The 142,480-nt window shown below is 51.1% G+C and overlaps 1 protein-coding gene and 1 long non-coding RNA gene across 3 annotated transcripts; both read right to left on the reverse strand.

Moving 5' to 3' along the window:
* Positions 1 to 15,143: 15,143 nt before the first annotated feature.
* On the reverse strand, positions 15,144 to 94,436 carry CLIC4 (CLIC family member 4). Of its 2 annotated transcripts, none has more exons than XM_051856667.3 (6): positions 94,197 to 94,436; positions 46,157 to 46,266; positions 36,856 to 36,981; positions 28,919 to 29,025; positions 18,908 to 19,089; positions 15,144 to 18,239 (listed from the first exon to the last, which is right to left on the reverse strand). In XM_051856667.3, the coding sequence occupies exons 1-6, from the start codon at positions 94,266 to 94,268 to the stop codon at positions 18,075 to 18,077; spliced, it is 762 nt and encodes a 253-aa protein (XP_051712627.1). In that variant the 5' UTR covers positions 94,269 to 94,436; the 3' UTR covers positions 15,144 to 18,074. The 2 variants fall into 2 exon arrangements, with proteins under 2 accessions (XP_051712627.1, XP_089157479.1); XM_089301353.1 differs by lacking the exon at positions 94,197 to 94,436 and adding an exon at positions 50,127 to 50,247.
* Positions 94,437 to 96,072: 1,636 nt separating this feature from the next.
* Positions 96,073 to 107,997, reverse strand: LOC138850711 (uncharacterized). Its single transcript, XR_011390837.2, has 2 exons — positions 107,657 to 107,997; positions 96,073 to 99,862 (listed from the first exon to the last, which is right to left on the reverse strand). It is a non-coding gene; the product is annotated as an uncharacterized LOC138850711 (long non-coding RNA).
* Between the last annotated feature and the right edge of the window lie 34,483 nt (positions 107,998 to 142,480).

Here is a 142,480-nt window from a genome sequence, read left to right on the forward strand (position 1 = left end):
CTGGCCTGGCTCAGCCCCAAATTTCAAAGGTAGAAGGGAGATCTCTCTCTATTTCTCTCCTCTTTCTGTGTGTTACTCTGTCTTTCCAATAAATTAAAATAAATAAATAGATTCATTTTAAAAATATTTATTTTATTTACTGGAAAGGCAGAGTTACAGAGAGAGACAGAGAGAGAGACAGGTCCTCCACCCAGTGGTTCACTCCCCAGATGGCCACAACAGCTGGGGTTGGGCTGGGCTGAAGCCAGGAGCCAGGAGCTTCTTCCAGGTCTCCCACTTGGCTGCAGGGGCCCAAGGACTTGGGTCATTTTCTGCTGCTTTCCCAGGCACATTAGCAGGGAGCTGGATTGGAAGTGGAGCAGCTGGAACTCGAACTGGCCCCCATATGGGATGCCAGCACTGCAGGCAGTGGCTTGACCTCCTACGCCACAACACTGGCCCCTAAATAAGTAAATTTTAAAGTGAGGCTAACCCTGGCGTTTAATTGTAGAGGCCGTGAAGGAAACATGAGCTAATTCAGCAGCAGCCAGCACAGTCTCAGTCTTGGGCCGCCGTTGCCCTGGGGGCAGTGAGCCCGCTGTTGGCCGCCACCTTGCCTGCCTCCAGGCTAGGATCTCTGCTTACCTCATTGGCCGACTACCCTTGTCACTCAGGGTTGCACAGCCCACACACTGCACAAAGTGGTGGTGCTGGAACGCAGGCCAGGGCTTGTCCTCCAGCAGCAGCCCAGCCACCCTGAGAACGCAGTGGCCGGTGTGTGGCTCCCAGTACCTCCCTGCCAGGGCCCCGCCTCCCCACCCGTGGAGGCCCACCCAGTCTTGGGCGTCTCCCTGTCACCATTGTCACTGCTGGGGTTGGCAGGCAGCGCCCAGGGAGGACAGGAAGTGGCTTCAGGGGGGTGGAAGAGAAAGGGTCTCATAGATGGGGCCTTTGAACTTGGCGTGTGATGTGTTGGTCCTGGAGCACTAGGGCAGCCTTAGGGCTGTGGGGCAGTTAGGGACAAGGCCCCGTCTCCCAGCGGTGAAATGCACCTGCACTCTACGGCCTCTGGCATCTCTCTCTATTTACCTCTCACCTGTCTAGCTATCACCTATCTCCACCTGCCTATCTCTGCATCTCTCTCGCTATCATCTATAGCGAGATGAGACTCCTACCCTACATATAGGGTATATCCTCATCATTGATCGCCCATCTATCTCCATTTCTATGGCTATCTGTCAGCTATCTGTTATCTACTCTGTATCTCTCTATCAATCATCCGTCACCTGTCTGTAACCTGATGGGTGAGACAGATGTGGCCAAGCAGTGACCATGCCCCTGTGCAGGGTGGGGTGTGATTTCGGCTCAGCGGCTGTGGCACCTTTGTGGTGTGTTTGAAGCTGTTCATATCTCAGGCGAGCACACCACGTCTGGGGAGAGAGGCCCCCTCGGGGGGTCAGCCAGGAGGGACGCTCCTGGGCAGGTCCCCAGCTCCTGTGTGTGTGTGCAGGGCCAGGTCTCCCCAGGGTGACACAGGAGAGCCACTCAGAACCCAGTGCCGGCTCCGTCTCCGTCTCCGACCCAGCCCAGGGAAGCCCAGGTCCCCGTCTGTCTGGCAGCCTCGGGGAAAACTAGAGGGAGAACGGCACAGAGGGGAGTTCCCGGCAGCAGCTGGCGGCGGGCGCCTGAGAGCTGCGCCTTGAATGTGACCATGACCGTGACCGTGGCCGTGGCCGTGGCCGTGGAGCTGTGAAGAGACGCAGGCTGCAGATCCACGGCTTCCAGAAGGGGCTGTGGGCAGCGCCCAGAGTTCCCCGCGAGACGGAATCAAACGGTCAGTCCACACCACTGCAAAATGTCTAACAGTGTCAGGCAGTGTCTTCCGGGGTACCTGATTGCTGTGTCTCTAGAGAAAGATCTGGAAGGAAGGCGGCCCCTGGACTGCTGTGGCACTTGCCGCCGGAGACACCGCCCTTTCCACAGCGAATCATCGGCGTGGACTGGAGCCTGCGTGACCTACGGTGACTGCGCCCCAGGTGCTGTGGCGACGCGGACCCTCAGCCAGCCTCTCCCGAGGCTCCCCCGCGCCTGCTCACTCCTTCAGCCCACACACGACTCAGTCCCCGCGGGGGTGGCAGCTTTCCTGGTGGGCAGAGCCGGGTCAGCTCCTGCTCAAGGCAGCGCTGGCATTTAACCCCTGGGGTCCCTCCTGCTGGTGGCCCCTCCACAGCTGTCTCCGTGGTTCCCCCCCGGCCTAGAGCTGCTGAGGCCCAGAGGCTAACGTGTGCTCTTCTCTCCTTGGAGCTAAGGAGGCTGCCACCTGTCACAGAGCCACAGCACACACACGCACAACAGCAGGCCTGGAGCTCGGCCCGAGGCCCAGAGGCAGGAAGGGCCTGGAGCCCGGATGGGGCCAGGGCCGGAGACCTGGCAGGGGGAGGGGGACAATGAGGCCGTCCTATGCCCCTTGGAGCTGCTGGCCCTGGCCTCCCCACGTGGGGAGACCGACTCCTGCAAACCTGCCTGCTTCCCCACCCCAGTCCCCGGGTATGGAGAGGTGGAGCCCACCTGGGGACCCTGCTGTGGGCGGGACCAGGTGACCCTGAGCTCACTCCGTTCCCAGCATCACCCGGCTCTGGACAGAGCTGTCACACTGCCTTAGAGCCACACCTGACAGTTCTGAGAGCAAGTGCCTGGCCTAGTGGCACAGCAGGTTAGGACACCACCTATGACACCGGCATCCCATATGAGTGCTGACTCGTGTCCCAGTTCCCACTCCAATCCAGCTCCCTGCTAATGTGCCTGGGGAAGCAGTGCAAGACGGTCCAAGTGCTTGGGCCCCTGCACCCACGTGGGAGACCCCAAAGTAGCTCCTGGCTTCACCTGGCCCAGGCTCAGCTATTGCAGCCATCTGGGGAGTGAACCAGCAGATGGAAGACCTCTCTCTGTCTCTTTCTCTCTCTCTCTCTCTCTCTCTCTCTCTCTCTTCCTATCTTATCTCTGTCTCTTCCTATCTCTCTGTAACTCTACCTTTCAAATAAATAAATATTTTTTAAAAATATTCTGAAGATAAGGAGTGGCTCAACACCTAGGCGGCGGCGGAGGGGTGGGCACTGGTGTGTGTGTTGGCAGGATAAGACCTGGGGCGTGAAATTGTGGGTTTTTTATTTTCTTCTTTGTACTTTCCCACCATTTCCAGATTTTTGTACAGTGAACGCATGTCATTGTTATAATTAGACAAAAGAAAAAAATCCTGTACTTTTTCTTTGCTCTCGGAGACAGCGAGCACCCGTCACAGGAAGTCGTTTAGCAGTGAGTGCAAAATGTGCAAAAGTTGTTAAACCAAGAAGAGGAAGTGGGAGAGGGAGAGAAGGGGACAAGCAGTACTTTCCGGGGGCTCCCGTGTGGCAAGTGGGGGGCCAGGAATGCTGCTGCCACTATCTCGAGTCCCCACCCCTGCCCTGGGCCCTGGGTGAAGGAACCCACTGTACCAATGGGGACGTCGAAGCACAGAGAGGGAGAGGGACCTCCCGAGTACCCTGGGCCGGAGCATGGCCAGGCTGAGACGCAAGCCTTCCCGCAGCCCAGCCCCTGCCCTGGCCAGGAGGCAGAAAGTGCACCTGCAAAACCAGTTTCACGTGCACACGCACAGGGGAGGAGAGGCGCTGGTTCCCCCCCCCCCACCGAGGCACGGGGTCCCCCAGGCGCCACGCAGGCGTGGGAACCCGCAGTGGAAGAGGCCTTGGTTGTCGCCCGTTTTCTTGATGATGGGGGTCATCTGCAAGTTCCGGGGACCCCGCTTGCCCGAGGTAGACAGAGTGACGCCGACTTGAGCTCTCATGGCGCTGGAAACTGTTACCACCCCTGCAGAAGGCATGACCACGAATGGGCTGCAGCCTCGGATGCAGGACTTCCATTCCCACTCCAGAAACATGAGGGAGGCGCCACGCGCAGCCACGTCCACGCCAGGGTCAACCACAGCGGCTGAGGGTTTCCAAGGCAGCAGTGTGAAGGGAGCAGTGGCACACAGCGGTGTGTGTGTCCTGTCTGACTTGGTGACCACAGGACCCGACGGAAGCCACCAGGCACAACTTGCGAGGAGAGGGCACGGAAGCATTGCACCTCCTGCCTCGGTCTCTTTCTCACACACCCCCCCCCCCCCGCTCCAAGAAGTCCGTCACCGCTCATGCAGAAACTCACACCATGCGTGGGAAGACCCGCGGGGAGGGCAGCAGCGGCCTCGGCCCAGCCCCGCAGGGACCCTGAGCAGAAGCAGCGGGCGCCAGGGAGTGCATGCTTTGATGCCAGAACCAAGCCCAGCCAAATTCCTCGATGCTGCAGGAGTCAGGGGCTGCCTTCAGCGGGGGCCAGTGACGGCACAGGTCAGGAGGGGCCTTCGGGCTGGAGCTGGTCCCGTGGGCGTGCCTTGCCAGTCTGAGCACTGGGTTCATCCGGACTCTTGTGGATTTCAATTTGAAATGCTTGTTTTTGCTTTAAAATGTTTCCAAGTTGGGGCCGGCGCTGTGGCCTGGGGGGGGGGGGGGTAAAGCTGCCACCTGCGGTGCTAGCATCCCATATGGACGACGGTTCGAATCCTGGCTGCTCTACTTCCAATCCAGCTCTCTGCTGTGGCCTGGGAAAGCAGTGGGAGATGGTCCAAGTGCTTGGGCCCCTGCACCCACCTGGGAGACCCAGAAGAAGCTCCTGGCTCCTGGCTTCGGATCAGCGCAGCTCTAGCAGTTGTGACCATCTGGGGAGTGAACCAGTGGATGGAAGACCTCTCTCTCTCTCTCTTTCTCTGTCTCTCTGCCTCTCTGTAACTCTGCCTTTGAAATAAATAAATAAATAAAGCTTTAAAAATGTTTTCAAGCTATGTTTTCATTGTCACTGTCTAAAATCCAGACTCTGGGGACGGTGTTGTGGCACAATGGGTTAAGCTGCTGCCTGCAATGCCAGCATCTGTACAACACCTGGTTCAAGTCCCCGTGGCTCCACCTCCGATCCAGCTCTCTGCTATGGCCTGGAAAGCAGTGAAGATGCCCCAAGTGCTTGGGCCCCTGCACCCATGTGCAGATCCAGGCTCTGGTGTCAGCCCGGCCCAGACCTGGTCTTCCATCCACTGGTTCACTCCCCAAATGGCCACAAAAGCTGGAGCTGGGCCGATCCTAAACCAGGAGCCAGGAGCTTCTTCCGGGTCTCCCACACAGGTGCAGGGGCCCAAGTGTTTGGGCCATCTTCCACTGCTTTCCTAGTGGAGAGCTGGATCGGAAGATGAGCAGCCAGGGCTGGAACTGGAGCCCATATGGGATGATGACGCTGCAGGAGGAGGATTAACCTACTGGTCCACAGCACCAGGCTCTAAATAAACCTTCTTATTTATTATTTTTTTCTGACAGGCAGAGTGGACAGTGAGAGAGAGAGACAGAGAGAAGGTCTTCCTTTTGCCGTTGGTTCACCCTCCAATGGCCGCCACCGCCGGCGCGCTGCGGCCGGCGCACCGCGCTGATCCGATGGCAGGAGCCAGGTGCTTCTCCTGGTCTCCCATGGGGTGCAGGGCCCAAGCACCTGGGCCATCCTCCACTGCACTCCCTGGCCACAGCAGAGAGCTGGCCTGGAAGAGGGGCAACCGGGACAGAATCTGGCGCCCCGACTGGGACTAGAACCCGGTGTGCCGGCGCCGCAGGAGGAGGATTAGCCTAGTGAGCCGTGGCGCTGGCTAAATAAACCTTTTTAAAATAAAAAAGAACATGTCAACACTTGTGGACAACCCGTGGTCGGCCAAACGGGCTGAACCAGGAAGGCGCCCACTGTGACTTCCAGCCCTGCGAAACACACAGGTGGAAGGCGGGGCGGAAAGATGGACCGTTTGCATCGGGAGGCAGGAACCCTGGGTCACTCCGAAATACTGAAGTATGTCTGGGCTGGCAGGTTAAGCCACTGCCTGTGACTCCAGCGTCCCATATGGGCTCCAGTCCAAGGTCCTGCTGCTCCACTTCCCATCCAGCTTCCTGCTAATGCACCTGGGAAAGCCGCAGAGGATGGCCCGAGTACAAGACCCAGATGGAGTTCCAGCCTCCTGGCTTCAGCCTCACCCAGCCCCCGCCTTTGGGGCTATGTGTGCAGTGAAGCAGCACATGGAAGATCTCTCTGTGTCTCTTTCTCTCTAGGTAACTCTGCCTCTCAAATAAAATAAATATTTTTTAAAAAATTAAAATAGAAGAACTGACATGCTGAAGTCTATCAGAATGCCTGGCACTGCCTTGGTCGAGAGCACGAGGAGCCGACCGCGGCGGAAGCCGCTGCGCGCGCTGCGTGAGCTGGCGGGAACAGCTTTCCTACACCGCAGTGTGGCCGCCCGGAGGGCTGCTGCCCGTGTCCCGGCCGTTCCAGTGCGGTTCCTCCAGCAGGCGGCTGGAGCTTGGGGCCTGGTGGGCAGGTGGATGGCGGCCGCAGGGGGCGGGCACACAGCTGGATCCCTGCGCCATGAAGCTGAATAAGTGCGGGGGGAGGCTGCAGGGTCCTCCCGGGACATCGCCCCCAAGTGCCCCGCACAGGTGCAGGCTCCGGGACAGCGCAGAGAATTCCCGAACCCGCTTTCCTGAGCAGGCGCGGCATTCGGGGTCACCTGAAGGCGCAGAGCCCGCTGGCGGCCCCTCCTGCCTGCCGCCCCCTTGCTCAGAAACCTTCCGTGGCTCCCGCCTGCCGGTGACGTCACAGCACAGCCGAGGCTGTGGGTCAGGTGCCAAGGCGCGAAGCCTGTGTCGGAGACCCCCCCCCCCCCCGCACCGAGCCCCTGCCCCGGGCGCCTCCCCGCGGCCCCCCGCCCGCGCCCCGCCACAGCCGGCGCCACGAGCCCCCTCGCCGGCGATCTTCACTCGGCGAAGGCCTTTCTCAGCTTCAAAGCCCTGACAGAAACCACAAAGGAAATGTTTCGCAGATCCGTGCCGTACAAAAATACAACACTCTGGTATGACTAAAACGTACAAGCAGAAGCAGAAGACAAACAACTGGGAAAACGCGGGCGGCTGACACCGCGAGCAGATGGCTGGAGCCTGACCCGGCCAAGGCTCCCAGCGACCGGGAAAGGAGACAAAGCTGCCCGGGGCTGGGGACCAGGGGCCGGACAGCGTGGCCGAGGGGCAGCTGGGAGGGGAGAGGGGTCATTTCTGGAAGGGACCGGGGTGCACACAGGAGGAGGGGCCACACAGGGACCAGCCCAGCAGCTGTCTGCTAGGTGAGGGACAGAAGGTGGCCTTGGCTTAGGCACTGGGGTGTGTGAAGTGATGGGATATAGGGGCCGTGGTGTAGCGGGCAAAGCTACCACCTTGCGGCGTTGGCATCCCAAGCAGGCACCGGTTCGAGCCCCGGCTGCTCCACTTCCAATCCAGCTCTCTGCTATGGCCTGGGAAAGCAGTAGAAGATGGTCCAAGTGTTTGGGCCCCTGCACCTGCGTGGAAGACCAGGAGGAAGCTCCTGGCTCCTGGCTGTTGTGGCCATTTGGGAAGTAAACCAGCAGATAGAAGATTCTCTCTCTCTCTCTTTCTCGCTCCCTCACTCCCTTCCTCTCTCTGTAACTCTGTCTTTCAAATACGTAAGTCTTTAACAAGAATTTAAGCCCTGGGCTAAGCACTGCTCCCATCATCCCTGGGGGCTTTCATTGCTGGGACAAGGGTGCTGGGACTTGTCCACCTGGTCATCCCTGATTTCTAATAAGCATCTGGGGGCTGGCGTTGTGGCACAGTGGGTTAACGCCCTGGCTTGAGGCGCCAGCATCCCATATGGATGCCGGTTCTAGTCCCAGCTGCTCCTCTTCCGGTCCAGCTCTCTGCTGTGGCCTGGGAAAGCAGTAGAAGATGGCCCAAGTGCTTGGGCCCCTGCACCCACGTGGGAGACCTGGAAGAAGCTCCTGGCTCCTGGCTTCAGATTGGCACAGCTCCGGACGTTGCCGCCATCTGGGGAGTGAACCAGCGGACAGAAGACCTCTCTCTCTGTCTCTCTCTCTCTCTCTGTAACTCTTTCAAATAAATAAAATAAACCTTTCAAAAAGATCTGACAGAGCACACTGGTTTAGAATATCTAGCTGAAAGGTAACTTCAGAACATGGCAGAAACTTCCGTTAATGACACAAATTCTATTGCTGATCAAATCGACCCTGCACACCAGCATGTTGTATGCCACTTCGTTTACATTTATTTCCATTTCCAGATCCCAAATAAATAAGTCATGGGCAAGCCCAGGGTTCTCGGAGGCCTGTGGAAGTACACGGGCAGTCCCAGCAGCACTCAGCAGAACGAGGTGAAACTGGTCTTCAACAAGGGTTTCCGTGAAGGAAGGGAGCGGACGGAGCCCAGCCCTCCTCCTGCGCCTTCCCTGGCTGGGAAACCTTGGCTCTTCCAGGTCCTTGGCCCAGGTTGCAGGTCACAGGGCTGCACAGCCACCTCAGAGCCCAGGATGGGGCCCCGCCGGCTCCCCCCCACAGGCCCTGGAAGTCCCTCCCACCCAAGGAGGACCCCTCTTCCCGTGGAAGTGCACTTGGTGTGTAGGAGTGGAACACTGGGACTCTGCTCACACCGCCCCCCTCAGTTCCTGCACCTCCCACCAGCAATGTCCACTGAGCTCCGAGGCCCGGCCCTGCTCCAGCCCGCCCCCCACAGGCCGGTGCTGGGATCCAACCAGATGCCAAGGTCAGGTCTGGAGCCCGATGACCTCAAATCACCCAGCTACTCCCTGCTTGAGTTCCCTATAGCTTTCCAAATGGGGCCATGGAATCCTGCCTTGGAGAGGACTGGGCACACCAAGCCCTCAGCACGCTGGGGGGCAAGGACTCGGGGTGTCAAATGAAGATGGCTTGGTATTCAAGGGAGGACATTGGAGAAAGGGTGCACAGTTGAAGCTGGAGGTCAGAAATGTGTCCCTGGCTTTCTGTTCTCCATCCAGAACGCGGGCCAGGGCCAGCCCTTCCCGGTGGCGCCCACCGCTCTGAGTCTGCAGGTGGGGCAGGCAGGGCCCCTGGGGCCCGCAGCGCCTCCCCCTACAGACCAGGCCACCAAGCTGCTCTGGGCACCAGGCACCTCTGCAGGGGCTGCCCGGCCCTGTCTCCAGGTGGCACCTGCTGGCTGTCAGGGGAGCTGCCTGTGTTTGTGCTGTCTGCCTGGCGGCTCCAGGGAGCAAGGGCACCAGCACCCGCTGAGGGAGGGTGTGGAGGGTGCCAGGAGACTCCAGGGACCAACCGCAGCTGAAGCCCCCGCCCTGCTCGTCCCAACTGCCAGCCAGAGGCGTGGGTTCCTCCAGCTGCGCGGTGGCAGGGGGCCGAGCCAAGAGCGTGCACAGTGCGCGCCCCATCAGGTCCGAGACAGCTGCACCCCGCAGCCACTGACCTCAAAGCAGGGTGCCCTCCCCCCGCCCTAGGGTGCGAGTGGGGCCCCTGCCCTGGCCCCCCGCAGAGCCTCGGAGGTGTCAAGCAGCGGCTGTGCCCGGGAACGTCCGTTCGACACAGGAAGGAGGGAAGGAGGCCGGAGGTACCTTCACAACGCGGCAGTCCTGACAGATCTGATAAAGAGGAAGGAAGCCGGCGACACCGCGAATCGGAGCTGACAGCTCCGCAAACCGACCGCTTCTGCAGCTGGCCGTGCAGAAGCGGCGCCCAGGGCGGGGAACCTGCGCCCCCTGCTGGCCATGTCAGGACGGCGCCCATCTGGCGACTTGAAAATGAGCTGCTTTAGGGACAGGGGGTGGCTAACGCCTGCTGCAGCAGCAGGTGGTAAAGACAACCTCGTGTGTGTGTGTGTGTGTGTGTGTGTGTGTGTGTAGAGCTCGTCTGTACCTCGGGACTCTGCCTTCTGCTTGTTGCAGGACACTTGCCCCAGAGAACAAACAACACTTTGGCTCCAGTGGGACCTCTGCTTAGCTGGCTGCCAGTTCCCGGCTTGGGATCTGGGCAAGGTGACCCCAACAGGAAAGGCAGATGCCCTTCCAGACCAAGAGCACCATTTCCCTGTTTCTGCGCTCCCTCATTTGGGTTTTCATTTGCCAGCCAGCTGACCGTGAGTTTCTTAGGCTGAGTGGACTTCAGTTCTCTCCTTAAGATGGGGGTAATGACCTCACTCTCACAGGCTTGTTAGAATAAATGAGTGAATGTGTGCAATGTGCTTAGCACAGTGACCAGTGCATTGCAAGCAGGCAAGTGAAGGCGCCGGCATTGTGGCGCGGTAGCTTAAACCACCACCTTGGATGCTGGCATCCCGCCAAGGAGCCCTGGTTGGAGTCCTGGTTTCTCCACTTCTGTTCCAGCTCCCTGATAATGCAGTGAAGGTTGGCCCAACTACTTGGGTCCCTGCCACTCAGATGAAGTCCTGGGCTCCTGGCTTCAGCTTGACCTGGCCCCAGTCATTGCAACCATTTGGGGAGTGAATCAACGTGTGGAAGATCTTTCTCTGTCTCTCCCTCTGTCACTCTGCCTTTCAAATAAATAAAATAAATCTTAAAAAAGAGATAAGTACATCTGTTTTATTTAAAAGTATAAATTCCAGGGGCCAGCGCTGTGGCCTAACAGATAGAGCCACCATTGCCTGCAGTGCCAGCATCCCGAATGGGCGCCGGTTCAAGTCCTGGCTGCTCCACTTCTGATCCAGCTCTCTGCTATGGCCTGGGAAAGCAGTGGAAGATGGCCCAAGTCCATGGGCCCCTGCACCCATGTGGGAAGCCTGGAAGAAGCTCCTGGCTTTGGATCGGCCCAGCTCCTGCCGTTGTGTGGCCATTTGAAGAGTGAACCAGCAGAAGATTCTCTCTCTTGCCTCTCTGTAACTCTGCCCTTCAAATCAATCAATCTTTCTTTAAAAAAAAAAAAAAAGTATGAATTCTAGGGGGTGGGCCTTTGGCTCAGCAGTTAAGCTGACACTGGGGACATCCCGTGCCAGAGTGACTGTTTCTGAGTCCCGGCTCCTCTGCTTCAGATGCAGTTTCCCCAGTACTGGGGTCCCTGCCGTCCACACGGGACACCTGGACTGTTCCTGGCTCTTGCCCAGCCCTGGCTGTTTTGGACACATGGGAACTGATCCAGTAGATGGAAGATCTCTCTTTCTCTGCCTTTCAAAGTAAATGAAAACACAGAAATAAAATGAGATTTATTTATTTGAAAGGTAGAAATAGAGAAAGAGAGATGGCTCTTCCATCCATTGGTTTACTCCACAAATGGCCACAACGGCCAGAACTGGGCCGATCTGAAGCCAGGAGCTTCTTCTGGATCTCCCACGTGGGTACAGGGGCCCAAGGACTTGGGCCATCTTCCACTGCTCTCCCAGGCCATAGCAGAGAGCTGGATCAGAAGTGGAGCAGCCTGGGCTGGAACCAGCGCCCATAAGGGATGCCGGCACTGCAGGCAGAGAGGCTCAGCCCACTACGCCACAGCATCAGCCCTAGAAATAAAAATGTTTAAAAACTTCAGCTCCAGTGTGAGTGGCAGGCTTGTCTGCACTTGCTGCAAGTGATTCCCTACTCTGGGGATTTCTTTACTTTGCACGATTGGTTTCTAGTTGAATCTCACTGTGGCCAGAGAACAAGCTGAGGCTTGCTTTACAGGCCGGTGTCCAGCTGGCTTCAGAGTTCCTAGAGAGCTTGAAAAGAAAGTCGGACATGGCACCCCACGGAAGCCAGCGAGGTGGGGCGGCTGACCTGGGTTATGCCACCCTACTCCTGGTGGTATTGGGTCTGGCTTGTCCTCTGAGCTCCCAAGCAAGCTGTCAGAAACCTCCAATTCCACGGTCAAGTTGCCTTTTTCATATTTAGTTCAGTTGACTTTTGCTGTATGTATTTAAAGTCCTGTTATTGGTCGCCTGGGGATTTACTGTTGCTGCACCTTCCTTGTCAGAGGGCGTGGTCAATGCTCCCTGCTAAGAGCCTTCTCCGAGCGCCTTTTCTGCTGTGTCCTTGCTGCAGCCTTGTGGTTCAACCTTCCCACGTCCTTGTATTTAAACTGTCTCCTGTAGATGGCACATGGTGGGTTTTCATGTTTTCAAAGCCAGGAGGACACTCTGGTTGGACTGTTCAGCACATCTACATCAATCACTAGTAATGCTGGGTTTATAGGTAACCGTTTGCTGTTTTCCTCGCTTTTCACCCATTTTAGAGGGAAAAAAATGGACTTTTAATAGATTTGTAGAATTGAACGCCCATCTGCACTTTTGGATGTCTGCTGAGTTGAATTTTAACTCACAAGGAAAGAAAAACCCACACCACCAACTACCAATCAACAGCCAGTTCATTGATTATTCAAGACTTCAGCAATGCAAATTGCCCCCTGATGCGTCATAAAGCTCCGCCTTCCAGAATGTACAGCTCAGTGGCATCAAGGACATTCACGAAGCTGTGAAACCATCGCTACTGTCTAGTTCCAGAAGTCTCTATCACCCTAAAGAGAAAGGCACCCCAGTGCGTAGTCCCCCCGCCCCGCCCCGGCTGCTTCCCTAACCCTGGCAACCACCCACCCACAGCCCCCACCGACTGCCCACTCTGGACACCTGCTGCTCTGGGTGGCTTCTTTCACTGAGCAGGTTCCACCACGTGCAAGTCTGCCCCTGCTCTCCACAGCTCGGAGAGTAGCTCGGAGTAGCTCCACTACTCACCCCAGAGGGAGCGCAGCGTTCGTCCCTGCGGACATCTGGGTTGTTTCCATCTGAGGGGCTGTCAGGAATAAGGCAGCTACGAGCACCCATGTACATGATGTATGAACGTGTTCTCAACTCTGTAAAAACCCAGGAGTGCAGGTGCTGGGCTGTACGGTAGCTCTGTTGCCAAACTGGATTCCAGAGCACGGCCCCCTGCTAACGCTGCCGTGAGCACCGAGAGGTCTGGCTGCTCTGTCCTCGTCTCTTCTTCATGACGCCACCTGTGAGTGAAGTGCTACCTCACTGCACTGTCCTCGTGACCAGTCATGTTGAATTCTCTGTGTGTTTATTGCCCCCGAGTACCTTCTTGGGAAAAATGTCGACTAAAGACTCTTTGCCCTTTTATCTTTTTTTATAAGTTGTCACAGGGCCAGTGTTGTGGCAGATGGGTTGGGCTGCTGCCTGCAATGCCAGTATCCCATATGGGTAACTGTTGGGAGTCCCTGCTGCTCCACTTCCGATCCAGCTCCCTACTACTGTGCCTGGGAAGGAAATAAAGATGTCCCAGGAGCTTGGGCCCCTGCATACATGTTGGAGGCTCCGAAGCAGTTCCTGGCTGTTGGCTTTGGCCTGTATCTCTGTCTTTCCAATGCTACCTTTCAAATCAATAAACCAAACTTTTTAAAAAGTTGTCTCTTTATTGGGTTGTAGGCACTTATTTAATCTGCATACTGGACTCTGATCTACAGCCCATTCATTTTCAGACCAATCCCCTCATCCCTCCCAAACCCTTGCACCTGCTGCCCATCACTTCCCACATCGACTTCCAGCACCAGGCAACCACTTAGATGCTCACTGCATGCTTTGGGCAGGCCCCTTCCTCCGGCTGCCCCCCCCCCCAAGTTCTAAAGCTTGTAGATGTTATTCTGCCTCTCAGAAGCCCTAGGGTTACTTTTCAGTGTGCCACATAGCTGAAGTTCAGCAAATGCCCTGGGTGAAAATCGGCTGTGTCTTCAGGGTGTCTTAGGTTTCCAGTGTGCAGAGCCCTCGCCAGTCTGCAGCTCCAGGCCCAGACCCAGCAACTGGCTGGAGAAAACAGCCAGGCCTTCATTTCCCTCCAGGTTTGCACCTTTGAAATCCCGATGCATTTAGTCCCTATTTCTTACACAGTATTCTGTTTAAAATATGATTTTAGGTGCCAGTGCTATGGCACAGTGGGTTAAAGCCCTGAAGTGCTGGCATCCCATACAGGCACCAGTTCTAGTCCTGGCTGCTCCACTTCCGCTCCAGCTCTCTGCTTTGGCCTGGGAGAGCAGTGGAAGATGGCCCAAATCCTTGGGCCCCTGCACCTACATGGGAGACCTGGAAGAAGCTCCTGGCTTCAGATCGGCGCAGCTCCGGCCATTGTGGCCATCTGGGGAGTGAACCAGTGGATGGAAGACCTCTCTGTCTCTACCTCTCTCTTTCAAATAAATAAAAAATAAGTCTTTAAAAAAATAAATTGTTTTAGCACCTTGAATCCTTTTGTTTTCCTGGTCGTTGCTGCAGGGGTGTTTTGTTCTTCGACCCACTGTGTTCTACCCATCAATCAGTGTGAAGTCTTCGTATCTTCTCAGGCAAGTTCCCTGGACATATGCTGATGATTTATGGGCATAACTACTGCATGTGCGTTTTGGAAAGCTATTTATCTTGTTCCCTAAAGCCCTGCAGAGACTTTGTTGGAATATATATGTTGAATTTCTAATCATTTGAGACAGAACTGAAATTCTTATGTGCTCGGGTTCTCCAACCATGAACATGGTATACCTCTCCACTGAAGAGATTTCTGTGAGGTTTCTCAACAGCATTTTGTAGTTTTCTCCATAAAGAAAACACACATTCTTTAGGAGATCCGGCCCTATCTTTCTCTTTTAGAGATTTGACCATATAATTTATCTTTTAAAGCACTTTTAGAGTTTTAGAATAGAAAATAATTCACAAATTTGTACGCTGACAGTTTCCCACCTATTTCCCTCAATTTTCCTCCAGAAGTGACCAGTGTTCCCAATTTGCCTATGGCTTTTAACGGGGTTAACACGAGTGTGCAGTAACTGATTTTTGTTCCTCAACCTTGCAGCTCTACATCCAGCCAAATTCCATTATGCCTAATGATTTGTACGTTACTTGAATTTTATTCACACTTACACACACACACACACACACACACACACACACACACACCTGCAGAGAGAAGTCTTCCAGTCACATCTCTTCCACTTCTTTTTATCGTCATGGCTAGGATGTCTCTCAGAGCAGCTGTGGAGGGGGCAAGCCCATCTCACCCGCCCTCCAGGACACAGCGATGGCACTGCTGTAGGTTCTTGGTAGAAATCTTTCTCGGTTTTTGTTAAGTCTGTTCTTAAAGTTAACCTCTGGTCCTATTTTGCTAAGAATGAGCATCGTGAGAGTTTTTATCAAATTATTTTCTGTCCCTGTTAAGGCGATCACATGATTTTCCCTTTGGTCTGTGAAATGTGCTGACTCATTCACTCACAGGAAAAAAAACAGTCTCAAATAAGACACTTTTAGCTCAAGTTGTTATTTATTTTCTTAAGGGGGAAACAGAATCCTTTATGATAATGAAAATATACTTTATTTTTTAATACAATAGCTGCCAGCAATATACTGGTGTTGATGTTCCAAAGACAGAAGAGGGAAAACAACAGCATTTGACAGTAAGCTTTCCTCTGCCTATTTGAGAAATTCTAAAGAAAATATTCCAATTCTGTTCAACATTAGAGGTTGGGGAGTGAAAATTTTTTTCCATGATAAAAATAAAAGTTGGTGACTCCAACCTTGCTCATTTGTAGAGAATGGCACTTGAATGCTTTCCCCTCTCTGAAGTAAATACTGATTATAAATAACCAGTGTAAGAAATTGGTGAATTAATAAACTGGATGAAATGCGTATCAAAATGCTTATGAAAAAATAACTTGTATTTCCTCGCATTTTTACTTTGTAAATATTTTCTAAAGGAACTTCTTTAATGCACAGAAATGAAAGCTATCTACAACTCTGGAGAGACTGAAAACTTCCCAGAAGTAAAAATGCCTATGCTCTACAGCTAATGCACTTATTGTAAAGGATAAATGTCGTGAATCTCTTAATCGTATACAGACTGCTCAAGGCTTTAAAGACAATTTGTGAAAGCTAAAGTTAACAAGAAATAAAATCTTAAAATTGTATTTGAATATTTAGCTGCATCTACATTTAAAAAAAGAAGTTCTATCAACTGGAAGAATACAGAGTGTCCCAACTGCTATACAAAGACAATTCAGAATCCCCTAAAAACAGTGAGCCCCTCCACGTAGACCCTGCCTCCCCGCTGAGGCCTAACCGGGCAGCGGTCAGTCCTGGGCACCTGGTTAGTTGCAGACATCAAATCCAGGCCAGTTCCAATTTGTCAGCCCACACCTTACAAGAATTGCCATGGAAACTTTTACATCCCAAACCTCTTAAGATTCTAGGTTATGATCTTTCTAGAAACACATCAGTCTTTTTAGTAGCTTTGTCCATTTGCCAATCACTCATTTGACTAACTTCCTAGATAAAGCCTTAAAGAGAAAAATAAATCTGTCTTCACCAAAATCTTAAGATTTGGCGTCCTGGGACACTCGCAGAGAGGCAGCCACACGTGACCACTGGATACACAAAAACCAAGGGTCCGAGGCAGGACCGCCGCACCCGGCTCAGGCTCTCCCGGGGGAACAAGGCACCGCCGGCCACCGCCCACCGACACCACCAACAGCCCTTCTTTCAGCTGTTTCTCATACCCGAGACTCTGAGGCAGCATCTGGCAGTGCCGGGGGCCCTGTGTGCGGGCCACGGCCACGGAAGGTCTCGTGGACAACAGCACAGTGGTCCTTCCGGGACCCAGGCCGAGCCTCGGCCACGGCTCCCTGCACTGGAGCTGGAGCCCGGGATTCGCACTGAGAAAGGGAAGGGTGCTCCCCAGCCGGCCCGCCCGCCCGCCGCGGCCCTTCCTCGCGGTCTGTGGGCGCTCAGTTACTGCCGGCTCACCGCAGGCTGGGCTCCGCAGCCCCGGCTTCCAGAACCAGCACCGGCACGGCCTCTTAAAGCAGTGAACTGACATTTCCAAACGAAAACCCGGTGAGGAAATAGCACTTCTTCCACAAGTTGAATGCAAAAATGACCCAAGGCCTACCTACAGCAGTCGCGACCACAGTCTTAGGAGTAGTCTATCTTGGAAAAAAATTAATAAATACATAGTACATAGTAACTTTTATTTTCACCAAGTTCAATTTCCCTGTTAGAGCACAAATAATTCATGGCTTAGGACTTCAGTTTATAAAAAACAAAACATGCTGACCATGATTCCCCCACGTGGCTGCAGACAAATCTAACTCAAGGAAGTGCTGATTGAGATTCAGCCAGGCTGCAGAAAACACACACCGTGACGACTCCAATTTAGCCCAAAAGGGCGGCCAGCCCTCCATGCACAACCTGACAGGGACGGGACGGGACAGGACGGGACACGCGATCACCTGTGTTGAGCTTGCTGGTGCGGGGCAGAGATTACACATTTTCTCACTATGGACATTACATACACTTTAGAAACCAAATTCACTTGAGATTTTGCCAAACCCACCTTACGCTCTTTGGTTAATTTCTCTAAGTGTTAATTAAGTTTTACATGGCTAATCATTGTGCTGCCATAGCTAAACCGACTGAGCGGCAGTTTATGTAGTGTTGTTCCAAAGATCTAGCAACGAAAGGGTCTGGGTGCTTCCCTAAGCAGCAGCTTTTAACAGCAGAGAGCGAGCACGGATGTTCTGAGCGGGCAGAAGAGGCAGCGCGTACACAGCGGCTCGGGGCTCCGCGGCTCCTCCGCAAGGACAAAGCCGGGAGGTCTGGAAGTCCCACCCTGCTCCCCAGACTCTGAGCCTCTCCGCTCCGGGCAGAAGGCAGGGAAGCCCACCAAGCCGGGCAGCACGGTCTGCAGGCACTCTCCCTGACGGCCATTTCTCCTGGTGCGCCTGCAGGAGAGGCCATTTCTGATACAATAGCGACCCTTTCATATGCTCTTACTAAATATCACAGAATTCCCCCAAACACATCTCCATTCCTGGTACCACGCATTCATCACGCACCAGCTGGGGCCACGATGTTTCATGGTTCAGGGAACCTGCATTGCAGAAGTTCTGCCAGCTCCACCCAGTGAGTGGCCCTGGCGGCGAGGGCTCCCTGCCCGAGACAGTGTGCGGCCGGCGGAGTGTCTCCAAGTCGGGGGTGGGGGGTGGGGCTTCCGAATAATACTGCTCAGGAGTGTATGCTTTAGGTAACTACTACACCTTGCCTAGCCTGGATCCTAATTTTGAATAACGGCAATGTTCATGCAAAACACAACGTCTACTTGACAGAAGAGGAGCAGTCTGTTAGGAGAAGCGTGTTCTTAGGGGGAGATCTGAAGGCATCTCTTGCGTAAGTGCTGTCTCACTTGGTAAGTCTCTTGGCGACGTCACTATATGCTATTTCCACCTCCTTGTCGCTGGGACAGGTGTTGGTGAACTCGTCCCTGCTGTACGCGTTGGTCAGGTATCTCCAGATGCCGGTCATTCCTTTGGGGATGTCAAAGTTGCGATATTTTTTGGCCACCACCTGAAAAGCCAAGAGATCTGAAGTTAACAGGTTTACCGTCCGGGTCTTGTAGACCCGACACCTCTCTGATTATTAGCTCAAATGATCAAGCTGTGACTCTTTGACACTGCTCTGTTTGGAAAGAAGTCGGTTTTAAATAACGACCCAGACTGAAGCTACATACCAGAAACTCAGAAGTGCGCTAGGCCCTGCAAAAGCCTGCCCGGGACCTCCAGAGAGAAGTGAAGTGAAATGACTGGATAAACGCATTTTACAATGCGCACACTGTTTCAGACCTCTGTTTTCCTTTTCTTAGATTGTTACTGCTCAACTATTGCTCATTTCTGTTCTAGTTAGCAAAGTGCCTGGCCCATGACCTCACATAATAAAGGCTGACCCTGACCAGAAAGAGACGGCCCACAGGGCAGAATTTGACGATGGAGTCACGGTAGCAAACTCCAATTCAAAGTTATCTACTGCAGTTTTAAATTTTTATGCAGTCAGAGAAAAAATTCTTCTTCTTTGTTTTGCCTCAACTTTTCCATTTAACTAACCCTAGCATTTTCCAACTATTGCCTAGACAGGCTTAGTAGCATTAAGCTGGCCTAGTCTGGAGGTTCCTGGTGAGTTCACAGGAAGCAGATGCAACCCAGGCCTCGCGGCAACCCCCACAACTCCTGCACACCCACCTTGACAATGTGCAGCTTGGGCAGCAGGTTGCAGTCGGCCAAGGTCATTTCATTGCCATCAAGAAATTTACGTGTGGAGAACTTGATGTCTTCCATGCTGTTCTCGTCAATTTCATCGGGGAGCGGGGAGTTCAGGTACTCATCCAGCTTCTGCAGAGTTTTCAGGAGACCCCTCTCCAGCGCTGGGGAAAGAGAACAGCGTGGGTGCTGTAAGAAGGCGGGCGAGGGCACCTCACAGCAAAGGCACCGCTCGTTCAGTCGCTGCTCCCCAAATGCCAGCCCTACGCCAGGCGCTCAGAGCTGAGACCCCCAAGGTTCCAGCTCTCCTATTGCCTGCGCACACGGCGAAAGAGATGAGACAAACAAACAAATAAGCACGAAGACTTCAGAGAGTGGGGAGAGCTTGTTTATAACTAAACGCCCCGGGAGCAGGAATTGAGCCTCGTGGTTAGGATGTCTGTGTCGAGAGGGCGGATGTTCGGTGCTTAGACGTCCACACCCCATCACAGTGCTTGGTGTGAGTCCAGCTCTGCCTCCAATACAGCTCCCTGCTAACATACACCCTGGAAGGCAGCAGGTGACGGCTCAAGTAGTTGGGTTCCTGCCTCCCACATGGGCTACCCAGATGGAGCTCCTGGCTCCTGGCTTTGCATGTGACTGGCCTGGCCCAGCCCTGGTCACTGCAGGCATTTGGAGAGTGAACCAGTAGATGAAGATGTGTCTGGCTCTGTATCTTTCTGCCTTTCAAATAAAACAATAATTTCTTTTAAAAGATGTATTTATCTGAAAGTCAGAGTCACAGAGACAGAGAAATAGAGACAGGGTTGGCGGCCCTTAGCACAGAGGGACTGGGGATGCTATTCCACCTGCTGTTTCATTCCCCAAATAACTGCGACCACTGGGGCTGGGCCAGGCCAAAGCCAGGAGCCTGGAGCCCATCTGGGATTCCCACATGGGTGATCCAAGTTCTTGGGCCATGTTGGGCTGCTTTCCCAGGCTTATTAGCAGAGAACCGGATTGGACGTAGAACATCCAGGACTCGAACCAGTGCCCATATGGGAGTTGTAGGTGGTGGCTTAACTTGCTATGCCAACACTGGCTCCAACAACAAATTTTTTTAAAAATTATACGTGTTTCTCACATGGGAGCACCTAGGTTTGATTCCAAGCTCTGGTTTCTGACTCCAGCGTCCTGATAAACAGACCCTGGGAAGCAGTGGTGAAGGCTCGGATGACTGGGTCCCTCCCACCCACATGGGAGACCTGCATTGCATCCCCAGCTCCTGGCTTTGGCTCTGGCCCTGGCCCAGCCCGGCTGATGCAGGCACCTGCAGGTGAACCAACAGATGAGAACTCTGTGGTCAACCTCTCAGACAAAGTAACTAAATGCCTCACACACAAACACGCCATCGGCCCAAGAAAGCCGATATCTAATCTGCAAAACGGGAAAGGCACACCTATTCATTCGAACCTAGGGAGGGAAATCTTGCAGACAGAGATCATCGCCTTCAACTTTCAGTCCTGCTGCCCAGCAATGTTAGGTTTATCATAGCACATGTGTTAAGAAGCACCAGCACTATGTGTGGGCAATGCACAGACAGGTGCAGACAATGCAAGCAGAAGCTGAGGTTCTTAGCACACACAGGAAGCCAGGACCTCTTAGAAACCCAGAGGTCAGATGACACAGTGCAATCTACAATACTCCAGTCAAACAGATGAAGATGCTACGACTGTCACAATTCAGGGAGAAGTGGGACAGAGCCACCCACTATGTCTCTGGGAAGTCAGGGTTGGCGGCCCTTAGCACAGAGGGCTGGGGATGCTATCAGAAAGGAAGAGGGAATAGCAGAGATCTTCGCTGATCTCTTTTCAAACGTGAGCTCCAACCCCCCTCAGAATGCATGAACTCACTCTGGCCATTACAGTACTTGGTCATGAGGTGGCACCCGGTCACACAGATCTATAAAGCTACAAGGCTGAGCAAAGCTAGGTCCTAAAGGAAAGAGGTGAAGCTGCACACGGCATGTGTGAGATATTCCACCAACAATATCATTGTGTCCGAACCCAACACATCATCTTCCAAATGGCTCCCGCCTACTCATGCCCCGGCCCCTTCATCGCAGGCCAGGCATTGGACGGCATGGCAGGTAAAGCCACCGCCTGCAGCGCCAGCATCCCATATGGACGCCGGGTGGAGTCCCGTCTGCTCCACTCCCGATCCTGCTCCCTGATAATGTGCCTGGCAAAGCAGAAGATGGCCCAAAAGCTTGGGCTCCTTGCACCCATGTAGGAGACCTGGAAGAAGCTCCTGGCTCCTGGCTTCAGGTCGGCTCAGCACCAGCCATGATGGCCATTTGGGGAGTTAATCAACGGATGGAAGATCTCTCTCTCTCTGTAACTGCCATTCAAATAAATACAATAAATCTATTTTTTTAAAAAAAAGGAAAGAAAAGGAGATCTGGATATCTTAGAATTAGACTTATTGTAAATAACTATAAACCAAATGGTGAGTTTCAGAGGCTCACAGAAAAGACAGCAAAAAAAAGTTGACTGCAGATATACATGTGAATTTGAGGCTGCAAATAAAAATATCACATCTTGAAGCAAAGATAAAGAATTTTTTAAAGAATTATTTTATTTATTTGAAAGGCAGAGTGACAAAAAAGGGAGAGACACCGAGAAAAGGATATCTTCCGTCTGCTGGTTCACGCACCCAAATGGCCAGGGCTAAGCCAGGAGCCTGGAACTCCATCCAGGTCTCGACCTACGTGGGTGGCAGGGACCAAGCACTTGGGCCATCTTCACTGCCCTCCTAGAAAGGGAGGTGCTAGACCAGAAGTGGAGCGGCCAGGACTCGAACCGGCACCCTTATTGGATGCTGGCACTGTAGGCCACGGCTTAACCCTCTGTGCCACGGTGACTGCCCCCAACTCTTGTTTTTAAGGTAAAATATTAACTTGCTTTCCTGCTTACACCATGTCTTCTTTGAAGGCAGAGTCTGTGCCTTGTGCTTCTACCGTATCCCTTAATCCTCACCAAACTGACCTAAGCACATACTAGACACCTGGTCAACACTTGCCCTAACTCAACACCTTGAGAATAAAAATTTGACATTTCTTAAAATGTATTAGGAAGGTTCGAAGCAAACGTAGGTGAGAGTGTAAACTAGATACTAGTCAGAGAAGTGAAGAAATCTGCACTTGACTATTGATCTTTGTGGGAAGATGGGAACAAGGTAAGTGCTGCTTATTGCTATAAAACACAGTCTCCTTTGTAACAAAGAATTGGTGATGTTTCTTACATAATTAAAGACCAAGCATATTGGAATGTGTGACAGGTGGTAAAATGTCACCCCAGTCATAGCCAGGATTAAGCCATTTCTTAGAGAAGAGATAAACAGTTCAGGGTGCTAGAACCCAGTAAAATAAAGCTAAGGAAGAACACTGCCATTGGAGCTGGGAGAGCGCAGGTATTAGTGCCATGTACAAACAAGAAACAACAGGCATAACCTCTGATTGATGACATGCGAGCTAGTAACAGTGCGTACCGTTAACGTATAAGCTTTACTCTCCCGCCAACAAAAGTCGGCAATGGGAGAAGCAGCTGGGGGAGCAAGGGGTTCAGGACGTGACAAAAGGCTGGTCGTGGAGGCACCTCAAAAAGGAGACAGTGGAATCGCAAGTTTTTTTTTTTTTTTTTTTTTAAGGGAAAGAGTTTATTGGGGGAAACCCGACAGACTGGAGGGAAGGGGCGAAGAAGGAAAAGAGGGAGGAGAGCGAAAGAGAGAGAGACAGAGAGGTTTTTTTTAACAAGCAACTTGAAGGCTCAGTATGCTTCCCACAGAAGATAGTGGATACGAAATAAATACGTATTGGAATCCAAGGACCGTCCTCTGCTCAGGCCACAGCGAGCAGAAGCAAGGTCTACAGGGATGCCAGGCGCCTCCACTGAACGCTGTCATGTTTCACAGGCGCTTCAGTGGTACTGCAAGTTTGCAAGTTTATGATCTTGGGCTTACTTTGAATGCTTTTTCCTGAAGTGCTTCTCAAATGTTTAATATGAAAATAAAATACCAAAGTTTATAAGGTTTATAATATACAATGCTTATATTTCTAGATGCAAGGCATCCATGAAAATTAAGAGGCTAGCACCACATTGCAATTCTGTTCTTTGTAATTCTGAACTTCACAAAGCACTTACAACAAAGTTAAATTGCTGTATCTAATTGAAACGTGATTTTTCAGTCACGTGAGAACATCAGAACAGCGGGCTGGCGTAGCAGGCTAAGCCACCGCCCGTGATGCTGGCATCTCATGTGGGCATTGGTTCATGACCTAGCTGCTCCATTTCCAATCCAGCTCCCTGCTAATACACCCAGGAAATCAGCAGAGGATGGCCCAAGTCTTTGGGTCCCTGCACCCGTGTGGGAGATCCATAGGAAGCTGCTGGCTCCCAGCTTCAGCCTGGCCCAGCACAGTCATTGCGGCCATTTGGGGAGTGAACCAACAGACGGAAGATCTCTCTCTCTCTCTAACTCTGCTTTTCAAACAAATAAATAAAGCTTTAAAAAGGAAATATTAATGAAAACAATTATGTCGATACAATTTTTAGGTATCAACATAAGAAACAAATAAGCAAAAACAGGTAGCAAGAGGTATTAAACAACACCATTCAATAAACACAATAAAATGTTAAAGACTAATGAATTTCAAAGGAATGTGTGAAGCCAAGGACAATGTCACTATTAACCACTAGTCGGCAGTAGTAGGCCATCAAAAACAAGCTGTCTTGTAATTATTAAGGAGTACAGCTATTCTCCAATACCCCTAGGGTAGTAACACTGATATCTCTAACAAGCTATTTCAAAAGCTCTCAAAAAAAAAAAAAAAAAAAAAATAAGTACAATAGAGGCCATATAATCAGGTAAAACCATATTACAGTAAGTTCTTGTCAGTGAAAATACAGCAAAATTTTAAAAATTAACAAACTCCATGGTCAGAAGTGTGGGGAAATAAATATTTTGATGTTAGTGGGAATACAAACTAGTGTGCCGTCTTAGAGAACAATCTGGCTAGACAGAGTAGAATTCAAAGTTCAGAAACCTTTTGAGCTATATGGAATCTAACTCAGTTGGCAGCACTGTTGGTTAACGTGAAAAACTGGACACAATCTGATGTCTACCAGCAGGGCAATGGTTAAATAAAAACCCATATTACAGAATGCTAAGTAGCATTTAAAATCAGATCGTTATTTTGACATGGAAGGATTTCTGTCACATAAGTGAAAAACACGCCTTCATGGTGTGATATACACATAAATACACACACAAGCTGTTAACAAAAGCACACAGAAGTGCAGACCACACTGTTGGGGAGAAGTCACGTAATGTCAGCTTGAGGAACACTGAGATTTCTGTTACATTTATTTTTCTTTTAAGATTTATTTGAAAGGCAGAGTTACACACACACACACACACACACACAGAGAGAGAGAGAGAGAGAGAGAGAAAGAGGGGGGTGGAGAGAAGGAGAGATAGAGAGGGAGGTCTTCCATCCACTGGTTTACTCTCTAAAAGGCCCCACTGGCCCAGGATGGACCAGGCCAGAGCCAGGAGCCAGGAGCCAGGAGCTTCCTCCAGGTCTCTGATGTGTATGTAGGGGCCCAAGGACTTGGGCCATCTTCCATTGCTTTCCCAGGTTCATAAGAAGGGAGTTGGATCAGAAGCGGAACAGCCAGGATTCAAACCAGTGCTCAAATGGGATGCTGGCACTGCAGTGTTTAACCCACTGTGCCACAGCACCGACCCCCTACATTTATTTTTATACTCAACTTCTTCAGTAAGTACACATTCTCTATTACTTGCATGATTTCAATAAATAAAATTCAACACAGAAAATATCAAAGGTAACATAGGTGTCTGTGTTGTTGAAAAACAATACAAATTACAATGAAGGCCGGCGCCGCGGCTCACTAGGCTAATCCTCCGCCTAGCGGCGCCGGCACACCGGGTTTCTAGTCCCGGTCGGGGCGCCGGATTCTGTCCCGGTTGCCCCTCTTCCAGGCCAGCTCTCTGCTGTGGCCAGGGAGTGCAGTGGAGGATGGCCCAGGTGCTTGGGCCCTGCACCCCATGGGAGACCAGGAAAAGCACCTGGCTCCTGGCTCCTGCCATCGGATCAGCGCGGTGCGCCGGCCGCGGCGGCCATTGGAGGGTGAACCAACGGCAAAGGAAGACCTTTCTCTCTGTCTCTCTCTCTCACTGTCCACTCTGCCTGTCAAAAAAAAAAAAAAAAAAAAAAAAAAATTACAATGAAGATTATTTTAAAATGCTGAGCCTTTACATGTTTTCTTTCTTTTTTTTTTTTTTAAGATTTATTCATTTGAAAGGCAGAGTTACAGAGAAGCAGAGGCAGAGGCACAGAGAAAGAGAGAGAGAGAGGTCTTTCATCTGCTGGTTCACTCCCCAATTGGCTGCAACGGAGCTGCGCTGATCTGAAACCTGGAGCCAGGAGCTTCTTCTGGGTCTCCCACATGGGTGCAGGGGCCCAAGGACTTGGGCCATCTTCTACTGCTCTCCCAGGCCATAGTAGAGAGCTGGATGGTAAGTGGAGCAGCCGGGTCTCGAACTGGTGCCCACATGGGATGCCGGTGCTGCAGGTGGCAGCTTTACCTGCTATGCCACAGCGCCGGCCCCTATATGGGTTTTAATAAAGGGTAACATTGCACAAATTATGTGTAAAGGTCAGATTACACATCCGCAGAAAGTGTGGTTAAATACACAAGGCAGCTCATCATCCTTCCTCTGACTCCCAACACTTTCTAAGAGAAAGCCAGAGAGCAGGGGGACAATGAGAGAGACAGACAGAGAAAGGGGGTGGGGATGGGAAGAGCATCTTGAATAAAAAGGAACAAATCATAACTTCTGGATTCCCTGCCTCCATTTAAACAGGAATGTGAACATTATGAAATATGCCTCAGGACGTATTACGGCAGATTTCAACACCATAAATAACACTATGCTAAGTTCAGTCTGGGAGCTTTAGTAAGTTATGTAAATTAATGTGTGAGACAGGTCATACCAAAGCCATCCCCATAAAAGGAATTACCTATTGCTTTCTCTTCTAAGGTTTAAAAGGTTACACGGGGCCGGCGTTAAGGTCTAGCAGGCCAAGCCTCCACCTGCAGCATCAGCATCCCATATGGATGCCAGTTCAAGACCTGGCTGCTCCACTTCCAACCCAGCTAATGCACCTGAGAAAGCAGCAGAGGATGGCAAAAGTGCTTGGACCCCTGCACCCACCTGGGAGACCTGGAAGAAGCTCTGAGCTTCTGGCTTCAGCTTAGCCCAGCCCCAGCCATTGTAGCCATTTGGAGAGTAAACCAGAGGATGGAATATCTGTGTGTGTATCTCTCCTCCTAACTCTCTTTCAAATAAATAAAAATCTTAAAAAAAAGATACAAACTTTCACCCCCAATCAACCTAGACATGTTAACAAGCAAAAAAAAAAAAAAAACTCTCTCTCACTCTCCCCCTCCTTTTCCATTGTTTCCCCTGATTGTAGTCTTTTTTTTTTTTTTTTTTTTTTTTTTTTTTTGACAGGCAGAGTGGACAGTGAGAGAGAGAGACAGAGAGAAAGGTCTTCCTTTGCCGTTGGTTCACCCTCCAATGGCCGCCGCGGCCGGCGCGCTGCGGCCGGCGCACCACGCTGATCCGATGGCAGGAGCCAGGAGCCAGGAGCCAGGTGCTTTTCCTGGTCTCCCATGGGGTGCAGGGCCCAAGCACCTGGGCCATCCTCCACTGCACTCCCTGGCCACAGCAGAGAGCTGGCCTGGAAGAGGGGCAACCGGGACAGAATCCGGCGCCCCGACCGGGACTAGAACCCAGTGTGCCGGCGCCGCAAGACGGAGGATTAGCCTAGCGAGCCGCGGCGCCGGCCCTTATTGTAGTCTTTAAACCTCATTTGTTCATCCTGTGCCCCAGTCTAAGCACTGGTCCTTCACTGGCCCAAAACCAGCCTCTAGGCATCTAACTCCTTACTTGGACTCTGATCCTAAAAGGATCTTAAAACTATGCAGATATACTGGATTTGGTAAAACACTTAACAGACTGGCAAAACTCAGCAAAGATCCCTTGGTTCCGATTACCAGGTAAAATGACAGACCCGCCTGTGCGTAAACTGCCACGCTGCGTAGGAGCTCTCATTCCCTAGGTGCGCTGAGGGCCCTGATCCCACCCCGCCGGTGGAAGACCCGAAACAGGCACAGTAGAGGAGCCCCAGGACTCCGGAGCCACCTGGAATCATGTTTCCTAAAGTCTAGCACCAGCGACAGGGCCCGCGGAGGGCCGTTGCTTGGCAACTGGAAGTCTTATTTACCAATAGGTAATTGAATAGAAAGCCTCCCAAGTTATGCACCATGTGATCCGTGGTGCTGTTTGTTCTTACTGCTGAGGACAGTAAGCGTAGGTGGCCACTTAAGACAGTAACAAATTGATAGGAAAATAAAATACAAAGTTATACTTAAGTGAGTCATTTTCTCCCTTTTTTTCTACCCACCCCCCTACCCCTGGCCCCCAAAGCAAAAGCAAACACATTCTCTTTCCCACTAAGTATCAGAAGAAATTCAACCACCCTCCAGCTCCCAAAACCCGCACGGAGAAATAAAAGCGTTTTAACGTTAAGTAAGAGAGGTCGAAGACTCGTGCAGCAAGGGCACAGGGTATAAAAGGCTGGAACAGAAAAGACACCATCTGTGGCTACAAGGGGCTCCAGCACAGCCCCCTACTCAGTGCACACACTGCTGAGACGGAAACATCTGCCGGGAAAGGCCAATCACTACAGAAGATTGCTTCCGAACCCCGGCAGCTCCGGAGCACGTGAGTAGCAGACACAAGCCAGGCCCCGGCTCTAACATTTCCCTTTCCCCTTTCACTGTAGAAAAACATTTCATGCAGTGAATATTATTCCAGAAACCAAGAGCAAAAGATGTTGAGCTTTAATGCTCAATTAAAAACTGCTACAATTTAGTAATAAAAAAACAGCCCAAATAGCCTGGAAATCTGCCTACGGAAGGGAATTAGTGAGTGCTTGACATTTTTTTTTAAGGTACTTATTGCTGTTTAACCAGCGCTGACATTTCTTCCGTTTGGTTTTTATGGTCATTCACTGACATGAACCTCTACCCAAAAGAGCCCCACCCAATCTACCAAACTGTCTAAACCCATGATGAATTCAAGTATTTTAGCAGCCAGCTTTTTCGGTTATTATTGCTACTTTTCGATTACTGAATGGTATAGTTAAGGTTCATTGAACGGGGCCTCTTTGGAAGAGACTTTCTTTCAAAGTGAAATAACATTAGTGTCCCTTTGTAAAAACAAACAAAAACACCTGCAGCCGTACTACCTAAGCAATCCATTCCATGCAATGTGACTTGAACCTAAAATTCTAGTTTTATGACCCAGACAAATTTGGAAGGCTGGTCAGTCTAGTTACCCTCTGAAAGCAACTCCAAAAAACTTGCCCTTTAAGGGTAATTAGTACCAACACCCAAAATCAACAACAGGAAAACACCCCACCCAGCTGATGTTAGGCTACTGGTATCTAACAGTAAACAAAAGATTCAGCAAGAGTTTAAATTAGGTAGATCAATCTGTCCCAAACCACCAGAACCCCACAATCCATTGTGTGATGTACCATCCTTGCATAGATTCCTTCGTTGGACTTCTCAAAAGAATATGAAACACTGCCATTCAAAAAACATTTTATTACACACAGACACATCAGGCACTTATACTATTGGCTAGACACACAGGAAAAATAGCAATTTTAGGACTTCCTCCAGTTTATTATCAAATCAACTCTGAAAGAGTTTTTAGCGCCAAGGCTCCAAATTACTGATGCCTGGCCTCAGTTCTTCATAATCACTGTCACAATTGTTCATGGCTGCTCAGTTCCCTTCTCCCCTCTCCCGCCCTTCCTCCCACAGTGGTTATTCGATTTTTTATTTATTTTCTTACCTTCATTGGCCTCTGGCCTTGAATTCTTGATATATGCAGAGAATTTGGCAAAGATGTCCATTCCAGCAGTGTTCGATTCTGGGTGTTTTGGAGAAAGCTTTAAGTACCTAAATAGAAAAGGTGGGAATGCATTATGGATCCTTCAAAGGTGCCTAAGTTCTTTTCATCAACAGACCAGTGTGCTGGCAGTTCCTCACCACCATGTAGCAGTTTTCACTCTAAGAGCTACCGTCATCACTTGTTCCCCACGCTGTTTTTCAAGAGTGTTCTCCTTAAGAAACAAAGTCAGCAGGCCTCTTGCTCACCCATTCACAGCTTTGGGAGCAGAAGGGAAGCCGCGCTCCACCTCCACCTGAGAAATCAGAGGCTGGAGGAAGAGCCACGTGCTCAGAGATGTGTGCCAGGCCAGCGGGCATCTTGGATGGACTTCTCTCAAGTACCACTATCCAAGACAACTTTCTGCGACGAGGGAAATGTTCTGTAACTTCATGGGAGCCATTAGGGGCGTGAGGCTTACGGGTTTAAACTAATCACAATGAAATGAAATGAAGTCCTTCCTTCCTGGTACTGGTCACACTCGAGTGCTCAGGAGTCACTAGACAGCACAGCTCTAAAGCCCTCTCAGTAGTGACACCAGGGCTGGCACCACGGCGCTGCACGTTAAGCTGCGCCTGCAGTGCCAGCATCCCATATGGGCACCAGTTCAAGTTCTGGCTGCTCCACTTCTGATCCAGCTCCCTGCTAATGGCCTAGGAAAAGCAGCAGAAGAGGGCCCTAGTGCTTGGACCCCTTTACCCACATGGGAGACTCAGAAGAAGTACCTGGCTTCCTAGCCCTGGCCATCGTGGCCAATGGGGAGTGAACCAACTGAAAGATCTCTCTCTCTCTCTAACTCTGCCTTCGAAATCAATCAATCAATCTGGGGCCGGCTCTGTTGGGCAGTGGGTTAAAGCCCTGGCCTTAAGTGCCGGCATCCCATATGGGCACCAGTTCGAGTCCCAGCTGCTCCTCTTCCGATCCAGCTCTCTGCTGTGGCCTGGGAAGGCAGCAGAAGAGGACCAAGTCGTTGGGCCCCTACACCCACGTGGGAGACCCGGAAGAAGCTCCAGGCGCCTGGCTTCCGATTGGCTCAGCTCCGGCTGTTGCAGCCATCTGGAGAGTGAACCAGCGGATGGAAGACCTCTCTTTCTCTCTGTCTCTACCTCTCTCTGTAACTCTTTCAAATAAATAAAATAAATCTTTAAAAAAAAAAAAAGTTTGAAAAAGGGACTTGGGAAAACTAAGACTGGAGAAAATGTTGTGTGAAACAAGTTACTTTAATTTATATGTTTGAAGATAGTATCTTCTCAGTTTAATGTTGGGGCCAGCGCCGTGGCGCACTAGGTTAATCCCCCACCTGCGGCGCCAGCATCCCATATGGGCACAGGTTCTAGTCCTGGTTGCTCCTCTTCTAGTCCAGCTCTCTGCTGTGGCCTGGGAAGGCAGTGGAGGATGGCCCAAGTGCTTGGGCCCTGCACCTGCATGAGAGACCAGGAAGAAGCACCTGGCTCTTGGCTTCAGATCGGCACAGCACTGACTGTGGTGGCATTTGGGGAGTGAATCAACAGAAGAAAGACCCTTCTCTCTCTCTGTCTACAACTCTACCTGTCAAATAAATAAATCTTTAAAAAAAAGTGAAGGTGAGAAATTTAGTTCAGTTGCAAGCCGTGTTTCAGTTTAGTTTTCATATTCACGTTCTTTCTGTTTGCTATTTCAAACTAAGGCAGAGAAATATGGTCTAAAAATTGAGCACAGTACCATACTGGGAAGGATATAAAATATCTATGCTCAAGCTATCCCTCTCTTTGTTTCTATTTTATTATGTGAGAAGCAAAGAGACAGAGAAAGAGAACTCCCATATACTGGTTCATTCCCCAAATGCCCAAAATGGCCTGGGTGGGCCCCAGCCTAGAGCCAGGAACTCAATCCAAGTTTCCTCCATGGGTGGTGGGAACCCAGTCACTTGAGCCATCACCTCTGTCTCCCAAGGTCCACGGCAGCAGGAGGACAGAGCCATAGGGCCAGGTACTAAACCCTGGTACTGCAATATGGGAGTGGTCGTTCTAACCACTAGGCCGAATATGCCTCCCCTACCCATATTACTTCTTAATAGGTCTAGCTAGGTTCCAAATATATCTCAGTTTCTATCTTAGAGAGTTTTTTTACAAGCACAATTATTTGCTTGGAGACTTTCTCAATGAGCAATTATAGAACATTTCACCTGAATTTACAGACATAAGATGTTTTCCCTCCTAATTACACAAGACTTTTCTCTCCCTCTCTCTTTTCATCTTTCCTCCTGCCTGGGCTGACGGTTAGTCTCAGGCCCAACACCCTGGATTCTCTTGGTCATCAAAACAAGCAGCCTCCACCATCAAAGTTTCCACGCCTATCATCCAGGCGTTTCACCGACTCCGCCCACACCACACAGAAGACAGTGCAGGGACCAGCAGTGCTCTCTCCCTCGCATCTGCTTTCCTCCAGCCAACTCTCCACAATTCTTCCTCTCCCCACCGGTATTTAGGTGTCCCGACACTCTCCTAGGATGTAACCTCAGAATTCTCAAAATAACTTAACAGGAGGAAAGGCCTGAATTACAGATCGTTTATGCATTCGTTATTCATGCATACGTCCACTTATAAGCGTTGAGAACGACGTGTCAGGCAGTGTACTGTGGTGTAATGATGGACACATGCAGGCGCGCTTACGAGTCCCAACTACAGATCCACCGAGATGAACTAAGAGTGACAGGACTAGCAGCCAGGACATCCTCACTCGTGTGAAAGCAGAAGCTGTTAAAGTTCTCTATAAGGCAAAACTCAGACTTCTTGTCCCTAAGTTTAGAGTTCTTTTTTTTTTTCCTGCTTTGTTTTCAATTACAGATCAGATTCTCTCTAAAAGTTAAACCCCAAACACCAGTATGTCTAAACTCAGTTGTCAATTTTTTGTACTCTGCCCAAACATTAGCTTTTCATTCATCCATCGTTAACTTTAGCAGTTTGATCGAGCATATTCAAGTAGTGTGAACATTCATCTTAACAATTAAGAAAAGTAAGGCATGTAACTCTTACAAGTCTATGTGGTAACGACAGAACAGATGTTAGCAGCCAGAGTGCCGGGTTTTCAGATCAGTTCTTTCTTCCGTATTGCATCGCAGACTTAACAGTAGACCAGCCACGAACACGTCTATCCTTTCAGGAAAGCTGGCGGGCACTGTCTTTTCTATGTTACTATAAGAAAGAAGGCTGGCTATACAGAACAGTAGATTACCCTCATGGGGTGGCTGCGTGGCATAGCTTGGGACACCCTCACCCCACATCAAAGCACCTGGCCTCGAGTGTCAGTCCTGCTTACGAGTCCAGCTCCTGCTAACACCTGCACCCTGGGAGGCAGCAAGTGCTTGGGTCCCTGACACCTTTGTGGGAGCCCTGGATTGAGCTCAGGGCTCTGGGTGCTGGCCTGGCCCAACCCCAGCTGCTGTGGGAAGTTAGAGAATCAAGCAGTGGATGAGATCTCTCTCTCTTTATTTAAAAGGCAGAGAGAAAGAGAAACTAAAAATAAATAATCCTCGAACTTTTCACTGCATTTCTTTTAAAGACTTAACATTTTGTGTAAAATTCTCCAAATTTATCTGGCTTCCTTCCCGTTCTATCCTTTTATCACTAAGTGAGCCAAGTATTTTAGGCTTGCTTCAGTTAAAAATCAAAGTAGTTCCTTCACTCAAGCAGGAATTAAAACATACTTTCCCCAGAGAGAAAAAGAGTGTTCACTTTAAACCCCCAGTCACACACGCCAGCAAGTATCTTGCTTTAAGCTTTCCATTAAACTTTTCTCTGAAATTTTAAGCAACTGGAGTATACAATTGCCTGTATTGATATTTGTCACGATTAAATCAGGAAGTGTTCACATAACAACACTCTGTTCTCACTATCACCGAGGGCCAGAAACACAGAAGTGCCAGCTTCCAGCCTGCCGGCTCTCCTCACTCTTCTGCCTTCCCTCCTCGCGTTATCTGGGAACAAGAACGCTCACAAGCAGCAGCAGCAAGCATCAGACTGTCCTGGGGAAAATCAGTGAGGCGGCGTGCTGTCCCAGGCTGTGCTGGACACTGCAAGAGAAAGACTGCAGGCGCCGCTCCCGGGACAGCTCCTCTTCCCACTGGTCCTGGAGAAGCAACTCCACAGGACGAGAGCTTATGCTGAGTGACCAGTGTCTCCGGGATGGCTCGCAGAGCCCACCAAGGGAAAGGCACTCCCATCCAAACACAGTTTCAACACAGAGGAAGACAAAAGCTGATCAGAAATAAGACCTCACCTAGGTGCTTCTTTTTTTTAAGGATTCAGGGTCTGACCACCCACCTTCAGTCTCCCTTGCTCATCAGCCAAGGAAACCCTCTCTGGTTTCTCTGCTACCCTCCCTCCAAACTCGAGATGGCTCAGTAATTTTGTATTCACTAAAGCATAACCCCAACGAAAGACTTAAATTTTGCCTCTTTTACAAAAACCAAACTCCATGAAGTAAGATGGAGAGAACAGAAGAAACACAGGCTATTGTGGTCATAGCCGTCTGGTTTCCGGCATCCCAGCCCTGTCATCCTTTACTGTGAAACCTTGGACAAGTCATTAGGATTTGCCATCTTCAGTTTCTTCACATAATTTTGAGGATCAACTGAGAAAATCCGCAAAGCACAGAGCATGGCACATAATTGGCATTTGAGTGTTATGAGCAGATGCACCTGTAGCATCAAAGCAATCCCTTTATATATAAAGTGAAATTTCAAAACGTTATTTATAAATTCTTCAAAATATCTACTACAGGGGCTGGCACTGTGGCACAGTGGGTTAAACCTCTGTGTGGAATGCCAGCATCCCATATTGGAGCACTCCTGCAAATCCTGGCTGTGTTTCTCCTCCAGCTCCCTGATAATCCTCCAGAGAAAGCAGTGGTGCTTGGGCCCCTACTACCCATCTGAGGCCCAGATGAAGCTCCTCACTGCTGGCTTCAGCCTGGCCCAGCCCTGGCGATGGCGGTCATTTGGGGAGTGAACCAGCGGATGGAAGACCTGTCTCTCCCTCTCTGATGCTCTGCCTTTCAAATAGATCCTTAAAAAACAAACAAAATATAAGCTACAACACAAAAACAAGAAACATATCCCTAGAAGGAATTTAGCACACTGTGAACACTGAAAACCGAAAGATTTCCAAGTGTTGAAACTAGAAGAAAATCACATCTCTGCTTACAGGATCTCTGTGAATATACCCAACCAAAATGGAAGTGATGTGTCCACATAAAAACAAACTGAAAATGTTTACTTTCGAGGCCAATTCAAAGTTGTGATGCTTTACAGAGCAGAATATTTTCTTGTTAGCTATTTCTCAAAATAAAAATGTATTCCTTCTGAGCAAAATAACCAGATGGAATATGACATACTTAATTTTATCACTGTTGTTGACAAAGGCTGGACAATATGAGTAAACGTCCACCTAATTCAAGTGCTAGATGAGTGAATGCTACCAGCACAAGGCCTTTGAAAATTTATACATATTTGCAATGATTCATACAGTATGCACTTCAAACAATGCTTTAAAACAAAGCAGTTTCCTGCACAGAAAATGAGTGAGTCACTCCAACACTTCTCTCTAATAAACACCAACGCAGTGAGTGACACCTACATGAGCGGAAGACCTGCTCTCAATTAATACCTGAGGACAAGCTGGCAGACAGGAGAAGCTGACAGCCCTTTCGAGTAAAAGGGATTAGTAGGTTCTTTCAAAAGCGAATTGCACTTAGCTGAATGAATGCTCATAATAGTCACTGGTGTGTATACAGCTTTAATTCTTATTTTACAAAAATCTCAGGTATTTTTTTAATTTTGTAGCTTCTTTTTTTAAAGATTTTTGTATTTATTAATTATTTGAAACAATTACAAAGAGAGGTAGAACAGAGAAAGAGAGTGAGATCTTCCATTAGCTGGTTCACTCCCTAAATGCTGCAATGGCCGGAGCTGAGCTGATCCGAAGCCAGGAGCCAGGAGCTTCTTTCAGGTCTCCTCCATGGGTGCAGGAGCCCAAGCACTTGGGCTACCCTCTGCTATGTTCTCAGGAGCATTAGCAGGGAGCTGGATCTGAAGTGGAGCAGCCAGGACTCAAACCGGCACCAATATGGGACGCGGGCACTGCAGGCCAGGGCTTTAAACTGCTGTGCCACAGCACCAGCCCCAAAATCCCAGTTTTGATTTATTGGCATTCTAATTCTATCATGGCCTGGAGGAAAGACTAAGACATAGTTTTATTAAAGTTGGTCTGGAGGTGCTTTCCTGGATATGGAAGGCAAGCGAGGGCTCCTGGGAGAGAGAGACGTTGGAGGCTCTCAGGACAGCAAGGACGGTAGAGGACAGGCTGTCAGAATTAGCATACAGAGAGATTAAGAGAGTGAAATTTTAGGCTCTGCACAAGACTGCTAACAGAGGGCAACTGTGTTCACGGCAGGTGATGGCCCGCTGCAGGCAGGGGCACGTTGCTCACGCAGCAGCCTTCCTGCCTGCGCTCCCAGCGCTGCATGCTGTGCTCCAGCGCCTTCTCGGGAACCCCACAACAAACACCGTCTCTTCCAAATGCGTCTTCTGTGTGCATCTGCCAGATGGTACTTGAGGAAGGCTCAGCTCAAGTGCAGGATCTTCACCACAGCCTTTCCCAATTCCTCTCACCTTCCCACCCCACTAACACCTTGGAGCCAGCCACACCCCACCTGCTCACTGTGGGAAGCAACTGCGCCTTAGCTGTCGTGCTTTGTGGCCCTGTAACTGCATCTGAATGAGTGGACAAACACCAATCTATATGACCCAATAATCCCATTCCTGACAAGTTTATCTGGACATAGGAGGTGAAAGTCAAGTTAGCAAGAAGGGCTCGAGCCAGAGGAAAAGAAACCGATCAGATTTCAGGATAATGAGGTGGAAAAGCCTAAAATAAATCAAGAATGCCTTGAACCTATGCCAAGGTCATAGCATGATGCAAACCCATGTGTTCACAATTTAGGTAACTTCATTATAGCATATGTAGGACCTGGAGGTCAGGAACATCAAGAATTAAGAATAAAAACTCAGTCCCAGAAATACAGAGAGAAAACAATCGAGTCCCTTGCATTGCAGCTTCAGAAAGTTACCTTAAAAATGGACTGAGGGGCTGGCATTGTAGCAGGTTAAGCCACCGCCTGCAGCACCAGCATCCCGTATGGGCACTGGTTCCAGTCCTGACTGCTCGACTTCTGATCCAGCTCCCTGCTAATGCACCTGGGAAAGCAGTGGAGGATGGCCCAAGTGCTTGGGCCCCTGCACCCATGTGGGAGACCCAGATGAAACTCCTGGATCCCTGGCTTTGGCTTGGCCCAACCCCGGCCATTGCAGTCATTTGCGGAGTGCACTAGCAGATGGAAGACCTCTCTCTACCTCTCGCTCTCTCTCTGTAACTCTACCTTTCAAATAAATCAAACAAATCATAAAAAAATAGACTCAGATCAAATCTCATCGCAGCTCACACCAAATTCAGATGGGGTTCATTTGGAGCCTGTCTTTCCCTACCCCTTCTCCGACCTACATGTCTCTTATTTTGAGGCCTAAAACCCACAAAAAGAGTTTGCTGACATATCTCACATGTCCCAAACTTGCTTTCATCTCCTACAATACAGCTTAGGCAGACTTCCACGTTTCTTAGTATGGCTTATCGGCCCAGCCAGAAGCCAATTCTGACATCTATGTAGCATTCATTTTTAAGTAACTTAGAAGAGAGAGTTCTACTAATTCCAAACTAATTCTGTGAAAATTTAACTTAAGTATAATCAGGACAAATGTCTCTAGACAACGGGTCAATATCTCCATGCATATTTTCTTTGATACTCACTTAGGAGGACATAAGACTTCTTCAAGAAATTCCTCAATCTTATTTACATCCGTTTTGACTTCACTGTTGAAAGTTATAAACGGTGGGTGGGTCCCGGGAGCCAAGTTTTGCAGGTCTGCAGGTTTCCTGTTAGGCAAAATAGTAGTCAAAATGAGATCATCTGTTACTCTAGGAAGGCAAGAATATGTGAAATTGAGTGGTTCTAAATTTCAAAGTATATAAAAATGAGCAAGAAATAGCATTTTTCCCACTGAGTGTAACAGCCAACAGTGGGACTCTAGAAAGTAGGCAACCTCCAAAGATACAAACCGCCTGTGCCCAACACCTGCCCCCAACGGGGGGCTTTTCAGTCAAAATGTGATTTGATTTTCAAGGCTGTATTTTTCAGTGGGCAGTCTCTAGATGAACAAGGCAGAGTCACACACAGAATGACAGCAACACAGGAAATCTAAGTGAGGTCTCCCAGCTCCACATCGCTTCAAATAGTGAGGTAAACCTGTAACAGCAGTTACTTTTTTTTTTTTTTTAATATTTATTTATTGGGGTCGGTGCTGTGGCTTAATGTATAAAGCTGCCTCCTGCAGTGCAGACATCCCATGGGGGCACTGGTTCGAGTCATGCTGCTCTACTTCCAATCCAGATCTCTGCTATGGCCTGGGAAAGCAGTAGAAGATGGCCCACCCAGATCCTTGGGCCCCTGTACCCACGTGGGAGACCCACAAGAGGCTCCTGGCTCCAGACTTCAGATCAGCCCAGTTCTGGCCTTTGAGGCCATCTGGGGAGTGAACCAGCAGATGGAAGATCTCTCTCTCTCTCTCTCTCTCTCTCTGCCTCTTTGTAACTACCTTTCAATAAATAGAAGTTTATTTATCTGAAAGGCAGAGTTACACACACACAGAAAGAGAAAGAGAGAGCGAGAAAGAGAGGGAGGGAGACTGATTATCTTCCACCTGCTGGTTTCACTTCCCAAATGGGCCAATGGCCAGGGCTGGGCAAGGCCGAAGCCAGGAAGGAGCCAGGAGCTTTTTTCAGGTCTCCCATGTGGATGCAGGGGCCCAGGCACTTGGGCCATCCTCTGTTGCTTTTCTCAGGCCATCAGTGGGGAGCTGGATCAGAACTGGAGCAACCAGAACACAAAGCAGCGCCCATATGGAATGCTGGCGTTGCAGGATGCCACGGCACCAGCCCCCAGCAGCAGTTACTTTAATTTTTTTTTTTTTTTTTAATTTTTGACAGGCAGAGTGGACAGTGAGAGAGAGAGAGACAGAGAGAAAGGTCTTCCTTTTTGCTGTTGGTTCACCCTCCAATGGCCGCTGCGGCTGGCGCATCGCGTTGATCCAAAGCCAGGAGCCAGGTGCTTCTCCTGGTCTCCCATGGGGTGCAGGGCCCAAGCACTTGGGCCATCCTCCACTGCACTCCCTGGCCACAGCAGAGAGCTGGCCTGGAAGAGGGGCAACTGGAACAGAATCCGGCGCCCCGACCGGGACTAGAACCCGGTGTGCCTGCGTCGCAAGGCGGAGGATTAGCCTAGTGAGCCGCAGCGCCAGCCAAGCAGCAGTTACTTTTTAAAGTCCTCAGCTCCTCATCAGAACTAATCCTTTTTCTCTTCTCTGCACTGGTTTCTTCCGACCATTTCTTTTTGTTCATCATCCAGCCATGTCTTCTGTGGTCCCAGAAGGGTCCAGAGTGTCCAAGACTATTGTCATTGTTAGTCATCAAGCACTCCACATATAATTTATTTTCTCCTCAATTCAGGAAGACCTTGAACAAAACCAAGCGTCTAGATACCTGAACAGTTCAGGGCTCATACAAGAGGCCTTCAAAAACTTCATGGAAAACTCTTATTATGAGAAACATATCCATGGATTTCAAAAAATTTTGTGCCAAAAACAACTTTTAATCCTGCTTTAACAAACTTTTGGAATTCTTCTTATGTTTTCAAATATTAACATTTTAAAAGTAAAAAGTTAAACCAAAAAAAAAAAAAAAACCTGCAGAAATATAAGAAAAAAATACCTCATCAAAGCAAGGAGTGCTGATAAATTTTTGTAAAATACCCAAAAGAACACACAATACACATCCATCTCCCATGGCGCAATGGCAGTGAGCAGGGAGATGCACTTGGATCTGGTCACGTGCAATTCACGACCACTGGAAGACAATTTTCTCATTCCCTTGTCATAAACACATCCATCAACCTCTCTGTCGGAAATAACATAAACCCGTCTTCTCACAAATAATTGTTTTCACGAATAGGACAGAGCTGCATAAGTGGGAAAGGAGAACTCCATGCTTTAAAATAACCCAAGGCGAGGGCAAAACAAGTCACTTTGATTACTTCTATGATCAATTATGACCACTTTTAAGCTCTCTGAACGGAGTTAGCAAGGTAGAGAAGAGCCAAAGACAATAAAAGGACAGGACTGAAGTTCCAAACTGAATGACTCTGGCATTCACCACCTATCTAAGTAAATCACACGCTCTGGGAGTGCCTGTAAAGATCACTTAATTAACGCATGTTTACGAAAGTAAACTAACAGGACCATTGAAATGAAAATTATTGTTTTCAGTATTATATACTAAAGCTTATGCTAAAGATAAGATCCATAGCTTTATTAACTTTAATTAACTTTATTTAATATAGCTGATGGTTCAAAGCTGGTTATCTGAAAATTTGATTTAGATATATATGTATATTTCCAACCAACGGAAGTGAAACCAGGCAAACACTGACAAATTTCCATTATTAACAGTGATCAGTCTGTTTCTCCTGAAAGGATATATGGTTTTAAAAGCAACAAAGGTGAGCTGTGCACTGTCGCACGGAGGGTTAAGCTGCCAGTAGGGACAGCCATGTCCCTTAGCAAAGTGCTGGTTCAAGGCCTGGCCCCTATGCTTCCAATAGCAGCTTCCTGCTCAAGTGATCCTTGGGAGGCGGCAGGTGACGGCTCGAGCAAATACCACTTGAGTCCCTGCCAGCCACACAACAGACCCAGAAGTTCCTGGTTCCAGGACTCGGCCTGGCCCAGCCCTGGCTGTTGTGGACATTTGGGGAGTGAACCAGGGAGCTGATGGAAGATCTGCCTATTCTCTGCCTTTCAGATAAATAAATAGATCTTTGGGGGAAAAAAGGGGGATGAAACTATTTTCCAGGGTTAACTGCCGAGATGAAAAGCAGCCATCCCTTGCCCTTGTTCCAAGTGAATGCGTCTGAGAGACTTAACTACCTCTGCACAGAGCAGTGGACTGAGAGAGACAGGCAAGTTGAAAGCCGTGAAGCGACCGACTCACAAGCTCTGTACGCACCAAACAGAACCAACGACTCTGCACCGTGCAGGCCTCACCTGGCACGCGGAGGGCTCTGGTGTGGTTTTGTTGGTTTTGTTTCACCCTCACAGGCTCTCACAGATCCTTCACAGAAACTAAGCACTGCAATCAGAGAGCAGTGAAACAACGGACAAAGGCTGCGAACCGCAGGGCATCTCTGGTTTATTTCATAAAAGATCTTCAGTAAATACTCAAGTAATACTCCAGAGTCATTCAAATGCTTCCCGTAAGTGATATCTAGAAAAACCAAGGGGCGCAGGACTGTGCCTGGAATCAGGGCACAGATACATCTTTCAGTGTTGAGTATTTATTTTTACTTTTAGCAGTCTTTTAGATTAAATACATTACCCTGTTCTCTTCCATTTTGTTTCTAGATGAGAAAAATGAAATAAAGAAAAATAAAAACAAGAAACAAGAGCCCAAAAGGAGAAACCTCTTAAGAACTAAAACATAAGCAACATTAAGTGGCTTAATTGCAATTAAAATTTAATTCAATACACTTGTAACAACTGGAGGAGGGTGGACCGGGGCTCCACTCCAGCCCGCCTGGCAGTAACTGAGCCTAGCCAAGCTCCAGCATACTGGAGCCGGTTCTTGAAAATGATCTCTGTAGCAAGCTGACTCCCTGATTGGGGGCGGGGCGGGGGGGGGGGGGTTGGAATACCATGGTTGGAGAACTTTTAAGTTGAGCTCCTTTTTGAAGATGACGATTTTTCTTTTCTTTTTTAAAGATATTTATTTATTTACAAGGCAGAATTACAGAAAAGGAGAGAGAGAGAGAGAGAGAACCACCATCTGCTGGTTATCTCCAAATAGCCACAATGGCCAGGGCTGGGCCAGGCCAAAGCCAGAAGGCCGGAGCTTCTTCCAGGTCTACCACATGGGTGGGAGGGGCCCAAACACTTGGGCCATCTTCTGCTGCTTTCCCAGGCCACTAGCAGGGAACTGGATAGGAAGTGGAGCAGCCAGGACTCGAATCTCGAATCAGCGGCTTTTCAAAATGTGAAATTCATTCACAGACATCAAGGTGTCCCAGACACGCCCACAAAAGTAAATACCGCAGAATCCTTTCTTTGTTTCAGAACACTCACTCCTGCTTATTATTCTTCACTGGATTTGCTGTGTTCTGGCTTGACTAACACTGAAGTCACTAACTGAATGAAGTAATAAGCACAGACTCACAAGACCCCTAGTCACTAAGCATTCGCCTTGTCTATCAGTCCCAGCTCAACAAGTTAAAGGATTCAACAGATGTCGATTAAATGTGCTATACTGCTAGTCTTTTGGCTGCTTTAACATCAGTTTGTGGAGCAATATTTGAAACACAGAATTGTACCCAGGAAACGATTTCAAATGCAGCTATGATTATTAACATATTTTAATAACCCAGAAGTTTCTAAATTATATATCCGGGTCAGCATCTCAGTATGCCTTTGTGTGTGTCTGCCTCAGGCTCTCTCTCTCTCACTGCTCTGTTCCCCTGGCCTGCCGGGCTTACCCAGGGCACTGAACCGCAGGGGTGGCGAACAGGTAACTTCACGGCCGCCAGTCTCTAACTCAGAACTCATGGGCATAATGAAGACAGTGAATCTTCACAGAGAGACCCGATCACTGCCAGGAGCCTGTCGGTCAGAAAGGCTCCAGGTAACAGCAGTGTGAAAACGATGAATTTTATTCAGTAACAATTTAGAAAACAGCAAAGGCATCCTGCATGGCGTCTGGACCCAAGCAACACTGAACAAATGTTAATATGTTTCTTCCCTCCTTTTGTCTGAACTGAAGTATGAAGTCAGTCACCCCAAGGAGATGAGGCAGGCTGCCCAAGACCCCAGTGACGTGTGTGACAGCACTGTGTCCACACAGAGCCAGGTCGCCCTCCTGACACTACTAAGCCACAAGATGCTCCCCACTTGATGGCACGCGTGAACATCTGCCTCCATTTTAATATTTCCACTTACCACGCTGTGTTCAAATGGCAGTTGATGTAAATCTGAAGTCTTTCTGAAGCCCAGGCACTTTATTTTTTTAATCTAAAAGTGTTTTAATGTAATTGCAGCTCGAACAAAAGACTGCAGTTCGGAAGTAACTCCCACTAGAGCATTAAGGCTACACTGGCAGGCAATGATGGCGAAGTGTTCCGGGCCTCACAAAGGGCACAGGAATGCCACCAGCACAGTCATTAACACCACTGAGACGCAAAGAAAACACGGGACACAGATGCCAGCACCAGGCACGGCCTGTTCTCATGGGCGGAATGCCACGTGACGATCATTTTTCTAGCACGCAGAGTGGGCTTCAACGGCCCTAGGGGAGCTCCACGCTCTCCATGGTTTGCTCCGAGATCAGTACTTCCCACTGAGGAACCAGGCAATTAGCCAGAAAAGACAGAAAGGGAGCACCACAGGCATCTTATCCCCAACAGATGGCTAAAATGAGTCACAACTTAATGTTTTAAATTTAAGAATATATTTGAAAGGAACATTTCACTATAGGATTCTTTATTCTTCCAAGAAGACTTTATTCTATACTTTTTTTTTTTTTTTATCAATGTCTACTCTCTTTGGGTACCTTTGCTTTGTAATTCTGTTCAAGACTACGTGTGTACACCCATACAAAAGATGCGGGAAAGGGCGGCGCTGTGGCATAGCTGGTTAAGCTGCCACCTGCAATGCTGGCATCCCACATGGGCACCGATTCAGATCCTGGCTACTCCACTTCTGATCCAGCTCTCTACTAAAGCACCTGGGAAACCAGCGGGAGATGGCCTAAGCGCTTGGGCCCTTGCTACCCACGTGGGAGACCCGGATGAAGCTCTAGGCTCCTAGCTTCGGCCTGGCCCAGTCCTGGCCGTTGTGGCCATTTGGGGTCTGAACCAGCAGGTGGAAGATCAATCAGTTGGTATCTCCCCCGACCCCACCTGCTCCCCACATACACCAGTAAGTCTGGCTTTCAAATAAATCAATAAATTAAAAAAAAAAAAAAAGATGGAAACATAAAGACCAAAACTAAAAGCAATTTTCTGAGACTAGATGCTGGAGGTGGAAAGGACTTATCATCACGTCCCATTTTTTAGATGAACTGGAGACCTAAGAATTTCTAAAGAAAACTAAAAAATATAGGCTTCAATTTTAAGTGCCCTTTAATGCCCAGTTTACACAAAGCTCAGAAAATTAACATGTATCGTCTTTGATACTGTCGATTATGAGGCACTGAATGCCGATTTCCATGTGTCACCTTCCATATATGGAATATACGCCTTACGGGAATAACGCCTTAAAAGCCTGTAAATGGAAAGACGACTTGGAAGCAGCCACCATGGGCTCTTCCTTTTCTGAACCAGATCCTCAGTAACTGGGAGGGTCCACGATCACAACCCAGCACTGTACTGCTCAGCGCAGGCCTTCTCAAAGCAAGCAGTCGACTCACTCGCTCCACACCAAAAATGGAAGAGGAGAAACTCATGTATTTTAGGACACAGCAAGGGTGTGTGCCTGGTGGCGTGGTCTATTTTTAGGAGTTATGTTGGGAAACTCCCTTTGCACATGCATGTAGGAAAAAAAAACAGTAATGTGAGTAACTGCATAACTTGGGTCATTCTTATACAGCTCTGTCCATTAGGAACCAACATATTCCCAAGAATCTGCAGTTTGAATTCTTGCTATCCCCACAGGCATATATATATATATGGGTCTAGAAGACTTTATGACTTATGTTTGACAAATGAATTTTAAGTATGTCCACTTCCAAATATGCACTGGGAATGAGCACAGAACCAATTCTGAGGGCCGTCCAGAGGTCCTGGAGTGCGCCACCCAGAAATGAGCAGCAACCACAGCTCAGATAACTGCGACGCTCACTGAGGACTGACACATCAGCTGGGCCATTCCCCAGGTGACGTAACCTGCAGTTTTCCTGGGCACTGTTCTTGATTTGATACCTTTAAAAAGGAAGTAGCAATCCATGGTGTCATTTTTATGTCAGGAGGAATACGTTTCCACTGCCGAATCCTCAATTTTCCATCCGTACACCTATTCTTACCTTTAAAAAAAATTTATTTATTTATCTGAAAGGCAGAGTTACAGAGAGGCAGAGGCAGAGAGAGAAAGAGAGAAAGAGAGAGAGAGGCCTTCCATATGCTGGTCTACTCCCCAAATGGCATCAATGGGCAGAGCTGTGCCAATCTGAAGCCAGGAGCTACTTCCAGGTCTCCCACATGGGTGCAGGGGCCCAAGGACTTGGGCCATCTTCTGCTGCTTTCCCAAACCATAGAAGAGAGCTAGATTGGAAGAGGAACAGCCGGGAATATAACCGGCACCCATATGGGATGCTGGCACTGGAGGCAGCTTTACCCACTATGCTACAATGCCAGCCCCTTAACCTTTGATTTAAATCTAGGAGAGGTGAGGAGAAGTCTAAAGGTTCTTCACCTCAGAGTATGTATGTATGTATTTGAAAGTCTGAGTTACACAGAGAGAACGAGAGGCAGAGAGAGAGAGAGAGAGAGAGAGAGAGAGAGAGAGAGAGTCTTCCATCTGCTGGTTCACTCCCCAATTGGCCACAATGGCTGGAGCTGTGCCGATCCAAAGCAAGGAGCCAGGAGCTTCTTCTGGGTCTCCCACGCGGGTGAAGGAGCCCAATGACTTGGATCATTTTCTACTGCTTTCCCAGGGCATAGCAGAGAGCTGGATCAGAAGTGGAGTAGCCAGGACTCGAACCGGCGCCCATATGGGATGCCAGCACTGCAGGCAGCAGCTTTACCCACTACGCCACAGCGCCGGCCCCACACCTTAGAGCTCTTAACCAAGGGAAACTATAAGTTCCCAAGTAAAAAGTGTTTCTTACTCACTCAACAGGGCTGTCAACCCTCTGTGCTCTAGTCTACAGAGAGAAGCTAGAAACAGCTCTTCAACTAGCCAGAACCAACACAGAACAACTGGATAATGGCTGTTATTTTACAATCACACTGAATAAATACAATTAAAATCATATTATCGAAAACTCCTGTTATTCCCTGAAAAGCTGATCAAATGAAAGAGACCACAATGGTATTCAGCCTCCTAAAACCCCATGACTAGCCAGATCACATGAATCAGATGTTCAGCATATTTGAGGACATGACAACATCTGCTTAGAAAGCTTTCATAGTTTCATGCTGACATTGAGAGGGTCAAGACTTCACTACATCCATCGTAACTAAAACTTAACTGCTGTCATTTTTTAATGACATTTAAAGTAAACATACAGTGAGTTCCTTAAAAGACTGAGTGGTCACGGGGCTGGCACTGTGGCATAGAGGGTAAAGCCATCGCCTGCAGTGCCAGCATCCCACATGGGCACTGGTTCAAGTTCTGGCTGCTCTACTTCTGATCCAGCTCTCTGCTGTGGCCTGGGAAAGCAGTAGAAGATGGCCCAAGTCCTTGCCCCCTGCACCCATGTGGAAGACCCAGAGGAAGCCCCTGGCTCCTGACTTCGGATTGGCACAGCTCCGGCCGTTGCGGCCAACTTGTGGAGTGAACCAGCAGATGGAAGACCTCTCTCTCTACTTCTGCCTCTCTGTAACTCTGCCTTTCAAATAAACAAATACATCTTTTAAAAGATTTATGTTTATTCAAAAGGCAAAGTTACAGAGACGCACAGGCAGTGAGAAGGAGAGAGGTCTTCTATCCACTCGTTCACTTTGGAGCTGAACCTATCGGAAGCCAGGAGCTTCTTCCAGGTCTCCCCTGTGGGCGCAGGACCCAAGTACTCGGGCTATCTTCCACTGCCTTCCCAGCCCATAGCATAAAGCTGGATCAGAAGTGGAGCAGCCAGGACTTGAACTGGCACCCATATGGGATGCCAGCACTGCAGGTGGCGGCTTTACCCATTACACAATAGCACCAGCCCCATAAATAAATCTTAAAAAAAAAAATGCAAAGACAGTGAAATAAATATTTTCCATCTGTGCTCACTGCAAATCACATCCACGACTCACCTCTTCAGGTCAACAGTTGTGACACTAAATACAACTCCTTTGAGCCAAAGAATCATGAAGAGCCTCTGGGAAAACGGGCAGTTTCCTATGCTTTCACCATCACTGCCAGCCTGGAAAACAGAATTAAACATGAAAAAAATGAGATCAAAGTGACTGATACTCAGAACAGACCTGTCTATGAACTTTAACCCAGGGCCCTGGAAGACAGGAAAAGTGGCGTTGGTGGAAGGAAGGGTGGAGATACAACTCTTGATTGTTGGGTTCCTTCAATGTGCTACTTGCTCTTAGCAATGACTAGTCTAGGACAGTGCTGTCCAAGAGAACTCTGTGCTGCAGAGATCTGCATAATCTCTGTCCCACGTGGTGGCCACTAGCAACATCTAGCCAGTGAGTACTTAAATGTGACTAGTAGCCAGCACCGTGGCATAGCGGATTAAGCCGTTGCCTGTGACACCAGCGTCCCATATGGGCACCGGTTCGAATCCCGGCTGCTGCACTTAACAATCCAGCTCCCTGCTCATGTGCCTCAGAAAGAAGCAAAAGAAGGCCAAAGTGGTTAGACCCCTGCCACCCATGTGGGAGACCCAGATGGAGCTCCTGGCTCCGCCCTGGCCCAGCCCCTGCCATCACAGCCATCGGAGTGAACATGGGTGGAACTCTGTAACTCTGCCTTTCAAATAAAGAAATAAATTTTTTTTAGAAATGTGGCTAGTTTCACTGAATTGAATTTCTTATTGTATTTATCGTTAAGTAGTTAAAATTTAAATAGTCACATGAGGCTAATGGCTGATATACTGGACAATGTTTTAATTCCTGGGAGGTACATACATGCTTCCTCAGGACAAAGTCTGTCATGGGTTTCATGAAATATAAAAATCATTTCTTGTTTCATCATACAGTATTCTTTATCAGGCAACATAAAATGAGCGCCGTGTAGGCGTGCCTACTTCCAAAGAGTCGAATAACTGCCAACCTCCCTCCCATTTAGCAAAGCATTCATCAGCAACACCCCACATCCTGCTCTACATTCCTCAGGAGCAAGGAAATAACCAAAGCTATCTTTCCAACAGGCTATTTCTAGTCATACGCAATGAACGGAGCAGCTGATTTCCCCGAACTCAAGGATGAGACCGAATTTTCCTAAAATCAGAATGGGACAAGCTTTTTCCTTCAGGTACACTCCACAGGAAAGAAGGAAACATTCTGAGACTTGCTGGGATAGGCATAGCCTCTTCTACCACAAAGTCTATAGAAAGTGCCAGAAATAACAAGTCATGGGGCCAGTGCTGTGGCATAGCAAGTAAAGCCACTGCCTGCAGTGCCGGCAGCCCATATGGGCACTGGTTCAAGACCCGGCTGCTCCACTTCCGATCCAGCTCTCTGCTGTGGCCTGAGAAAGCAGTGGAAGATGCCCCAAGTCCTTGGGCCCCTGCACCCACATGGGAGACCTGGAAGAAGCTCCTGGCTCCTGGCTTCGGACTGGCACAGCTCTGGCCCTTGTGGCCATGTGGGGGAGTGAACCAGCGAATGAAAGATCTCATTCTCTTTCTTTCTCTTTCTCTCTCTGCCTCTGCCTCTCTGCAACTCTGTCTTTCAAAGAAATAAATAGGGCTGGTGCTGCGGCTCACCAGGCTAATCCTCTGCCTGCAGCGCCGGCACCCCGGGTTCTAGTCCTGGTCAGAGCACCGGATTCTGTCCTGGTTGCTCCTCTTCCAGTCCAGCTCTCTGCTGTGGCCCGGGAGTGCAGTGGAGGATGACCCAGATTCCTAGGCCATGCACCCGCATGGGAGACCAGGAGGAAGCACCTGGCTCCTGGCTTCAGATTGGCGCAGCGCGCTGGCCGTAATGGCCGCTTGGGGGGTGAACCAATGGAAAAAGGAAGACATTTCTGTCTCTCTCTCACACTGTCTAACTCTGTCAAAAAAGAAAGAAAGAAAGAGAGAGAGAGGGAGGGGGAGAGAGAGAGAGACAGAGAGAAAGAGAGAGAGACAGAAAGAAAGAAAGAAATCTTTATTAAAAAAAAAAAAGAACAAGTCATACAAAGATGCTAGTAAAAGTACTGTTATCCGCAAGTAACTCAAAAAATTCAGAAGTATTTCAGCAAAATGCTACAACCCTGAAAAGTCATTAATCACTAAACTAATGGAAAGGTGAAGCAGGTTTAAAAAAAAAAAAGAAAGAAAGAAAGAAAACAAAAAAAAAAAAAAAAAATGGGGACATAGACAAGACCCCCTAGGGAGGATTCTACCCTAATTAGACATCCTGGGATAGTTACAATGGAGCTTAGTTAAAGAAAGAAAAATATATTTTTTTCTTATCAGAAACAAAACATATACAGAATTTGTAGCCTGAACGAATCACATTAATTCCAAACACTGCAACTTGCACTAAAATTTAGTTACTTAAGAAGGCCTAGGCCGGCGCCACAGCTCACTAGGCTAATCCTCCGCCTGTGGCACCAGCACCCTGGGTTCTAGTCCCAGTCAGAGCACCAGATTCTGTCCTGGTTGCTCCTCTTCCAGTCCAGCTCTCTGCTGTGGCCCGGGAGTGCAGTGGAGGATGACCCAGGTCCCTGGGCCCTGCACCCGCATGGGAAACCAGGAGGAAGCACCTGGTCCCTGTCTTCGGATCGGTGCAGTGCACAGGCTGTAGCAGCCATTTGGGGAAGACCTTTCTCTCTGTCTCTCTCTCTCACTGTCTGTAACTCCACCTGTCAGGGAAAAAAAAAAAAAAAAAAAAAAAAGGAATAACCTAAGGGGTCTGGTGCTGTGGCATAGTGGATAAAGCCATCACCTGCAGTGCCGGCATCACCTGCCTGGGAGACCTGGAAGAAGTTTCTGGCTCTTGGCTTCGGATTAGCCCAACTCCGGCCGTTGCAGCCATCTGGGGACTGAACCAGCAGATGGAAGACCTCTCTCTCTCTCTGCCTCTTACTGTCTGTAACTCTGCCTTTCAAATAAATCTTTAAAAAAAATAAATAAATAAGAAGCAGTAGCAGCTAAGGAAAACATTTAAAATAATGATTCCTGGGCCTCACATCCAGATATCTTAATTCAGCAGAATTTCCTGAGCCCAGTTCAGTCCAGGAATCCTCATTTTGCTACAGGCACTGAAGGAGACCCGCACATAAGGCATCTAGGGACACATGGAAGAACATGGGTGAGGGGAGGCTGGAGTGATGCACCCTCTTCAGAGCACACAGTCAGGTGGCTCCCAGGGCTCACTCACACTACCAACCCTCCACTCACTGCAAGGAGCACTGGTAACGGGAGAGAAGTGCTCTGCCTTTCAAATAAATACAAATAAACAAAACTTCAAAAAAAACTGGGAGCACTAGTCAGTTGATGCTTAAAAAAATCATGTATTCATTCATTCGTGTGAAAAGGACAGTGAGAGAGAGAGAGAGAGAGAGAGAGACTCTTCCATCCACTAGCTCACCTTTCAAATGCCTACAACAGCTGGGGCTAGAACACATGAAGCCAGGAGCCACGAACTCCATCCATGTCTCCTGTGTGGGTAGCAGGGACCCAAATACTTGAGACATGATCTGCTGCCTTCCAAGGTACACTGGCAAGAAGCTGGATGAGAAATAACACAGCCAGGAATCTATCAACCCAGCACCCTGATAGGGGATTCTGGCATCCCAAGCAGTAGCTTAACCCACCACAACACAACCACCAGCCCAGATGATGCTTTTTGAAAGTGCAGTGAAATTGTTTGGAAATTTGGATTTTTAGGTCACAAGTCAAAATGTCCTTCTTTAATCAAAGTTGTTGGCCGGCGCCGTGGCTCAATAGGCTAATCCTCCACCTTGCGGCGCCGGCACACCGGGTTCTAGTCCCGGTCGGGGCGCCGGATTCTGTCCCGGTTGCCCCTCTTCCAGGCCAGCTCTCTGCTATGGCCAGGGAGTGCAGTGGAGGATGGCCCAGGTGCTTGGGCCCTGCACCCCATGGGAGACCAGGAAAAGCACCTGGATCCTGGCTCCTGCCATCGGATCAGCGCGGTGCGCCGGCTGCAGCGGCGGCCATTGGAGGGTGAACCAACGGCAAGGGAAGACCTTTCTCTCTCTGTCTCTCTCTCTCACTGTCCACTCTGCCTGTCAAAAAAAAAAAAAAAAAGGAGAATTCATTAAAAAAAAAAAAAATAATCAAAGTTGTACTAACAAAATTTCAACAAAACTAAAGTTATATTATCAGAATTACAGGTGAGTATTAACTGCATTCAATACAACCAAAATTGACCCAGGAAGCCACTGTGGTACAGCCGAAAGCACACTACCCCGGAAACCAGGCCTTGATTCTACACCAGTTTTGTATCAATGACAAATGCATTTCCACGGCTTAATGTCATCTATCTAGCTGCCATCGTATGCTATGGATCCAACAATTTTACACCTAGAAATGTATTCTGTAGAAACACACAGATGTCCAAAGATACCAGTAAGGTGAAGGAACACTGACACACTGTAATAGCAAAACACTGAAGACCACCCAAGCCCATCAGTAAGAGAATGTTAAATTACTGACCCCCAGGGAGCAGAAGTCTAAGTCACTCATTTAGCCTTTGCTAACATGGGTGAGGTGGTGGCCACAGATTTCTTGCTCTGGTGTTTGGAGTACAACACTCACTGTCTAAGAGTTCTCCAGTCTTGCTTAGGTTCCCCTTTCCTGGTTCTCTGACTAGAGAGAACAGGATTTTGTTGGGAGTTTTTTGCTCTGCACCTGTTAGTACTCCCAGATTGCTGGCTTCTTTAGTTCCAAGCCTGGTATGTATAAGGATAAAGACCAGGAGACTCACTACCATCTATTCCATTTCTCCAGAAGCAGAAAACTCTCAAGAGTATTATCTTTAAAAAGTAAAATAAGGGCCAGCACTGTGGCACAGTAGGTTACACCTCTGCCTGTGGCACCAGCATCCCATATGGGCACTGGTCCATGTCCCGGCTGCTCCTCTTCAAATCCAGCTCTCTACTTCTGGCCTGGGAAAGCAGTTGAAGATGGCTTAAGTGCCTGGGCCCCTGCACCTGAATGGGAGACCTGGAAGAAGCTCTTAGCTTTGGATCGGCCCAGCTCCGGCCATTGCAGCTATTTGGGGATTGAAGTAGCAGATGGAAGATCATGCTGTCTCTCCCTCTCTCTGTCTGTAACTCTACCTTTCAAATAAATAAATCTTTAAAAAAAAAAAAGGTAAAATAAAAAAAAAAAACATGTAAAATCTAATATTCCACAGAGTGAAACATTATTTAGCAACAGAAAACAATAAAGTATTGATATACATTATAGCTTGGACAAACTCTGAAAACACACTAAAAAGACACACTGCAGAGCCAGCATGGTGGCATGGGGGTAAAGCCGCTGCCTACAGCACTGGCATCCCATATAGGCCCCAGTTCCAGGCCCAGCTGTTCCACTTCAAATCCAGCTCTCTGCTATGGCCTGGGAAAGCAGAAGATGGCCCAAGTCTTTGGACTCCTGCACCTACATGGGAGACCCAGAAGAAGCTCCCGGCTCCTGGCTGTGGATCAGCACAGCTCTGGCCATGGTGGCCATCTGGGGAGCAAACCAGCAGATGGAAGACTTCTCTCTCTCTCTCTGACTCTGCCTCTCTGTAATTCTGTCTTTCAGATAAATAAATAAATCTTAAAAAAAAAAAAGGTTCTGCAAAAAGTTGAAAATGTAACCAGTATGACCCAGCAATCCTACCACATCCTGCGTGCATTTCCAAAGAAAATGACACCAGCATGTCAAATAGGCACCGGCACAAAAAAAAAAAAAAAAAAAAAAAAATACACTGAAAGAAGTCAGTCATAAGAGATCACATGCTGGCCAGCACCACAGCTCACTAGGCTAATCCTCCGCCTGTGGCGCCAGCACCCAGGGTTCTAGTCCCAGTCGGAGCACAGGCTTCTGTCCCGGTTGCTCCTCTTCCAGTCCAGCTCTCTGCTGTGGCCCAGGAGTGCAGTGGAGGATGGCCCAGGTCCTTGCATGGGAGACCAGGAGGAAGCACCTGGCTCCTGACTTCAGATCAGCGCAGCGTGCCAGCGGTAGCAACCATTTGGGGGTGAACCAATGGAAAGAAGACCTTTCTCTCTAACTCTGCCTTTCCAAAAAAAAGAAAAAAGACCACATGCTTTGATTCTGTTTATATGAAATGCTCAAAAAACTCAAAACCATGGAGATAGAAAGTAGGTTAATGGTTTCGTAGAGTTTAGGGGTGAGTACAGAAAGCAACTACTAATAGGTACAAAGTTTCTTTCAGGGGTGATAAAAATATTGTAAAATAGATTCATCATGGTTGCCCAACTTTGTGAATATACTAAAAACCAATGAATTGTACATTTTAAATGGGTGAACTGGGTGGACTGCATGGTATATGTAGTCTACCCAATAAAATTGTTTTTAAAGAACATAGATTGGGGCCGGCGCTGTGGTGTAACAGGTAAAGCTGCCACCTGCAGTGCCGGCATCTCATATGGGAGCCGGTTCGGGTCCCAACTGCTCCACTTCCGATCCGGCTCTCTGTTTTGGCCTAGGAGGGCATGGAGGATGGCCCAAGTGCTTGGGCCCCTGCTCCTGTGTGTGAGACCCAGAAGAGGCTCCTGACGCCTGGCTTCAGATTGGCACAGCTCCAGTCACTGCGGCCAGCCTCTCCTTTCTCTGCGTAACTCTGACTTTCAAATACATAGATGAATCTTAAACAAACAAACAAAAAAGAATCTACGCACGTATATTATATTGTAAGGATTTCCAAAGCCTTTGACAAAATTAAAAAAAAATAAAGTATATAGATTATAAATATATACTTGCTGGAATAAGTTTTAATTTAAATTATGTAAACAGTTTCATATTATAAAAATATGCATTTACAATATTTTCTTAAATATCAGAAAATTCAAATAACCAAAGAAAAAGCTTGAATAATCCCACTGACACCACAAAGCACAAGTCTCAATATTCATTTATTTGTGTGCAGTTCTTACAAAAGGGGCATTTCTGTTTAGCTTGTTCCACTCACACACTATTCCTCACTGCTGGCCTACCCTCTCCCCTCCAATCCTCTGTGGTAATTCCTGAATTGCCTAACACTGGCATTTAATCATAAACTGCTGGATTAACTTCTACATTGCAGAACAGGGGTCAGTGCAGATGCCATAAATATCTTAATGTTTTACCAAAGCAAGGTTAAGAAACCGCTTACTTAGAAAACCTAATTTAATTAGTCCTTGTACTAGTCAGATTTTAAAACACCTAAAAAGGAGTGTTTCAGTTTTGCTCCTCTCTGTGTTTACGGGACGGGGATGAGGAATGATGATGACCGTGGAAAGAGAAAAAGAAGGGAGGCCTGAAGGTAAGCATGGCCTCCCGGTAGTTAAACTATTTCCCTCGACGCATTTCCTTGGGGAAGGATAGAGCACTGTGTTCCTCAAAGAATGAGCTTAGCCACTTTAATGCCCACTTACACCTTTAGCATGCATTCTGTTGATCCAAATTAGTTGCCTGAATACATGGAATAGCTTCCTTCAATTTAGATTAACTTAAAAGTCACAAAACAACATGATAAATGGGCAAAGTTCCTTGGCTTCTATTACCTATTTCTTCAGAATTTTTGCCTAACACATGTTGGAACCAAGGTTTGGAGTCTAAAGGTTTATTTAATAAGCTGTTATCTTTCCACAGGGTCTGCAGAGTCTGTGGGAAATAATAAGGTCTGGAATCAGACATATCTGGGTTTGAATCACATTTTCACTACTTTATTGGCTATGTGATCTTTAGTTCAGTTGCTCAACATCTGTGAAACCAACCTGCACCAATATTGTGGAGATCAAATCACTCCGGGCACACAAAGCTCCTAGCACATGGCTAGAGTTTAATAAATGTCACTTGAATTCCACTTATTTAAAATACTTGGGCCCCAAAGTGCTTTGTATTTCAGAGGTTGGAAAATCTGCATATACATAAGGAGTTATCTTAGTAGTGGGACCCAAGTCTATACACAAAACCCATTTATGTTTCACATACACTTTATAGAGAAAGCCTAAAGGTAATTTTATACTTAAAAAAAGCTTTCTTTCAAAGGCAGAAGATAGATCTTCCACTCAACTGGTGCACTCTCCAGATGGCCACAATGGTCAGGAATGGGTCAACTGAAGCCCGCAGCCTGGAACTCCATCCAGGTCTCCCAGGTAGGCGAAGTGAGGGACACAAGCAGTTGGACCATCTTCCACTGCTATCTCAGGCACATTAGCTGGGAGCTGGATCAGAAGTGGAGAAGCCAGGACTTGAACTGGTGCTCATACGGAATGCTGGCATTGCAGGCTGTGGCTTAACCCACTCAGCACTATGATGCCAGTGTTTATACGATAATTTTTAAGCACCTATAATTTGACTGCAACCCATCCAGAAAGGCTGGGTGTGGAATCTTCCACTTATGGCATCACGTCAGCACCCAGAAAGTTCAGGTTCCAGAGCACTTAAGATGTTTGTATTAGTGATGTCCAACCTGTCACAAAACCCAAGGCCTAGCATAGTGCTTCAATTCAAACAGTTAGTCATTAGAACCCCTAGATTGGGGGCCAGAGCTGTGGGGCAGTAGGTTAATCCTCCGCCTGCAGTGCCAGCATCCCATATGGGCACCAGTTCTAGTCCCAGTTGCTTCTCTTCCAGTCCAGCTCTCTGCTGTGGCCTGGAAAAACAGTAGAAGATGGCCCAAGTCCTTGGGCCCCTGCACCCAAGTGGGAAGACCCAGAGGAAGCTCCTGGTTTCAGATCAGCCCAGCTCCAGCCTTTGTGGCCATTTAGGGAGCGAAGCAGTGGATGGAAGACCTTTCTCTCTGTCTCTCCCTCTCACTGTCTGCAACACTACCTCTCAAATAAATAAGAACCCCTAGGTTGCTTTATTCTTTCAGAAAACAGCAAGACAGCAGAAAGAATGTAAGTATCTTCCACATTAAGTCCCCCCAACAGACACATACTATGCCCCTATGCTGTTAAGAAACAGTCCATACAGAGTTTAAACACTCCAGTAAATGTGTTGAAGCAAAGACATCCTTTATTTAAGATGTCAAAAATCTCTGGCCATGTGAAGACTGTATCATTGTCTCCCAGCAATAACCATATTGCAGAACTATAATGTGATCAATAAAGTCAAATTATATTAATAGAAAAATTACTACATTCCCAAACTGTGACTATGTAAATAAAAGAGCCAACATCAGAAAGACTTGAGAAGCTATCATTTCCTTCTTCAGTATCCCCTACTCATGAAACTACTCTCCAGAGGACACCTGTGCCATCCAGGGAGGAATGAACTGGTTTGAAATTACACAGATAAGAGACTTTCCAGGCTAGATGCGACTTCAGGGCAGAGTTCCCAGGGAACATTTACCTTGCTGAAGATGAACTCTCCGCTCTCCCCAAACAAGTCACACACACACTTTCACTGGGTTAATCCTCACATCTTCACAGCGTGGTGGCTGACAGCACTCACCAAAGCCTGACCCTCAGACACCCCCGCCGCTTCCTGGCCAAGCGACTTTGAAAAGGTTATGCAACCTCTCTGGGCCTGCTTTCCTCCTCTATAAAATGGGGACACCAGCGCCCACATCACTGGGCTGGGGGGAAACTGAGTGAGTCAAAAGTTGAGTGACACAAAGGGCTTTACAAGAGCACAAGGTCCTGAAGCTGAGACCGGGCAGAGGGAGTTCTTCACTGGATAACCTTTTGCACTTTTTGATATTTGTAATACAGACATGAACCTTTCATTTCAAGGAAATAAGCAATCCAAAACCTTCCCGCCCAGAACATGAAAATGGAGTAAAACACAACGCATGAAATGAACGCAGAAATGATCTGAAGAGGAAGGAAATGAACGCCCCAAAGGGGTAGAGGAGCAGGACTCCAGACCTCAGGACACATGCAAATCCGCAAGGACGTGGATCTGACGTGCAGTCACCAGGGCTCCAGATCTGATCCCCTGTGCCCGTGCTGGGGTCCAGGAATCTGAAATTCTTAGTGAGCACTTGAACCAGGTTTAATTCTGATGCACGTAGGAACATGCGTAGATCACATTTTCATAAACACTTGACACAGAGAGAAAACATGCCCCTAAAACTCAAAGCTGAAGACAAGCTTGCTTCGTGGTTAAACTCTCAACTCCTCGGCACGCCAGCCGGACTCTGCTCTTTGCAGGCCAGGAACCTGGTCACTGTTGACTGGGTCAGATTTGGTAAATAACAGACTCCCTCCCTCTGAAGGAATGCCATCCTATCTTGCCTTGAACCTGAGCATACCAGACTTCAACCAAGCTAAACTGAAGCCCCATAAGACCCAGCCAGTCGAAAACAGGAATATTCTTTTTTTTTTTTTTTTTTTTTTTTTGACAGGCAGAGTGGACAGTGAGAGAGAGAGACAGAGAGAAAGGTCTTGCTTTGCCGTTGGTTCGCCCTCCAATGGCCGCCACGGCTGGCACACTGCAGCCGGCGCACCGCACTGATCCGATGGCAGGAGCCAGGTGCTTCTCCTGGTCTCCCATGGGGTACAGGGCCCAAGCACTTGGGCCATCCTCCACTGCACTCCCAGGCCACAGCAGACAGCTGGCCTGGAAGAGGGGCAACCGGAACAGAATCCGGCGCCCCGACCGGGACTAGAACCTGGTGTGCCGGCGCCGCAAGGCAGAGGATTAGCCTAGTGAGCCGCGGCGCCGGCTAGGAATATTCTTATTCTACACAAACCAGGAATAAGAGCAAAGTACCTTTTAGTGCAAAACAGGCCAACATTAACACCTCTGATGGCTTGTCTTACTACCAAGTATAACGTTATGGACAATTTTGGTGACTCATCCTTTATAGATCAAGTACCGTGGGCTGATATACCTGATTCAAAAGACGATTTACAAATGTTTATCACTATTTTACACAATCACAGACCACTTAATGTTCTGGTCACCTTTTGACAGGCCACATACACGACAGTGGTTCCCTAAGACTGTACTGGAGCTGAGAATTCCTCTCACCTGGTGACCTCCTCACCACTGTACCATCGCGGCATGCCGCATTCTTGATGTGTTTGTGGTTGCACTGGTGTAAACAGACCTACTGCACTGGCAAGCGTATAAAGTAGAGCACATGCAATTATGTACAAGCACGTACCACTTTAGAATGAAAATAAGTGACTTACTGCTCTATGTATTTACAATATATACTTTATATCATAATTTCAGAATAGATTCCTTCTACTTACTAAAAAAGTTTCTCCAACAGTAAGCCACGTTACACAGGCAGTGGCCCCGTACGTGTCATGTCTATTGCATCTCTAGGCCTCATCGAGCAACTGACCTTATCACCTCAGTTGCAGTACACTCTAGGAAGTTTGCACGCTGACGGAATCTCCTGATGACACTGTTTCAGAACACATCCCATCATTCCATGCTAAATGTGCCAAATGACTGTCCTACTAAATGATATGGCTCCTCAAGGGGAAAAGGGATCTGTTGAGATGTTAGGGACCAGGACCAAATCCTGACTTGCAAAAAAGACAGGATCTTCCCCGTGGAAGCTATCTAACCAAGGGGGGAGTGACTTTAACCTCTTTGGTCTTAGTTTCCATTCTGCAAAGAGGATGTTGGAAAGGAGAGATTTACTTACTAAAGTTGATATAACTGGGGCCGGCGCCGTGGCTCAATAGGCTAATCCTCCACCTTGCGGCGCCAGCACACCGGGTTCTAGTCCCGGTCGGGGCGCCGGATTCTGTCCCGGTTGCCCCTCTTCCAGGCCAGCTCTCTGCTATGGCCAGGGAGTGCAGTGGAGGATGGCCCAGGTGCTTGGGCCCTGCACCCCATGGGAGACCAGGAAAAGCACCTGGATCCTGGCTCCTGCCATCGGATCAGCGCGGTGCGCCGGCTGCAGCGGCGGCCATTGGAGGGTGAACCAACGGCAAAGGAAGACCTTTCTCTCTCTGTCTCTCTCTCTGTCCACTCTGCCTGTCAAAAAAAAAAAAAAAAAAAAAATTAAAGTTGATATAACTGTAATATGTGATTATATATATTTTAGGGAATACACACTGAGGTTTAAAAATACTTCCAGAGGCCGGTGCAGTAGTACAGTAGGTTAATCCTCCAACTATGGCACTGGCATCCCATATGGGTGCCGGTTCTAGTCCCGGTTGCCCCTCTTCCAGTCCAGCTCTCTGCTGTGGCCCGGGAAGGCAGTGGAGGATGGTCCAAGTGCTTGGGCCCTGCACCCGCATGAGAGACCAGGAAGAAGCGCCTGGCTCCTGGCTTCGGATCAGCACAGCTCCGGCCGTAGTGGCCATTTGGAGAGTGAATCAATGGAAGGAAGACCTTTCTGTTTCTCTCTCTCGCTCTCGCTCTCTCTCACTCTCTCACTGTCTGTAACTCTACCTGTCAAATAAATAAAAAATAAAATAAAATAAAAATTTTTTTAAAGTTTAAAAAAAGGGGGGGAGCCAACATTGTGGCATAGCAGGTTAAAGCCTTTGGCTGTGATGCCGGCATCTCATATGGGCGCCCATTTCAGACCTGGCTGCTTCACTTTTGATCCAGCTCCCTGCTAATGCACCTGGGAAAGCAGTGGAAGACGGCCCAAGTCCTTGGGCCCCTGCACCCATGTAGGAGATGTGGAAAAAGATCTGGGCTCCTAGCTTCAGCTTGGTCCAGCCCTGGCCATTGTGACTATCTAGGGAATGAACCAGCAGATGAAAGATCTCTCTCTCTCTTGCTCTGTCTCTCCTCCTCTCTCTTTCATATAAGTCTTCAAAAAAAATTTTTTAAGTTAGAAAAATTGCTTTATTCATTCACCAGTTGCGTAAGGGCCTACACTAAACATTAGCAATCCAGTGCTGAATAAGGCATGGTTCCTGCCTTTCTATTTATTTCCTATAATCTGCAAAATTTAACCTGAATAATTTTAAAAATTGAGAATATACTGAAAGTGAAAAAATTTCAACTTAAGATACAATGAAACTGAAAAAAATACCCCCGCTACATTACAACTGAAATAATACTTAAAATTTTCCAAAAAAGGTCTTAAACATGCTCCAATAAATCAGTTTTTTGAGTTTCAGTTTTATTAGCTTACCAGTGGCTCCGTGTCTGAGTTGGTGGTCCCGTTTATAACAGTACACTTGACATTCTTTTGCTTTAGTCTAAATCAATGTAAACTTGGAGCAGGCACTGTGGCGTAGTGGGTTAAGCCACCACCTGCAGTGCCAGCATCCTATATGGGCACCAGTTGGAGTTCTGGCTGCTCTATTCCCAATCCAGCTCTCTGCTATGGCCTGGGAAAGCAGTGGAGGATCGCCCAAGTCCTTGGGCCCCTGCTCCAGCATGGAAGACCTAGAAGAAGCTCCTGGATCCTGGCTTCGGATCGGTGCAGCTCCGTTGCGGCCAACTGGGGAGTGAACCGGTGGATGGAAGAGCTCTCGCTCTCTGCTTCTCCTTCTCTCTCTGTGTAACTCTGACTTTCAAATAAATAAATAAATCTTAAAAAAAAAATTCAGTGTAAACTGAAAAACCATTTAAAACTATAGAAAAAAATGTCTTTTCACTTTATATTTAAATTTAAAAAAGGGGCAACAAAAAGTATAGACAAAGTTTATCATGCTTCTCTATTTGAAGCAACCTAAAATTTACCATTATAAAGTCATCAAGTTTCAAAGTAGCTATGTTATTAGAGGTTACAGCTAAAATACACAATGCAGTCAATTGTGTTAGCTAAATACCATGATTGAGAGAAACAGCTGTCTTTTTAAAGTACCCTCTTCCATCCACAGTTAATCCTATAGCTGGAGAAATGATTCCCCTTCCAGTGGTTTTCAAAGGCCATCTATTTCGTAACCTTGGTAAATGACTAAATTATGATTCAATTACCTAATGCGGCTAACAGTTTAATTAAAAAAGAAAAACACACCTGCTTTAAGCATATACAACAGTCTTCAGAAATGAGGGCTCGCCAAGTTCTCCCCTGTCCTTTCCTAGGACAGCTGGAGGACCCACAGCCCTGCCCTCCTCCACACCCACTCCCTTCATCCTCCACATTAAGGACACTACAGGGAACTAAAATCACACGTCTTCTACTCAAAAAGCCATTTCCATGCCTGTCCTTCAAGTCAACCTCAAGTCTCACCTCCAGGAAGCTTTTCTAGATCACTTTAGTCCAAATCAATAACCTGTCCTCTCAACCTCTACCCAGCTTCTCAAACTCTGATGTCAATACAGGTCGGTCATCAGGGAACCTGGTAAAGCCTAGATTAGGATTCAGTAGATCTGGAGCTGCCAGGAAGGTCTTGACGTCTTACACGCTCCCAGGGAACAGCACACATTCATCACTTGTAAATTAATCATGGCTTGCTTGGGCTCTCTAAAACTAGTTACTGCATTTCACTACTTTTCATGTCTCTGCATCCTACCTCCTGAACTAGAATGAAACCACACTAAGATATCATCTTTTTCCAAATTTTCCCACAAGATCTCATCTGCTACAGATCTCATCTGCTACAGACGGTTTTCTACTTACTAGCTTTCTATTGTTTGGCTAAAAATGAAAGACTGAATCACAAAGAACGTGTTCTAGGTTCTCAGTATGATATTGGCAAGGAGACATCCGGAAAGGAGATGAGGTTGCCAGCCTCACCTGCACCATTCAACCTCCCCCAACCCAACCCCAAAACCTCTGTCCAGCGGAAAACATCTTTCAGGAAACAGCTGTCACCTGTGTGCCAAGGACCTTTTGCTCCTTATAATGTCATTACAATAAAATTCCCATGACTGGGGGCCAGCGCTGCAGCATAGGTTAAGCCTCTACCTGCAGCACCAGCATCCCATCTGGGTGCCAGTTCATGTCCTGGCTGCTCCTCTTCCGATCCAGCTCCCTGCTAATGTGCCTGGGAAAGCAGCAGAGGATGGCCCAATTGCACCCACTTGGGAGACCCAGAAAAAACTCCTGACTCCTGGCTTTGGATCAGCCCAGTCCTGGCCACTGCGGCCATTTGAGGCGTGAACCAGAGGATGGAAGATCTCTGTCTCTCCCTCTAACTCTACCTCTCAAATAAATAAATCTTTAAAAAAAAAAAAAATCACACAGCTGACACTCCTACTACCATCATGTACCTGATGCCAGGAAGGGGAAGGGGGAAGGAAGTGGGCAGTACTCAAGCCCACCTCCCAACCCCTCCTGTTATGAGTATTCAGTTAAACCCCACCCGAGACATCACCCCTTATGCCTCCAGATCATAGACCTGAACTTTTATGAGTGCAGCTCTCTTTAGCATGTCTACTCCTTCCTCAATGTGTACTTTTGCTTTACATGCAAATAAATCTTGCTTCTCTGCTAACTTTTAAATCTATCTTGTTCTGGAATTTCTTTTTGCACAAAAAGACAGACAAGAACCTGGACCCAGCCACCTCTTCCTAATAATTTTTCTCAAAAATGTAAATTAAGGGGCCAGTGTGTAATGCAGTTTAAACTGCCACTTGTAACATGGGCATTCCATATCACAGTGTCAGTTCGAGTCCCGGCTACTCCTCTTCTGATCTAGCTTCCTGCTGATGTACCTGGGAAGGCAGCGGATGATGTCCCAAGTACTAGGGTCCCTGCCACCCCCATGGGAGTGCCACTCCCTGGCTTCTGCCTGGCCCAGCCCCAGCTACTGAAGGTGTTTGGAGAGTGAGCCAGCAGATGAAATTTCTCTCTCTCACCCTCATCCCCTCCCCCTCCCTGTGCTGCTTTGCCTTTCAAATTAACTCCTGCTTTTTGAGCAGGTACCCATTCCTCCCTCGCCCAAGGAATGCAGGAGGTGTTGGCCCTGTCCTCTAAGACTCTAAGACTCTAAGCCAGTCATGACAGTTCCATTTCCTGTAGCAGTGACTGACTTAAAGGTGCACATACGACCATTTCTAGTGGATGGGACAGTTTCCTGGGAAAAGTTTCTCCCTCTTAAGGCAAAGGCTCCGGACGAGGAATGCTCTGAATATGAAACCGTGGCTGCTGTGGCTGACTTGATAGCAGCCTGAGGCTGAAACCAACTCCAGGAGAGGACAGAGCCAAAAGGATCACAGGGAGCGACCTGGACCCTGCCCTGCTACACAGGGAGCAGCCCGCTCTCCAGGCTGCCTTCACTAGACACATTTCCTTCATGGTAAAGCCAACGCCAAGTCAGGCTCTCAGTTACTCACAACCACGGGTATCCAAACCAATACCACCATTTATCTCCAACACCAGCAGGAAGAGTGGAGATAGATATTTAAGTGTGGTAAAGAATAAACGAAAGAAAACCGGGGCTGAGGCTTTGGCCAAGCGGGAAAAGCCTCTGCCTATGACAATGGCATCAAGATGGGCGCTGCTCCACTTCTGATCCAGCTCCTTGCTAACATTCTTGGGAAAGCATCAGAAGATGGCCCAAATGCTGGGGCCCCTGCACCCGCCCGGGAGACCCAGATGGAGCTCCTGGTCCCTGGCTTCAGCCTGGCCCAGGTCCAGGCATTGTGGCCATTTGGGGAGTGAACCAGCGGATGGAAGAACTGTCTCTTCCCTCTCTATATACATTTCTGCCTTTCAAATAAATAAAATAAATCTTTAAAAAAAAAAGGCCTTTATATAGAAGGAGAACTAACAGTCATTGCAGGGCTGTGATCTATTTATAATGAGTTGTTTTCTACAGGCTGACACCTGGACTAGGGAGGTTAGTGGTCAGAGCAGCACAGGCCACTTAACCTCAAACCACAGGCTCTTCCTCACTCACCTGACATCTCACACTTCCTCGCCTCAGCCTCAGCGCATGCATCAGCACTCAGTGTGCACTTCCTGAGGACCTACTATCCGCCAAGCCCTGATACTGGCATTGGCACCAGGGAAACAACTTTACATGATACAGATAAGACTTGAACTCGTGAAACTTAAGAGGTCTGTGGAAGAAAGATAATAAACACATCGAGTTAAAAATTATAACAAGCAGTGAGCGCCTAAAAGGAAACAAAGTATAGAGAGGACAAGCTGCAGCCACTTTAGATAAAATGGCCCCGAGATCTCCTGGACCCACAGCGCACGGCGGCCCTGCACTCAACTGCTGTGAGCTCAACAGAAAGAGGTACTGACCCGGCTGAATTGTGAATTAAAGAGTTTGAATTTTACACTCACAGAGGAAATCATTTATCCCATTAAATTGAGGTTTGCCAAGTACTATTGCATAGAAACACATAGACATTCAACACACTCTTTAACAGCAAGCCTGAAGCAGAATGGCTGGTGTGATGTCCTGGTTCTTCTCCATCTGTGTGAGAGCAGCCAAGTTACTTAAACTTGCTGGGCCTCAGGTTCCTTACCTACCTTCTAGAGTTATTATGAATACTAAGTGAGTTAACAGAGGAAAAGATCTTCAAATACTGGCCAGCATGTAGTAAGCATCCCATTAAAAAGTGCATGGGTTGGGTACAGCCATTGCCTGCAGTGCCAGCATCCCATATGGGCGCCGGTTCGAGACCGACCCGGCTGCTCCACTTCCGATCCAGCTCTCTGCTGTGGCCTGGGAAAGCAGTGGAAGATGGCCCAAGTCCTGGGCCCCTGCACCCAAGTAGGAGTCCAGGAGGAAGCTCCTGGCTCCTAGCTTCAGATCAGCCCAGCTACAGCCTTTGTGGCCATATAGGGAGTGAACCAGTGGATGGAAGATCTTTCTCTCTGTCTCTCCCTCTCTCTGTCTGTAACTCTACCTCTCAAATAAATAAAACACTTATTTATTTGAAATAAAGCAAAGCAGTCACTCAAAAACTAGCAGCTGAAATGAAGCAAGGAAGAGTGACACTGGGGAAGAGCCTACTGAGTACTTTTCTGGTTCTACTTAGCTGAAGCACAGGCAGAAGATGAAAATAAAGGCTTTAACCTGAACTAAAATCAAACCTGCAATGTCTCAGTCAGAACCTTTCTTGAAACAAAGTGTCAGTGATCAGTGACCAGGCTGCCACCGGAGAACCACAGAATCACACCGAAAACCAGCTCTACTTACTGGCGTTCACCCATCAAAACCCTAAACAGGAGAAGCCACGTCATGACTTCCTCAGGACAGGTAATAAACTGTGACTGCCAACACTGACAGCTTGGAAGCAACGCCTCTATTTTACAGAAGGGTCATTATTCTTCCTTACAAATCCTTCAATTACGACACATATTTCAGTTAGAGAAAAAAAAAATGCTGAATGACAAGAAGGGAGGGAGGAAGGGGAGGAAGAAAAGGTGACCAAGGAACAGTCCTTTGTCCTGTCTGAATCAACCTCCACAGCACACCCCTAAGTATCAACCAGAATAAATCAAAATGTCATCAAAACTGTCCGTAAACAAGTTAGTAGCCAGCATTTATTGAGCGACTACGTCACACTTGAGAAGTACTCTGTGAGAGTGTTTTACATATATTACCTCCCAGGAACACTGTGAGCTTGCTGTTGTTTTCCTCACAGTTCAGACGAGGAGACAGGTTCCGGGAAGACAGGTCACCTGCTTTAAGCCACACCACTGAGGAGGGACAGAACCCTGGTTCTGAATGCTCAAGCCCATGCCATTCACCACAACGATCCAGTTTCTCGTGTCAAGGTTAAGAAGCAGCCACTGGGATCTCGGCTGCTTGGTCTCACGATTCTTAGGGCACAACCACCCCCACGCTCATATGGACGTCACTACCCAGTGAGATAAATGATCGCAGCTACAGCTAACATAACACAGGACGCACATCTCATCTTAAACTTTCTTGTAGTCATATTAAAAAGCATTTGCTGGGGCCGGTGCTGTGGCACAGTGGGTTAATGCTCTGGCCTGAAGCGCCAGCATCCCAAGGCGCCGGTTCTAGTCCTGACTGCTCCTCTTCTGATCCAGCTCTCTGCTATGGCCTGGGAAAGCAGCAGAAGATGGCCCAAGTCCTTGGGCCTCTGCACCCACGTGGGAGACCTGGAAGAAGTTCCTGGCTCCTGGCTTTGGATCGGCACAGCTCCAGCCATTGCAGCCAACTGGGGAGTGAACCATCGGATGGAAGAACTCTGTCTCTCTGCCTCTCCTCTCTCTGTGTAACTCTGACTTGCAAGTAAATAAATAAATCTTTAGGCCAGCGCCGCGGCTCACTAGGCTAATCCTCCGCTTTGCTGCGCCGGCACACCGGGTTCTAGTCCCGGTCGGGGCGCCGAATTCTGTCCCGGTTGCCCCTCTTCCAGGCCAGCTCTCTGCTGTGGCCCGGGAGTGCAGTGGAGGACGGCCCAGGTACTTGGGCCCTGCACCCCATGGGAGACCAGGAGAAGTACCTGGCTCCTGCCATCGGATCAGCGCAGTGCGCCGGCCTAAGCGCTGGCCGCGGCGGCCATTGGAGGGTGAACCAACGGCAAAGGAAGACCTTTCTCTCTGTCTCTCTCTCTCACTGTCCACTCCGCCTGTCAAAAAAAAAAAAAAAAATCTTAAAAAAAAAAAAAAGTGTTTGCTTCAGTAGCAGGTGGAATTAATTTAAATAATATTCTTAACCCCACTGTGTCTAAGATATTATCTCAACATCTTGCTACATTTTTCCTTTGTACTAAATCTTTAAAATTGGAGGTATATTTTATATACCTGTAATACATCTCAATTCAAACTAAACACAAGTATTCAACAACCACACACGGCTGGAGCCTACAGTGTTGGACACCACATATCCAGGGAAAAAGCCCTAGGGCAGCCAACGGAAATGTCACCAAAACCACGTGCTAACACGCACCTGACTCAGCAACTCAATATTCAAGCTTTCAGAAATTACTTATTTCAAATAAATTTTCACAAACTTGTTTGTGATTTACTGAACCACAACAGCTTACAACTGAAAACTGAGGGGGCTGTCCAGTCTAGTGGTTAAGATGCCCACAGCCCATGTCAGAGCACAGCTTCCTGCTAGCGCTGCCCTCGGAAGCAGCTGGTGACAGCTCGAGTGGCTGAGTCCCTGGCATCACGTGAGACCCCTGGACTGCATTCCCTGCTCCTGGCACTGCAGGCACTTGGGGAGTGAACCAGCAGATGGGAGCACTTGCACTCTTTCTCTCCCTCCCCACTTCAAATAATAAATAGAAAAAGAAAATTAAAAGAATTTCCTTTAAAAAAAGGAAAGGAGTGACCGATATTGTACTGCAGTGGGTTAAGCCTGCCTACAACACAGGCATCCAGCCATGCGAGTGCTGGTGCGAGTGCTGACTGCTCGACTTCTGATCCAGTTCCTCGCTAATGCACCTGGGAAGCAGTAGAAGATGGCCTGTGTGTTTGGACCCCTACCACCCAGGTAGGAGACCCAGCTGGAGTTCCAGGCTCCTGACTTTGGCCTGGCCCAGCCTAGGCCATTGCAGCCATTTGGGGAGTGAGCCAGTAAATGGAAGATCTGTCTTTCCCTTTATCTCTGTCACTCTAACTTTCACATAAATAAGTAAATAAATCTTAAAAGAAAATGGGCTGTATCAATAGAGCTAGGTAGGCAAAGGAAGAGACAGAGAATACACATACACACCCTTGCACACACACAAAGGAAATCTAGGTTCAAAAAGCTTAGTAGCTGAGGCCATTTAGCGAAAAGACAAAAATAGTCTTACGTAACTCAACAGCTCCCGAGGTCATTGCTGAATTGTATATTGTATTCAGAATGCTGACATTAATTGGCAGTTAAAGCTAGCATTTTAAGAAATCAAGGAAGTTTCTACAATGAGAAATATTTTCATTTAAAATCAACTTGAAAATATCTACTATTTTTGCAATACTTCTAAAACTATTCTAAAAGTTAGACTTGATTTCAAAAATAAATTTAGGAAAAAAAATTAATTTGAGGCCAAGCAGTTCCAGCAGGAACAACCCCATGCCCTGCTGCCAGCGATCGCGTCTGGACAGAACCACCAGGCGAAGGCTGGGTAGGCAGAAGCCGGCAGATGGTGGAGGGCGGCTGGCACTCAGAAGGCGGCAAGCACGTGCAGCAACTTCCCCTGTCTTGCTCCATGCAGACCCACAGCCCTGCTGGCTTAAAGACCCAAAGTCCAGAGCACCCACCATCAGCGAAAAGCGAGATAGGAACACCATTAAAAAAAAAAAAAAAAAAATAGGAAGCCAGAGATGGGGGAGACCTAGGACCTACATAGAACTCACCCAAATCTCTGGCCGATCCCTGAACCACACAGCACAGAGCAGACCCAAGGCAGACTGGCAGAACAAAGTGAAGCGAGAGTTCTGCAGGCTGAGGGCAGCTGAGCTACGCCCACTCTCCAGAGGAGCATGACGAAACCCCAACAGTCTCTAACTTGCATTTTTAATAGCCAGAACAGAATCCCAATGATGCTCACAGGAAGAAACAAGAAAACATGACCACTCCTCAAGAAAAAAATCCAGAAGACATACCCTAAAAGGACCTGGCTCCCACCGCTTACAGACAAGGATTTTAAAGCAATTATCCTAACTGTGCTCCAGGACATAAAGGAAAATCTAACAAAGGAAGAGAAGAAATCTCAATGGAGAAAGAAACTACACAAACACCCAAAAGAAAGAGTGTAATTCTAGAGCTAATAATAAAAATTCAAGGGACTGGCACTGTGGTATAGTAAAGCTGCCACCCGCGGTGCTGGTGTCCCAAAGGGGCACCAGTTCGAGTCCTGGCTACTCACTTCCAATCCAGCTCTGCTGTGGCCTGGGAAAGCAGTAGAAGATGGCCCAAGTCCCTGGGCCCCCGCAACCACATGGGAGACCCAGAAGAAACTCCTGGCTCCTGGCTTCAGATCGGCGCAGCTCCAGCTATGGCAGCCATCTGGTGAGTGAACCAGCAGATGGAAGACCTCTCTCTCTCCTTTTGCCTCTCTGTAACTCTGCCTTTCAAATAAACAAATCTTAAAAAAAAAAAATTTTTTTCAAATGTCTTTTTTAAGTTGCTAGGTTGACTTAATAGAGAAACAGAGAACCTACTAGAGGAAAGAGAGAAAAGGCTTTGTGAACCAAGTCAGAGCAAGAAATTATTCAACTTGAAAAAATAGAAAATAAACAGTCTCAAAGACCTACGGGGAAATAACGGAGGCTGGGCCAGTGTTGTGGTGCAGTGGACTACGCTGACAGTAACACTGCGGTCCCACGAGCACTGGTTAGAGTCTCAGCTGATCCAGCTCCCTGCTAATACGCCTAGAAAAGCAGGGAAAAAACCTAATCCAGGCTCCTGGCTTCAGCTGTTGTGGCCATTTGGGAAGTAAACCAGTGGAGGGAAGATCTCTGTGTGTGTGTCTCTCTCTAACTCTGCCTTCCAAGTAAATAAATAAAATCTTTAAATGAAACAAATAAAACAAACAAACAAAAAAAACCATAACGAAGGCCACAAAGCATGGAACATTTTTAAATGGTGAAAGAAAAACCACCATACCAATAATTAAAGTCAACCACAAATCCTATATTCTAAAACTATTTAGAATCTGAATGCTTGGCATTTAAATGAGCTAATTTCAGAAACAGATTACACCAATGTGTTTATTATATTAAGCTATGGTTATACAGCATTATTTTTTAAAAACCATTCTCACTTTGGTCATATATAAAAAAGTACACCCCAAACTCTTTCACTGTCTAATCCTTGTGTTTCGTTTTGTTTTTTAGCATCTTCTAACCAAAGATAAAATGGTAATAGCCTGGGCCCTCCCCTGTTTATCAACTGAAGACAAATGCATTGGGAAATGAGAGAAACTCTCCTGCAAGTCCAAACCCAGCAGACTGCACACACGCTGTCGCAGAAATGAGGGCCACAGAGAATCCTGCGTTATCTGTGTTCTGATTACTACCCGCAGCCAGTGGATAAAGCAAATTCCCAGACCAACAGTTTTAACTAGACATTCTACCAAGAGTTCAGCAGCAGTCGAACATCCAATTTCTTTTTTTGCTAAAAAACCTAAATGTTGGGGCCAGCATTAAAGCACAACAAGGCAAGCTTCTGCTTGCAACACTGGCATCCCCTATCGGAGCACCAGTTCAAGTCCCCGCTGCTCTGCTTCCAATCCAGCTCCCTAATGTGCCTGAGCAGGCAGCGGAGGATGACTCAAGCACCTGGGCTCTCATGTGGGAGACCGGATGGAGTTCCAGGCTCTGGGCTTCAGCCTAGCCCAATCTGGCCCCAGCCTAGCCCAACCTGGCCCTTGCTGCCATTTGGGGAGTGAACCAGCAGATGAAAGATTCTCTCTCTCTCTCTCTCTCTCTCTCCTTCTCTCCCTCTTTCTCTTCCTCCCTTCTTCTCTGTCACTCTGAGTTTCAAATAAATAAATCTTAAAATATATATACATATGCATCACAGTATTATTTAAGAGCTAAACAAATTGCTTCCATTTTCAGACCTCTACATGTCTAAGAACAGTTAGTAATAATGAAGACAAAAACAGTGAAAAAATTGCTGTCAAGAAAATGCTATAGAAATTGTTTGTTTTAGTGGGGACTTTTTTTATTTTAAAGTTTTATTTAATAAATACAATTTTAATAGGTACACTTTAGGAATATAGTGTTTTTCCCCCTATACTCACCCTCCCCCCCACAGAATATTTTAATATAAAATATAAGTACTCAATAAACATATGAATGATTCTTGGGTATTTTATTTTGGATTATATTTAAATTTTTCATTAAAATATAATTCCTTTTAAAGTTATAACAACATACCACTATCACCTGTGAAAAGTTAATATTCAGAATTCCCATCTAGCTCATCTGAACAGGGTAAGACAGCATATTTATTGCTAAAACTTTTTACTTACCATTTCAATGCACATGCCTTAAAAATGATAAAGATAAACTTTAACCTGGAGTAGTTCTGTGTCTGTTCTATCTTAGACCCAACAATGTCTCACTTTCTTATTCCGGTATTTCATATAGAAAATACAATACATTCTTTCTAGTCAAAGAATTCAGTCCTGAAATATTGTCATTTCACTGACAACTGTCCCCATAATCACTAAGAACCTTAATTGGCTACATTTACATTTGTTTTCTAATAGACAATTTCTAATTATGAGAATTTAATTCTCTGGAACTGCCTTTGGAAACCTGGATCTTAACCTTCTGTCTGGGCATGCACACTCAGGCCTAAGGCTGTTTTGGTACATAAAATACACGCAGACTAGACTGGACATCACCCCCAAGAAACACACCCACTTCACCAATGAGAACAGCAAGGCAGGAGCTGAACCTGGCCTTCGATTACATAAGCTAAAGAACCTAATCCTCTAAACCAATCTGTTATTAAATTTAGACCAATAGCTATACACTGAGCAGCTAGTCTTAAAACCCAAATTACATGTCTGAAGTTCAATAACTGAGTACTACTTTTATCTCTGGTGTTTTACTATGAGGTAACATAGAACACAACATCAGAAACAGATTAATCCTCTTTATTCACATGCTTCTATCCCGGTACTACACTTAGCAATCAGTGTGCTCAAAAACAGGCACAGATGTCCAGGTCCACAGCAGGTGGCGAGAAGATGAAGACAAGGGTCCCTGTTCCCTGGCCTGGAAATCACTCCAGCCTGGGAAGAGTGGCAGAACTTGAAAATGCTCTAACTGCCTAGGACAGTAGGAAGGAACAGCTCTGCTGAGGGTCACAGAAAGATCCAGAAGCTATCTGAACCTTGGAGAACATCAGCTTCATGAACTGATTCCTCAAAACTCTAGACATATTTTAAAGTACACTTTTTACAGAGTTAGCAGTATTCCAAACTGTTTCTAAGAGGAATGTCAGGGCTGGTGCCGTGGCTCACTAGGCTAATCCTCCGCCTTGCGGCGCCGGCACACCAGGTTCTAGTCCCAGTCGGGGCGCCGGATTCTGTCCCGGTTGCCCCTCTTCCAGGCCAGCTCTCTGCTGTGGCCAGGGAGTGCAGTGGAGGATGGCCCAAGTGCTTGGGCCCTGCACCCAATGGAGACCAGGAGAAGCACCTGGCTCCGGGCTTCGGATCAGCGTGGAACACCAGCTGCAGCGCGCTGGCCGCAGTGGCCATTGGGGGATGAACCAACGGAAAAGGAAGACCTTTCTCTGTCTCTCTCTCTCACTGTCCACTCTGTCAAAAAAAAAAAAAAAAAAAAAAAAAAAAGAATAAGAGGAATGCCAGGAACGCGTACATGAGGCTTCTCTTCAGAAGCAGAGCGCACGGCACAGGGCCAGAACGTTCCGGGCCTGCAGAGGGCTCGAAAAGCAGCAAGGAGCTGACCACCCTCACTGTGAGTCACAGCGCTCTGCAGCTCTTAAAAGTCCTCCTTGGAGAGCAGCGTGTGCTCAGGCCACAAACAGATTTATGTCATGGTTCCATTCTACTACAATCTCTACAACCAACCAGTCAGAAGAAATTCTGCTACTGGCCACACAGAGATCTAACTTAATGGTCAAAAACTGAAGGGGGGTGGGGACTAAGTAAAACAGATCTTTGTTATATGACTCTAGCCTCGGAGTAAAAATACATGAGAAAAACTAGAGGGTAAAAATCACCACCACCCCCCCCCCCCAAAAAAAAAAAAAAAAAAAAGGCAGAATTGGTGATAAGAAAAAGACAGTCAAGAAATTAAAGAAGCCAATACATTTACAACCTCCCCTCAAAGGGAGGCATAAATAACTGTTTCTTACATAAAGCAAAATACGTGTGCTTGTTTTCAAGAAAGATTCCTTGTAACTGGCTCGATTTCATATTTTTAAGGGACAAAAGTAGGCAGGCCATAGAAGTCATCAATTTAGTAACCTTTTCAAGTGAGCCAAAAGTAGGGGGAGAAACAGGCCCAAAAGCACCAGCTGATCTCATTAGCTCTGCTTAAGGGACCTCAGAGATGTGACTTCACTCCTGGATTACAGGGCTATTTTTAGTTTATACCTAATATGGATAAAGTCTCCAACTAAGAGGCCATTTCCTCTCTCCACAAAAAGAAACTTCCTTGCTTTTTTTCTACCAACAATACAAAGTACAGGCTTCTCTGAAGGGGTAGGTTAAAAAAAAAAAGAGGAGAGGGAGGAAAGAAAAATAACTCAGAGAAATATTAACAAATTAGTATGTAACTTTCTGTTATAGTTGGACCAATTCCACATTTCTAAACTGGAAAACAATTCTAAAAATCAAAATATGTGTTGTTCAAGTTAAGTTCCTTATGATTATAAATAAACCCCTTAAAGAACTTTGTAAAACACTAATTAACCAGTTCCCAAAAAATACAAGAGGTGAGGTCATGGAAATTTTATTTTCCTTTCCAATTTCACCAAGAGAACTGAAAGCACCCGAGCTCATCTTCTGGGCTCCATGGGTGTTAGCATGTTTTTACAAAAACCCTTAAACATTATCAGAAGTTTTATTTTTTTATTTTCAGGGTGACTGAAAATAGACCATAATGAAAACAGAGCTGTTGGGTAAAAATTCAAGTTTCAAATGAATACAAATAAAGAATATAAACAAAAAAAAAAAAAAAAAAAAAAAAGCTCTTCATGGTTAAAATTCAGGCTCTGGAACCACAAAGACCTTGGTATAAATCCCAGTCATGTTACTCCCTGGCTCTCGCCACCCTACACAAGCAGTGACCACTCCAAATTTCATATGTAAAATCCCTATTTCAGAATTTCTGTGAGGGTTAAACAGCTAACACATATAAAGGGCTGGCATGCCGTGTCTGGCCCATTTGTAAGCACCAATGCTATCTATTTGATGATTATTAATCTGGCTTTAACGGGGAAGTAAAACTTACTGTTTAGGGCTGGCACTGTGGCATAATGGGTAAAGCTGCCACCCACAGCACTGGCACCCCATATGGGTGCCAGTTCGAGTCCCAGCTGCTCCTCTTCCGATCCAGCTCTCTGCTATGGCCTAGGAAAGCAGCAGAAGATGGCCCAAGTCCTTGGGCCCCTTCACCTGCGTGGAAGACCCAGAAGAAGCTCCTAGCTCCTGGCTTCTGACTGGCTCAGTTCCAGCCGTTTTGCCAACTGGGAAGTGAACCAGAGGATGGAAGACCTCTCTCTCTCTCTCTCTCTCTCTCTCTCTCTGCCTCTCCTTCTATGTAACTCTGACTTTCAAATAAATAATTAAGTCTTTAAAAAAACAAACTTACTGTTCATTTTTATGTATCACCTTACTCTATCTTGTATAGGAAAAAAGTACATAGTTTCAAGAAAGTCTAACATAAAATCAAGGATTTTAAAGTCACTTTATGACCCTTATATCACCTATCAATTACAGTCCCGCTAAAGTTTAAAAGCTTTGTAATTGTTCTATTGTGGTTCAAGGTAAAAAAAAAAAAGAAAAAATTAATTAATTAATTAATTAATTTGAAAGGCAGTTGCAGAGGCAGAGACAGAGAAGAGAGAGAGAGGTCTTCCATTCACTAGTTCATTCCCCAGATGGTCGCAATGGCTGAAGCTGCACTGATCCGAAGCCAGGAGCCAGGAGCTTCTTCCAGGTCTCCCATCCAGGTGCAGGGGCCAAAGCACTTGGGCCATCTTCTACTGACTTCCCAGGCCACAGCAGAAAGCTGGATTGGAAGTGGAGCAGCCAGAACTTGAACCAGTGCCCATATGGGATGCCAGCACTGCAGATGGCAGCTTTACCACTATGCCACAGTGCCGTCCCCAAAAGAAAATAATTTAAAACAACAATCTACACAGAAATAATTTAATAGTTAGAAGACTTTACTTCTGCCCTTTAAAAACTACAAAGCAGCCGGCGCCGTGGCTCAATAGGTTAATCCTCCACCTTGCGGCGCCGGCACACCGGGTTCTAGTCCCGGTCAGGGCGCCGGATTCTGTCCCGGTTGCCCCTCTTCCAGGCCAGCTCTCTGCTATGGCCAGGGAGTGCAGTGGAGGATGGCCTAGGTGCTTGGGCCCTGCACCCCATGGGAGACCAGGAAAAGCACCTGGATCCTGGCTCCTGCCATCGGATCAGCACGGTGCGCCGGCTGCAGCGGCGGCCATTGGAGGGTGAACCAACGGCAAAGGAAGACCTTTCTCTCTCTGTCTCTCTCTCTCACTGTCCACTCTGCCTGTCAAAAAAAAATAAAAATAAAAAAATAAAAAAATAAAAAAAAAAAAAACTACAAAGCAGGCCGGTGCCACAGCTCACTTGGCTAATTATCTGCCTGCGGCGCCGGCACCCTGGGTTCTAGTCCTGGCTGGGGCAACGGATTCTGTCCCGGTTGCTCCTCTTCCAGTCCAGATCTCTGCTGTGGCCCGGGAAGGCAGTGGAGGATGGCCCAAGTGCTTGGGCCCTGCACCTGCATGGGAGACCAGGAGGAAGCACCTGGCTCCTGGCTTTGGATTGGCGGCCAGTAGCGCCGGCCGTATTGGCCATTTGAGGAGTGAACCAGTGAACCAATGGAAAGAAGGCCTTTCTCTCTGGATCTCTCTCACTGTCTAACTCTGCCTGTCCAAAAAAAAAAAAACTACAAAGTACAAGACATGCAAATCTATATTACCCCAGTTTCTCCTGCTACAATTAAAGAACTTAATTCCTTCCTCTTTTGACATGAAAAACATTTTTAAATACTTAAACATGTCTGTATCTCCCCTGAAGAAAGCATTAGATACCAGGTAATATATGACCAGCAAAACTTTGTAAGTGAATACAGAAAATTCAAGAAATGATGAAATTCAGTAGCACAGGAATTTAAAACTCCCAATTAAAAGTACTTCTGTATTGTGGCACAGTGGCTTAAGTCACTGCCTGTGATGCTAGAGAGACCGTCCAGGTCCCAGCTGCTCCACTTCCCATCCAGCTCTCTGCTAACATGTCTGAGAAAGCAGCGGAAGACGGTCCAAGTGCTTGGGCCCCTGCACTCACTCCTGGCTTTCGGCCTGGTCCAGCCCTGACAGTCTGCAGACATCTGGGGAATAAACCAGCAGATGGCCAAGATATCTCTCTCCCTTTCCTTCTCTCTGTAACTCTGCCTTTCAAAGTTTTTTTAATTAAAAAAAAAAAAAATGAAAGTACTTCTACAGAACAAGATCCTATATATCATAAGTTATTTCTTCTTACTTACTTCTTTTATGCTTTCATGTTAAAAAAGATGGAGGGAAAAGAAGTAGAATGGGGAGGGGAGAAAGGGAGAGGAAAAGATGGGGAAAAAAGAAAAGAAAAACACTCTTCCTAATGATGGACTCTCAGCTTTAGATGCAAGTCCAGAAAGCCACTGAGGCAGATGCATGAGACAAGAGTCCAATCTGAGTCCACAAGTTACCTGGTGTCAACAGGATCATGGTTCACTGAGGTTAATTCAGGAAGAAGTTCAAGTCTAACCCTGCATTTTTTTTTTTCCAAACTAAACCTGCTCTTATGATAAAAGTATGGAGAGTTCTCGACCAGTTTGTAGGGGTGGCCTGCAGATGCTTCTCAGTAACACCCTGCAGGCTGAAACCACCGACACTGAACTTACAAACTAACCACAGGCTAACAGTCTTAACTCTGCATTGCCCAAGACAGACTAACAATGAGCAAGTAAGACTGTCAGACTCCATTCATCTTTTTTTTCCCCTCTTTTGAAAGACAGAGACCTTCCATCCACTGGTTCATTCCTTAAATGCCCACTGTGGCCTGAGGCTGGGCCAGGACTGAAGCCAGGAGCTGGGAACGCAATCCAGGTCTCATGGTGGGTTGCAGGAACCCAATTACTGAGCCATCACCACTGCCTCCCTGCACTGGCATGAAGCCAGAGTCAGGAGCCAGAGCCAGGAACGGAACCCTGGTACTGTGCTGTAGGGCAAAACAGCCAGGCTCAATGCCCTCTCCCCAGGGGCCTTCTTTCTGTTTGTTGTTATGATTTTTATTTATTTGAAAGACAGACTAACAGAGAGAGAGACAAAGAGATAGAGTTCTTCTGCTGGTTCACTCCCCAAATGGCCACAACACTCTGGGCTGGGCCAGGCTGGAGCCTGGAACTCCATCAAGGTCTCCCATGTGAATGGCAGGGGCCCAAGGAGCTGGCCACCTTTCTGCCTTCTGCTCTCCCAGACACATTAGCAGGCAGCTGGGTCAGAAACGTGTCAGGTCTCGAACCAGCACTGCAGGCAGCAGCCGCTGCACCACAATGATTCCCCCTCAAGTGCTTTCCTTAGATTAACATTCTTAATCTTTACTAAAACCCAGAGGTTGACACTCTCACCCCAACTAGTAGAGGACAGAACCAGAATTCAGACAGAGGCTACCCAGCTGCACAGTCCGTGCTCTGGAACAGTGGAACACTAAAGATCCAGTTTCCCACCTGACAGCAAGACGGCCAACTTGAACTATTTCAGTCCCTACAGAGAACACAAATGGTAACTTCAAGTCAACAATCTTCCCCTGGCTCTGACTATACGATCTCAAATATGACAAAGAATAGAAAAACGTTAATAAACAGTACTGAGGCAGGGGCCGGTGCTGTAGCGTACTGGGTTAAGCTGCAGCCTGCAATGCCAGCATCCCATATTGGCACTGGTTCCTGTCCCGGCTAATCCACTTCTGATCCAGCTCCCTTAATGCACCTGGGAAAGCAGCAGAAGATGGCCCAAGTGCTTGGACACCTGCACCCCACATGGGAAACCTGGAAGAGGTTCTTAGCTCCTGGTTTCTGCCCAGCCTAGCCCCAGCCATTGTGGCCATTTGGGGAATGAATCAATAGATGGACGATCTCTGTCTCTCCCTCTCTGTAACTCTGCCTTTCAAATAAATAAATAAATCTTTAAAAGAAGAAAAACAATACTGAGGCAACATTATAATCTAACACAGGGGTCCCCACACTAATCCATCAGGACAGTAACTGCAAGCAAAGTCTTAATTCCAAAGGCGGTTAAGCCACATGCTCAGGGCCAAAATACAATCAGATTCTCCCTTCAGTCTTCGTTTTTTTTTTTTAAGATCTTTATTTATTTATTTATTATAGAGGTAGAGTTACAGACAGAGAGAGGGAGGGACAGAGAGAAAGGTCTTCCATTTGCTGGATCACTCCCCAGATGGCCACAACAGCCAGAGCTGGGCTGTTCCAAAGCCAGGAGCCAGGAGCTTCTTCCAGGTCTCCCACATGGGTGCAGGGGCCCAAGCACTTGGAAGAGGAACAACTGGGACTTGAACCATTGCCCATAGAGGATGCCGGTGCCACAGGTGGAGGCTTAGCTCGCTATGCCACAGCACCGGTCTTTTTTTTACTTTGTAAGGAAAAAGGTAAATCAGCTCCTTGCAATCCAAACAAAAGTCACTTTAAAACATTAAATGAAGACAGCAAAAGTGAACTGGATGTAGTGATTTGCGTCCCCTCTACTTCTCTGCTTCTTGTATGAATTTCCTGTGAATTTAACAGGCATGTACTCTTTCCTAATCATCGGATCTTTTCTTTGTGCTTCTCCCTCCAGTCTCTTCTGGAATCAAGCCTATGCAAAGAGGAACAAACGCTTCTGCGTATCCCTTCAGCAAGTATTTTACTGAGTAACAATCAAATGAGTGAGCAGGACCCTTGCAGTTACCATAGTGCCTGGCACCCAGAAAGCGCTCTGTAAATGCTTATATTCGTTTAAGCGAGTATGAAGTACTCTTCTGGGGCCAGCACCGTGGCGTAGTGAGTAAAGCTGCTGCCTGCAGTGCCAGCATTCGGTTCGAGTCCTGGCTGCTCCACTTTTGATCCAGCTCTCTGCTATGGCCTGGGAAAAATTGTAGAAGATAGCCCAAGTGCTTGGGCCCCTCCGTGGGAGTCCTCCCACATGGGAGATCCAGAAGAAGCTCCTGGCTCCTGGCTTTGGATCGGCCCAGCTCCAGCCATTGCAGCCATTTGGGGAGTGAACCAGGGGATGGAAGACCTCTCTCTCTCTCTTTGCCTGTTACTCTGCCTTTCAAATAAATAAATCTTAAAAAAAAAAAAAAAAAAAAAGAAGAAATGTTATAAAAAATATTGTTAGCCAACAACTACAGTCAGGAGTAATAGGGTTAGGTCTATCAATTATACTTAAGTGCATTTACTCATTCAATAAAAAGAGATGTATTAAGTGCCTGTTAAGAAGCAGGCAATCTACTAAACTATGCAGTGAATGCGAAGATGAGTAAGCCAGGGACGGTACCCTCACGGAGCTTACTATATTGTAATAAAAACTTACCAAACTATGAACAAAGCAGACTAACAGAAGAGTCACGGGAAGGTACAGAGTACAAATCCTGGAGAACTAACAGAGGAAGAAACATTTCAATTGAGATTTAGAGGATAATGTGGGCTTCAACAAATGGAAGTGGCACAGGACGGCTGCTGCAGGCCAACAGGACAACCCACGTGGAACAGGAAATCAGGAAGCAGTGAATCTGGCTGGAGTGCAAGACACAGAATGTGGGAGATCAATTTGCCAAATTAACTGCAGCTAGACTATGAAAGCCATGAGCCTGAATGCCAGACGATGGATTTGAACTTAATAAGAAGCTGCAAGATAGCTCTTCTCATTTAAAGGTAACGGCAGTGGAGGAACCTGTCTTGGTCAGGCTTTCACAGATCGGTGTTGGCACAAGTGGTACCTTGGGATACACAAAGATCAGGAACAAACGCTCTCCTTTAGAACTCTCGTGGCTCACGGTTTAACAAGAGCTTTCCCTTGACAAGGATTACCTTCCAGCTATCAACCTGTCTCTTCCCACGGCCAAGTTTCTTGAGAGCAGAGCTTGCTCCACTTCCTTATGTTCTATTCTGTCCCTGCCCTGTCATTGCTTCCCCAGCACCTCCAATCCCCCAAAGCTGTTAATGCCAAGGTCACCAATGACCCCCACTGATAAACCCAACAGGCATTCAACTGGACACTCGCTCCTCCTTAAAGCCCCTCCTTGCTTCTTTAGCACCCACCTCTCACTCTCTCTCCTCACTGCTGCTCCAGCCCAGTTCCTTTTTGCTCTCTTCTAGCTTTCTCTTCATGACCCAATCCCTAACTGTGACAGCCCTCAGAACTTGGTCCTCGGCATTTTTATGACTCTACTCATCCACACAGTGACCTCATACACCTTACATACCACATAAAAATCATGTCATCAAGTACCGAATTTCCTTACTCTGTCTAGACTTCTTGTTGAACAGATCTGTACATCCAACTTCTTATTTGACATCTTGGTCATCTCAAACTCAACAAAAATTGAACACTGTCAGTTCCTCCTCCATCTCCCTAAGAAGCACCTCTGGACCAGCGGCTGTGGTTTCTCACTTTTCTCACACACTTCCTTCTTTAGAAACACCTTCCTACGGACTCTACTTCCCAGAATTTACCCCAATCTGTTCTCTTCTTTCCAACACATCCCTAGTCCAAGCCACCACCATCTTTTCTCAATTGCAATGACCTCCAAATAGTTTTCCTTGTTCCAGCCTTCGTCTCCCTTCAATCCATTTTTCACAAGCAGACAGGCTGGTCACCATAAAAGGCAACTCTGGCACAGCAGGGGAAGCCACCACTTGGGACACCCAAATTCCGTATCAGAGTGCCAGTTCCACTCCCAGCTACTGTTTCTGATCCAGCTCCCTGCTAATGGTTCCCAGAACTTGAGTTCCTGCTACCCACATGGGAGATTCAGATGGCGTGGCTGGTTTCTTTCTCTCTTGTTGCCTTTCAAACAAAATAATAATAATAAAGTTTTGAAAAAATAATTTCAGTTATTTTTTTTAAAGTAGCTCTACCCCTGACATTCACTCATTTAAACTCTTTCGAGAACTTCCATTTTTACTAAGGATAAAATTCACATGATGGTATGGTTTGAATATGATATGGCTCCCAAACTAAGAAAGGACTCAAAACTCCAAAGTCACAGGTTAATGGTACTAAGAGGGTGGAACTTCAATCTAATCATTACGTTAAAAAAAAAAAAAGTGGGCCTGGTGTGGGCACTGTGGTGCAGCAGATTAATACATTGTTCTTTCTTCACCTAAGTCTCTCCCACTAGACAACAGGTTCTATGAGGTCACTCGAGTGTAACATGTCAAAAATTAAACTCTGAATCACCTCCCCATTAGAACTAGCCCTTCCCATAGCCTTTCTCACCTCAGCTAATGGCAACTCAATTATTCTACCATTCAGAATGAAAATCTCAGAATCTTTTTTTTTTTTTTTTTTTTTTTTTGGACAGATAGAGTTATAGACAGTGAGAGAGAGAGACAGAGAGAAAGGTCTTCCTTCGGTTGGTTTACTCCCCAAATGGCCTTGGTTCACTCCCCAAATGGCTGCCATGGCTGGCACTGCACTGATCCGAAGCCAGAAGCCAGAAGCCAGGTGCTTCCTCCCGGTCTCCCATGCGGTGCAGGGCCCAAGCACTTGGGCCATCCTCCACTGCCCTCCCCGGCCACAGCAGAGAGCTGGACTGGAAGAGGAGCAACCGGGACTAGAACCGGCGCCCATATGGGATGCCGGCACCCAGGCAGAGGATTAACCAAGTGAGCCACGGGGCCGGCAGAATCATCTTTAACTTATCTTTCTCTCACATTTCACATCCAATCCATCCTGTTACCTCTATCTGAGAAATATATCCAGAACCAAGCAATTTCCCACCTTGGTCTATGCCACCATTACCTGAGAAAATCTTTTTTTTTTTTTTTTTTAAGATTTATTTATTAATTGAAAGGCAAAGTTACAGAGAGGCAGAGGCAGAGAGAGACAGGTCTTCCATCTTCTGGTTCATTACCCAAATGGCTGTAATGGCTGGAGCTGGGCTGATCCAAATCCAGGAGCCAGGAGCTTCTTCCAGGTCTCCCATGTGGGTGCAGGGGCCCAAGCACTTGGCCTTTCTTCTGCTGCTTTCCCAGGCCACAGCAGAGAGCTGGATTGGAAGTGGAGCAGCCAGGACTTAAACCAGCGTCCATATGGGATGCCAGCACTGCAGGTTGCAGCTTTCTTTATCTGCTACGCCACAGCACCAGCCCCCCAAAATCTTTTAATTAATCTGCCTGTTTCTGTTCTCACCTCCCTACTTGCTATTCTCCACTGAATGTTCTGTCAAATCAAAAACAGTATCCTCAAAGATTCCATACACTCCTTATGCTATTTCATTTTCCTTGATAGCATTCAATTACCTAATGGATAATCATTTATTATTTGCCGCCTCCAACTGAATGTGACCACCATCATGATGGTGACTTCATTCACTAATATATCCAAGCACTTAGAAGAATACATGGGGTAGGAAGACCTTTCTCTCTGTCTCCTCTCTCACTGTCCACTCTGCCTGTCAAAAAAAAAAGAAGAATACATGGGGCTCGCACTGTGGCATAGTAGGTAAAGCCTCCACCTACAGTGCTGGCTCAAGTCCTGGTTAATCTACTTCCAATCTAGCTCTATGCTAATGCACCTGGGAAAGCAACAGAAGATGGCTCAAGTGCTTGGGCCCCTGCACCTACATGAGAGACCTAGTAGAAGCTCTTGGCTCCTGGCTTCAGCCTGGTCCAACCCCGACCATTACAGCTATCTGGGGAGTGAACCAGCAGATGGAAGATTCTCTATCTCTGCCTTTCAAATACATAAATAAATCCTTAAAAAACAAAAACAAAAACAAAAACTCAGTATTTGTTAAATGAATGAATGGAAGGACAGATGTTGTTCTTGCAGACTGAAGAAATCAAAGTGATTTCTTTGAAAGAAGTGAAGGAAAACAAGAGTAAAAATCTTCTATGGGGCCCAGCGCTGTGGCATAGCGGGTAAGGCCACCGCCTGCAGTGCCGGCATCCCATAAGGACACAGGTTCGAGACCTGGTTACTCCACTTCCAATCCAGCTCTCTACTATGGCCTGGGAGAGCAATGGAAGATGGCCCAAGTCCTTGGGTCCCTGCACCCGTGTGGGAGACCTGGAAGAAGCTCCTGGCTCTTGGCTTCAGATCAGCGCAGCTCCACCCATTGTGGTCAATTAGAGAGTGAACCAGCAGATGGAAGATCTCTCTCTCTCTTTTTCTCTCTGTGTAACTCTGACTCTCAAATAAATAAATCGTTAAAAAAAAATCTTCTATGAAGGTAGAGAAGTAGTTATATTCAATCTAACTAGAGAATATGAGGTATATTTGTGGCTGCAATAGGGGTAAGAGTGGAAATACAAGTTGGATACTGAATTCAGATCAAGGAATTTAATTCAATAAACCTACAGACAGTAGATTCCACTTAAGATTTGAGGCAAAACGTCTCAATTTTACTTTAGATAGATCACAACTAATTAGTAAAGGAAAACATAAAATCTTTTAAACAACAGATAATAAACCAAATAATAGATTCAACAGCACAACTACTCTTCATGAGACAGAAAGTCACCATATTACGCAGGGAAAAGATGGTGTTACAAACCTGCCTTCCATCATCAACCACGGCTCACTTACTCCCTCCCGAACCGCCTGGGAGGCTGAACCAGTATTGTGAGCGCCTTGAAGACAAGGGGCCTGTTATTCCTCTCCCGCCAGCACTTAGTGCATGGAAAGTATTCCACTGACATATGCTTCTATTACAGTCCCTACACTGTGCTCGGCTCTTCCTGGGCAAGGCTGTTATCTTACACCCTCCAACTGTAAAACGGACACACCTTACCCACGACACAGACATTGCAGGGAGAAATTAATACTGAAAAATAGCCTGGACTTTTATCAAATTGGGCTTCAGTATTCACTCATCCAAGTATTCTGCTGCCATGAAAAACACTAAAATACAGAAGTTCTCATCAATATCATGAACATTTATGAAAAACAGCAAGATATTTAACAGCAATAATTATTTACATAAAGGGGGTTATGATAATTTTTACTGTGTTGTCTAAGTTATCTAGAGTAACACAGCTTTTATAACTGGAAAACACACATTTCTAAAAGAGCATGAAACATATAAGTGAACATACTATGGAGCAGGAAAGAAATAACATTTTTTTTCAAACTTAGGAGCAAGATTTAAACTAAAACAGACCAAGGTTAAATACTGCTTTGCTAAGTCATACTGCTTTGCTAAGTCATTTGGGAAAAAAAAGACCTACTTGCAACTGATGGTCCCACTGCCAATTATTACAAAATGTAAATAACGTGTGTTTAATTGATAACTAGCACAGTTTTACATGATTTAATGAAGAACTGACAAGCCTTAAACTAATTTAAACCAAAATTTTAATTCCCGAGTTAACTAAAATACACTGTAACTTAGAACATCAAATAATATAAAACTAGCCGGCGCCGTGGCTCACTAGGCTAATCCTCCGCCTTGCGGCGCCGGCACACCGGGTTCTAGTCCCGGTTGGGGCGCCGGATTCTGTCCCGGTTGCCCCTCTTCCAGGCCAGCTCTCTGCTATGGCCAGGGAGTGCAGTGGAGGATGGCCCAGGTGCTTGGGCCCTGCACCCCATGGGAGACCAGGAAAAGCACCTGGCTCCTGGCTCCTGCCATCGGATCAGCGCGGTGCGCCGGCTGCAGCGGCGGCCATTGGAGGGTGATCCAACGGCAAAGGAAGACCTTTCTCTCTCTGTCTCTCTCTCTCACTGTCCACTCTGCCTGTCAAAAAAAATAAATAAATAATATAAAACTATGAACTCTTCATACATCTTGTGAAAAATTTTTTTCCATCTTTGAAAAAATTTCACTACTTTTTAAAATAAATTTTAAAGTCTTGGAAAAGTTTTTTGAGGGTTTTTTATTTGAGAGGCAGAGTTAGAGAGAGAGGGAAAGACAGAGAGAAAGGTCTTCCATCCACTGGTTCACTCCCCATATGGCCACAACATCCGGAGCTGAGCTGAGCCAAAGCCAGGAGCTCCTTCTAGGTCTCCCACATGGGTGCAGGGGCCCAAGCACTTTAGCCGTTTCAACTGCTTTCCCAGGCCATAGCAGAGAGCTGGATGGGAAGTGGAGCAGCTGGGACTAGAACCAGCGCAGCAGGCAGAGGCTTAGCCTGCTGTGCCACAGCGCCGGCCTCTCACTTCACTTTAGAACCCAAAATACAATTTCTAAATAAATTTCTGAAGTCTAACCTCCTTGCTTTTTCCTGATTAGTCTGTGCAGTCTTGTCTCATAACCACCACTCTTCGAGTTTTCCTGAGTAGCAGTATAACCTAACATGGTTCACCTTTTCTTTTAATAATTGTACACTCTACTAATCTACTACCTGGTCTCTACCTCAAAAGAGTAACTGTTAGCAGAGAAAACCATGCAGGCAACCCACAAATCCTCCCAAGTTTGGTTTTTTTTTTTTTGTTTTTTTTTTTGACAGGCAGAGTGGACAGTGAGAGAGACAGAGAGAAAGGTCTTCCTTTGCTGTTGGTTCACCCTCCAATGGCCGCCGCGGCTGGCGCACTGCGCTGATACGAAGGCAGGAGCCAGGTGCTTCTCCTGGTCTCCCATGGGGTACAGGGCCCAAGCACTTGGGCCATCCTCCACTGCACTCCCTGGCCACAGCAGAGAGCTGGCCTGGAAGAGGGGCAACCGGGACAGAATCCAGCGCCCCAACCGGGACTAGAACCCGGTGTGCCGGCGCCGCAAGGCGGAGGATTAGCCTAGTGAGCCACGGTGCCGGCAACCTCCCAAGGTTTTACCCCAGCTTTCTTCTAATTGGTTTTGTATTCTCCAGTGTTTGTTCAGAATCTCTTTCCTCCTCCCACACATACATGTAAACAGCTATGCTGCACAGAGGTGAAAGGCAATACTAAGTCATAACAGATCATGACATTTTCACAACTGTGATAATGAGAACTGAATCCTTTTTTACAAGAAAGAATTATTTCACATGTCAAGTTGGAAGTAATAATTTTAAAACAAAAAAAAAGGGAGAAAAATCTGTTATGTTCCTAGCTTAGAGTTACAATGTATTTCAGCTTCAAGAAAGCAAAATATATCTACGGAAGGAAGCTTAAAAGTACACAATATACGTACCAGGAACTCTGAGGTCACTACCTGCCCTGATTCAAATACTGTCATTTGTTCAGAATACTAGCTTTAAAATTTTAAGATACTCCTACTCTGTCTTTAGGCACAATTTTCAAGTCTTATTTATCTACATAAAGTTCTCATTTTCATAAATTTATAATTAAATTAATACAGTCTCCTAGCTTCATATTCTAAATGAAAAAAAAAAAAAAAACAGTAGCCAAATAAGGCTATTTGATATTCCTTTTACCAAAACTTGGTACTGACCACTGAGGGACAAAAGTCAACTCCCAAAAAAAACAACAGGATTAAAAGCTCTAAGGAAATTTACAAACTGATGTTCCAAATTTAGATTTCTGGTCAGTCACGCTTGGATGGTCTCTAATCATGACCGAAGTGTGATTTTCCTTCCGAAACTCCGCTTCCAGTCCCTCTAAGTCTCTAAAACCGACAAACTCGTCCTAGCTTACTCGGCCACTTGATCAAAATCGGCACTCGCCTGAATCACGTTTCCCATCCTGCCTAACATATTCCCTTTATGGACTCAGTGACTCCCTATGTAGGAAACACCAGAACACGGAGGAAGTGAGAAAGTCTTGCTCACCATCCTCTCACTGAGTTCTCCCACCTCGGTAAGCAGCCTTCCGAACAAACCCCCACTCTCAGTGACAGCCAGGTCTCCCAAGTGCCTCCTTCCTATAGCACAGTCATACTGAGCCGGGCCTCTCCTGTGTTCAGTCCCAAGACTCACAAGCCTTCGGCCCTTCTTCATTCTGCACCCCTTTCGGAATTTTATATTCAACCACATCACCACTGTGGTCTTTGCTAAAAGAAGCATTGTTATGTCTTCAGGAAGAGCTTAATCAAAATTAGCAAGAACAGAGTTCCCACTAAACTCACATTTACTTTCATTTCTGTCTCCTGAATTATCCCTCCTGGGAACCTCAAATGAATGGCAAACGAATTAAAACCAAGGTAACACTGTCTTGACCTGAATCAGGTTTTGTTCCATTATGAGAACAAAGTTCTCCGCCATTATTTCCCACAGAAATGCTATTTCATTTGTTCTGTTTGACAAGGGGTGAGCAAAGGTTTGATGCCCGTCCTTGAAACAAAACAGAGAACACCCACTTCATACTGACACGTGGCTGAGAGTCTGCCCACCTGTGCCATCCACGCACACCCTCCCATTGCCATTGGGACGCTGGCGCAGACAACAACTCAACAAACAGAAAGTGGGGAGAATGAAGAAGGCTAGGAAACAAAAACCTCGGGTTTTAAAAATTGTCCTCAACTTTTAAAGAACTTGTCCCTCTAGCACCAGACTTGAGGTATCAATTTTTACAAAAAATTATTTATGAGGAATTTAGAAATTATGTTAAAACTAACATTCTCATTCTTGGATATTCCCAATCCACTTATTCACCTCTTTTTCAAGGTCAAGTTCAGCTTTCCCCATAGCTACCAGCACAACTGAAAGTGAACCACTCTTGACTCTTTCAACATGTGCCACGTTGTATTGTTGTTTTCCTTCCAAAATTTATAAACCTTAAGATAGGAAATGTTTAATAATTTCCTACTTCTTCCATAATACCTGACTCAGTAATAGGTACTCAGTTCACACCAGCAAAATCTTTTAATTCACAATTAATCAGAACTGGAAGTAACCTCAGTGATCAACTAATCCAATTCCTTTTTTATACCTTGCTTATATGAATTATACTCTTTAAAAGGTTTTACTTATTTGAAAGAGTAAGACACTATCTTCCATCCACTGGTTCACTCTCCAAATGCAGCGAGGGCTAGGCCAGGCTGAAGCCAGAATACAGAACTTCAACTAGGTTTCCCACACAGAACCAGCAGATGGAAGATTCTGTCTGTCTCATTCTCACTCTCTCTTTCAAATAAATCTTTAAAAATAAATAAATAAAAAAGCAGACAGATCAGCTTCCTGAATGCCCAAAATGGCTGGGGCTGGAGCTGGGAACAAAATCAAGGTCTCCTTTGAGAGGAAGCTGGAGTTAAGAGCCAGATTTGGGAATCAAACCCAGGTATTCTGATGTGAGACATGGGCACCTTACTAGGCTAAATGCTTGCTCCTAGTATTATTTTATTTTTTAAATATTTATTTATTTGAAAGGCAGAGTTACAAAGAGACTGGAGAGATGGAAAGGGATATCTTCCATCTGCTGGCTCATTCACCAAATGGCCACAACCCATCTGGGTCTCCCACATGGGTGCAGCGGCCCAAGGACTTGGGCCATCCTCTACTGCTTTCACAGGTACAGTAGCAGAGAGCTGGATCAGAAGTGGAGCAGCCGGGACTCAAATCAGCACCCATATGGGATGTTGGTGTTGCAGGAAGAAGCTCCTGGCTCCTGGCTTTGCTTCAGCATGGCTCTGGCCATTGTGGCCAATTGGGGAGTGAACCAGCGAATGGAAGACCTCTCTCTCTCTCTCTCTCTCTCTCTTTTCTTTCTGCCTCTCCTTCTCTGTGTAATTCTTTCAAATAAATAAATATTTAAAAAATTAAAAAATCAAGTAGCCAGAACTCTAACCAGCACTCCAAAAATGGGATGGGGGCTTCGGCGGCCTAGCCTGCTATGCCACAGTGCCTGCCCCACTAATATTACTCTTTTTTTTTTTGACAGGCAGAGTTAGACAGTGAGAGAGAGAGACAGAGAGAAAGGTCTTCCTTCCATTGGTTCACCCCCCATATGGCCACTACGGCCGGCATGCTGCACCGATCCAAAGCCAGGAACCAGGTGCTTCCTCCTGGTCTCCCATGCGGGTGCAGGGCCCAAGCACTTGGGCCATCCTCCACTGCCTTCCCAGGCCACAGCAGAGATCTGGACTGGAGGAGGAGCAACTGGGACAGAACCAGCATCCCAACCAGGACTAGAACCCGGGGTGCGGGCATCACAGGCGGAGGATTAGCCTAGTGAGCCACGGCGCCAGCCTAGTATTACTCTTGAATGTAGGCTTTGTTAATAGGATTCAGGAAATTTTGTGGATCTTTGATACTACATAAAAAAAGTTTTTTCTGAGGATTCCGAACCCCGGGGTTCAGAACCACCATCCTCCAGAGCAGGCTCAGCAGTTAAGATGCCACTTGGGACGCCTGTACCCCACACGGAAGTGCTTGGACTTGAGTTCCCACTCTGCTTCCAATCGCAGCTTCTCGCTAATGTGTGCCCCACAGCAGGCGATGGCTCAAGTACTTGGACTGCTGCCACCAACACGGGAGTCCCAGATGGAGTTCCAGCTCCTGGTTTTGGCCTGACCCTGTCCTGGCAGCTGGTAGCCATTTGGGGAGAGAACCAGTGGATGGAAGATCACTGTCTCCCCCTAACTCTGCCTTTCAAATAAATAAATAAATCCCTTTTTTAAATTAGCCTGCTATAGATTTATTAAATTAAGTTCCACCTGTGGTCACTTTAACAGGGCCAAACCAAACGATTTTGTGGGCCTTATATGGCCATGGGCCAGACGTTCCCCGCAGAACTGAGAAGTGGTGACAGGTGGATTCTCTGGGCTGGGGCACTTAAGGTGTGATTCTTCCCTGTCCTCCACTTCCCACTGACTGCAACCAGGATGTCAGCCACCAGCTTTGATAACTCAAGAAGGACAACACTGTGGGGGTCCTTAAATGACTCTGAGAAGGAAAGCAACGTCTAGAACACTTTCCTGCACTGCTAGATAAGAAAGGAGGAAACTTCCATCTTTTTAAGATTTTATTTACTTGAGAGGTAGAGTTACAGAGAGAGGGAGAGACAGAGAGAGAGGTCTTCCATCCTCGGGTCACTCCCCAAATGGCTGCAACAGCTGGATCTGGGCCAATCCGAAGTCAGGAGCTTCTTCTGGATCTCCCACATGGGTGCAGGGGCCCAAGCATTTGGGCCATCTTCTACTGCTTTCCCAGGCCATAGCAGAGAGCTGGATCAGAAGTAGAGCAGCTGGGACGTGATCCAGCGCCCATATGGGATGCCAGCGCCATAGGCGAGGGTTTAGCTTACTACGCCACGGCACCGGCCCCTGAAATTTCCACCTTGTTTGCACCATCACTTGGGGAGGACTACTCATTACAGCACCTTGAAGCACTCTAATTAATACACACAGATAATCAACGAATCCCCTCAGCAAACCCTATACAGTTATTACTGCGCATTAACTTGGTGTTAGACGTCAGGCACGGAAGCACTGAGAGCTGAGGAATCCTGCCTGACTTATTTTGAGAAGCCGGATTCAAGCCAAGCAGTCTGGCGCCACGGCCATGCACATCAGAAACCCCTGCCAAGTATCTCAAAAGCAGCAGCATTCTTACGTGTTATATCACCCCACCCCACGTTACCTTTTTATAACCGCTACTCCAATCCCAGGAGCTTAGTGACGACTGCTCACAGTGACAGCCCCAATTCTTAACAGTACCAACAAGTTTCAATTTCAGACCATAAAACCACACTTGGAGAAAAGATTCCTTCTGGGGCTGGCACTGTGGCGTAGTGGGTAAAGCCACGGCCTGCAGTGCTGGAATCCCATATGGGCACCAGTTCGAGTCCCGGCTGCTCCACTTTCCATCCAGCTCTCTGCTATGGCTAGGGAAAGTAGGTTCTTGGGCCCCTGCACCCATGTGGGAGACCAGGAAGAAGCTCCTGGCTTCAAATCGGCATGGCTCCAGCCATTGTGGCCAACTGGGGAGTGAACCAGCAGATGGAAGACCTCTCTCTCTGTCTCTGTCTCTCCTTTCTCTGGTAACTTACAAATAAATAAATAAATCTTTAATTAAAAAAAGAAAGAAAGAAAAGATTCCTTCCCACACAGGGGTCAGAAACACTCTCACTTCACAGCCAAGCTACCAGTGGAGGTCAACAAAAGCTGGGCTTACACAAGCAAATGAAAAATCCAAAAACGTGGTCTGTTCTCAACTTCTCTCATTGTCTAATGCAAGAGTTAATTTGGTTCCCCAAATTCTGCACACAGCCAAGAAGAAACATTGGTAGAAAATAAGGCAAATACACGAAAAGACTACAGCTAAATAATGGAGAAAAAGAGGTGGGTGGATAAAAATCACCTGGGGTTTTAGAGACTGGAAGCTGCAGACATGAGACAAAGGGCCTGGTGTGAGACCTGCGCCACCAGAATCCGAGTAAAGGATTCCAGTGCCCAAGCGTGGCAGGCACGTAACACTGGTAACAACCACACTTCAGACATGTGGCACTCTCAATCGCAGGCACTCTGAAGCACACAGATGGACCCTCAAAGACCTTCCTGTCTGTCTAGAAGGGGAGATCTGCCTGCAAGTGTTTACATCCAAAATGACACATGGCATTTGTTTGCTGACTGTGTATTAGGCACTGTTCTGTTTATTGCACAACCACACATTTTAATTTGCTACCATAGGTTGGTCTATTAACATCCCAGCTGCGTAAATGCAGCACAGAGAGGTTTCGGGGCTGGGTCTCAGGACACTACAGCCAAACGGGCAAATCGAATCGGAAGCCTAGGCAGTGGTCAGAGGATCAGGGACTGTAAACCCTAGCTAAAGCGCTGAACTTTACCCTAACAGCTGGTGGATCCCAGCTGGAAATATATACAAGGGGACTTCAAGAAGTTCACAGAGGAACATGGTGCAGCAGCCTGCATCCTCTACTGAGCAGTGCACTGGAGTCCCAGCTCCTCTGCTTCCAATCCAGCTCCCTGCTAATGCATCCTGGGAGGCAGCAGCTGATGGCTCAAGTGCTTGAGCCCCTACCACCCTCACGGAGTTCCGGGCTTCAGCCGGACCCAGCCCTGTCCGTCACAGGCATCTGGCTAGTGAACCAGCAGGTAGAAGATCATTCTCTCTGCCTTTCAAGATCAGAGGGGCGGGTGCTGTGGTGCGGCAGGTAGAGCACCACCTGCAGTGCCAGCATCCTGCGTGCGCGTGGTTCAGTCCCGGCTGCTCCACTTCCCATCCAGCGCCCTGCTAATGCTCCTGGGAAAGCAGAGGAAGCCGGCCCAAGTCTAGACAGTACCCACATGGGAGACCCAGATGCAGATCCAGGTCCCTGCCTTCAGACCTGCCCAGCTCCGACCATTGCAGCCATTTGGAGAGTGAACCAGCACAGCAAAGATCTTTCTGTGCCCTTTCCTCTAACTCTACCTTTCAAATAAAATAAATCTTTAAAAACAAACAAAATCAGATCAAAAACAAACTTTTTTTTAATTCATGGAAAATGGAATTAAAAGTTAAGTTTATTTTGGCGCAAAAAAAAATTGAAATCCCTACATATGAATAGTCTTCAAAAAGTAGGTGAAATGCACATCATGAAAAAACTGTGCATTAATTTCATAATTTCTATACCAAAATACACTCTTTTTTTTATCTCTTTTTTTTTTTTAACAGGCAGAGTGGACAGTGAGAGAGAGAGAGAGACAGAGAGAAAGGTCTTCCTTTGCCGTTGGTTCACCCTGGCACACCGCGCTGATCCAATGGCAGGAGCCAGGTGCTTCTCCTGGTCTCCCATGGGGTACAGGGCCCAAGCACCTGGGCCATCCTCCACTGCACTCCCTGGCCACAGCAGAGAGCTGGCCTGGAAGAGGGGCAACCGGGACAGAATCCGGCGCCCCGACCGGGACTAGAACCCGGTGTGCCGGTGCCGCAAGGCGGAGGATTAGCCTAGTGAGCCGCAGCGCTGGCATTTTATCTCTATTTTTAAACAAACTTTATGAAGTACCCTCATACACCTCAGGCCCTGCAGAGCATGAGAGAGGCTTTGTCTGCTGAGGATGGCTGCCCACTTCAAGGCTCTTCTGCTATCGGGAGGGTCTTTCCTCCTCTAGGTCAGGAACAGGAAACCTTTCTCCTGCTAAGGGCCATTTGGATATTTATAACATCATCTGTGAGCCACACAAAATTATCAACTTAAAAATGAGTTTTAGGTGTTGGGATTAAAAAAAAAGTCAAAAGGACAAAAATAGAGAATCACTGAAATATAAGGGATGGGGAGTTACGGAGACAACGCCAGAAGCAACCCCCAGGGGAAAGGAACCAAGCCGTGAACCAGTCACACCCCTGAGAAGGACCTGGCCGCTTCTCTCCAACCTGAAGGCTCAGCCCTGGCCAGGGAGGCTCAGAACCCTGAGCTGCCTCTGCATCCCCCAGCACCACTGCCGAACTCCTCACTTCTAGACCTGCTATGTTCAAGTGCAAACAGTAGTTTTCTCCCACAAACTCCCTCTCGGCAGAATAATTAACAGTTTAACACACCACTCTGGACAAACACAGCCTCTGCCCCCACACTGCTGTCCAGATAACTATATTTACAAGGGTATTTTCCCCCATTTGCATTTCCCATACATAGGTTTTGAGAAGAAATCCAGACTACCGCTATCACTGTTAACCTTTCCTTTTTACCCCCTTTCAAACAACTACTCCGGTGCTGCCTGTGCTGAATCACCAGGCAGCAGCCAGCACTCCACCAACGAGGAAAACAAGGCTTGAAGAGAGAAAACACAAAGCGAATTGCCAGGGTAATCCACCAGCCAGTGCAGAACTGGAACTTGAACCCTGGTTCTCTGCCACCGAGCACGGGGGTTCGCAGGATGAGCTCAGGTGGTTCCAAATGGGGAAAACCCGGGAGGCGTATGCAGGTGACTCAAGTTTGGGGAACGGCGTGTGGCACACCGCTCCTTCTAACTAAAGGCTCAAGTTCCCCGGTGAGCAGGGCTTTAAGCACTATCTCTTCCTAATTCCCTTTTTTGCTTTCTTAAGGGAACACTTCACAAGTTTTTGTGGCATCCTCACACAGGGCCACACCAGCCTGGTCTGCGTCTGTCCACGCCAGCACCTTCGTCTCCTGCACCTCCCCTGTCTCCGGTGCCGGCTGCGGTCTCAGGGTGCTGCTGATAGAAGTTTGAGACACCGCACCGCATTCCGAATGTAACAATGAGACCACCGGAGAATACACGGAGTTGAGGGCAATCCCTCCCCTTCCTAGCGCGGAGAAAGGTGCTCATCCCCGCCCCACCCCTCCCTCTCCTAAGAGCCTCCCACATTCTCTGCACTTCCCAGCCCCGCGCCAGCCACCCAAAGTAGCCCAGACTCAGATCCTCCGGGGTTCCATTAACTGTTTCACTTCCCTGGACCCACAAGTTTCACAAGCCGCCTGCTGCAAGAAAATCCTAAAATAAACCCCATTTTCATCATCCGCAGGCCGTTTCTCCCCTCCACCTCCTGAACACACCCTTCAACGTTTTCCTTTCCCTAAAAGCTCAGGGGGAATTAAAAAAAAAAAAAAGAACCGAAGAATTGCAGATTCCAGTCCGCCGCCCACCAGGCTCTCAATGAGCCCGCTTTCCCAAGTGGCCCCAAGGCTCGCTCAGACTTCAAGGAAGTTTTTCAGCAGAGCAGCTGCACCCAGATGTTTCCCACTTCGGCCCTCCGCTGTCTCCTTTGCTACTGCGAAAAATTCCAAAGAGAAAAGGAAAAGGAACGGGGAGTCCCGGAGAGCGCTGCGGCGGTTCCAGGAGCCAAGGGGGCTTAATCCGCTCTGTCGCCCTCGTCCATTCTTCCTTCAAAACAAAAGGGCACGCGCGACCTTTCCCGGGCAGAGGCCCGAGGGGCGCAGCCAGATGTTGCATCAGACGAGCGCCGGGCGCGGGAGAGACGAGAAAACCAGATGGGGACAGGAAGCCCCAGCAGGGCGTCCGGGCTCCTCCGGGGACCCGCCAGCGCCTGCCCTCTCGGTCCTTTCTTTTTCTTTTTCTTTTTTTTTTAAAGATTGCATCGAAAATTAGGAGTTTCAGTTTCACGCCAGCGGGGAGCCGACGTTCTTCCCAAAAGCGGTCCAAGAAGTTCGCGTTCCTCGCCCGAGGACCGGCTCGCGGCGGGGGCTCCCCGGCCGCGGCGGACGGGGCAGGGGGCTGGGAGCGGGGGGACGGGGCTCCCGCGCGCCCTGGGCGGGCGCCGAGGCGGAGCGGCTTGTCCCGGCCCCGCGGACGCCCCCCGACCCCCGCGTCCGCAGCTGCCCGCCCCGGCCACAGACGGCGACCGCCGCCCGGCTCCCGGGCCCTCGGAGGCGGGAAGGCGCGGGTGGCCCCGAGACAATGGGCCGGGGGCGCGGGAGCCGCAGTGCCGCCCTCACCCCCGGTGCGGGCGCCGCGCGGGGGCGCCTCGGGCCGCCCCGGCCACCGCCCCCCGCGGCCGCGCGGGAGCCGGGGCCTCCGCCGGCGGGGCGGGCGCTCACCTTGACGAAGAGCTCGATGAGGGGCTCTTTGTCCTCCTCCTTCAGCCCGTTCAGCGGCATCGACAACGCCATGGCCGGCTCGGCTGCGGTTCCGCGGACGGCGGCGCGGCTGCTGCGGCTTCTGCTCCGGGGCTGCTCTGGCTGCGGACTCCCGCCGCGCTGCGCTCCCTGGACACACTCCCGGCGTCGAGCTGGCCGCGGCCTCCGCGCCTCAGCACCGCCCCACGCCCCACGAGCGACTCTGAGGCGGCCGCAGCCCCAGTCGCTTCAAGCCGCGGGGCGGGGCGCTGGGGGCGGGGTCTCGGAGTGGGGGCGGAGCTCGGGACCGGCGTCTCGGGACTCTCCCGGGGGAAAAGGGAGCGGCCGGAGCCCGAGGGGCGTGGCCTAGGCCGGGAAAGGCAGAGGGGCCTCTCCGGCGCCGGCTGAGGGACCAGTCGGGCGCCTCGAAGGAGATACGGGGCGTGCCCTGGGCTCGGGGGCGTGGCCTAGGTGGGCAGGGCGGAGCGGGGCGGAGCCGGGGCTGCGGTGGGCGCACCCGGGCCACGCCTTCCGAGGAGGCGGAGGGAGGCTCCCCAGGGCGGAGGCTGACACCGCCTCCCGCCGCAGCGCCGGCGCGTCCTCCGCAGCTGCTGCTGGGCCGGAGCCCGGTGACCTCATGCCTCGGCCCGCCTAGGGAGGCGAGCAGGCGCCTCCGCCCTCTCCCCCGCCGGAGCCTGGGGACTCATCTCCCTTCCCCGCAGCGGCCGCCTCCTCGAGCTCCCCGTGTTAGGAGGAGCTTTTTCCTGTAAAACTTTTCGGAAAGTTTTCATCGCTTGGAGATGGCTTTTTCTTCTTCCGACTGCCTTCTTCCCTTTGACCGTACGGTCGCTCTCTGGGGAGCCAGCATATTTACAAGTATTTACAAGGCCCCGCTGTGTCCCAGGCCCTGAACTAACCTCCACGGGGGCGGGGGGGGGGCGCTCTCCGGTACAACAGGACCCCCGCCCCACCCCCCAGCTCCTGAAGCTACCGAGGAGCCCCAAGCTCTGGTCCGCGCTGTTCCCCCTTCCTGGGCCGATTTCTTTCCCGCATTCACCTGGCAAACCTGAGCGCGCATCAGAATCAGCTGGGCCGCGCTCAGCCCAGCAGGACCTGACCCTGAGGTTCTCCTGGAGTGGACTGAACAGCTCAACAAGCCCCAGGACGGATCCGCAGTACGCGGCCCTCAAAGTGGGGAGGGAGGACTGCGCGGGGTTTTGAGCCCCGAGGGCGGCCGCTGTGACACCTAGAGCCAGGCTGGCGGTAGGCACCCGCCCGGGGGTTGCCGCTGGGGACCGCCCTGGGTGGACATCGCGGCCTCTGGAAACTTCCTTGTGCCCTTCCCCATTTCCCAGGCCGGGTGACTCACGACCGCCAGGGGTTTGCCTCTGCATCCCTAGTGCCAGCCTGCATGACAATGATGAACGCGTGCATGAAATACAGCGGGAGCTGCAACTTCTTCCCCCGCCAGCTCACAGGGACTCTGTGAAAGGGACCGTGGACCCCAGTGCTTAGGGTGACGCGCCGTGGAGTCAGCCTGTTGAAGTCCCCGATCTTGACATTGACAGGTCCTTCAAAACCCCTAAGCCGAGTGTCATTATCTGGAAGGGGGTGGAGCCCCAGGCTGCCCTGCCTTACCCCCCCCCCAGCCCCCTATCCCCGTCCTGTGTCCTGTGCCAGTCAAGTGAGGACTGTTATCTGTGCCTGGCCTGATAAGGTCCCCGTCCACCCTGCAGGCTGGGGTGGCTCTGAATTCAGCTCCCTCCACGACCAGCTTGCTAAGAAGAAATCAGTGCTGACTGCCCCTTAGAGCCGGACAGAAACCAAAAACATCCAAGTGACCAGGTGGACTCTGGACTGGGCTCAAGGGTATTTTATTCGCAGACTCATGAACTGAACCAAAGTTCCCTCCGCCCAGCCCCCCTCCACCCTCCCTGCAAAGGAACCAAAACGGGGGGGGGGGGGGCAAAGCAGGCCCCATCTCACATGATCTCAGGGAACCTCAAAAGCCCCAGCCTGGCCCTAGTGACCCAAGGGCTGCTGCGGGGGCTCCTGTCTTCTGAGTGTGTTGCACAGTTTATCAAATTTGGTGTGAGTCAGCCAACATTCCCCGTGCTGCGCGTGTGGGTTGCAGGCACCTCGCTGGCCCCCCAGCGCCTGGTGTGGAGGTTGCCCAGGTCTGGAAAGGGAAGTGGACCAGGGTTTTTCCGTCTTCACTGCCTAAGCACAGATCTGAGTTGGCAGAAGCAAGCAGCATTCTCCTCCCCTGAGCCCCGAGTTAGTGTGGTCTCCAGGATGGCCCCTGCCCACTAGGAAGCCCCCAGGCATAGCCCCGCCTAGAAACCAGAGTCATGGTCACATCTAGGGTTTCCCAGTGTCCACCCCCATGTGGCTTGCAAGGATGGACAGAGGGGAGACAGGGGATTTGTGCCGGCAGGCCCCAAATGCACCTTGCATTCAAGGCTCCTTCCAGCTCTGCGCATGCCTGTTCTGCGCTCCGTCCTCGTGTTTATTTTCAGAACATGCACAGAAATCGAGAAGTCGGGTGGAGATCTGTTGTCCTGCACACACGCCCTCTGATCTCATCTCCCACCACTCTCCCCTGCTGTCCTCCACCCCAGCCACACCTGCCTCCCGGATGCTCAGTGAGTTGCCTCAGGACCTTTGCGCTTGCTCTTATCGTCTCTGGAACATTCTTCTCCCAGAATTCTAGCAACCCCCACTCTCTTGCCCCTTTTGGGTCTTTGTTCATTGCGATTTCCCCAAATACACAACGTTGCAAGGTGCCGTAGCTCATTCTGCCTCCACTCCCTCCCTCTCTGTGATGTTTAAAATCCTCAGCTATATATTTTACTTATCTGCTTATTGTCTGTCTTCATCCACTTGAGCATAAACTCCTCTGGGGAAGAGATTTTTGTGTGGCTTTGTTTATGGCTTTTATCCCCAAGGGGCAGGTCTTGGTACATAATAAAAACTTACAGGATGAGTGCATGTGCTGAGTGGGACAGCCGGTGTCCTTACCTCCGACATACACTTGGCATGCGGCTGCTCTCCCAGTCTGGGGAGCCGAGCGGTTTGAGCTTGCTTTAAGATGGCCATTTCACAAAAGGCCAAGGCTTCCAGAGGACAGGCGGCCCCTCCGGGAAGAGTCCTGAGGACAAGGTCTCTCCTGCCCCCCGCCCCCAACTCGGAAGTGCTGCGCACGCGCAGTCTCAGCCCGCTTCCTGCACCTTGGGCAGCAGACTGCCTGGGTTCAGTCCCTCCTCGGGTTTACGAGCTCACCGCAGCTGACTGCGCTTCAGTTTCTCACCTGTAAAATGCGGTTAACAACAGTACCGACTGCACAGGATCGTCGAGTTCTTCTAGGTGGGATGGTGCCTGGCCCCGGGTCAGGCCTCTGGTGACCCTAGCTGTCGCCGTGGCACCCATCTGACCGCGGTCACCGCCAGCCACCAGGCTCCCACGCTGGCTAGCTGGCTGACTTCATATCCAGTCACATTTTTCCCCTCATTGTCATTGTCCCCATTTGACAAGCAAGGAGACTGAGGGTCAGAGGGCCGCTTGTCACCGTCATTTAGCCGGGCAGACGGTGGAGCTGGGATTCAGACCCGTGGCTGTCGGGGACTCTGTTTTCCCTGCGCTGAACCCTAAGTGGGTGTGGGGAAAGATGGGCTCCTCCCCATCCTTCGAGGCTCAGCTCAAATAAAGCTTTCCTCCAAGAAGCCGCCTTGTGCCACGCACACGGGAGCGATCCTCTGTCTGCCTCCGGGTCGCGCCGCTGCCTTGGGTCCCACGTCACTCGGTGAGGCTGCGAGGGTGGCAGTTCCCACTGTGGCCTCCTTGGCAAGCCAGCTGATTCGCAGCTTGGGCAAGTCATCTCGCCCAAGGGAGTTTCCGCAGCACTGTCAAAGGAACCCACGCGTCTGACTCCTGAAGTCATGATGAGGATTAAGAGCTAATCCACAGAAAGTACTTGGTAATAAGCATTTAATAGATGTTGGCTATTATGAATACTCTTATTGCCACCTCCTTCCTTGACGAACTGAGAGATTCCGGGCGAGCCAGGACCTTGTCACGCACACGTTTACCTGAGCGAGATATTTCGCTTCCCATCTGCGCGATTTTGAGCCAGCTGTATTTTCCATGCCCATTTTTCTCATATTCGGTGAGAATAACACCAACCTCAAAGGACTCTTATGGAGCTCAAACAAGGTAATAAGTGTGAAGTACATAACACGTACCTAGCATACAGTCAGTGCTCAATAAATGTCAGTTATTATTTATGCTCTCCTATGCCTAACTCAGCGGTGGGCACATACTAGGAACCCACACAATCCAATCAGACTGCGTGAAAGAATCAATAAATTGCAAGCTTACCCTTTAATCTCCCCTCTCCCAAGTTTCATAATGTTTGTTTCACTATACCTCTCACATAATTAGGTGCTCAGTTAACCTTTGGTGATGTCAGTCAACTCAGCTATGGAAAATTCCTACTCAGCTTTGAACTTCCATTGTGTCCTCATGGTGTGGATTCGATCCAATAAAATTCTGCTAATTGTGACTTAGCCATAATTTTGGCTGAAATTTAACCTGAATGCTTTGTTTACAAAAGCACCAAGCTTTCCAGCCTCTCTGGAGGCAGCGGGCTCTCCTGGAGGAAGCCAGTCACTCAACAAACACAAGAGTTGGCGACACATTTCAGACTCTGGGAACGCAGTGGGTCCATCGGCCAAGATGTTCTTCCTGGCCACAGACTGCAGTAGCTGGACCCTGGGAAGGGGGAAGGAAGGAGGGTTTCCAGGTGTTGTTTATAACAAGGATACAGTAGAGGGAACTGAAGCTTAGGGTCCCACAGCTGCTAAGTGACAGAGCCTACGAGTAAGCCCAGATCTGGGGCGTCAGTGCTGGGCAGGGAAACGAACACACCAGATTGGAGTGCCTGATTTGAATCCCGGCTACCCCCTTTTGATCCCACTTCCTGCTAACACACATTCTGGAAGGCAGCAGATGATGGCTCAAGTGTTTGGGCCACTGCCTCACATATGGGAGACCCGGATGGAGTTCCTGGCTCTTGGCTTCAGCCTGGCCCGTCCCTGGCTGTTATGAGTATTTGGGGAGTGAACCACAAATGGAAGAGCTGTCTGTCTGCCTCTCTCTGCCCTCGTCACTCTCCCTTTCAAATAAATCAATTAAAGAGAAAAAGAGAGAGAGAGAGAGAGCTATCTCTTTGTACCTGTTGCCCTGGCCCTGGCCCCAGCCAGCTGCTGACAGTGCTGACCTAAAAGGTAATGCATTAAGGTTTTGGCACTGCGCAGGCACTCAGGAAAATCTCACCTCTTGCTTCTGCACACCCCAAAACCCATCGCTCTTTTGCCCCATGGTCCCCACGACAAAATATTTTCTAACAGTTCAAACCCCAACTCCACCGCTTGCCATCTTAGACAAATCATGTGCACTTGTGTCTTCCTTGGCCTGACTGAGGCTCCGTTTCTGTCAGGGCGGGGGGTGGCTCCTGTGTACACCAGAGGCTTGGAAGACAGGAGAGAAGGGAGCGTTCACATCGGTACAGGACCACCTCGTTCACATCCAAGAGAGCCTAATCACAAGGTGTCCACGGGCACAGGACCTACTGGAACCGTCGTCTCCACCTGCGCGCCAAAGGAAAATGACAACATCTGTTACCAACTAGATGAAAATTCATGAAAGTGACTGCGTAGAAAGGTCATCCTCCCGTAGCTCGTGGTCAACAAGTCATAAGTTACAACCTGTAGAAATTTTCCAGGCTAATTATTGAGTACAGCTGTTCCATAGCTACTTTTAGTGCCTTTATGATATGCTTGGTGATGGTGTTTATGGATTACCGGTATTTTAAAAATTTTCAAAGGAATCTTAGAAATTTGTCATCCATATTTAAAATTGGACCAGCTCAGTGTAAGACACAGAACAGCAAGGTAAAGAAGGAAACAGGATGACAGTTTATAGTTAATGGGTTAAATTTTGTTTGCAATGAGATTTAGTCTTCTTAATAATACTTCTAAATGCAAAATTGTGTATCTGTTATCATATCTGAGGATTACTTTGTTAAAAGCAAGAGTGGGGGCTGGTGCTGTGGCACAGTGGTTTAAAGCTCCAGTCTGCAAGGTGGTGATCCCATATGGGCACTGGTTCAAGTCCTGGCTGCTCTAAGTCCCAGCTGCTCCACTTCCAATCCAGCTCTCTGCTGTGGCCTGGGAAAGCAGTGGATGATGGCCCAAGTCCTTGAGTCCCTGCACCTTTGTGGAAGACCCAGAAGAAGCTGCTGGCTCCTGGCTTTGGATCAGCTCAGCTCAAACTGTTGTGGCCATCTGGGGAGTGAACCAGTGAATGGAAGACCTCTCTCTCTGGCTCTACTTCTCTCTGTAACTCTTTAAAATAAATAAAATAAATATTTAAAAAAAAAAGAAAAAGCGGGCATGTGATAGACTAAATGTTAATTGCTGTTTTATAAATGTTTAAATCATGCCAAACAAATCATGTCTGTGCCATCCAGGGTTTATTGTTAATCTTTTACTGAGTACTTAAATTGGGATAAAAGGCTTGTACTATGAACTTTTTATTAATGAATAAATGGGAAAAAGTTAGTTTTTTAAATCAGTATCTCCCTACATACAAAACTTTACCATTTATAAAAATCAACCAACATGGGACAGGCATGTGGTGCAGCGGGTTAAAGCCCTGACCTGCAGTGCCAGCATTCTATGTGGGCACCGGTTTGAGTCCCAGCTGCTCCACTTCCAATCCAGCTCTCTGCTATGGCCTGGGAAAGCAGTAGAAGATGGCCCAAGTCCTGGGGCCCCTGCACCTGCATGGAGGAACCAGAAGAAGCTCGTGGCTCCTGGCTTCAGATCAGTTCAGCTCTTCCCATTGCAGCCATTTGGGGAGTGAACCAGTGGATGGAAGATATCTCTTTCTCTCTGGCTCTCTGGCTCGCTTTCTCTCTTTCTCTTTCTCTTTCTCTCTTTCTCTCTCTCTCTCTCTCTCTCTCTCTCTGTCTTTATAATAAATAAAAAATTTAAAAAAAAAAACTTTAAAAAAATCAACCAACAGAGCCGGTGCTGTGGTGCAGCAGGTTAACCCACCACCTGCAAAGCCAGCATCCCATCTGAACTGCAGTTCAAGCCCCAGCTACTGCACTTCTGATCCATCTCCTTGCTAGCAAACCCGGGGAGGCAGTGGAAGATGGCCCAAGGACTTGGGCCTCTGCCACTCACATGGGAGACCTGGATGGAGCACCCGGCTCCTGGCGTCAGCCTGGCCCAGGCCCAGCTGTTGCAGCCATTTTGTAGAGTGAACCAATGGATGGAAGATCTGGCTCTCCCTCTCTCTGTAACTCTGCCTTTCAAACAAATACATAAATCATTCAAAATAAAATAAACAAATGAAAAGCAACCAGTGGGCTGGGCATTTGGCTGAGCAGCAGGGATAGCCTTGTCCCACATCTGCATACCTGGGCTCCAGACCTGGCTGGCTCCTGACTCCAGCTCCCTGCTAATGCAGACTCTGGGAGGCAGCAGCGATGCCTCAAGTGAGTTGATTCCTGCCACCCGCACGGCTGACCAGGCCTGGGCTCCTGCTCCCAGCTTCCACTATGCCCAGCCCATGCTCTTGCAGGCCTTTGGGGAATGAACCAGCAGACAGGGCTCCCTATCTATATCTCTATTTCTCAGCCTTGCAAATAAGTAAATAAATAAATAATTTTTAAAAAGCAACCCAAAATATCTAAGAAATGGAAAAAATACGTGCAAGCTCTATTTGAAAAAAAAGTTAATGCTTTTGAGAAATATATATATTCACTCACATAATCTCACAAAATCCTTGCCAGTGCTTTAATAAATGGAGAGGCATAATCTATTCCTTATTAGGAAGACTCAAAATCATCACGCTGTTAGGTCTTTTATACTGATCCAGTGTGATAGCTGTGTATCACAGCTGTGTATCTACAGATTGCCTGTGTATCTGTATGTCACTTCTGCATTGCTCTGTGGACGGACACCTTGCTGACAGTGTCTACTGGGGACGGAGGTAGAATCCGTTTGCTCACGCACTATTTTGTTTCGTCACTTTTGTCATAGGTATGTGTGTCTTACCAATCCAAACATTGGTTTAAGAAAGAAAAAACAGTGAAAGACCCTGTTGTGCGCACAGAAGCCTCAGCTTTGGGCAGTGGCTTTTCCAGTTCTGCCTTGGGAGCTGGGTGACCTCAGGCAAAGCTCCTCGTCCTCCTGTCACCCAGCTTGCGGTGGGGGTGGGGGGCGCAGAGATGAGCCCAGAGCCCACACCCCTCCCTGTGCACCTGGCTCCTCTGCAGGCATGGAGCTGCTTCCCTCCCAGGGATGCCTTGTCATTTGAAGCTGGAGGTTCCAGCTCTCTTTCTCTCTCTCTTGTGTGCGCACACACACACACACACACACACACACACTGTGTTAAAACCACTGAGCCACATTGCAGACCTGCCCCCTTGGGAGGAGAAACCCTACCCGCCCGCAGACCGCCTCATCCTGGGGCAGTTACAGGTTTCAGTTTGTCACTTGGAAGCCGCTCCAGCCCGGGAGGGAACCCGGGTTGACTGGAAGCCAGGGCCTTAATTGCATTGGATCCCAGCGGAGGCCACGGAGGCCATTAGCCTCTTGCTGCAGTTCAGGAGAGGAAACACTTCCTGCCCCGCCCCCGCCCGCCCTGGCCCACCCCCCAGATAAGACACCGTATTCAGTTTCCAAGGATTGTTTTCGCCCTTCATTGGAGCAGCTTTTCACTGCTTCCCGACTGCAGCAGACATGAGAAGGGTTACGAGCAGTCGCTGCCTCTCTTGGTTCACTCTTGGCCTGCATTTTTATTGAGGCCCTACTACGTGCCGGGCACTGTTCCAGGCCCAGGACGGTCATGAAGACTGCATTCCATCTGGGAAGACAGACAATAAACAGCTACCCAAACAGTGGAAGGCGGCAGGAAACGACAGCTCCAAGGATGAACAAAGCCGGGTAGGGGGCGGGGAGGAATGCCCAGGGCCAGAGTAGGAGGCCTGTCTGGGAAGAGTTTGAGTAGAGGCCTGGAGGAAGTCCCGGTAACATCTGGACAGGCTTTGCTCTAGGCAATGGTGACAGCTCATGCAAAGGCTCTGAGGCAGGAATTCCTTGGTGTGGGATCACGGCCCCGAGAGCCCTGGTGACGTATTTGCATCGATGGCTCGAGTCCACCATTCTGACTAGTGAATGCTTCCAAATAGTAGAGGGTTTAGAAAAACTTCCTGGGGCCAGCGCTGTGGCGAAGCAGGTAAAGCTACCACCTGCAGAACTGGCCAGTTCGAGTCCCAGCTGCTCCACTTCCGATCCAGCTCTCTGCTGTGGCCTGGGAAAGCAGTAGAAGATGGCCCAAGTCCTTGGGCCCTTGCACCTGTATGGAAAGACCTGGAGGAAGCTCCTGGCTCCTGGCTTTGGATTGGCCCAGCTCCAGCTTTTGTGGCCATATGGGGAGTGAACCAGTGGATGGAAGACCTACCTTTCTCTTTTTTCTTTTAAACATTTATTTGAAAGTCAGAGTTACACAGAGAGAGGAGAGGCAAAGAGAGAGAGGTCTTCCATCTGATGGCTTTCTCCCCAGATGGCCACAATAGCCAGAGCTGCACCGATCCGAAGCCAGGAGCCAGGAGCTTCTTCCAGGTCTCCCATGCGGGTGCAGGGGCCCAAGGACCTGGGCCATCCTCTACTGCCATCCCAGGCCACAGCAGAGAGCTGAATTAGAAGAGGAGCAACTGGGACTAGAACTGGCGTCCATATGGGATGCTGGCGCTTCAGTCCAGGGCTTTAAGGCACTGCGCCACAGCGCCGGCCCCAGATCTACCTTTCTCAATCTCTCTCTCTCTCTCTCTCTCTCTCTCTCTCTCTCTCCCTCCTCCCTCCCTCCCTCTCTTTCTCCCCCCTCCCTCCCTCTACCTCTCTATAACTCTGCCTATCAAATAAATAAATAAATCTTAAAAAAATAAACAATACTTACTGCAATGTATTAAAATATGGGACAAGGTGAAACTTTTTTTAAGGATTTACTTATTTATTTGAAAGGCAGGGGTACAGGGAGAAGGAGAGACAGAGAGATTTTCCATCTGCTGGTTTACTTCCAAATGGCTGCAACAACCAGGACTAGGCCAAATCGAAGCCAGGAGCCCAGAGCTTCTTCCAGGTGTCCCATGTGGGTACAGGGGTCCAAGCACTTGAGCCATCCTCCTATGCTTTCCCAGGAGCATTAGCAGGGAGCTGGACTGGAAATGGAGCAGCTGGGACTCAAACTGGTGTCCATAAGGGATGCCGACACTGCAGGCCACGGCTTAACCCACTGTGCCACAGCGTCGGCTCCATGGTAAGACTTCTTTTTTAAAGCCACGAACCTGGAACTCCAGCCCAGTCTCTCATGTGGGTGCAGGGGCCCAAGCACTTGGGGCATCTTCCACTGCCCTCCCAGGTGCATTATTAGCAGGGAGCTGCATCGGAAGTAGAGCTTCAGGGACTTGAACTGGCGCTCATACAGGATGCCAGCTTAATCCATTGTGCCACAATGCTGGCCCCCAAGGTGAGACTTTTGAGAGCTGATTAGTCACCAGGACTCCGCCCTCATGAGTGGATTCATCCCTTCAGGGATTAATGGATTAGGGTTGATGAGTTCTCTAGAGAGTGGATCTGTTGTAAAAGCCAGTTTGGCTTTGACTCTTGTATGTGTGCTCCCTGCTCTGTGCTGCCCCAGCACTGTGTAGAGTCCCCCCGGCAGGAAGGCCCCCACCAGACACAGTGCCTTGACCTTGGACTTCCCAGTCTGCAGAACCGTGAGCTAAATACATGTGCATTCTTTATGGGTGAGCCAGTCTCGGAGGCCCGGTTACAGCTATGGAAAACAGCCGAGGACACCTGCCCGTCATCAGAAGAAGGCGGGAATGTGCGTTGTCCGTCTCCTGTGCCTCTCACGCTGCGCACGCGCTGCCCGCCCCGGGAGGCCGCGGCCTAGGGAAGGCGGTGACTTCCTGGAGATCACGCAGCGGGGGAGCCTCCGGGCTGGATTGGGCACAGCGGTTAAGCGTCTGGGCTGGGAGCCCACTTCCTGTGTTCGAGTGCTTGGGGTTGAGTCCTGGCTCTGCTCCCGGTGTCAGCTCCCTGCTAATGCAGGTCTTGGGGGACAGCAGTGACGGTTCGGGCGGCTGAGTCCCTGCCACCCATGGAGAAGACCTGGATTGGGTTCCTTGCTCCTAGCTTCAACCTGGGTAGGCTCGTCTATGTCTCTCTCTACCTCTCAAACTAAAAGAGAAGTAAATAAAACTATTTTTTAAAAAAGATGTATGTATGTATGTATGTATGTATTTATCACAGAGAGATGGGGAGGGAGGGAGGGAGAGAGAGAGAGAGAGAGAGAGAGAGAGAGAGAGAGGTCTTCCATCCACTGGTTCACTTCCCAAATGGCCACAACAGCCAGGACTGGGCCAAGCTGAAGCCAGGAGCTTCCTCCAGGTCTTCCACGTGGGTGCAGGGGCCCAAGTGCTTGGGCCATCTTCTGCTGCTTTCCCAGGTGCATTAACAGAGAGCTGGATAAGAAATGGAACAGCTGGCCGGCGCCACGGCTCAATAGGATAATCCTCCACCTGCGGCGCCGGCACCCCGGGTTCTAGTCCCGGTCGGGGCACCGGATTCTGTCCCGGTTGCCCCTCTTCCAGGCCAGCTCTCTGCTGTGGCCCGGGAAGGCAGTGGAGGATGGCCCAAGTGCTTGGGCCCTGCACCCCATGGGAGACCAGGAGAAGTACCTGGCTCCTGCCTTCAGATCAGCGCGGTGCGCTGGCTGCAGTGCGCCGGCTGCGACGGCCATTGGAGGGCGAACCAACGGCAAAGGAAGACCTTTCTCTCTGTCTCTCTCTCTCACTGTCCACTCTGCCTGTCAAAAAACAAAAAACAAAAAACAAAAAAACAAAAAACAAAAAAAAAAAAGAAAGAAAGAAAAAAAAGAAATGGAGCAGCCAGGACTCAAACCCGTACCCACAGGTGCTGCTGGCATTGCAGGCACCAGCTTAACCCGTTACATCACAACGTCAACCCCAGTAAAACTTTTTTTAAGAAAAAAATGAAACTCAGGCCTCTCTGTTTTCTGTCTGTCGCCCCTTTAGACAACAGGCTCCATGAGACCAGGCCTCTGTCTCTTTTCTTTACCTTTGTACGGCCAACATGTGGCCCACAGCCCCATCCAAAGACAGTGCTCAAAAAATGTTGGCTAAATGAGTGGCGATCTCTAAGCCTTGCTCTAATTCTCAGCTACCATGTTGCTGCCCTAACAACATATGGCCCATTTAGCTATTGGAATATTCAGCTGCTGTCAGAAATTAAAGTTTGCCCAAGTGAAACACAGTTCATCTATGTGATGGAATACTATACAGCCATCAAACATGGTGCTGAGTGTTGCTGCGAATGGAGCTGTTCAGGGGACAGGCGCTGACAGCGGTGGCCAGCAGATGCCGACCTTCTGTGCCTGGTGACCTCAGCTTAGCGCCCCCCACTACTTGGTTGGCCCCCTTCTCCACCCCAACCCCAGCCTAGGCCCAACACCCTGGACAAGCCTAACATAGCAGCCTGGAGAATCAGAAATCACCATCACCATCACCATCTTCCTCCTCCTCCTCCTCACTAAAGTCTACACGATCACCAGAGGTCTACTGAGCACTCCGTGTGCGTCTGTTGAATGCATTGCACACAGCCGTCTCATGCGGTACCTACAACCCAAGCTGAATGTCCCAGCCCCGTGCTGTAGAGAGGAAACTGAGCTCACAGGGATTAAGTCCCTTGCCCAACCCGAGCAGCTGGCAGGAGGCAGAGCTGGGATTGGACCCCGAGTCTATGCCAACTTCACAAGGCCCTGCCTTCTTCCCATCACCCAGGCCACGTGGGCAGTGTCCTGCGTCCAGTAGGCTTCCCCAGATGCCTCCTCTCCCATTTTCCCTTTGACCTCAGAGTATGGCTGTGACCGTTAACACGAAGAAACGGCTCTAACAGGAGAATCCACGCGGTGGTCCACCACGCAGCGGCTTCCTCCCAGCAGCAGAGCAAAGAACCCGCAATCCTCTCCAGCAGGAAAGTGATTGGAATAAGCACGTTCCCGCCCCCCCCCACACCCCTGCGCACTTGTGGGTCCTTTATTCGGTCCTTTGGGGCCTGACCAGGCAGTTCTCCGGCTCGCAGCAGGCGGCTGAGGGGACGTGAAGCTATTTGAAATTCCCAACACAGTGGTATTTCTTCAAAGCTGACAGGTGCCCTTCACGCTTCACAAGAATAATGAGTCCTCCACGCTGCAGGCAGCCGAGCCCCCACCAGGGCAGCGGGCGGAGAAGCAGCAGGGCCGATGCTGTCCCAGCCGCGGCCCACGCCCAGGCCCAGCCCGCTCACCTGCTGGTCACTCGGACGCTCCGGCTTCCTTTGTTTGCTTCCCACACGAAACAGTCGCCAGTCCCCTGGCATAAAGCCATGCTTCCGGCTGCAGTGACTGTGTTTGTACCGGGACCCCCGCTCTTCGTGCAGAACCCTGTGTCCCGCGGCCTTGTGCCCCAGGGACTGTCCATGGTAGAAGGACAACGGCCTTGGCTGAGCCAGCCACAGACACGACCAGGGGGCCGAGAGGTGAGCCCAGCACCTATCTGCTCTTCCCACCCCTTGGATTCCAGATGACGCCCTGGAAGGCGGGGTCCTTTCTCCCCCTGCACCTGCTCGTACCCTTCAGCCACGGATCCACCCACCAGTGCAGGGACTGGCAAGGCTCCTGGGCAGAGGGCAGCGTGTCCGAGTCACACGAGCCCTCTCTTGCCAACGCAGTGGGCCCTCGAAGCTTCCCTAGGGAAGCGGCCCTGCCCAGCCCCCCCCCCCCCCGCACCAGGGGAGGGTTGCAGAAGAGGATGACAAAGACAAATCAGGTCGAAGGGCACTAGCGCCAAGTCCCACTGGTCAGAAATAAACACCACGAAATCAGCAGGAACAGGATATTTACGTGACCTGAAAGTGTCCCCGCAGACTGCCTGTCACTGGCCACGGGGACAATGATCAGTTACACAGTGGGAACGCCAGCCCCAGGTGATCGAAATCAACCTTGACTTCGCTGTCTTAAGGCAGACAGATGGCAGGTGCTTCAGGGGGCGACACCCTGGGACACACACACACACACACACACACACACTGCCTCATTCGTAATGGGTAGCTGAATCTCATCAGCAGGAGATACCAGACGTACCCAGATCGAGGACCGGCCTGTGAAGTAACTGGTCTATAGTCTTCAGAAGTTCAAGGTCAAGGTCTAAAGTCTTCAGAAGTTCAAGGTCAAGAAAGGTGGTGTGGCTGCTCCAGGTTAAAGAAGAATAAAGAGACGTGACAACTAAACGCGTTGCAAATAGGACTGGATCTTGTACTAGAGGGGAGAGACTCTTACAAAGAACGTTACTGGGTCCACTGGCAGGACCAGGGTATGACTCACAGACTGAAGTACAGAATCTGGGGCAGGCCTTGGGTCATCCCACATTGGAGTGCCCGGTTCGAGTCCTGGCTCCTCTGCTTCTGATCTAGCTTTGTGCTAATGTGCACCCCAGGAGGCAGCAAACGATGGCTCAAGTGCTTGGGTCCCTGCCACGAATGTGGGAGACCTGGACTGAGCTCCGGGCTCCTGGCCCAGAGTGAACAGCGGCTGGGCGATCTCTGCAGTAAAAGGCGAGAGATTTATACAATCTAAAGCGGAACCAGAGTATTGGGAGATCTCTCTCTCTCTCTCTCTCTCTCTCTCTCTCTCTCTCTCCCTTACAAATAAAAACTGAACAAAACAACCCAAGCATTGGGTCAGAGTTCACTGCCCTGAATCCAGCACCGTTGGAGGAGATCCTTGTTCTTAGGACGAACGCCGGCATGTCAAGGGGTGACGGGAGCGACGATGGCAATCTGCCCAAGAAAAGAATACATGTGTGTGTTTATAGCTACGTTGACCAATCCAGTTACATATCTGACTCTGTGCACATATCTATATCTTCTCACTACACACAGGGAATAAATGCGCTATTCCCACCCCCGAAATTGGTGACTCTAGGTAAAGAGTTCTTCGTGCTCCTCTTGCGACTTTCCTGCCTGCTGGAAACGACTCCAGATGAAATGTAAGCCCCCGGAGGTTTGGAGGGAGGAGCAGCCGGCTGCTCAGCCGCAACCCAAGGAGTTCCCCCTTCCCGCCCGAGCAAACGAGGAGGCAGGGGTCGCCCGCGGCTTCTCCCTGCGTGAGGCTTTCTGTGTGCTCATCGCCGGGAAACCACGGCAGCTCTCTGCCAGCCTCCTGCGGGGGCCACCCTGCCGTGGCTGGCGCCGGGGCTGGACCGCCCAGGCAGGTCAGCCTGGGATCAGCCCCACGCACCCGCCGCGGCCCGTGCTGGAAACCAGAGGAGGCAGTGCGGCGCCCGCCCTCCCTGCAGCAGCCCACCCCACCGCCTCCAGGGGGCCTGGGGATCCCCTGCACCTCCAGCCATCTTTGCCGTTTCCTGCAGTTTGAAGACCACTGTCAAGAGCTCCCTGTTCCATTTTGGGTGTGAGAGCTGCTGCCTACGTATCACTTCCTGGGTGGACGTTGCGACGCGAGGCTTCAGCTGCTGCTGGGGACACCAGCACCCCATACCCGAGCGCCAGCTCAAGACCCGGCTACTTGGCTTCTGTCCAGCTCCCTGCTAATGCACCAGGGACGCGGCAGATGATGGCTTAAGCACTTGGGCCCCTGCCACCCATGGGGGAGACCCAGTAGGAGCTCCTGGCTCCTGGTTTTGGCCTTGCTCAGCCTCTGCTATGGCAGCTATTTGGGGAGTCACTCAGTTGCAACAGTGTTTCTCTCTCTCTCTCTCTCTCTCTCTCTTACAAATAAATTTTTTGTAAGGCAGAGCCACAGAGAAAGAGAGAATCTTCCATCCACTGGTTCACTCCTCAAATGGCCAAAATGGCCAAGGCCTGGAACTCCATCTGGGAGTCTCACGTGGGTGCAGGGGCCCACGTACATAAGCCATCGCCCACCGCCTTCCCAGGTGCATCAGCAGTAGCTGGATCAGAAGCAGAGCAGCCAGGACTTGAACCCGGGCTCTCATATGGGATGCCAGCGTTGCGAGTGGCAGCTTAACGCACTGCACCATGATCTGAGCCCCCAGGCTACTTCTTTGAAAGGTCAAGGGGCACCGCAGCCAAGGCCCTTGCGTGCCAGTTCAGGGAGTCTAGGTCGGACGCTGCTGGCTAAGTCAAGCACGAAGGACCAGAGCAGCCTCTTCCCCTCCCTGAGCCTCAGTTTCCTCCTCTGATAAATGGGGTTGGGGGTGACACACTACCCCCCCCCGACGCCCTGACACTGCCGGATGCACGCCCAACACTCCACGAGCGCTAGTCACTGCCACACCTCACCTTGGCCAGGCCGTGCTGTCACATCTCGCCTCCCAGACTGCGCTGGCCGATTAAGAACACCACGACTGAAAAGCCTGGGGACTGTGGACCTTGGGAAAACAGACGTAACCTCCAGTGCTACGAAAGCCCAGAACGGGGGCAACTCCCTTGGCCTGTCCTGCAGGAGAGTGGAGGAGTTAGGAGGATTCCTGCTAGCAGAGATGTCGAACACGGATACCAGCGGAGCACCTGGGGGTGCCAGGTGCATCCGGGTCCCGTGGCCGCCCCCGGTGAATAAAATGCTGTCTGCTCCCCTAGTACGTCCGTCGCAGGCCACACGTGCTATGATGAAAACCAGATAAACTGTGTAAGGGGACAGAGCGTTTACCCATCTGTGAAATGGGAGTACGCAGGGCTGGAACCTCAGCCCTGGCGCCGGGGTTGGTGCCCGGCAGCACAGCCGCGCTGGCCAGGGCAGAGGTTAGAGTCGGAACTTCACCGGATAGAATTTAAAAGGGGGGGGGTGGGGAATTCAAAAAAGAAGCAGCTTCACATGCTTTGCAATGTGTGCTCATTTGAATGGATTGCTCCGTTTATTTAGCAAGAAAACTTGGAAGAATAATAATAGGTTCTAGGCCCTGAAGGTAGATTGGGTGCTGGGACCCAGCCAAAGGGTTCAAGACGCTTGATCAGGCCCAGTGGGGAGCAGACCAACACTCCAGAGGCTGCCTGCCCACGGCCGCAGCTTCTGCACGGCTTATCCTGTGTGTCCCCGCCTCCAGACACGAAGCCCAGAGTGTTATCTACATTGAGCTCTCTGTCATCGTCACAGCTCTGAGCTCAGCACCATTATACAGATGAAGCAACTGAGGCACATAGAGGTTAGCCAGCACCCAGCGCTGGACAGCGGGGGCGAAAGCAGCACAGCTGGGCGAAGCGCTGGGTGTGATGAGAGCCCAGGAGAGGCCCCTGAGGTGACTGATCATGGAGGGCTTCCTGGAGGAGGGTCCATCGAACGCGAGGTGTGCAGGGTGAGTAGATATTAGCTGGGCAGATGGAAGAGCAGGACGGTTCAGGGACCAGCTCATGCAAAGGCTCAAGGTGGGAGAAGCAGACCCGGCCGGGGTCTGAGATGGGGGAGTAGGGAGAAGGAAGCTGGACAGGAGGCCCTCCGCCAGCCGGGGAGGGTCTGTGCGGCCTCTCTGGTGGGCGTGGGGATGAGCTGCCTGCCCCAGCTGGGGTCCCCCGTAGGGTGTGGGGAGGAAGCACTGATGTGAACCCCAGTAGAGGCAAGTCCACATGGGACAGGCAGGGGCCACGTGGGACAGGCAGGGGCCACGTGGGACAGGCAGGGCCATCTTCATGGTTTCCCTCCTGAGATGCCAGGTACCTGCTTGAGTGCAAGCAGCCTCTGGGTTTGGAGACTCCCCGGGGCAGCCGGCCTGGGCCTTGCCTTCCAGGGTAGAGCCAAGGTGTCTCCAAGAAGGATGGCGCTTAAAGGGACAGAGCTGCGAACAGCAGGAGCGACCCCAGGGAGAGACCTCGGGGCAGCCTGAGGAGACCTGGTCTGGTTATTCCTCTTCACAGCAAGAACAAAAAAGACCTTTGCAGGGATTACGCAAGGCTCCAGCGAGATAACTGTCAATGTTTCCAGCAGTCCCGGCCTTCGGCGCCCCTCCCCCAGTGGGCAAGCTGAATCATTTCCAGGGTGGCCTGCAGAGACCTCTGTGCTTATAGCCATAGCTCGATGCAGACAGAGCCCATGGCAGGATCCTAATAAGGCATCTGATGATTCTTTTGCTTTGAGTGGGAGTCCATTAGGCTCCTTGTAGGGACATTTTTTTGGGGAAAAAAAAAGTGGAAAAGCAGAACAAAAAGCCAAGCTGTCAAGGCAGTCGCTGCTTTCAACCCAGGTCTGTGTTTTCCTAAGAAAGGCAAATCCTCTTGGCGCAACGCACTGGGAAGTAGCTTTGTGTTCCGGACCCCGGGCCACCCACACGACGTCAAGAATTACTGCTCAAGTCCTGCAGAGCAACAGCCCCCTTGCCTACCCTCACCCCTGCCCCAGTTTCCCCACCTCTTCCCTGTCTCCCAGGCTGATCAGGAGGCTGGGCTGCCCGGGTGGCCACCTCCCCGTCCACCATAGACACACCCCGCCTTCCCTTTGACACCCGCAGCTGCGGGTCCCCCTGTGAGGCTGCGGCCAGCTGCAGTGACTCATGGCATGACTCACTGGCCTGCTGGGACTCTCCCTCTTCACTCCAAGGCCCTCCCCACCCCCACCCCCACCCCCCATGCATGGGGGCTCTGCAAAGGGTGGCAGAGGGCGTGTGGAGAGCACCAGCTGTGGGGCCAACCAGATGCATGGCCCAGTTCTGACCTTGTCTGCCATGTGACCCTCTCTGACCTCCCCGTCCCCATCTGTAAAATGGGGGTGTAACAGTTCCCCTCTAGATAGCGCCGACCCCTGTGCAGTGGCTCGGTCACGGTCACTGCTACTATTGTCCTCTCGGCCCCGGGTGGTGGCAGGAGCCAGTGGAGCTTGCTGCGGGCCTCTGTCTCCACACTCCCCACCCCCAGGCCACTCTGCCTGCCCCGTGGAGCTCACAGGCCTCTCCATGCACCATGCCCTCTGACCCTCCTCCCAGGCTTTTCTGGCTGGATAACTCCTTCTCATATTTCAGGAATCAGAGGGAAGCCTCCAGGGACCTCCCGCAAACACACCTCCACCCTCAGTCCAAATAAACCGCTTCCTCCCCAGGATCTGGCTGCCCTGGACGCTATGCGGTGCATTGTATTGAAGTTACATGTGCGGCCCAGGGGTTTCCCCGCAGGCCCCCCCGGGCGTAGGGGTCAGCAGCCCTTTCCAGTCGTGCCCATAGCCCCCCACCCCGGGCCTTCCCAACAGAACCCTCCTCCCCAGGCCCCTGCTTCTGGGAAAATCCACTCCGTCTTGCTTCCTGCTGGATCCAGAGGAGTCTAAAGCAGTCTTCCTCTTGCTTGGGCCTGTGACCAGGGATAGTCCGGGTGGGGGGGGGACCACAGGACTCAGCCTGCCCAGTCGGAAGGAGTCTGGCTTAGGGAGCTGGCTTCTTCTCCCCGCTGGGGAGAAGCTTGGACACCTGGTCCCCTCGGTGTTCCTGGCAGCCATCTTGCTATCAACAGGTAGGTGCCTTTGGGCAGAAACCAGCAGCGAGGGCGGCAGAGTAGGAGACGGGAAGTCCTCAAGTCCTGACACCATCACTGAACCACTGAGCCCGTCAACGCCAGGTTGCCAGGGCCAGGAGCCAGGGAAATCATAAATTCTCTCGGTAATTATCCAACTGAGTCTGGTAGTCACATCTCCACCGAGCTCCCATTTCAGGAATGGAGAGCTTTCCACGCGCCGAGCACTGTCCTGAGAGCTTCAGGTGCACCCATCCGTTGAACACACCTACAGTGGAAAGGGGTGGGGGGGGCGCGGCTCATGGCGCATTGTCTAGGCGAGACCCCCTGGGTCTCCCCGTCTTTGCTGCTTAACCCCACTTTGCCTCAGTCTCCGCAGCTGGAAATAACGCCTACGTGGGAGGGTTACAATAGAACATGTCAAGTTTGTGTGTGGTAGTGAGGCCCTATTGCTTTCCGTCTCCATCCTGCTGGTCCCATTGTCTCTACACAGGCCCCCGTGTCCCCTTGGGTCATCCCCAGGTCATGGGCAGAGGAACTGGCATGATGACTTCACTTTACTCCCCATCAGATTGGCCACACTGAGGTTTCCGCGGACAGAAGGGACAGACAGACGTTGGAGGCGGGAGTCACTTGGGCTTCCATGGGAACGCCATACAGAGGCCTTGAACCTTTGATCTCCTCATCTCCGGGGTTTGCTTTTGGCAGAAACCAGGCTTGGAACGGCCCTCAGCGAATGGCAGGTGCAGGAGAGGATTGATCGGGAGTCCAGGGCCGCGGTACGTTGATGTCAGATCCTTCAGTTTGTCCTGTAACAGGCAACGATCTGTCCACCCACTCCCCCAAGGTCTGCAACAGCTGAGGCCGGAGCATGCTGAACCTGTTGCCCACAGCGGTGTGGATGCATTAGCAGAAAGCTGAATGGCAACAGAGTGGCCTGAACTTGAACCAGCAGACTTGCGGGATACGGGCATCCTAAGAACGAGTGTGCAGTGGGGCTGGAGCACAAGGCCCCTACAAGGAGCTGGGTGCATCTCTGACCCAGCCCGAGAGGTGGACCGCCCATGCTTCACAAGGAATCGAGGATTAGATGACTTTGGGAAAATGTCTTACCTTTGTAGCCCTCTTGGAAAAAACAATAAAAATATTCAGATAGCATAAGTGACTTAGATCAGCACAAAGCAGGAGCTGGAAAAGATACCAGGTTTTGCTGTTATTCCCATTTTACAGATGAGGAAACTGAGACTCAGAGCATCTATAACACGTCTGGCCTAAGGCAGCACAGGCAGTGAGCGTGCCAAACCACAGGGTCTAACTCTAACGTGCTGCCTTAGGGACAGGTGTTCCGCCTGGCGATTAAGATGCCACTTGGGATGTGCACATCCCGTATCCGAGGGCCTGGGTTCGAGTCTAGGTTCCACGCTCAATTCCAGCTTCCTGCGAATGCACACCCTGGGAGGCCACAAGCAATAGCTCGAGTGGTTGGGTCCCTGACACCCACATGGGAGCCCCGACTTGCGTTCTGGTCCCCCTGCTTCAGCCTGGTCCAGACCAGCTAGTGTGGGTGTCTGGGGAGTGAGCCAGTGGGCGGGAGACCTGCTCATCTCTCTGTCTCTGAAATCTGTAAAATGGGTAAGTAAGAAAGCAAGTCTGCTGCCTTAACCACGTGCCTCATACCCCCAGTGTGAGAGGTGGGGGAAGTGCAGGGCAGGCCACCTGACTGGCCAGCCTCCCGGCGGTGCCTCCAGCAAATTCCCAGTCCCCAGAGGCCTGTGGAATCCCATGTGCTGTCCACACCCCTCACTGCTAGGACAAGGAGCACTCCCACCCCCACCGTCGCCCGGCCCCCAGGGTGTGGCAGATGGCCCGGAAGAAGTGTGACGACAGCTCCAGTTCCAGCATCAAACATCCCAGCTAACGTGCCCACCCAGGGAGGTGCCCGCGGTGCTGGGGCGCCACGTCTCGGCTCGCACCCTTCCTCAGGCACTCGGGTCTCCAGCAGCCCTGGCCCTGGCCCATTTTCTTGCCCAGGGCCTTGGCTCCAGCCCTGCAGGCAGCAACCAGTGCAGGGCAGCGTCTTTCACCCCGAGGGTGCCAGCAGCGCCTTGGCCATGCAGCGCCCCTCCTCTGCCTGGACGAGTGCCGTGGCCGTGGCCATGGCCGTGGGTGGGCGGATCCCAGGCTGTGGCTCCAGGGCCCGGTCTTGTAGCGAGGGTCTGAGGAAGGCAGGACAGCTCCAGTTCCCCCTCGCCCTTCCCGCTGCCCGCTGAGTCACCGTGGGAGGCAGCCCCCCCTGCCTTTTCCCGTCCTCGGCTCGAGCTTGGGCTCCGGAAGAGCAGCAGGATGTGAGCTGCGCCCAGGCCCTCTCTGGACTTGGCGGAGTGGCGGGTGTTGGCAGGCTGTGCCCTGGAGCCTGGGCCCATGGCTCAGCGCCCCACAGCCCGCAGCCCGAGCAGTCTGTCCCAGGAGCTGAGCCGTGCACACAGGGGACAGCTGGGCACTCTGGGTGTACCCCAACTCTTGAATAGAGGGGCAGGGTGGTGGAAGTCAGAGGCTGACCCCCATCGCATACCTTTAATCTGCCCCAGTTGCCGCCCTCATCTGTAAAACTTAATGGGGGGTAGTGATTGTCATTGCCCCCCAGGAGTGACAAGGGCTGAATGCATTTCTCCCCGCAGAGCCCCCGGAGCAGTGCCTGGCCCAGACACCAGGCCTGTGCGTCTTACAGGAAGCACAGGAATTCAGTAAACATTGACGAAGGGCCTGCCGCTGCCCGGTCCAGGCCAGGTGCTGGGGACAGACCTGGCACTGCCCTGCTGGGTGGAGCAGAGCTGGGGAAACTTAGCAAACGGGCCCCAGGGCCCCGCACAGAGAAGTCTAAATGAAGACTGAGGTGTGGGGAGGGGAGGGAGCTGATGGAGAGCTCGCAGCTGGAGGGTGGCAACAAGCGTGGGCCCTTGCATGTGCCAGGCACACCACTGTCGGGTCACAGTTTTGTCAGCGACCCCAGGTTACAAGCGAAGAGCGGAGCACAGAGTGGCTGAGTGACTTGCTTGAGGTCACACTGCTGTACCCGAGGCAGCGGGATGAGCGAGCAGCACACTGAGACTCAGCACCACTACCGATGCTGCAAACTCTATCATCTTCTTCCTCCCCACGCCCCCAGATGAAGTGGCTACCAACTTCTTAGATGCATTTATTTTATTTGAAAGGCAGAGTTAGAGAGTTAGCACTCTTCCCTCCACTGGTTCTCTCCCCAGATGGCCACAACGCCTGGGGCTGGGCTGGACTGACACCAGGAGCCAGGGGCTTCATCCAGGTCCCCCACATGGGTGGCAGGGACCCAGGGACTTGAGCCATCTTGTTCCACTTTCCCAGGCCATAGCAGAGAGCTGGATTGGAAGTGGAGCAGCCAGGACTCGAACTGGCACCCATACGGGATGCTGGCATCGTAGGCAGCAAGTTAACCTACTACACCACAACGCTGGCCTTTGAAAGGAGTCCCATTGGGGCCCGCATTTCAAAGATAAAGGAAGTGAGGCCCAGGGAGGCTGTGTGCTTGCCCACGCTCTCTTGGGTCAGCCGTGGCCGAGCTGGGTTCTCCCAGCCCTGGGACTCCTGGGTCCCAGGCCTCTGAATTCCCAGCTGGCTCTTCTTGGCCCGGCCCAGCCGTCCCTGTGCTGCCGTTTCTGGCGTGTGCGTGCACAGATTGCAAAGTCACTGACCCACAGTCTGGACAAATGAGCATTGTGAGCAGAGTCCTGCCAAGCAACCAGGGCCAAGTGGACACGTCCTGGACTAGCCACAGGCCCCTCCCTCCAGCCTGACCCCGAAATCCAGGATTCTCTGGGTAGGCTGGACTCCAGGGCTGGACTCTGGGCTCTGCACTCACAAGATATGAAGGTGGAACTATAGCAGAGCTGCGGGTACACAGGGCTCTAAGATCCCCGTTCTGGACGGTGCAGGACAGCTGAGTGGGAAGATCACTGACCCTAGAGCCAGGCTGCCTAGGCTCCAAGCCCAGCTCTGCCGCCAGCTCTGTGCCCTCCACGGCCTGGGGCCACACTCACCCTCTCTGCCCCCTAGGAGGGCAGTGCAGTTCCCACAGCACAGGGTGGATAAATGCTCAGCACATAACAGACCCGTGCATTTGTCATTTTAGAGAAACTGGGGCGTGAGGAAGTGAAGGGATGTGCCCCTCACACCCGTGCCATGTGCAAGAGCCAGGCCTTGAACTCGAGTCTGTCCAAGTTCCAAGCGGTCTTCCCTGCATGCCCCAGGGTACGGAGCGCCTCGAAGGATGAGTGGGAAGTTGAGGGGGAAAGAGCTGGATTGCTGGCTGGGGCAGAGGAAGCCGCTTTGCACTGAGACAGGATCGGGCTGCAGCTCAAGGATTGCTTCCAGGGCAGGGCACCCTCCCCACCGTGCCCGGCTGCTCTGGGGCCTGCCCAGGGTGACAGCAATTCTGGGCATGTGACAGGAATCCCCCCGGGCCAGGCCAGATATCAGACATTGAGAAAAAAACAGTCACACGTAGAAAGTCAGCAGCCCAGTGGGAGATGGATGTGCCGACGAACCCCCAACAGCCAAACAAGGATGCCGGCCAGCGTGCACAGCCGCGGCGTCGATGCTCCCCGGGAAGCAGCTGCGGAAGGCGTGGGAACAGGGCCCTCACAAGCTGGACCAGGTGCAAGAGGGGAAAGTGGGTACGCCCCAGGCGGAAGGCCCGCGGGAGCAGGGAGGGTCACAGGGCAGTGGGGTGTCTGGGCAAGTTCTGCACGATAGGGCTGCAGAGGTGGGTCAAGGTCAGGGTGGGAGGGCCTCTGTACTGGTCCAAACTCCTGAGTCAGGGTGGGCATTTGGCACAATGATTAAGACACATGGGCACTTGTTCCAGTCCCAGCTGCTCCACTTCCAGTCCTGCGCCCTGCTGTGGCCTGGGAAAGCAGCAGAAGATGGCCCAAGTGCTTGGGCCCCTGCACCCACGTGGGAGACCCAGATGCAGGTCCAGGCTCCTGGTTTCGGCCTGGTCCAGCCCTGTCTATCACAACCATTCAGAGAGTGAACCAGCGGATGGGAGACCTATGTGTATATGTGCGTGGTGTGTGTGTGTGTGTGTGTGTGTGTAACTCTGCCTTTCAAATAAATAAATTTTTTAAAAGGGTAGGGGTGTGGCGCTGTGGCATACCGGGTAAAGCAGTGGCCTGCAGTGCCAGTATCCCATGTGGATGCCAGTTCAAGTCCCAGCTGCTCCACTTACGATCCAGCTCTCTGCTGTGGCCTGGGAAAGCAGCAGCAGATGGCCCAAGTCTGTGAACCCCTGCACTCCCGTGGGAGACCCAGAAGAAGCTCCTGGCTCCTGGCTTCGGATTGGCACAACTCTGACTGTTGCAGCCATTTGGGGAGTGAACCAGCGGTTGGAAGACCTCTCTCTCTCTCTTCCTCTCTACCTCTGCAACTCTTTCAAATAAATAAATGAATCTTAAAGGGAGGGTGGGGGGCTAGCGTTGTGGTATAGGTAAAGCCACTGCCTACAATGCCGGCATCCCATATGGGCCCCAGTTTCTGTCCTGGGTGCTCCACTTCTGATCCAGCTCCTAGGTAACAGCCTGGGAAAGTAGTGGAAGAAGCCCAAGTACTGGGGCCCCTGCCACCCACGTGGGAGACCAGAAGAAGTGCCTGGCTCCTGGCTACAGCCTGGCCCATCCCTGGCTGTTGTGGCCATTTAGGGAGAGAACCAGCAGATGGAAGAGCTCTCTCTCTGTCTCTCTCTCTCTCCTTGTGTCTCTCTGCATTTCAAATAAATAAATACAGATTTTTTAAAAAGAACTCTTGGGTTGCAAGAGTCAGAAAGCTGAATTCTAAGAGACTTAGAGGAAAAAGAAATTTCCTCAAGAAGCTGAAAAATTCAGGTTATCTGCTCAGGCACAGCTGGCCCTGGGGCTCAGACAATGCCACCAAGATTTGGCTGTGCCACCTCTCGGCTTCTCCTTATCCTTTCCAAGCAACCAGAGCTCTGGCCAACAAACTACTAGTTCCAAGCCCGGTGGAAAAAACTCCAGTCTCCAAATGTCTAGACACAGGTTTGGGGATGAGACTTCATTGGACAAATCGAGGTCATGTGATTAGTCCTAAGCCAATCGCTGAGCGGCGGGAGTGAACATGGAGCATCTAATTGGCCAGATTGAGGGTCACAAGTCTATCTTGAGGCCTGAGCCCCGCCCCAACCACGTGGCCTGAGAATGGGTGGGGCTGGTTTCCCAGGGTAAAGAGAGCCGGGGCTCAGACAGACAAGGAATGGCCACTGGGCGGGCAAGGCAGCGTGGACACCCTGCGGCCATGGGCATCTGGGCAGTGGGGAGCCAGCCAGGCCCTGAGCCATTGGGCTGGAGCTGGGCTTTGGAGTGGAGAAGAGTGGATGCGGACAGAGAGGCCTGAGAGACCCCGGAGGCCCAGGCGAGAGCCGTGGCCACGCGGGAGACGCAGGCCCGCCGGCTGGGCTGGCCGGTCGTTACTGGAAGGGCAGTTTCGAGAACCGAGAGCTCGTCACCCTCTGGCTCTGGGCCTGCAGATGCCAGCACTGCGTGGGCCATCCCCGCCCCCGATGCCCCATGACTAACACTTTCCCTCCCTCTGCCCGCAGCCTACCGCTCCTGGGGCCCGGGGAAGCCCACTGCCCCGCGGCCAGCCGTGGGAGGGGAAGGTGCTGGGGGCTGAGCGCCTATCCCAATCCCGGACTTGCAGCCCCTTCCTCCATTTCTGACACCCCCCCCCCACCATGGCCCCTGGGGCGGGAACATCACCCCAGGGGCTGCAGGCAGGCCAGCTCCTCTGCTGTGAATGGGGCCATTGTGAGGTCCCCCTGAGAGCTGGCAGCCACCACCGGCTCCGCCTAGGGCCGCCTGCAGGGGCGGGGGGGGGGGGGCCCAGGGGGCCATGGCTGCTCCAGGGGGCTTCGGGGACCTGAGAATGCCGCCCTGAGTTTCCACCTGCCTTGGGTCCCAGGCAGGAGGCTGGGGACAGGGCTCACCCACGGAACCCTCGGCACTTTGGGGCAAGAAGGACTTGCCAGGCAGGCCCTGGCATAACCAGGGCTTTCACCAAACTGAAAGCTGTAATGTGCCGGAAGGGGCCAGAACCCTGCCATCCCTGGCCCGGCCAGTCCCGAAGGAGAGAGGTGGGACGCTGGGGGCGGCGGGGAAAGGTTATGAGGTTTGGAGGTGGGCGGGGGTAAAGGGAGGAGCCTGGGACCTGCCACTTCACCACGGAGCCGTCCAGCCTGAGCCTGCTGTGATGGTGTCATCGTACTTAGCTGCTCGTCACTGAGGACTTTCTGAGTATTTGGGCACAATGCCAAGAACTACCTCATTTAGTCTTCCTAACAGTCATACAAGGCAAATATCCCCCAGGGCTGTCATGTAGTGTTGCCCAGGTTGTTCACTGCACAAAGTGGGGCAGGAGGTGTGAGTGGTAAAATGCGCCAGTGCTCTACTCACAGCCGTGTCCCTGTGGGTCCCCACGGCTGAGAAAGTCCTCGTGCCCTCGGGTTACAGCTGAGAGGAGTGAGGATTCGAGGAGGTGAAATGCCTTGTCCAAAGTCCGGCAGTTACTAAGGTACAGATCTGGGACTGGAAGCTCACAGCTGCTGACTTCGGAACATCTGAGTGACCCCCAGGCCCCGACGGCCAGGCCTATGCCCGAGCAGGCAGTTCTGCTCCGGTCCCAACTGCCAGCGGAAGCCGAGGCAGGCAGGCTGCAGACGCGACTCGCAGAGCGGGAGCCGTGCCTCAGTCTTCCCGCCTGCAGAGTGGGTGCTTCAATGAGCGCTCTTCAAGAGGCAGGCACGTGCAGGGAGGGGTCTAGGGCTGGCAGGGCCTGAAACCCCACCCCCGGGCCCAGCACACCTCCTGCTGCCAGAAGCAGAGGGAGCGCGCGTGGCAGCCCCAGCACCTGAGCCCCGCGACGTGATGGGCAGGCGTGGGGCCGCGTAGGGGTGCAGGGCTAAGCTGCTGCCTGTGCCGCCGGCATCCCATGAAGGCGCTGGTCCATACGGGTGCCCGGCTGCTCCACTTCCCATCCAGCGCTCTCTATGTGCCTGGGAAAGCCACAGAGAAGAGCTTGGGGCCTTGCACCCTCATGGAAGACCTGGGTGAGGCTCCTGGCTCCGGCCTGGCCCAGCCCTGGCCATTGCGGCCATCTGGGGAGTGAACCGGAAGGTGGAAGACCTCTCTCTCTCTCCACCCCCCCTTCCGTATTTGTAAACTCTGACTTTCAAATATATAACTAAATCAAGAAAACGAAAAAGGAAGGGCACTCCTGCCGGGCTCCCAGGGGTGGCCTAGATCACGCGAGGGCCGTGTGGTGCAGGCCGCAGGCTGTCCTGGGGCACGTGACACACGGGGGCAGCGCGGGTCGCCCGTCCCGGAGAGGAGCAGCGTGCGCAATGCCGGGGTCTGGGCCCCGTCCCCGGGGGCGTCCCTGTCTCCACAAGGCCCACTCAGGGCCCCAAGGTGTCTACACCCCTCCGAGGGATTCCCGGCACTCAGAGGCATTCCCGGCACCCATTGCGCAACCTGAAGGGATGCAGGGGGCGTGCTGGAATTTCAGGCATCCGTGAGGACGCCACTGGGCGGGGCTTTGCGCCGTCACCGCCAGCGGGGCAACACCCACTTCGTTTAGGAGACTTGAGTGGGGAGGGGGCGGCCGCACACCCCCAGCCCCGGCTGCGAGAGGCCTAAGAGGCCTGGTCACCCGCACCGTGTCACTCCTGGGGGGCTCCACTCGTGTCCTCGTGGGCCCTTACGGGCCTCAGGTCCCCGCCACGGCTCAGCGTCCACGCCTGCCACACGGGGATGGGCTCACTGCAGAGCTCGCCCCGCGAGATCTTTCTGAGCTTCGAATTGGGACAACTCACGAGAGAAGCCTGGTGGCGGGGAGTGTGTGTGTGTGTGTGTGTGCGCCCACCCGCGCTTCCGGCCCAGGTGCTAAAGAAAGATGAGGGACGGGGCAGGCCTCGCGGGACAGGGCCCGTGTGGGTCCTCTCGATGCTGGGTGTCCAGGGCAGCACGGGGCCGGCACGGCCAGGGGGCCCAGAGACTGCCAGCTGAGCGCTGTGTGAGCCAGCTGCCGTCACCCTAACACAGTCCCCGAGGCAGCCTAACCTGACAAAGGAAACACTTCTGGTCCTCTGCCTGGGCGTTCTTGCTGGCACCAGACATCACAAAGCAAGAGACAGGGAGTGCAGGGGCCAGCGCCTGTGGTGTAGCGGGTAAAGCCACCGCCTGAAGCGCCGGCATCCCATATGGGCGCTGGTTTGAGTCCCGGCTGCTCCTCTTCCGATTCAGCTCTCTGCTATGGCCTGGGAAAGCAGTAGAAGATGGCCCAAGATGAGAGACCCGGAAGAAGCTCCTGGCTCCTGGCTTCGGATCCAGCACAGCTCTGGCCGTTGTGGCCAATTGGGGAGTGAACCAGCAGATGGAAGACCTCTCTCCTTCTCTCGCACTCTCTCTCTGCCTCTATCTGTCTTAGGGTCTCTAAAGAAGTTACCAGAACTTAGACATGGGGTCTCCACCCTAATCCAATCTCACCACTTTCCAAGACCCCACCTGTAGGCCCCCGAATTGGAATGTTCACTGTCTTGGCACCGCTGACGTGAGACTCCCTGCAGGGATACCAACCCTGTGGCGACAGACAACATGTAGCTGGCCTGCCGCTCTCCATGTATGCACTCCTAATCTTCACAACGACACAGCTACCGTCATCATCATCCCCATTTTAGAGACAAGGAAACTAAGGCAGAGAGAAATTAAGTCATTCGCCCAAGGCCATGCAATGAGTAGGAAGCAGGGCTGGCCTCCAGGGCCGTGCTCCTGAATGACCAAGTGACTGACAGAGTGAATGAATGAGGCTATGACTGAATTAGGTTTGGGGTTCAGATTCACCAAACCTTTGTTTTGGGGGCATGGGCTGAAGCCTCCCCCAAGAACTTCTCTTTTTAAATTAGTCTGTCATTGGCATTGTGGTGTAGCAGGTAAAGCTGCTGCCTACAATACTGGCAGCCCATATGGGCACTGGTTCGAGTCCCAGCTGCTCCACTTCTGATCCAGTTCCCTGCTGATGGCCTGGGAAAGCAGTAGAAAATGGCCCAAGTCCTTGGGCCCCTGCACCCGCGTGGGAGACCCAAAAGATGCTCCTGGCTCCTGGCTTTGGCTTGGCCCAGCCCAGGGCACTATGGCTATTTGAGGAATGAACCAGTGGATGAAAGATCAATATCTCTCTCTCTCCCTCCCTCCCTCCCTCTGTGTGTGTGTGTGTGTGTAACTCTGCCTTTCAAATAAATATATGTTTAAAAAATAAATAAATATTTTAAAAAATAAGTGAGTGAATCTACCAGCAGTCTGCAGTATTTAGACTTTCTGCAGGGCAGGTGTGTGGCACAGTGGTGAGGTCACAACTTGGGATGCCCACATCCCATGTAAGAGTGCCTGGTTTCAGTTCCATTCTTCCACTTCTGATCCAGCTTCCTGCTAAAGCGTCCTGGGAGGGAGGCAGTGTGGACAGCTCAAGTACTCGGGTCCCTGCCACCCACATGGAAAACCGGGATGGAGGTCCTGGCTCCTGGCTTTGGAGCTGTCCAGCCCCTGGCTGTCGTGGGCATTTGGGATGGAAGATATCTCTCTCTCTCTCTCCTTGCTTTTCAAGTACAATGAGGAAAACAATTTCTTTAAAGAAACCATTTTGCACGCACAGCAGCATGTCCTCAGTGGGGTGTCCTCCTCTTCCTCCAAATCTGTCCGCATCTTCTCTACCCAATCACAGCTCGCGCTGTCACTGGGAAGTTTTCCCAGCTAGAAATTCCCGAGGCATCCCTGAGGCCTCTCTCTCTCTCTCCGGCCCGAAGGGTTTCTGGACTGCTCCTCCAGGTCACAGCAGAAACTTGGACGCCACGGCTGGGACACCCCCTCTGCTGCAGGGTTGCATGAACTGTGGCACCAGCATGGCAGCCTGCAGCGAGGGGCTGCACGGCCATGCCCTGCCCTAAGGCTGCTGCTAAAGTAATCTAGTAGAACATAGTGGCTGGCCGGTGCTGCGGCTCACTAGGCTAATCCTCCGCCTTGTGGCACCGGCACTGCCTTGTGGCACCGGATTCTTTCCCGGTTGCCCCTCTTCCAGGCCAGCTCTCTGCTGTGGCCCGGGAAGGCAGTGGAGGATGGCCCAAGTGCTTGGGCCCTGCACCCCACGGGAGACCAGGAGAAGCACCTGGCTCCTGCCTTCAGATCAGCGCAGTGCGCCGGCCGCAGCCCGCCAGCCGTGACGGCCATTGGAGGGTGAACCAACGGCAAAAGGAAGACCTTTCTCTCTGTCTCTCTCTCTTTATTTATTTAAAAGGCAGAGTCATAGACAGAGAGAGGGAGAGACAGAGAGAAAGGTCTTCCATCTGACTGTTAGGAAACTGGCACAGTTGTAGCCAGGTGGCCGCATGGCCCGGATACCTGAGCCAGGCTCCACCCCCATCCTAATGAGATTCGCTGCTCCTGCTTCCCTGCCCTCCCTCAGGCAAAGTTTTAAAAGGGCCTGTTCCTGAACACATACTCTCTTGACTCTTCTCTCTCGGTTCCTCTCTCTAGCCTTCTCCTCTGGGCTCTTGGCTCTCTCTCTCAGCTCCTCTCTGCTCTCTTCTCTCCTTGCTAGCTCCTCTCCTCTCTGTTTCTCTTATACTCTCTTTCTCTTTTTCCTTCACCGCCCCTTCACTCCAGTCTGTAGGGTGTTCCCCAATAAACCCTTTCCCTTACTCCGGTGTCCAGTGTGTTTTGCGACGGCTAACATTAATATATAACATTGATGGTTCACTCCACAAATGGCCACAACAGCTGGAGCTAAGCCCATCTGAAGCCAGGAGCCAGGAGCTTCATCCGGGTCTCCCATGTGGGTGCAGGGGCCCAAGGACTTGGGATATCTTCCACTGCTATCCCAGGCTATAGCAGAGAGCTGGATCAGAAGTGGAGCCAGGGGCCAGTGCTATGGCGTAGCAGGTAAAGCCGCTGCCTGCAGTGCCAGCATCCCATATGGGTGCCGGTTCAAGACCTGGCTGCACAACTTTCGATCTAGCTCTCTGCTATGGCCTGAGAAAGCAGTAGAGGATGACCCAAGTCCCTGGGCCCCTGTATCTGCATGGAAGACCCAGAGGAAGCTCCTGGCTCCTGATCAGTGCAGCTCCAGCCGTTATGGCCTTTTGGGGAGTGAACCAGTGGATGGACAACTCTCTTTCTCTCTGTGTAACTCTTTCAAATAAATGAATAAATCTTTAGAGGTGGAGCCAGGACTAGAGCCAGCGCTCTGATACAGGATGCCAGTGTTAACACGGGCCTCTCACTCACATTCCAGCTGTTGACAAGGTTGTCGGCCGGAACACCTACACACGGCCTCTGAACATACCTGGGCACAGCACGGCAGCTCGATTCCAGGAAAGTGGCCCAAGAAACTGGAAATGGAGCCTCTCTCCCTAGATTGATTTTATTTATTTGAAAGGCAGAGTTACATGGAGAGGGAGGGAGGGAGGGACAGAGAGACAGAGCAAGGTCTTCCATCTGCTGGTTCACTCCGCAAATGGCCACAACGGCTGGGGCTGGGCAGGCTGAAGCCAGGCGCTTCATTCAGGTCTCCCAGTTTCTTAAGACCTCCACTGGATACTACTGGTCCAGCACTGGGAAGACATACACAACCCCACATCTCAACTGGAGATGCACACAGAAACGCAGGGCAGGCCTTCCAAACCATCACCCCCCAGCCCTGTGGGGACTTGAGAGGAGGGCATCCTTTTAAAAAAAAAACCTGATGTACTGGGGCCAGCACTGTGCAGTAGCAGGTAAAGCCACGGCACTGGGCATCCCATACGGGCGCCAGTTCAACATCGGGCTGTGCCACTTCTGATACAGCTTTCTGTGCCTGAGAAAGCAGTGGAAGATGGCCCAAGGGCTTGGGACCCTGCTCCCACGCGGAAGACCTGGATGAAGATTCTGACTCCTGGCTTCAGCCTGGTCCAGCCCTGCTGGTTACAACCATCTGCGGAATGAACCAGAAGATGGAAGACCTCTCTCTCTCTCTCTGCCTCTCCCTCTCTGTAACTCTTCAAATAAATAAATAAATAAATTTCTTTTAAAAATGGAGAGAAATCGATTTTCCATCCACTGGTTCACTCTGCAAATGCCTGCAGCAGCCAGGCTGGGCTGAGAACTCCATTGGAGTCTCCCACATGGGTGCAGGAGCCCAAGGACTTGGGCCATCTCCCACTGCTTTCCCAGGCCATAGCAGAGAGCTGGATTGGAAGTGGAGCAGTCAGGACTCGAACCAGAGCCCACAGGGGATGCCGGCACTGCAGGTGGGGCCTTAACCTACTGCGCCACGACGCCAGCCCCAAGCCTTTACTATTCTAAGGGATGTTAACTGGCTTTCTCCAAAATGTTTGGCAACTGATCCATTCTCTCTCCCGCTGCCTCTCTCTTCTCCTGTTTTAGGGTGTGCTCTTAACCTCTGTCTGTGGGAAACGCTTGTCTTGCCAACCCTCAACTGACACATGAGGAAACTGAGTCCCAAGAGGTGGGGGGGCAGGGGGTGGGGGTAGAGCCCACACAAGGGAGATGCTCAGCTGACCACCCTCCTTTTAAGATTTAGTTATTTGGCCGGCTCCGCGGCTCACTAGGGTAATCCTCCGTCTTGCGACGCAGGCATACCGGGTTCTAGTCCCGGTTGGGGTGCCAGATTCTGTCCCGGTTGCCCTTCTTCTATGGCCCAGGAAGGCAGTGGAGGATGGCCTAAGTGCTTGGGCCCTGCACCCCCATGGGAGACCAGGAGAAGCACCTGGCTCCTGGCTTCGGATCAGCGTGATGCGCCAGCCGCAGCGGCCATTGGAGAGTGAACCAACAGCAAAAGGAAGACCTTTCTCTCTGCCTCTCTCTCTCTCACTGTCCACTCTGCCTGTCAAAAAAAAAAAAAAAAGATTTAGTTCTTTAAAGGGCCATCACTGTGTCGCAGCTGGTTAAAGCCCTAGCCTGAAACACCAGTATCCCATCCGGACGCCGGTTCGAGACCTGGCTGCTCCACTTATGATCCAGCTTTCTGCTATGGCCAGGGAAAGCAGCTGAGGATGGCCCAACTGCTTGGGCCCTTGCACCCCACGTGGGAGACCCGAAAAAGCTCCTGGCTTCGGATGGGCGTGGCTACGGCCATTGCAGCCATTTGGGGAGTGAACCAGCGGATGGAGGACCTCTCTTCTCTGTCTCTACATCTCTAACTCTGCCTTTCAAATAAATAAAATCTGTTTTTTTAAAAAAGATGTATTTATTTGAAAGGCAGAGTGACAGAGAGAGAGAGAGAGATCTTCCATCCACCGTTCACTCCCCAAGTGCCTACAACAGCAGGGCCGGGCCAGGCTGGAGCCCGGAGCCCAGCCTCCCCGTCTCCACGCTTTCACAAGCGCATCCCCCAGCTGAGCGTGAAATGCAGGCCTCCTCTCTCTCGTAGGCAGCTCAGCCTTGCGGGCCTGCGGATGGCTTCAAGTGCGAGCTGAGCCCCAGCAGGCCAGGCACGGGCGTGCATGCAGCGCTTGCCGTGTGGTAGGGGCTGGCGTGCACCCTGCAAGGAGACACACACACACACACACACACACACACACACACACACACCGCGAAACTGAAAGAGGGGAAGGCCCGCCCAGGGCCGCGTGGGCGCTCCCCGGCTGAAATTAGCAGAGCTGAGTCCAAAATGAGCAATTAGCAGGAAAAAGGTGGAGAAATGCAAGGAAGGAGAAGAATAAGCTCCGTAAACAATGAACAAAGGCCTGGGGTGGGGGTAGCTGCTCAGGGAACTGGCCCAGGTCCACAGAAACTCATGGTGAGCAAAGCAAACATTTGCAAACACCACAGCCAAAAATGGCCCCGCTGGCTGCCCAGGGATGGGCGGGCCTCTGAGCCTCAGGCTGCTGTTCGATAGGTTGGCTGACAGCCAATGGGCAGCTGGAGGGAACGCTCTGGCCAACAGGGGCAACGCTGACAAGTGGTACGAGGGCGAGCCAATCAGGTCCGCTCTTTTATGAGGGTTGTCGTCTCGGGCTGTAAAAATTGTTTATAGCCGCCCAAGAAGCGAAATGGGCGCCTTGGCCGAAGCTTGCGTAACTGCTGCAGCCGCAGACATGAGCAAGCGAGCAAGGGCTGGGTCAGGAGAAGGGATGACTGAGAGCCCTCCGACGAGAATGAGTAACAAGGGACAATGGTGACGCTGTGCTTGTGTGGGAAGCGAGCGCTCCATCGGGGAGAGAGTCACGGCCGTGTGTCTGGGAAGACGGGTTGGGAAGGAGTCGCTGCCAGGGCCCGGCAGGCCTCATTTCCTCCCGCCGCCCCACCCACACCGGGCTCCCGGGGAAGTGGGCAGCGGCAACACCAGTTGGCCCGGCAGGTTCACTCTCCCGAGGATGCGTGACAGGCGCCTCGGCCTGGCCCAGTCTCTGGCGGTTGCTTGCGGTGGAATGACCCAGAAAGCCAGGCCTGAAGCAGCCAGGGGTCCTGCAAAAGCTCGGAGGAGAGGGCCGGGGGAGCGTGCAGACCAGGGGGGCACGGACGATGGCGGGCGTCTCTGCCCCTTTGGGAGCCCAGCACAAGGGTCCTGACAGCAACACCCCTACCCGCACCCCTGATTTATCCTAAGCTGGCTGAGTGGGTTCGCCACGTGAAGCCCATGTGTGGGTCTGCGTTTTGGGGAAATGGGTTAAATGCTGTGCCCTGGGGTTGGGATTTGCCATTGCACATGGGAGGGCCTGGGTTCGATTCCTGGCTCCAGCTCCTAATTCCTGCTTTCTGCTGAACTGGGAGGCAGCAAGGAGCCCTCCGTTGTGTCTGACTCCCAGCTTCAGCCTGGCCCGGCCCCAGCCCCAGCCATTACAGCCGCGTTCCCCGACTGCAGATCCCCGCTTGCCGGGAGGGGTCGGAGGAGTGACCTTTCTTTGCCTGCTGGGCAGTGTTGAGTGCCCCTCCCCCAAACCGTTCAGTGAGTCAGCCTGCCATTCCACAGATGGTCATCGAGTGACTACCATGTGCCCAGGGCTGCTCCAGGCAACCGGCTGAAGCTGTGAATGAAACAAACAAAACCTTTCACCGTGACTGGCCTGTTTCCCTGTCTGGAAAACAGAGCGCCGGACCAAACACTTGGGATGGTTTTGGGCTGTCGGCGTCTGGGGTGTGCTGGGCTGTCCTGTGAGCACGTGTGGCCCACTAGACCCGCACCTGTACTTCAGGCCCCTGGAGGGGGCTGGACGGGAGAGCTGGAACCTGAGAGGCCAGGTGGGTGGGTGGCCATGGCTGCTGGGCTCATGTTGCAGGCTCAGCTGGGCCTGCCAGCTGGCCTGGCCCAAGCCCCATTCCAGCCACTGGGCCTCCCAAACCTCTGGCCCTCGGCCATTGTCTTCCTGCTCCCGCTCCCTCTTTGGCTCAGGGACTGTCCCACCACCCTCTGACTCACAGCCTGAGCCTCCTGTTTGACCGCTAAGTGTGATAGGATCCCAGGCTACCGGGCAGGGTTCGGATTCCAGGACCACCGCTTTGTGGCTGCTGGACCTCAGGCCGGCTTCTTACGCACCGTGGGACTCTGTGTGTCCCTCTGTGAAATGGGATGATAGCCCTTTCGCTCCTAGGCAGTGGCATTAACATTTGGCTGGCTTCAACAGTGCTTCCTTCAGAAGCTGCAGTGGCTGGGTGACGCAGGAACCTCTGATGGGCCCATTGTCTCTGTGGAATGAGGATGGGAGATGCTATGAGGATAACAGGCCAGGCAGCCAGCCGGGTCACCTTGAGCAAGGCTCCCCTCCTCGGAGGCCAACCTCCGGTAAGCCAGTCCTCAGGCGGGCGTTCACCCTCCTTCCCTTCCCGCACCCCTGGCCTTTGGTGGGGCTTGGTGGGTCCGGGCCACACAGGGGGCTCGTGTCCCCAGCAGTGAGGGCTTTAGGCAGCCCTGGCCCGCACAACGTGCAGGGAGGTGTTGGCAGCTGCGGGAAGGTCTCTGTTCTCTGAGCGGAGGGCCGAGGCGGCCCCGGGCAGTCGCACACACCCAGGTCCCACGTCAAAGTGCCAGGTTCAGTGTCCAGCTCCAGCCCCCACCAGGGCAGACCCTGGCCGCCAGCAGTGATGGCTCAAGGAGTTGAGCCCCTGCCACCCACCTGGGAGACTCGGATGGAGTTCCTGGCTCCAGGTTAGGATTCTGCCAGCCTGGAGGACAGAGAAGCCCGCCGAACATGGCTTAAATAACAAGGATGTCTACCTAGCGATAAAATCCAAGCTCTAAGTGTAGAATGTTCTAGAGCAGAAGGCCCAGCCCTGGTTGTTGCAGGCATTTGGGAGTGAACCAGTGAATGGGAGCTCTGTCTGTCTGTCTGTCTGTCTCTCAAATGAGCAGAAACGTGTTAAAAGGAGTGCCAAGGGAAGGGGGTCCTGCGGTGGACTCTGGAGGCTGTGGGTGGCCTGTGGCCACCCTGGGACTGTGAGGAAGGCACAGGCGGGTGTGTGAAGTTTGGGCGCCCCGGGCCTGGCATCAAGGCCCCACGGGGCCCCCGAGTCACAATGGAACTGCCTCAGCCACCAACTCGGGTTTTCTGGCCGGCAAATGTCGATCCCCGAGGCCATCTTCAGCGGCTTTTCTGTCGTTGAGACAGAATGCTCGTCCTCAGACCTCCCGGGCCCCTCCTCCCTCCTCTAGGACGGAGGCAGGGCCAGCGTCGTGGCGCAGCCGGTCAAGCCGGTGCTTGCGACACCAGCATCCCAGGTGGGAGCGCCCGCTCACGTCCTGGCTGCTCTGCTTCCAATCCAGCTCCCTGCTAATGGCCTGGGAGGGCAGTGGATGATGGCCCAGGTACTCGGGCCCCTGCCACCCACATGGGAGACCACCATGGAGTTCCTGGCTCCTGGCTTTGGCGTGGCCCAGGACTTGCCTGCTGTGGGCATTTGGGAAGTGAACCAGCAGATGGAAGATTCTCTCTTTCTCTCTCTCTGCCCCCATCCCCTTCCCTTTTCCTTTCAAATAAGTAATAAATCTTAAAAAAAAAAATGGTGATGACAGTTCCCACCTCACAGGTGACAGGTCGTGGTTGGGGAGAGCCAGATGGTGGCCTCTCCCTGCGAGGGGGGCCCACTCTGTTCTCTCCCTGCGTGCCAGGGTTCTGGTGCATCCTGATGGCACAGCTGACTCACTTCCTGTCCCCTGGGCCCCAGCTCCCCATGGTGAACCCCATGGCTCGGTACCATGAGAGCCAACGCAGATGTTAACTGCTGCCCACAGTGAGTCAGCCTAAGCCAGAAAGAGGCACGGGTTCCCTATACAGGCGTGCGGTGGTCATGAGCCTGGGCGCAGAGGCCCCCGGCCCTGGGGTCTGAGTCACGGCTCTGGCATGGCCTAGGTGTGTGTCACCAACAGCTACGCTGGCTTCTCTGGGCCTCAGCTGTGTTGTCTTACCGGGAACAACAAAGGCACCTGCTTCCTAGCGACGCTATGGTGACATCAGCGGACAGTCTGCGCTGGCTCTGGCGGGAGCCAGAACACGGTGACCCTGGTCCTCACCCTCCTACCTCGGTACCCCCCAGCTTCCAGGCCTTCAAAGCCTGTGGCTTCGGGCACTGCCTTGTCCAGCTCTCCCTGACCCCCAGCAGTGCAGCTCTTCAGATAAACGTCTCTGAGACAGTCCGAGCTGCTTCATTCGTCAGAGCCGAAAACTGCAAACCACCCGACGCCTGTCCCCAGGGCGGCAGATCCACGCAGCAGAGTACCACGCGGCAGGCAGAAGGAATGACCGACTGATATGTGCATCTCAAAATAATTATGTGAAGTCAAAGAACCCACACAATACAGTGTATAGGGGCTGGCATGTGGCGGGGCGGGTTAAGCCACTGCTTGGGACATGGACGTCCTGACGTCAGAGTCAGATGCCGGCCGGAGTCCCAGCTGCTCCACTTTTTTTTTTTTTTTTTAAGATTTATTTATTTATTTGAAAGAGTTACACACAAGGAAGGAGAGGGAGAGAGAGAGAGAGAGATCTTCCATCAGATGGTTCACTCCCCAATTGGCTGCAACGGCTGGAGCTGTGCCGATCCGAAGCCAGGAGCCAGGAGCTTCTTCCAAGTCTTGCACATGGGTACAAGGGCCCAAGGACTTGGGCCATCCTCTACTGCTCTCCCAGGCCACAGCAGAGAGCTAGATCAGAAGTGGAGCAGCCCGGACTCAAACCAGCGCCCATATGGGACGCCAGCACGGCAGGCGGTGGCTTTACCTGCTACCCCAGAGCGCCGGCCCCTGCTCCACTTCTGATCCAGCTCCCTGCTAATGTGTCTGGGAGCCCCTGCTACCCATGTGGAAAATCTGGATGGAGTTCCTAGCTGCTGCCTCCAGCCCTGGGCCCAGCCTTGTCGGTTGTGGGCATTTGTGGGGGTAAATCAGAAGATAGGAGGTGTCCACCTGTCTCTCAAACAGCTGCATATGTTAAATGTGTCTGTCTATTGTATATCAACTTTCCCTCAGCACAGCTGGAGACACCTCCCAAACAAGGCTTTCCCGGGAAACCCCAATCTGTAAAAACCACACGTGAGGCACGGAGTCGTTCTGGCGAGTGTGGCCACTGGGGAGAGGGCACTCGGCGCTGGGGCTCCACTGATGAATCGATCGATTGATCGATCGATCACAAGCCACAGAGAGAGCCTGTGTGAGCGAGCAAGCAGAAGCCAGCTCTCCCGCTGTGGCCGGGGCGCTGCCCTGGAGGGGCAGCTCCTGGAGAGTGGGGTGGCCCGGGCATCGCGTCAGACCTGGCTCTGAGCTCCTGCTCTGCGCTCAGCTCCACTCTGGGCTCTGAGGGCAGCACAGGGGTTGGCGGTCTCTAGGCTGATGGGGAGCAAGGAAGAACTGAAAGGAAGGAACAACCAGAAATACAAAATGACCAGGATGGGGCAGGCTCCCACGCCAGAGCGCCTCAGTCAGTCCCAGCTCTGCTTCCAAGTGCGGCTTCTGTTAATGCAGGCGGTGGCGAGCAGTGGACGGTGGCTCCGTGGCTGTGTTCCTGTCGCCGCTGCACAGCCTGGATGGAGCGCCTGGCTCCTGCCTTTGGCTTGGCCCAGCCCTGGCTCTCATGCACTTGGAAGTGAAGCCGTGGATGGAAGCGCTGTGTTTCTCTCTTCTATAATTAATAACGAAAAGAATGACAGAGGCTGGCATTGTGGCACTGCACCTGCAATGCCAGCATCCCATATGACCGCCTGCTCAAGTCCCAGCTGCTCTACTTCTGATCCAGGTCCCTGCTAATGCGCCTGGGAAAGCAGTGGAGGATGGCCCAAGTGCTTGGGCCCCTGTACCCATGTGGGAGACCTGGAAGAGGCTCCTGACTTTAGTGAACCAGTGGGTGGGAGATCTTTCTCTGTCTCTGTCTCTCCTTCTCTCTCTCTGTAACTCTGCCCTTCAAATAAATAAATAAATAAATGTTTAAACAAAACAGGGGCTAGTGCTTTGGCGTAGCAGGTAAAGCTGCTGCCTGCAGTGCCTTCATCCTATATGGGTACCAGTTCGAGTCCTGGCTGCTCCACTTCCAATCCAGCTCTCTGCTATGGCCTGGGAAAGCAGCAGAAGATGGCTCAAGTCCTTGGGCCCCTGCACCCATGTAGGAGACTTGGAGGAATCTCCTGGTTCCTGGCTTCGGGTCAGTGCAGCTCCAGCTGTTGCAACCATTTGGAGAGTGAACCAGCGGATGCAAGATCTCTCTCTCTCTCTCTGCCTCTCTGTAACTCTGCCTTTCAAATAAATAAGTAAATAAATCTTTTTTAAAAATTACATAGTTGACTTAAGTGCCACCTCTGGGTGGGGGCTGGAGGACTACGCCCCACCAGCAGAGGGCAGCGTGCAGGACTGGGGGCAGCACCCTGCATCGGGACAAGACTCCTGCCCCAGCACCACCCTAGGGCACAGCTCTCACACTAACCTTCTCCTTCCCTACATCTCCTGTCTTCAACACTCAACCAAGTCCCCTGGCTTTTTTATTTAGCTAAGTGGCCGACAGAGCTCCCATCCACTGGTGGGGAGCCAGGTGGTACTTGGGGGAACGGGACTGGCACCTCCCATGCAGGCCAGCCCTGCCCAGGCCACCGCCCTTGTTCCACAGCAGAGGCCCGTGCTGGGGGTGGGGGACGGGAGAGACAAGAGCAGACCCCCGCCTCTGACTGCACATTCCAGGCCTTCTGCAGCGCCTCCCTGGGGAGGAGCTGGCGTCCCTCCTGTCCCTCCCAGAGGTGCAGGCTGTTGGGGCTGGGCCTGGGCTGGGTCGGGGGTGGGGGGGTGGGGGGGTGGAGGAGCACCGCCGTCGGAGCTGGTGCCGGCTCAGGCGGTGACAGATCTCCTCCCTGCTGAGCCCTCTGGAATGCTTGGAACTTGGCGATGACAGTCCAGAAGTTTCTCTTCCCGGGCGGGCTCTGCCCAGAGGGAAAATTCTAGATAAGGACCCAGGGCTTTAGCCTCGCCTCCTGCCCAGCCTCTTCTTTCCTCGGGGACTCCATGAACAGCCGAGGGTGGAGACGATCCCTCCAGGACTCCCTGGCCGGCCTGCCCACTCCCTGCCCCGGCTGCTGCTCTGAGCTAAGGAAGGCCTCTGCTGTTTCCATAGCTCTTCAATTCGCGTGCTCAGGATTCCCGTGGGATCCTCCCCATCCCACAGCTAGGGAAGCGGAGGCTCCGGCAGATGGGAGCGGAACTGGCAGGTGATTCTTTGGCCTGCTGGCTGCTTCCCACCCTGGTCCTCCCCTTAAGGTCTCGGTAGAGCGAGAGTGGCCTCCAGGAGACAGGGACGTGCTTGGAGGCACCGGGCTGGGTGGGACTAGTGGCCCCTCCCGCTCCCGCCAGGGCCTTCAGTCTCCTTATCTGCCAAAGGGGGAGGCGGCAGCATCCACCCCAGGGGTGGACGTGCGAGCAAGGGTGGGGATCGGTCCTATGTCAGGTGCTCACAGGGCGGGGCGGGGCGAAGAGCCTGGGTCCTCCCAGCCCTGTATGCTGGCTGGCTGCTGGGAGGAGAAGAGCTGCGGTGTCAAGTATGTCCCTGCAGAGTGGCTGACCCTGCGAGAGCCACGGTGCCCAGAGTGAACCTGCGCCTAGTGTTTCACGTCTCCTGGAACACGTGGGATCTTTGAACCCCAGAGCACCCTGGGACGTGTTACTAACACCTGCGTCCAAGGGGGAGGCCAGTGGGGCCCCGGCGAGGAGCAGGGACTCGTTCAAGGCCACTTGGCAAGGCCAAGGGGATGTTGACCCACGCTCCTCCTGATTCCAGGGTCCCCGTCCCCCACCAGCCCCCCCCCCACAAGAGGACTGAGCCAGTGAGACCCAGAAATTGCTGCCACCTGTGTAAGGGCAAGGCCAGGGTGGCAGAGTCGTATCCTAGCAGGAGCAGGGTGGGCGGAGGAGTCTGATGGCCCGTGTTTCCCCCTGGCAGCTTCCACCGGGTAACCAGAGCCGCGGAGGCCCCAGCCTTCCTCTCCGGAGGGGCCTGGGCACAGCTCTCCCCACCGCAGGTTGAGTGGGACTCAGGGTGGGGGGGCAGACCAGAAAGGCCAGGGGAGGGAGGAGGAGAAGCTGGCGAGGTGCAGCCACGAGCACTGGGAACTGGGGGGTTAGCCGCAGCCCTTGGAATGCCCGGCTCAGGCTATGTTAACCGCTCGGGGAAGTAGCTGGTTCCTGCATCTGAGTTTGGAGATGCAGGGGCTGCGCTGTGGCTTAGTGGGCTAAGCCTCTGCCTTCGGCAGCACCAGCCTATGTGGGTGCTGGTTGGAGCCCCACTGATTTCCACACGCAGGCTCCCGACACTCCCTGGCCGCAGGGGTCGGGACACCAGGTGGGAGGCCCCCAGCCCATGCTGAGGGCCTGAGGTCAAGGCTAAGCTCTGCTCCGCTCCCAGCTTCCTGCTGATGTGCGGTGACCACTCCAGTGCTGGGTCCCTGCCACTCCCGTGGGAGCTCTGGGCTCCTGGCTTCCGCCTGGCGCAGCTTCAGCTGCTGTAAGCATTTGGGGAGTGAACCAGCGGATGGAAGATCTCTCCATTTCTCTGCCTTTCAGATAAAATGGAAATGATAATTTTTTTTAAAAGGAAGCCTAAAGACCCAGAGCTGCCTTGCTTGGTTGTGTGCAACACCGCAGGTCGTCCGCTGTGGCTTCCTCACCTCCCTCCACACTCCGGGGTGGCATCTGCCGTGAACACCGCTTGCCGGGACCCTGAGCCTGCCGCCCGTTGCTCAGAAGTGGGGTCTCCAGCCCTGGTCAAGCCCGCGGGTGACGGCGGCCCTGGGACCGTCTTATCACTCGCCCACTTGGAGCCGTGGCCAGAGCCACTTGTGCGGGCCTCTTTCAGTCCCCAGCCTTCAGCGTGCAGGGTGATGAGCACGTTCCAAGCTGCTGGGTCACACAGTGGTGGGCACGAACACCACCGCACACTGGGCACTCTTTCTTCTTCCTTTTAAAATTCATTTATTTAGCCGGCGCCGTGGCTCAATAGGCTAATCCTCCACCTTGCGGCGCCGGCACACCGGGTTCTAGTCCCGGTCGGGGTGCCGGATTCTGTCCCGGTTGCCCCTCTTCCAGGCCAGCTCTCTGCTATGGCCAGGGAGTGCAGTGGAGGATGGCCCAGGTGCTTGGGCCCTGCACCCCATGGGAGACCAGGAAAAGCACCTGGATCCTGGCTCCTGCCATCGGATCAGCGCGGTGCGCCGGCTGCAGCGGCGGCCATTGGAGGGTGAACCAACGGCAAAAGGAAGACCTTTCTCTCTGTCTCTCTCTCTCACTATCCACTCTGCCTGTCAAAAAAAAAAAAAAAAATTCATTTATTTAGGGCTCGGCGCCGTGGCTCACTTGATTAAACCTCCGCCTGCGGCGCTGGCATCCTATATGGGCGCCCAGTTCTAGTCCCGGTTGCCCCTCTTCCAGTCCAGCTCTCTGCTGTGGCCCGGGAAGGCAGTGGAGGATGGCCCAAGTGCTTGGGCCCTGCACCCGCGTGGGAGACCAGGAGGAAGCACCTGGCTCCTGGCTTCAGATCAGCGCAGTTCCGGCCGTAGCAGCCATTTGGGGGGTGAACCAATGGAAGGAAGACCTTTTTCTCTGTCTCTCTCACTGTCTATAACTCTGCCTGTCAAATAAATTTAAAAAAAATTCATTTATTTAATTGAAAGAGCGGGAGAGGGACAGGGGAGGAGACAGGGAGAGAGAGGAAGGGAGAGAGAGGGGAGGGGGGAGGGGAGAGAGAGATGGGGAGGGGAGGGGAAGGGGAAAGGGATGGGAGGGTGAGGGGAGAGGGGGAGGGAGATGGGGAGGGAGGAGAGGAGGGACAGGGGAGGGGTAGGAGAGGGGAGGAGGAGGGATCTTCCCTCTACTGGTTTATTCCCCAAATGCCTGCAACAGGTGGGCCTGGGCCATGCTGAAGCCAGGAGCCAGGAGCTCCATCCAGGTCTCCCATGCAGGTGCAGGGACCCAAGTCCCTGGGCCATCTCCTGCTGCCTCCTGGCGTGTGCGGTAGCAGGAAGCCGACTGGGAAGAGGCGGAGCCGGGACTCAGACCAGGCACCGCCACGTGGGAGTCTCAGCCTCTGCACCTGGTGCCCACCCCATGTTCCACTTCCTCCCAAGGCCTCTGGGCGCCGCCCTGCTCCTGCAGTTGACCTCACCCGCAGAAGGAATCCCCCTGTGGCCTAGGAGCTGCCAGGCTTCCGGCTCTCAGCGCTCTGCCCAGAAGACAGAGCAGTGTCTCCCCCAAACCCTGCTGCTGTCGCCTGCCATCATTGTCCACTTCGCCTGGGGAGGTGGGCGGCATTGGCTGGCCTGAGCCAGCAGAGCTCCGCCCAATCCCACAGGATCCTGGTAGAGCCATCGGTGGCCCCGTGGTGGCAGAGACGGGGAAGAGAGACTGGGAAGCCACTTGGAGCCAGGGGTGGAGCGGCTCTCACAGGCCCCAGAGCATGGCTGGGCTGCACCTACAAGCTCAGGTGTGGCGGGCAGACCCTCAGGACCCAAACCCTGGTTCTGTGCCTTGGTCCTTTCAGCTATAACGGGGTGAGAGCGCCCCAGGGACACGGGTGAAAGAAGTAAACAGGGCGTAATGAGGGCCTCATAAACGCCTCCTTCCCATCATTCAAAATATGTCCTGGGCACCTGCTGCTACTCCACTGTGCCTTTGCTGCCTAGACCACGTGGCACCCCGAGGCACGCACTGTGGTCTTGGGCTCAGCCAGCCCGGTGCTCGGTACCCAATGGACCACAGATGTGTGCTGGGCTGAGTCGAGTTGTTGGTTCAAGGCCAAGGCCGAGGTGTGGAAGTTCTAGGAATCTGATTCAGCTTGTACTAAAGGCGAACTTGCAGATAAGAGCAGAGCTGCCCATGGGTAGGAAAAAGAGAAAAAAGACACACGTGTTGAAGACCAGGGCCTCAGCGGTGTCCACGTCCCGTGTTCCCGGTGCTCCCGACCCCCTGCGGTGAGCACGCCCCACCCTGGGCCACAGGTGGGGAAAGCGATGCTCGGAACAGCTGAGTTTGCTCACTCACTGTCCACTCCCCGATGCCCCTCCCGGGCCAGGCCTTGGGGAGGTGCACGCAGGTCAAATCCACCTGCTGGGTCCAAGCCTGCAGAGCGAGAGCCCCAGCACCCAGCTGTGGCGCTGCGGGTTAAGCATGGGCTGGGTCCCTCGTCGGAGCGCTGGGTCAAGTCCTGACGGATTCTTTTCCGATCCAGCTTCCTGCTAATGTGTCAGGAAGCCAGCAGCAGGTGGTCAAGTGCTGGGTCTCCATGTGGGAGACCTGGATGGGCTCCCAATGTCCACCTGGCCCAGCCTCAGCTGTGGCAGGATTTGAGGAGTGGACCAGGGGATGAAGATTCTGTCTCTCTCTGCTGCTGCTGCTCTGCCTTTCAAACAGAGAAAATAAGCAAACGAGCTCCAAAAGGAACCCAGCTGTGCAGCCTGCAGCACGGACACCTCCCAGAGCCTGGATCCTCCAGAGAAAGCGAGGTTCCCACCGCGAGCGAGCACCGGAGCGAGATGGAGACCCCCGGCCAAGGCCACGGCACTGTGGCTTGGAAGCTCTGGAAGCCCACAGAGAACTCTTGAGCGCGGAGGGGAAAGGCAAGAGAGGGGAAGAGTGGAGGAGTCAGGCTGGTACCAGGCGGCAGCTCCCACGGCAGCCACCCTGGCCCCAGGCGCCACCTAGTGGAAGAATCGGAGCAGAGCCGGGGAAAACGGAGGAGCGGGAAGCTGAGCGGCTGGCAGGTGACCGGGTGCCTGGGCTGGTGCAGCACCCCAGGTCTGAGACACGCCCACCGCCCGCATACACTCCCGACCTCTCTGAGGTCAGCTGCGCCTCCCAATGAGAGGGCGACGTGGTTTAATGAGTGGTGGAGGGAAATCCTGCCATTGCTTGTATCCAGGACTTGATGAGACTATGTCAGGACTCTCACTGGGGACTGGTGCTGTGGCGTAGCAGGTAGGCAATACCATATGGACACCACCAGTTCGAGTCCTGGCTGCTCCACTTCTGATCCAGGTCCCTGCTAATACGCCTGGGAAAGCAGTGGAAGATTGCCCAAGTGCTTGGGCCCCTGCACCCATGTGGGAGACCGGAAGAAGCTCCTGGCTCCTGACTTCAGATGAGCCCAGCCCAGACTGTTATGGCCATCTGGGGAATGAACCAGTGAATGGAAGTCTCCCTTTCTCTCTCTTTTTCTCTGTAACTCTGCCTTAAAAACAAACAAACAGATCTTTTTAAAGAAAAAAAAATTATTGGTGGAGTCTTTGTGATGTGCCAGGCGTGGGCCAAGCCCTGTACAAGTATCATCTCAGTGAATGCCCATTTCACAGAAGAGGAAACTGAGGCCGGGTCTCACAGCAAGTGTATGTCAGACCAAGAAGCTGCTTGCAGAACTCTACTGGTGACCATGTCACCTACCACACGGTCTTATCCCTGCCTTTCACTCCCTTTCCTGCCGCTTGCCCTGAGCACCATGGGGGCGGGGCCTGTGTTTTGCCCATCCCCCTCAGTCCTCACACAAACCCTAGGAGGGGGGTACCATCACTACTTTTTTGCCTACAGAGGTGAGTTCATTTTTTAAATTTTTTATTTATTTATTTTTTGACAGGCAGAGTGGACAGTGAGAGAGAGAGACAGAGAAAAAGGTCTTCCTTTGCCGTTGGTTCACCCTCAATGGCTGCTGCAGCCGGCGCACCGCGCTATCCGAGGCCAGGAGCCAGGTGCTTCTCCTGGTCTCCCATGGGGTGCAGGGCCCAAGCACTTGGGCCATCCTCCACTGCCTTCCCGGGCCACAGCAGAGAGCTGGACTGGAAGAGGGGCAACCGGGACAGAATCCAGCGCCCCGACCGGGACTAGAATCCGGGGTGCTGGAACCAAAAGTGGAGGATTAGCCTAGTGAGCCACAGTGCCGGCCCAGAGGCAAGTTTAAATACAAGGGAACACCTAACAATTTTTTAAGATTAATTTATATATTTGAAAGGCAGATTTACAGAGAGAGAGAGAGAGAAAGACAGAGACAGAGAGAGGTCTTCCATCTGCTGGTTCACTCCCCAGATGGTCACAATGGCCGGAGCTGCACAGATCTGAAGCCAGGAGCTTCTTCTGGGTCTCCCACACGGGTGCAGGTGCCCAAGGACTTGAGCCATCTTCCACTGCTTTCCCAGGCCACAGCAGAGCTGGATCGGAAGTGGAGCAGTCAGGACTCGAACCAGTGTCCAAATGGGATGCTGGCACTGCAGGCGGTGGCTTTACCCACTACACTGCAGCACCAGCCCCCTAACAATTGGTTTTAATGATCAGGTAAGAAAATAGGACTGCAGGGGCTGGCGCTATGGTGTAGCCAGTAAATCCACCGCCACCTGTGACCCCAGCATCTCACATGGATGCCGGTTCGAGTCCCAGCTGCTCTACTTCCAATCTAGCTCCTTGCTAATGGCCTAAGAAAGCAATGAAAGATGACCCAAGTGCTTGGGCCCCTGCATCCACATGGGTGATCTGGAAGAAGCTCCTGGCTCCTGGCTTCGCATCAGCTCAACTCCGGCTGTTGCAGCCATTTTGGGAGTAAACCAGCAGATGGAAAACCGACCTCTCTGTCTGTAACTGCTCTTCAAATGAATAATCTTTAAAAATAATTAGAAAACATATTAAATCCATCTAAAATTCTGAAACTGATCTGGACATTACGAGACAAGAACACTGCAGGCAGCAGTCAAAGAGAAGCTACAGGGAGAACTGTGGGGTCGGAGCCCCAACAAACAGCGTGGGTGGGTGTGGCTCCCAGCGGTCTGGGTGGGCTCAGCATGGACTGAGGCCTCCTCCCCGTCGGTGCCCAGGCTGCCCAGCCTGTGCACTGGGCAGAGCCCCGGTGGCTGGGCCCCAGGGGTTAGGAGGCCACTCCCGCCCAGCCTGTTCCTAAGCCGCCTCCCTTCCCCGCACCAGTACCCACGAAAGCTGCTTCTACCCACTTCCAAGCCTTCCTGCCGGCCTCATGGGGCCTGCCTTCCCCTCCACTACGAGAAGTGACAGCTGGGTGACTGTGACCCTGATGGGGGGACAGTGTCTGGGACCCCTCCTTAGACATCAGGCATCTCCCCGATGCCCGCA

The sequence above is a fragment of the Oryctolagus cuniculus genome, chromosome 7 (assembly GCF_051225735.1).
Source record: "Oryctolagus cuniculus isolate XC-2025 breed Fujian yellow rabbit chromosome 7, ASM5122573v1, whole genome shotgun sequence".
NCBI lineage: Eukaryota > Metazoa > Chordata > Mammalia > Lagomorpha > Leporidae > Oryctolagus > Oryctolagus cuniculus.

Bases quoted from the DNA above. Each gene is read 5' to 3' on its own strand.
- CLIC4 (XM_051856667.3), bottom strand. From the start codon at position 94,268: ATGGCGTTGTCGATGCCGCTGAACGGGCTGAAGGAGGAGGACAAAGAG. The intron at 36,982-46,156 runs GTGAGTCGTGGA...TTTGCCTAACAG, and splicing joins ACAACTGTTGACCTGAAGAG to GAAACCTGCAGACCTGCAAA. The intron at 29,026-36,855 runs GTGAGTATCAAA...TTTTCTATTTAG, and splicing joins GAAGTCTTATGTCCTCCTAA to GTACTTAAAGCTTTCTCCAA.